Source organism: Strix aluco, chromosome 27 (genome assembly GCF_031877795.1).
Source record: "Strix aluco isolate bStrAlu1 chromosome 27, bStrAlu1.hap1, whole genome shotgun sequence".
In the NCBI taxonomy this organism is placed as follows: domain Eukaryota; kingdom Metazoa; phylum Chordata; class Aves; order Strigiformes; family Strigidae; genus Strix; species Strix aluco.
The window spans coordinates 4,069,829-4,184,782 of NC_133957.1; the positions used below are offsets into that span (position 1 = coordinate 4,069,829).

At 42.5% G+C, this 114,954-nt stretch overlaps 1 protein-coding gene and 1 pseudogene across 1 annotated transcript; one reads left to right on the top strand and one right to left on the bottom strand.

Moving 5' to 3' along the window:
• Nucleotides 1–38,544: 38,544 nt before the first annotated feature.
• On the top strand, nucleotides 38,545–67,071 carry LOC141915686 (kinesin-like protein KIF20B; annotated as a pseudogene).
• Nucleotides 67,072–67,187: 116 nt separating this feature from the next.
• On the bottom strand, nucleotides 67,188–104,297 carry LOC141915687 (pantothenate kinase 1-like). The gene is made up of 3 exons (XM_074807471.1): nucleotides 104,045–104,297; nucleotides 69,728–70,067; nucleotides 67,188–68,738 (listed from the first exon to the last, which is right to left on the bottom strand). Coding segments are annotated over exons 1-3 (594 nt in total). The 3' UTR covers nucleotides 67,188–68,737.
• Between the last annotated feature and the right edge of the window lie 10,657 nt (nucleotides 104,298–114,954).

A 114,954-nucleotide genomic window follows, 5' to 3' on the forward strand; every position in this document is an offset into this window, starting at 1 on the left:
AGACACACGCAGTCTGTCAAATCCTGATTTAAACTGAATTCTTCAAAGACAAAAGGGATCATTACTGCACTCCATATTTATACGTACTCTGGGATTTTGACTTTTCACAAGCATTGTCTTATACCAATAAAGTTAAACTGTATTCTGCCTTAAGCTTGTATATAATAATTAAAAATTGGTTTATAATTGCTTAAGTCACCCATCTCCAAACAGAACGGGACCTTGCACCAAGCTGAACGCAGCCTCAGGCCAAACGGGGGGAAAGCCAAGGGAAGAGGGGTGCCAGGCAGAAGCTGGCTGCTCAGCTGCTGTGAACCCACAGTCCCGTGAGCTTTTGCAAGCTGAATCACCTCCCTCGGGAGGAGATACAGGCTGCAGTTCTCCACTGCAGCACTGCCCTGCGTTACCAGCTCTGCTAGGCACTTGCTTACAGTCTGCGGGTACAGCTGGAACCAGTTTACAGCCTTGTTTTACTTTGCAACTGCAAACCCTTAGACGGTTTCAAACCAGGTTTCTAAATAAACATGCCTGGGTGAGAGAGGGGTTGCATCACTTCCATGCTTTAAAGATTCTTTTTAGACCCACCAGGTTCAGCCTACAGATTTTCACGAAAATACAACTTCATCCTTCCTACAACTCCTCTCCCAGTTTCAAGGAAACACCTCTCACTGTACAATGGTTCCTCTTCTCTTATTCACCTTCCAGAAGCAATAAGTTACAAGCTCTGGCCTGCAAAGTATCACCACTGGCATTTGAATTCACAACCAATGAAATTAAAGAACTGCTTGTGTCTCAGAGGTGTCATTTCAGGCTCTGCAAACTCAGGCTAACATTAATTACTGTCACAGTGACAGCAACCCTAACTGCCCAGTACACCAGCAAACGAGGTGTCGGTTTGCTGCGTAACCAATCCTAAGTACTTCACTGAACTCCTTGCAGCAGACAACTGCGAAGAAGAGATCCTTGTAGCATGAGGTAACGTAGCAAGTCAAGCAGGGAAAGCTCCCTGCTGGAACCAGGGTATCATAAAGGCTGGCAAATAAGGGCCATGAAAAGAGAGGAGAGACTGGAGGGTGAAGACAGCTTCCATGAGAAGGGGTGGCCCTTCTCCTGCCTTCCTCAGCCACCAACTCACAGGAGGCTTTGAAATCGGTCACTTTGCTCCAGGTTCATTTTGCACAGGGCCATCTGCCTTGATTTTCTGCCCCTTTCCTCCCCGCAAAAGTCATCTTAAAAGTGTACTTGGAATAGCTTCTGTGTGCTACCAAACATCTAACAGTGCCCGACTGAATTTTAATTTCAGTAATGCAATAGCTCACCGGCCTGTCATATTTCATGTTAATGAGCATTAATTCAGTCTCCACTGAGCATCAGTAATGGATTTGGCAAACATTACAGACTGAACTTGTATTGCTTGAATATATCGTATTGCTACAGCGAAAAGAGCGAGAGGACAAAACAGAATAAGCTGTGCTATGTATTTATATGCTCCTTGCTTCCTTCTTCCTTTAAGATAATCTATTAATAAGCCAAAGGACACACACAAAGGTATGTATTCCTGTCCATTGCCAGTCAGTTCCACAATGGTTTTCAATTAGGCAGAGACTGTCAGACCATAACGCAAGGACACCTGAACACAGGGTGGCACGAGAACACCCACACCGTGCAGCTGAAACCCTAACACAGAAATGTGTACATCAGAAGCAGCAAGAGCAACTAGTTGGAAACGTTGCCCAACAGAAAAATTGGCATTTCTTATTTCTAAGGCAAGTGCCAATAAACAGAGACACGTCAGCTATTTATTTACTTTCTGACAGTCCAATCCTGTGGCACATTCCCAAATGACTGCAAGACAATAGGAAACTGCTCATTTTTCAAGCAAGCGCTCCATGGCACATGGCATTTCAGCCGCTAACGACTCACACGGTCCTTTGATTTAGGGCTTAGCCGCAATGTTACTCCCTTGAATCAGGAGTGACTTCGCTGAAGTCAGACTGACCCCGGGCAAGAACAGATTCAAACCAACTCCACAGCAGGAGGACTGCCCAGCCCTGGCAGAGGGGCTTGTACCTGCGTCCCAGCTCACTGGGTGATCCACCATCCCTGCAGATGATGGAGCAGCAGAGGGGCAGAGGCTGTTCAAAGGCAGCACTCGTAAGCCTTCCACAACTAACACACAGGTACTCTGCATGCAGGGCACTGCAAGCCCAACGCAGGTGGCTCTACAGAACCGTTTCCCAAAGCCTCTTTGCTAAGGGGTTTTCAAGGTGCCGTGCACCTCCTGACTGCGCTATTGACACATTTCCAGCTGAGCTACAGCACTCTGGTGCTTCGCTGGCCCACACTCCATCAAGTACGAGACAAAATGTTTGATTTGTACAAAATTCTGACTCTGCTGTATAAATCCCCACGTGCTCCTCGCTGAGCAGCACGCATCCCTCTGCCCATGCCCTGCACAACCCCCAGTGCAGCAGAAACCACCGGAGTGTCACTGAAGCTGTGCAGAGGACCTCTCGCTGGCAGAGCTCCCTGCTCCATACACTCGCCAGTTCAAGGGCAAGACAAGGGACAAAGTATTGGACATCGTGTTCTTGAGGGTTCTCTCACCCTACCTGTATTTGTGGTGATGTTCACGTGTTGCTCTGCTGCCTCTCTAAACTTGAAGAGCATCACTTTGCCCTTCATGGGCACCAATTTACCTCTGCCACCCCCAAAAAGAACACTAATTAATAGGAATAAATCACATTTTGAAGGCACTGGTGTACTTTTCAAAACTTGCTTCAATGAGATTAAGCTCTTGGGTCACTTGGGTAGTTTGGAGAACTGCCCTAGGACAACATTATTTTAACCCTAAATATTAATGATGCTAAATAATTTCTCAGTCCCTCCAAAGGAACAGATTATTTCACAAGCATGGGGAGCTAGGGACCACAGGGCATTTCCTCTTTAGTTTTCTATATCCATGCTGTTTGAGGATAGGACAAAGTGTTAAACTATATCTAAGCAGCAAGTGAAAGATGAAAAAGCAGGTACGCCCAAAGAGATCTTGCACCTCCGGCCGGGTGCAGAAACATCTGCTGGCTCAAAGCTATCCCCTAGCCTCACCTCTCCAACAAAGTCATGCGAAGAACAGTGCTAAGAGGTAGCAGGATGCTGGTGGAAGGACTCAGCCTGCCTGTCCTTGTTTCCCTGCAATGCTCCCTCCCTTCCATGCCAGGTATTTCCAGAGGACTGTAAGAGAAGCTGGCAATGATTCCCTGATGCTCTGTTTTGGCTTACATGAACCATTTTCTCTTTATTTAAGGGAGGTAGAAATACTTGAGAGAAATAAAAACCTACAGACAAGCTCCTGTCCTGATAACCTCACTTTAAATTGCATGGGAAAAGCCAAATGGAAAGTGTAACTCATTAAGCTATGACTATTAATTTGGTGAGTAAATGGTCAAAACAACCCCTCCTTCTGAGAATATATGCAACCTCCCTATGAGGAAAGGAGGAAACATTTATTGTGCCGAGAAACGTAGGAGAGACATCGGCCTGTCAGCGCAGCCCCTGAGAAGCAGCAAGGCTTTGATGAGAAACAGGCCTTGGGAGAAAGGTGAGAAACTGCTGAGTTGTGCCAAGGTGGCAGGAAAAAACCACGGACAGCTGCAACACTGAGCTGTGAGAAGTTACCGCTGGGTGAACAGCGCGTGAACGAGAAGGTGATTGGTCTGCACAGCGCGTGTTAGAGCGGTCTGATGCTGATAGGAGAAAAGGTAGATAGCTGTCTAATTGCTGATTTGCTAATTATGAAGTAAGAGCTTTAAGGAGAGCATAAGTATGTACTATTGTAAGAATAAATGGCCCCTGCCCTGCAGAAAAAAAAAAAAAAGAGAACACTCTGACTCGTTATTTCGGCCGCTACAGAGAAACGTCTGAGCGTAACAGGCCAGGTGCAGTGATGGCACCACGGTGCCCACAGCTCCAACGCCCCCAAGAGAGGATGGCCCCAGCCGTGCCACAAGGAGGTAATATCAGACACCAGCTGAAATGACGTCGGCCTGACAGGATTCAGCACCAAGGGTTGTACGGAACTTCATCTGTAAACACAGCCCACAACTCACAATCAGAACTGCCCCAGGCAGGACAGGACACACAATAACAGAGTGCCCAACTCACCCCTTTACACAAGGGAGGCTGAGTTACACCCAGTTGTACCCTGCTTGCCCAGCTACCCATCATTTCAGGTTAATGTGTTATCACATCACCTGCACTTCACAACAGGGAGAAGCTTTGTTTCGTGCCCTTGCTTTACAAGTTCAGGCACACTGAACTCCATCTGAAACACAGATTAATTACCCAATAGTTTGGATTTTTCCGTTACACAGAAGACAATCAAATACATCAACATCTTTTGACCCCAAACCAGCACTTGCTAGTGTAACAGTGGCTGTGGCTGTGAAGTGCTAAGGCTTGGACAATAAGCCGAAGCCAGAGTTGACCTATAGATGAATCCTGTATGTTTTATAACTGACAAGCATTGTATCAATAGGTATTGTACTAAAATTATAACAAACCACCTGTGCGGATGTAAAAGGTGGGAATATTGAAACCTGAACAATAAGTCTTGAACCGAAATTGCTAACTCCGTATGTAGTCATTAGTGAAATATGTATAGAAAATGTAACTTAAAAATCATAAAACATGTATCCTTCTTTGTGTGTGTAAACAAGGTAACAAGGCCACAATAACAAGGCCACAAAGACAATTGTCTAGCCCTTTGACCTTGTGTGTGACCTTGCTCATAAATCACCTAGATAAGCTGGGAAAACTCCCTTAGTATTTTCCCTGAGCCCCGGCCAGGCTCTGGGAAAATCTAACGTGAGACTGATTCCAGATATTTCCGCTTAAAACAAAAGGTGCCAGCTATTCTGGCTTACTGATTTCAGGTATATAAGGCTGGGCCCGCTCACAGCGACTTTGGAAGCCTCACCTACGGGTGGACGCACCGCGTAGGATTTCCCACTTGCAGGGAAAGGTTCTCCAAATCCTCGCTGTAACCGGGGCTCCCCAGCGACTGCGGATCTGGATGATGGGAACGGGTGCAAGTGGTGATGGATCTTTCTTAATCACTATTCTCTCTGTCTTGTAGTAATGATTTGATGCACTACCCTGTATTTTCCTATTGTTTAAGTGCACTATTCTGTCTTTTCTTACTGTATGTTTTCTGTATTATTCTGTTATATTATTTAGCTATTTCTAGTAAAATACGCCTGCTCTTTTCACTCTGGTGTCTGAGTTTAATTGATATCCCTGATCAGCAAAACAGGCTGCCAGAATATTCAGGACTGAGTCAAAGACCTCAGGAATCAAAAGCATGGATTTCTTTAGAGCCAATCCTCTGGCTGCAGTTTGGTCTGGTGAGCCATGCAGAAATTCAGTTCTGCCACAGATGGAATCTAAAACACACCTCTGGCGAGTGCAGCCGTCAGCATATCTCCCTCACTCTGCCTCACAGAGATTCTAAAAATAAAAACACACTAGCCAAAAAGCTCTCCAATTGCTTGTACTAAATATTCTAAACATGACTCCAAGCAATATCAGTGTTTGGATATATAGGGAAGGAAATGTGAAAGAGACAGTAAATGAATCAACGGTTCCAAGGTTTTGTCTAGACTAGAGATGAGCATCACTTTCAGCACAGCGAGCCCTTGGGAAAGCTTGTACTGGTGCCAGAGCCAAAGAACAGACTCTACAGGCACAGTCTGCCTCATCAAAGAAATTCCACTGTCAGTCATCGAGTGCTGAAAATAAGACTCACCATCTCTTTAGAACCAGGATCTGAGCACAGCAAAGAGCAACAGGAAGAAAATGCAGACCAAAAAGATAAAAAACCCAGTTTCAAACTGGAAGCATGGAAAGCAGAAAAAAGTGAGGCTAAAGGTGGTGAGGGGTGTTGAGAAGAAGAAATAAGGGCAAGAACATATCCTTATCACCTGGACATTAATAATTTTTGCTATTTTTCTTCTAGTTTTATTTCAATCACCTTCTCCATCATAGATCAGCAAAATAAAATGAGCGACTCAGAACGCAAGGGAAAAATAATCTGGAATTTGAATCCATTAAGTTTGAAAAGTGAGATGTGACAGCCAAACTGGTTTCATAAATTAAGAATCTTCCCAGCCTCATGGATCATCACTGACAGCTCAAAATGAACATTTTAAAATAACTGAGATATTTTAGCTTGAAGTACTGAAAAAATTGACAGAGATCTATTCTTGCATTTTTCTTGCTGTGATGCAACATGAAAGGACAAGAAATTTTGTCCCACCACATTACGGCAATGGCTTGTCTGCTGATTAAGGGACAAGAGAAGTGGGATCCTGCGACACCTTGGGTTGGTTCTGGTTTATCATTCAGCTTTAAATAGCACACACCATACTACCACAGCCATCAGGACATGGCAAACAGAAACAGTAAGAAAACTGTACAGCAGCTGTAAGTGGCTGCAGGGCACAGCAGAGCTTTTCCCTTTGTGTCTCCCCCTGACCTGCAGTTTTGGTGGTACCAGTCCCAGAGCACTAGCAGTGACTGCCTGCTGCCCCCTGAGCTGTGCAGCACACACACTGCACAGCACTGAACCCCAGGGCTGGGATTTAGGTCAGCAGCAATGACCTGCACACAGCGCTCCCAGCCTGGGCTCCAGGGTAAGCACTGCTCTCCCACCGGCTTTTAGAACAGCCTAAAAACGGCTGCCAGCCCAAGGCAGCGCCTGGCCCTTCCGAGGCGGCTCTGCGGAGGGTTCTCAATGGCTGCAGCTGAAGCAGCAGCTGCCTGGGAGAGCCCCAGCCTATGGCTTCAGGCCTTCAAGCTTTATTCAGCATTTTCCAGTCGTTTTTCCCCCAAATGAATGTTAGCAGGAGAGGACATCCAGTAGCATCAAAACCAGATCCTGGCATTTGTCTTAATTTATAACATAAAAGAAAAGAGACTTTGCATTATTGGATATTACAGCCATGTTTATGAATCCACCTGCAAAAACAACTTGTTCCTTCCGTCTCTAAGAGCCAAAGAAATTTAACTATGTTTCAGTTAGTACTTAACTGCTTACTTTCAGGAAAACAATACAATTTTGCTAATTTTTTAGAAATGAAGTCATGCTAATTAAAACACTATAATCAATAAATATGAAATAAAACTGATTTTTTTGATATGGGTGAAGACTTCTTTAATTTTCCTGACATTACATCACTTGAAAAATAAAACTGCAGTTAATTTTATACATGACTACTTACCCAAAGTATTCTCATGCTGTCATGGATCAATGCTGGAAGCACAGTCTGTGTCTCAGCAGCACTCAGTGATCAATGTGATTGTCTGAGCAGCCATCAGAGAAGCCGTCATGTTAAAGATTAGCTCCTGAAGACACATCAACACTATCATCACCGTTATCTCAAATGCCCTGTTTACTACACAAAATTACTCTAAAAATGTACTTTTTCATCCCATATTGAAAGTATGTTTTAAAAATCAAGCACAGAAGATGTTTGTTTTTAGCAGCAACCCTTTCTATCTTTCTCCTACTCCAGAAGTCTCGCAGCACACCAGACTACCAGTTACAGCTCAATCAGGTCAACTCTTAGAAGGACCCTGGCTCAGATGTTTGGTTTGGCACTACCAGGTGTTGTGTTGGCAGTGTGTTCACAGCCCAGAAAAAAAGTCCAAGTATCAGCTGCTCCTAGAGACTGTGGTCTGCCTACAGCACCCAGCGTGACCCAGTGCTCACTTCTGGACGGCAGCTCACCTGGGACAGGATTTGTTCCGCAGGGGAACTTCCAGCACCGCACATGCAATGCCCCTTCAAGGCCGTTGCTCTCACCAAGTCCAACTTCAGTAACTAGTTTCTATAGTCTAAAGTAAGTAAGTTGGAAAAATCTTTAGCTTATGACACAGCAGAATGGAAAGTGGACAGACCTTGAAAAATTGGGTCACTGGTGTATCAGTTTCTCACCCTGTGTGGGCAAGTGTTGCTGTGGAGACTATTGCACTGTAACTGAAATACCGCTGCTTCAAAGTGAAGTCTGCCTTAAGGATCTTTTTAACGAAAAAGAAAAATTAACATTTTTAACACTGCTAATGCTTCCTCAATTGCCCAGAATAACACTGGTGTTTATCTAGTCTAAGAATGCACTGGGTTTCGTTTCAAAGGCACAGAGATAACCTCAGCTGTGTTCAGACACACCTCCAGCAGCAGGCCAGGCAGCCCTAACGGCAGGAAAACACCGTTTCATACATCAGCCGGCGTGCTCACCGAGAACAGCAGATGCAAACCAGCCCTGAATGGCATCACCCCACATTTCCACTCAGAAAGAGATTTCTGTGAGCTTGGGTTCGACAGCTGACACAGCAGCTCAGCAAACTTGGGTGCTACCTTATTATTACGGGTTCTATTAGAATCACTGTAATTAGGGAACTGTCAGCACTCCCAGTGTGAATTCTTTTCCAGGGGTTAATAACTGAGCTGTAAAATCTGCTTTGGGATGGGATTTTGCATCTGGGTGTGAAACCCTTTTTCGGTGCAAGAAAAAAAAGGGGTCTGCGTTTTTCCTCTTTTCTCTGAATATGGAGAATTATAATGCTTGAAAACACCTGAAAGCATTCTGAAATACAATGCCTGTAACAATAGAGCAGCACTTCCAGAGTTTTTAAGAAAATAATTCAATACGAATGTCTTCTTGTAGTTGTGTGGACATAAAATGGACAAGAGATTTATGAGATGCAGAGGCAGCTCCTGCCAGCGGACTCTCTGGTGACTTTAGGCAGGTACCAGTGTCCCGGTGATTCGCCTTCCCTGCCTCTGGGAGAAGGATCATTGGTGTAATGCTCTACCCATGAAATGCTCTCACCGAAACCCAGGGAACACACTGTGTGACTGACAGGTCCTTTTTCATACAACACACACCTGCTGACCCTTGCACACCTGCAGACTCCACCTGCTTCACATGCCCAGAGGTGCCGTGCGTGTGACAAGTCAGGCACCTGCAGACATTCAGTGTCACTCCATCAATATACCCGGCCCATATGATCAGTGAGAGGGCTAATACCAGGTTCAGGATCCTGATTACACCTGAACGTTGGAGAGAGCTTAACATACATATTACAATAGCCTGACCATTTGTTAGTGCCAAAATAACTGTACCAGGAAATCCTTCTAAGCTGTTTAATCAAATATAAAAAAATGTGAACAAGGCTTTTTACTCCAAGATTTTCAGAGTCACCACTGCTGGTATTACCTTTGGCCACCTCCCTATGTACACCTGATCAGAAATCGGTGTTATAAAAACTGATCTTTTTAAATCCTACAGAACTTTTTTGCCTCTCAAAAGCAGAACCTCCCATATATGAAAGGTAAACCAACAACAGAACAGCTCTTGGAAGTAGCACAATTAGAAAAATTGCCCTAATTTCAAAACTGAACAAGTTAACTCTTCCAGGCAGTATCACAGGTACACTTCTTCCCTGAGGGTTTTCAATCAGAAGGACTCACATCAAGAGACTTGAAGCCTGATGCTGCAGCCTGGCCATCAGCAGGATCTCAGGGCAGTTTGTGCAGGGAGATATCGCAGTGATCAGTCTCTTCCACGGCATCACACTGATCAGAACAAGGAACCACTGTATCTGCACAGGGAAAGTGAGCTCTGGGCTTTAATCCTCTGACACTACATTCACAATCACTTAATACTTGCCATGCTTTGTCTCAGAGTATAATAGTACCTTTTTTAGAAAATAAATAAATAAAAGGCTGCTCCCTAAGTACTTAAGGCACAAGCTAAATGCCAGCAGAAATCAGAACAAGTGAAATAGTTGAAATCAACACTTCATTGTACCAGGACCACTCACAATGTACACATGTTCTCACTTCAGATAAAACCAGTATTATTTGCCTATAACTATGGCTTCAGGAAATGGGTAAAAAAATTGCCTTTGATTCACTACTAGAATTACATTATTCCTTCAAATAAACCCAAACAAGCAAAAAAAAAAAAAAAAATTCTTGTTTTACTCCAGGTAAGTGGTAAAGATAAAACACACATTCAAGTACTCCTTCCTACCACGTCAGATGATCTGAACATCCAAATTCCTGGTACTGCTCAGAACCTGGAACCGCAGGAGGCAGACAAGGGAACCACCGGGTGGTGTGACAGTTAGGGATGCTTTAATACATAGAACACCCCTGGTTTCCTTTACATCTCTACTTTCTCATAATGGAGAACAACTACAAAAAAGAAAAGTCTCACCTAAGCCATTGTTTGCAGCAAAAATCTACCATAGGTTTAAGTATTTTACTGAGTAGAGATCAACTTAAAACTAAATCCACAACAGAGTCTGGTTTTAGAAGACAATGTTAAATTGATAATAAAATGACCACACATACTTTTCCTGAAAAAACTGAAGCTTGTCTTTCTGTTATCTTTGGATTCAAATGACAAGTACTTTAATAAAGCCTTGTTGATGTGAATATCCCACTGCATCACTGCACAATGGAGAACCCCGCGTGTAGCAGTTCGTGTGACCTGTGTGGCAGAACCTGGGAGGCCTTTGCCTTGTCTGAGCCTCTGCAGCACTTTAACCACCCCCTGAACTAAAGCAGAAGTGCAGCTTCCAAAGGGCTTGTCCACAAGGAGCCAGTGGCACCACACTGTCTCTAATTGTTCTAACGCAGAGTTATCTTACTGAGTTCACCAAATACTAGATTTCATAGTATAGTCAACCAAGATGACCCAGCAATTTACAGGAACAAACCAAGGCCTCGTGTTTTACAACTAAATTCAGATTCAACTGACATACAGAATGAACTTTGCAAGCAACAAAGAACCTCCAGTAAAGACCATTACCAAAAAAACCCCCCAAACCCCATACACTTAGAAAAACTGCACAAGGCCAGAGGAACACATTTTATCACCATTTTAAACAATGTTTCAAGAGCAGACAAAGAAAAAGCAAACAAACAAAAACACCCACACCACTCAAACCTCAAAGTGCTATTTTACAAACTACCTTGTAAAATCATCATCATCCAAAGACTTCTCAGAATTTTTTCATCCAAATGCCCTGGGTGGTTTGTAGGTGTTACCGGAGCCACACACCCACCCTACAGACAATGACATTACAGAAGGGTAACTTCAGACAAAGTTATACAAGGTTCTCGCTGATGGTCAAACACCAAAACAGCATCAGAGTTTAAAGCCGTTTCCAACTTTGGAATTTGGGATTTCCCACAAACTTGGGAATTTACACAATCAGATTCATTCATTGTTAAAAATAAGAGTAAAACTTCAACAACTGTGTGTACGTCTCTATGTGTGGATCTCCTAAGTTAAATTTACTTCTTGTACAACAAAGTACATGAAGAACTCAATTTTCAGTATTTTCTTTCTTCTAAAAACTAGGAAAAAGCTTGCTGAATCTTATTCAGGGAGTGCAAAGTTCCGACAGCTCATTTAGTCCATTACAAGCCTCACTACCCAATTCCAGCTGCAGTCTGAACGAGGGAATGGGCCAGTGTGTGCTGCTTGGCCTCTTCCACGAGCAAATAAAAGGTCTATCTTCTCAAAATCAGTATTGATACAGAAAATCCATACTGGCAAAGAAAGTTAATACACTGTGGATTTAACTGGGTGAAAAATTACTGTATCCTCATTTTTTACCTGAAAGAAAATAAACAAATTATTTGCAGAACGAGATGTCTGTAATCAGCATCAGTCAGCTGATAAATCTCCTATTGCTGCTTCACTCTCAGTAATATATAGATGTGCACACTGAATACTTCTGAAAGTACTCAACTGCTCTAAAGAAGCCAATTTCCTAAAGCAAAATCTTATTCTACTTCAAACAAGAGAAAGAGCAAACCACCTTAAAGTTTTACTGTACATACTGTCAGATGATACTCATTCAAGTTACAAATTCTTTTCAAACAAGTAACTACTTTTGAACTACACGGCCTTACCTGTACTGCTCTTAAGCTGTCTGTCATAGGTTTTACTACAGAATTAAGCAGAACAGGACAGCATATGAAGAAATAAATTAGTGTAGTTGGAATATAAAAATAAAAGGTCATGGAAAAAGTATTCCTAGAAAGCAGAGCTTTAAATTTAAATATAATTAAAAATGTATAAATAAATGAAGCAGCAGGGTATGGAAAATTATGGTGCTGCGTTTCTGGTCCACAGGAATTGGTGTGCACACTTAATTATTTAGGGTTATTACAATGAAAACCAGAGTTTCTTGACCAAGTTCCACCAACTACGGTCTCATGATGGCCACCTGAAGGCAAACAGGTTCAGTAAGAACTGTTCATCCAGGTTTCAGCTCCAGCCACTCAAAGGCACTTCTGGGGGGTGCCACACAGGTTTGTAGAAATTAAAGAGTAAGGTCAGAAGCACAGTCATCAATCATGAGACAGCAAGCCAAACCAGCAGAGGTAGCAGGAAAGGTTACAGCTAAGAATCCTACAAGAACCCTGAGGAAAAGAGGATTGAGGGGAAAAGAAACAAAAAAAGAGGAAAAAAGATGATGATAAGGCAAAGTAAGTTTTATAGACAAAAGTGATCTTACAGAGAGGAGAGTGAGGAATATTAGAAGAGACAAAGACTACAGCATTGGAGAGAGAAAAAGCCTTCCTGCTGGCAGAGCAGTGCAGAGGCAGAATTCTGTTTTCCTCACTCTATGTTTGAAGCTCAGCTATCTCCAATCCACCTCCTGTCAGCTGCCCATGGACAGATCCCAGCACCTACATGGAGCTGGCACAAATTTAACCAAGCACTGCACTTGTACAGCTGTATAGACTAGACCACAGAAACAAAGCCTGATTCACCTTCTAAAATCCACAGCAGTTTGATCAACTTTAAGGACACTGAAGGCATTATTAGAACAGCACAACCTCATCCACAGCTCCGTATCACCCACCGCCTCCTTGTTCACCTGCCACGTACGCCCATTCCTTCTCCTCCAGCCCAAGCCACATCCTCACAATCCATTCATTTTAATTAGTCTTTCATTCCTATGCCCTTAAATTCCATACTCCAAGTGGTCTTCTGAACACAATTTTTGGAAGAAGCACATTCTACAATAAAAAAGAGAGTAAGAACAGAGAAACATAGACAATGCAGAGGCATAAGGAAGGGACGTTGATGCACCAAATAGTAACAGAAACAATTCCCCCTCATTCTTAAAACCTAGCAATCCTCTATCCAATCTTTAAAACAGACAACGCTCATTATACAATACGTAAGCACTGTCAACATCCACAAAAACACACATATTACATTCTGAACACATACACTAAACACACTCCTATTAAACTCAAACCAACATCGCTATCTCACAGGCTGGGATAAAGCACCCTGCTTACTGCAAAATTCTTAAACAGAACTAAGTGGAAAGGGTTGTGTGACAATTTCACATGCAATTATACTTTCTGAAGTCAACAGGCTCCACTATGCAGAACTACAGGTGTTCATCTAAAAAAAAAATTAACCTTAAGATAGATCCATATGTACGTAGAATTAGACTAGCAAACCTGTGTGTGCTGTACACGTGTTAAACAGAAAACAACCCTTGCTCTTTGCCACTGCTCAGTACAAAGCATCACTTACTGTACACATATCCATGGAGTTGGTTCTAATGAATTATGGCATTAAGGTGAGTTAAATCAACTGAAGAGTCTGGTGCCAGGACAGTTTGAATATACATCAGTACAAATTCACTCTCCTACCCTTTCTAAACAAACCTGGTGTTGAAATACACCTTTATATGAATCCAGCAGATCTTGCACTGACAATGACTGAACTCATGAACTGGACTGACAGATCAGAGCTGCTGTAGCATTTTGTAAGTCTTCCAAGTGATCATGGTGCATTTGTACTCCCACCACAAGGTTCCTAATGCGGATAAACATGTGAAGACCTGACTGTGAGGCACTGTGGACCTCACATGCATCAGCTACATCATCCATGCAAAATGAAGCTGCACATATTAGCTAATAAATGAACACAAATAGAAATCTGCTCCAGAGAGCTCCCACTGCTGGCTGAAGTGTAATGATTTTGAGATCTGGTCACCAGCACTGGGCCCCAGACCTCTCCCAGTTCAGGAATTACTGTATTCCCACAGACGGAAACTGCTTTTAATCTTTACTTGGAGATTCTGAACTTGTGGCAGCTGCAGCTCTGAGTTGCAATAAAACTGCATGTAGCAGGAGCATCAATCACCTCCTTCCTAGATATACCCACAAAAGCTGGAAACAAAGATTTTTCACTCATCAATGAGCAGGAAATACACATTGTTAAGTGCATTGATTTAATCCATTGGCATGGGAGTCACTTTAGTGTTCGTTTTAATGATTAATGCAAGAATCAGTCCGTGCTAAAAACATGATGCCTGTCCAGTTGTGGGATCTTCTACATATTTTCCAAAACCTGTTCTTCCCCATACCTTGTACCATTCATGCATCCAGAAAAATGCTTTATGGGTTTTAATTTGGAATCTGTAATAAGGTTCAAACAAGAGACGCTGACTCTCATTTATCAATTAACATTTATCACAGCAAATCATAATGCAGCTGTGTTTCAGACAAAGCATTTCCATGGATGAGATGGGAGTAGCAATTTCAACGAAATAAAGTCATAAGCGTCACCATCAAGCTCTATGCATGCTCTGAGAATGCAATTAGAGTGATCTCAACATACAACAGGTCTGAACTACTGAACTGCAATTAGTAAAACCCTTCTCAAATGTGCTGTATGGACAAAAAAAGACACCGAATGCACCAGATTTAGAAACCAACAGTGTAGCTGCGCTTAGTAAAGTACTAAATTAACTGCAAAAACACATGAGCCAGCTCAAGGGCTTGTTTACTAAGTGTTAAATACATCTTACACAACTTCACTGGGTTGTTGAAACAGAGTCCTTCAGACTAAGAAATGGGAATGCTACGTGGCAGGAATGCCCCAGCCAGGCAGAAGAACACTCCTGTGCTTGGCAGTGCCCTAAAACACAACAGCACAGGTCAGACCAGCCCTGATGGCTCAGCAAAGGACATTCCCATGGAGCCCCCCACTCCTCTGCTGCAATCCTTCACATGAGGCCAGCTGAGGGAAGGGCTCTAAGACCAGCACGAAGAGTGCAGTGCAGTCTGGAACTGCAGAGGGCTCAGAACAACATCTGCAGGGGGGTGCAACCTGCATCCTAAGCCATTTACCTACTCAGCCGGGGCACCAGCTGGAAGTCCCTGCGGCTGTCACACTGCTGCCAGACATGCTGCTTTCCATTAAGAAAGCTCATCAGTCATAAACGTGTGTACCTCAATAATATTCAAAAAGTAAAGGAAGGGTGATTGCAGACCAAATCTGGCAGTATGAATCTGCTCCTTGTTTTCAGTACTGAAAGAAATACATTCATCGTTTTTCTTGATTTTTTTTCCTTTTAAAATATTTCCTTTCTTAAGGGTAGAAACAAAACACAATATTGATTTTGCTTTTTGTTTGCTGTCAGGCCTGCCAAATCCCCCAGCCAACAGTTGTGAGACACTTCAACCCCTCCTGCCTCCCCAGGTGGGCTCTGTGATAGACAGTAAACTGTTTGTTCATCAAATTCCATTGAAGATACTGGGAGCTCGTGACATGTTATTCCATAAACTATGTTGGCCTAAGCTTAATCTTAACTATTACACTGTGTAACGACTAACTGACTGTAAGTGCTTATCTAAGTTGAAATGCTGAAGCAAGGACTCCTACTAGGCAAAAGACTGAAAAGAGGGAGAAAGGGAAGAAGGACAAAGGGGAGAAAGACAAAGGGAAAAAAAAAAAAAAAAAAAAAAAAAAAAAGGGGGTAGTGTCTATATTCTGTAAAATATAAACAAAGACTTTGTGAGCCACTCTCAGGAAAGTAGGAAATACGAGAAGCTGGTGACGTGAGGAAGACCCGGATGGAGCGACCCCCTAGCTGCAAAGTGCGCAGACGCAGGATACACCTCTCAGAGAGACCCGATACCGGAAGGCGGAGGATATAAAAAAGACGGACCCTCGGGAAGTGGGTGCGCGCCGTTGGTGGAGCAGGGACTCCCCGGCCGCCCAGCGCTGTTTTGCTTATTGCCGCTTGCTAAAATAAATAATTGAAATTTAATTTGTCCTAACTTGCATCATTTTGGCAAGATAGTCTATAACAAAATTGGTGCCGTGACTCGGATAGAGGCAATCTGGTGGGAAGCCCCATACGGGGAGGCGCGCCCCGCTGAGTTCAGCGGCCCCGGCTGAGTGCTATCACATCACGCCCTCTACCGACGAACTCCAAAACTCGGCAACAAGCAAAAAAAATACCGGTAACCCCGTAATCTTTGTGCACGAAGCCCCGGACGAAGACGCAGGGTTGCGTGAGTATAGGCCGGTTACCGTTCGGTTGGGGTTGGGTTTCCCGGAGCGTGGTGTGTGAGACGCCCAGCAGGGCGAAGCGAGTGCGGACCCCTCGGTAGTGCAGTTCCCATATCCCGCGAGGGACTGGGTCACGAAAAGGGGGAAGCGAATTGTGTGAGTGTGTGAAGGCGCTCTGGAAGATGGGACAGAAGAAAAGCAAGCCTTCTGATCCCATGGGTGATTTGGGACCCGAGGTGAGGTACCCCCAAATACCACCAGATAGCCCTTTAGGCTTGATGTTAAACCATTGGGAAGATTACCCCTCTAGGCGGGGTAAGGACAAAGCAAAAATGATTTATTATTGTATGGAAGTTTGGGGAGGGAAACAAATCAGAGGCGATCATCTCTATTGGCCTGTTTTTGGGTCCTTTGAAGAATGGGTCTGCCAAGCCCTAAACATTTATGTCAACTCAAGGGAACCCTTTAATTTAGAGGAGAGTGAATATGCACAGGTATGGATAGCATCAGATACCCGAATAAAACTATATCCTCTAAAAGAAAAAGTTAAGAAAAAGAAGGTACGTGATGAGGACGAACCTCCCACCTCTCCTCCTCCTTACATACCTCCACCCCCACCTCCGGCGCCTTCACCTCCTCCGACTGTGCCGGAGGACCCAGAGAATTCAGACTCCCCACCTGAATCCCCGAAAGAACCGAGACGAATAACCCGTAGTCAAACTAGAATGGGGTGGGGTGATAGTGGCTTGTACCCCCTAAGGGAGGTTGCGATGGGGGGACCCCAGCCTGGCATGGGATATGTGACTGTCCCTCTTAATTCAGGGGACGTCAGAGAATTTAAAAAAGAGATGGGGAATCTATTGGAGGATCCCTTAGGTGTGGCGGAGCGGGTGGATCAGTTTTTAGGACCAAACATCTATACCTGGGATGAAATACAAGCCATAATGGCTATACTATTCACTGTTGAAGAAAGGGATATGATCAGGAGAGCAGGAATGAGAATTTGGGATCAACAGCATCAGCAAGGTCCGGCAGCAGATATAAAATGGCCTCTAAATCGACCTAATTGGAATAATCAAAATGAAATCGATAGAGGTCATATGCAAGACCTGAGGACGATTGTAATCCAGGGTATAAGGGAATCAGTCCCTAGAGGACAAAATATAAACAAAGCCTTTAGTGAACATCAGAAAAAGGATGAAACTCCTACTGAGTGGTTAGAGAGACTGAGGAAAAATCTTCAGCTTTACTCAGGACTAGACCCTAATACCCCAGTGGGACAGGCATTGTTAAAGACACAATTTGTGGCAAAAGCATGGATAGATATTAGAAAGAAGCTAGAAAAAATAGAAGATTGGCAGGATCGGGGGTTGGATGAATTACTGAGAGAAGCACAGAAAGTCTATGTCCGAAGGGAGGACGAGACTCAAAAGAAACATACCAGAATGATGGTAGCTGCGATAAGGGAAGGACAGAGAGTGAACAGTGCTGGGAGAAAACAAGAAGGTCAAAGAACAGGCTATAGATCAAAGGAACCGGAGAGAGAGAGAGAAAAAGGGAGTATTGTCTGCTTTTATTGCGGAAGAAAAGGTCACACAAAGAAGAGCTGCAGAAGGAGAATGATGGATGAGAGAATGTTTAAAGAAGATTAGGGGTGTCAGGGGCTCTATTTGCTGGGGACCCGAGAACGAACTGAGCCCTTGATAAAGTTAAAAGTAGGTCCTCAGCAACAGGAGGTAGAATTTTTAGTAGATTCAGGAGCGGAGAGATCTACTGTTCAATCATTGCCCCAAGGATGTAAGATTTCATCAGAAAAAGTACAAGTAGTTGGGGCGAAAGGAGAACCATTCGGAGTACCGGTAATTAAAGATGTACTCCTTGAAACAGATTCTAAAGTGGGGATGGGATCCTTATTGTTAGTACCTGAGGCAGATTATAACCTACTGGGGAGAGATCTAATGATTGAATTAGGAATTAGTTTGGAAGTAACAGAACACAAACTTGAAATCAAACTATGCCCCCTACGGGTTGAAGATGAGACTAAAATCAACCCTGAAGTGTGGTACACTCCGGATACGGTGGGAAAACTGAATGTTGAACCTTTTATGGTAACCATCCGGGATCCTGAAGTACCGGTGAGGATTAAGCAATATCCCATACCTCTGGAGGGAAGGCAAGGATTAAAACCAGAAATTCAGAGATTAATAAAGCAGGGATTATTGGAACCCTGCATGTCCCCTTTTAATACTCCCATTTTACCTGTCAAGAAGGCGGATGGGGGGTACAGATTAGTCCATGACCTAAGGGAAATTAACAAAAGGACTGTAACTAGATTCCCTGTAGTAGCTAACCCACACACTCTCTTAAGTCAATTAGGCCCGAACGACCGGTGGTACAGTGTAATAGACTTGAAGGACGCTTTCTGGGCATGTCCCTTAAAAGAGGAGTGTAGAAACTATTTTGCTTTTGAGTGGGAGGACCCAGACACCCACAGGAAAACTCAACTCCGGTGGACAGTCCTACCCCAAGGTTTCACTGAATCCCCAAACCTGTTTGGGCAAGCTTTAGAACAAATTTTGCAGGATTACCAGATAGGAGATACCCTTACCCTAGTCCAGTATGTAGATGATCTTTTAATAGCAGGGGAGGATGAGGAAAGGGTTCGGGAAGAAAGCATCAAGTTGTTAAATTTCCTGAGCTTAAAGGGACTGAAAGTGTCAAAATCCAAATTGCAATTTGTTGAAAAGGAAGTTAAATACCTAGAGCATCGATTAAGTCAAGGAACTAAGAAATTGGATCCAGAAAGGGTGAAAGGGATACTTTCCCTACCAAGTCCAAAAACTAAAAAACAAGTCCGGCAGCTATTAGGGCTATTTGGATATTGTAAGCAGTGGATCGAAGGGTATAGTGGAAAAGTAAAGTTTTTATACACCAAAATAACTAAAAATGGATTATTAAAATGGACTCAGGAAGATGATCAACGGTTAAAAGAACTAAAAACTGAATTAGTAAATGCTCCTGTTCTGAGCTTGCCCGACCTGAAAAGACCATTTTTCTTATTTGTCAACACAGAGGAAGGAACTGCATTTGGAGTATTAGCCCAGGAATGGGCAGGAAAAAAGAAACCAGTAGCATATATCTCAAAATTACTGGACCCCGTAAGTCGGGGATGGCCTACGTGCCTACAAGTTGTGGTGGCAGCTGCTTTGTTAGTTGAGGAAGCGCATAAAATAACTTTTGGTAGTGAATTAAGGGTACTATCACCCCATAATATTAGAGGTGTGTTACAGCAAAAAGCAGAAAAATGGATAACCGATGCTAGACTAGTAAAATATGAGGCAATCCTCATTACGTCCCCCCACCTGACCCTTGAAACAACATCGTTACAAAATCCAGCCCAATTTTTGTATGGAGAACCTAGTCAAGATCTTTTTCATGATTGCCTCCGTAACATCGAGGAGCAGACTAAGATAAGACCAGATTTGGAAGAGGAGGAATTAGGGAAAGGAGAAAAATTATTTGTAGATGGATCCTCTCGAGTGGTAGAAGGGAAAAGAAAATCAGGGTATGCCATAATTGATGGAAAAACTTTTAAGGTGATAGAATCAGGACCCTTGAGTCCCAGCTGGTCAGCACAGGCATGTGAATTATATGCAGTATTAAAGGCTTTACAATTACTAAATGGAAAAGTGGGAACTATATACACTGATTCTAGATATGCCTTCGGAATAGTACATACCTTTGGGAAAATATGGGAAGAAAGAGGTTTAATCAATTCTCGGGGGAAGAGCCTAGTACATCAGGAGTTAATATCACAAATTTTGCAAGCTATACGAGGGCCCAGCGAAATTGCGGTAGTACACGTAAAAGGACACCAGAGGGGGCTAAATCCTTTAGTACGGGGGAATAACCTTGCTGATCAAGAGGCAAAGAGAGCAGCGCTATCAGCACTGGACTTGGATGATCCGATAGAGGACAGAAAGCAGTGTGTTAATTGTGGAGATAATTACCTCCCCTGTTATGGTTGCTGGAAAGAATACGGAGTAGACGGTATAGAATGTGTATGTGAAAGACCAGGGTTTAAGTGGTGCTTTTTCCATGGAAAATCCTATGAACTTTTAAGTTTTACTGTTCAAGAACAAGCAAAATTAAATCAAATGGGGATTAAACAGAAAGCTAATGGAAAATGGGAACTCCCGGATGGCCGAGAAGTTCTCCCAAAACCCATAGCTACCAAGATAATGCAGCAATTCCATAAAAACACTCATTGGGGAACTCAGGCATTAGTGGATCAATTTGCAACTAAATACATGTGCATTGGGATATATGATATAGCCAAACGAGTGATAGGAGAATGTCTCGTTTGTCAAAAAGTAAATAAACATCAAATAAGAAAACGAGTATATGGGGGGCGAGAATTGGCTCATAGACCTTTTGCAAGAATACAAATAGACTTTACTGAATTACCAAAGGTGGGGAGGTATAAATACCTATTAGTAATTATAGATCATTTAACTCAATTCGTAGAAGCCTTTCCCACAGCCCGAGCCACAGCTCACACAGTAACAAGGATATTACTTGAAGAAATCATACCTCGGTATGGAGCAATAGAAGCAATAGACTCAGATAGAGGTCCACACTTTGTATCCAGAGTAGCCAAAGAGACTTTGGCTGCCCTGGGTACACAGTGGCAATACCATACTCCGTGGCACCCGCAGAGCTCAGGGAAAGTTGAACGTATGAACGGAGAAATAAAAAAACAACTTACCAAACTAATGTTAGAAACTAAAATGTCATGGGTAAAGTGTCTCCCTTTAGCCTTGTTAAATATCAGAACTCAGCCCCGAACTGATGTAGGCATTTCTCCCTTTGAAATGCTATATGGGATGCCCTATGATTTAGAAATGCCACCGGATCACCCCCAACTTGAAGAATTAAAGATAAAGTCCTACCTGATACAGCTAATGGCAAGGAGAAAACAACTACAGGCTCGGGGGATGGTAGTACAAAGGCCTCCATTGGATGTGGCCATGCATCAAATCCAACCAGGAGATAAAGTACTAATCAAATCATGGAAAGAATCTTCTTTGACCCCCCGTTGGGAAGGACCCTATGTTGCTCTTATCACTACAGAAACTGCTGTTCGGACTGCTGAGAAGGGGTGGACACACGCAAGCCGAGTAAAGGGACCTATACAGGATCCGGCCTGGAAAGTGACCAACCCTCCTGGGGATCTACGAGTCACCCTTCGGAAAACCTGAAAGAACTCTCTACACATTGTGAGATAAGAACCTACGAAGGACTTGATGAGTGAGACCCTGATATTTTTGTCCAATTGAAACTTATATTTGTTTTCCTTTTATATGCATAAAGTGTAAAGTGTAATGTATGTAAAGAAGGCTGGGGGATTCATAATGCACATGGAATAAATCTTCGGTCTAGTTGTAATCAGTGTTATTAACGAGAATAGCGATTAACTAATCAGGCCCTAAAACTGGAGATTCTAAAACTTGGTAGAAAATATTTACTAAAGAGAGTGCACTCACTCTAATTGGCCTACTCAATAACACTCTCAGATCCTAAGGGTGATCTGTAGAAAGCACATCCTCTGGGTCCCCTGTCGTGAACCCGAGGTCAAAGATAAAAACTGGGAGACCTATGTGTCCCGGAGTAGAGGCAAACGTACCCCTGAAGAATACGGCTGCTGCCGAGAAGATGGAACACTCTGCTGCTCTAAGCAACAGAGTAGGCAGAGGAGGCAGAGACGTATCAAAGTGGGGAAAACTTTACTGCCCTACTCTGAAGAAAAAAGGACCTCTGAGGGAGAAGGGCCAGACGAGAGTGTCAGACACCCCGATACAAAAGAGACTAAGAAAAAATATGCAAATCTATAGAATCCCGTCAGCCTTCTATTGGAGCTATTGGATAGTCTGGCTAGGTGTATTAGCTACAATGAATACACTACCAGGATGGGCTAGAACGACTAACCAATCCCACCAACCTTTTGAACATACCCTAACTAATCAAATTATATGGCCTTGGACAGATGCTTATTATGGACATACAGGAAGTATGGATGCAGATTTGTATGGGACAGAGTTAGCAACTGCCATACTAAGCAATAACCTAACACTCCAAACATATAAATGGGAGAATTCATCCCATACCTGGACAGCTAAAAAAGGAGATGAGATACAGATAGGCTGCAGAGTATTCAATGTAAATGTGATAATAAGTCGGCACCCTTTAATTCAAACCGTCCGTCAGCCCCCTTTTACTCAAATCGTTATCAGAGACAAAACGGAATCGAAAATAGCTCAAACCCGTTGTGAGTCGGAAACCTGTTGGTATGCATTTACTGCAACCCAACCGGTGTCCATAGTTTGTTTGGGAGGGACCAGGTCAGGAGATCAAGCTATATCTTTCCGATTTCCATTGAATATACAGGAGGAAACTACAACAATCACAACCCACGCTCCCAAAGAGACTACTCAGACTACTCATACTGTTCCAACACAACCAACAGTCGTGCTTAGCCCAAGAATTTTTAAAATTGGACCATATGCAATTAGAAATACAGGTAAACAACAAATGCTGTTTAACCCGGCGTGGTCTCTCAAGCAAGTTGAATTGTTAATGCAAAATAATGTTTCAAATATTCAGCCAGCATGTTCACCTTTCCTAAAGACTTCTTACGAGGGATGGACAACCTGGCTGCAAAAACAAACTCCTCACACAAAAAGAACGCAGAGAGACTTAACCGGTGCTTTGGGAACAGGATTGGGAGTTTTAAATAGTATTGATTCGGAGGTGATAATGAACAAATTGGCTACCTCAATTAGTGATTTAACTAATATACAAAGGCCTTTGCGATCTTCCTTATTGGCTTTGGGGGCTAACCAGTGGCTGTTGTCGAATATATTACCAAAAGGGGAAAAGGTAAATATAAAGGATCATGAATTGATTACAGACGCACTCAGTGTGCTCCAAAATAACCTCTCTTTAGCTCTCAGCTGCATCCAGGCTCAAATATGGATGCAGTCGATAGCTGCCTCAATTATAAGAGAAGGTGAAGAAGGTATTCTTCCTACTGAAATTCGAAGAATAATTTGGGACAGTGCTACTAATTTTGAAAAGAAACTCCAATCCTGGTGGAACCTGGTAAACTTTACCTATGACCCCATCACAAACACAGCTACTACCTTTATACTCACTATTTACAATGCCACCATATACCAAATTTATCCTATCATTGCATTAGGGCTGAATCACAACGGAACCATACTCTACCCTTCTGAGCATAGAGTATGGGCCCGAAAGGTAAACGAAAAATGGCAAACTGTCAATCTAGAGTCCTGCATTGTACGGGAACAACAAGGATTCATTTGTGAAGGCAATGCAATTGAGGCACAAGATATTTGTTTAGATACCGAACAAAATATTTGTCACTTTGAGGTCCATCCCAATGAAAATCCTAAAACAGTACTTATATATATTGGCGAAGGTTGTGTATGTTTGAGGACGGTTTGTGAATTCTTAACTGTAGACAAGATCATAATAGAGACAAAAAATTATTCAAATCTCTGTGTTTGCAACTTCACAAAGGTAATCGGATGTGACTTTTCCTATTTAGCCCCGGTCACGTCTTACCAACTCCTGCAATCCAATTATACATTAATACATAATCTACAACCTACACCCATTGGAATGAACCTCACTTTGGTTAAGCAGTTACTTCAACACAAAGACTTAGTTAGAATTTTAGAGAAAGTTAGAGAAAACGGACAGAAAACTCTAATAACTGTTCATCACAATGTGGAAGAAATACACCGAGTCTTGGAAAGAGCAAAAAAGAATGCAGAACATAACTGGTGGGACACCCTTTTTGGATGGTCACCTACTGCTACAGGCATCTTGAACAAGTTGTGTCACCCCATTGTGGTTCTCTTGATATTAATCTTAATCAGTTTGACTTTGTCAATAATATTATATGTCATAACTTGGAGAATGATGCAACGGGTAACATATCTGATGTCTGTCGCCCGTCCAATACTCATTAAAGCCAAAAACAATCAATTAGATGATGACTTTAAATTGAAAAAAACTCTCCTGTTAAGTCAACAAGAATTGCAACGATTTGATGAACAAAATGATAAAAAGAAAAAGGGGGGATTGTGATAGACAGTAAACTGTTTGTTCATCAAATTCCATTGAAGATACTGGGAGCTCGTGACATGTTATTCCATAAACTATGTTGGCCTAAGCTTAATCTTAACTATTACACTGTGTAACGACTAACTGACTGTAAGTGCTTATCTAAGTTGAAATGCTGAAGCAAGGACTCCTACTAGGCAAAAGACTGAAAAGAGGGAGAAAGGGAAGAAGGACAAAGGGGAGAAAGACAAAGGGAAAAAAAAAAAAAAAAAAAAAAAAAAAAAAGGGGGTAGTGTCTATATTCTGTAAAATATAAACAAAGACTTTGTGAGCCACTCTCAGGAAAGTAGGAAATACGAGAAGCTGGTGACGTGAGGAAGACCCGGATGGAGCGACCCCCTAGCTGCAAAGTGCGCAGACGCAGGATACACCTCTCAGAGAGACCCGATAACGGAAGGCGGAGGATATAAAAAAGACGGACCCTCGGGAAGTGGGTGCACGCCGTTGGTGGAGCAGGGACTCCCCGGCCGCCCAGCGCTGTTTTGCTTATTGCCGCTTGCTAAAATAAATAATTGAAATTTAATTTGTCCTAACTTGCATCATTTTGGCAAGATAGTCTATAACAGGCTCTGGCCTCCTCTCCCACCCAGGGGCCTCATCGCCCCCTCACCCTTTCCTGCTGGCATGGGTGCTACCTGGGCATAGAAGAAATCAAATCAGAGAACTTAATTAGTTATTAAAAAAAACCCCGAACACACCCACATCACCACAAACAAACAAAAACCCCACAAAAAACAAACTCTGTTTTTTTTCACCTGTTTTCTTCCCTCCTTCCCCACCTTTCACTGCACGTAGATAACATGCATTTGATGAACCATGTGCTGGCTCTGGGTCTAAAGCACAAGTGAAGGCTATTTTTCTTGAGGGCCATTTGACAGAGAAAGTTGCAGGGGGAAAAAAAAAAAACCAAACATGCTCTTGCCAAAGCTTCAGCTCCCCTTGGCCCATGCTGAGGATGGCAGGAAAATTACCCAAGACAGAGCTCTTCCAAACAGAGAGGTCTGGAAGCTTTTATCACATCACTGGTGGAAGTCTGGCAAAAACACTCCAAAATTGCAGGAAAATATCCTGAGGATACGTTTTCCTCTTCCTGTTCTATGAGCACAGCTGTAATAATATTTCCCTACACTTTTACAGAATCTTTAAGGATAATCAGTATATGCATGTTTCCACTTACTGTTTTGAATTCTTATTTTCAGAATAATTTTGGCAAGTCAGAACAACAGAACCAAACCAAGGCCAGTTCCGAGTCCTATGACCACTTCTTCAATGCTTTGCCTTCCATTTTTTGCTATGTTTTTCAAAATTATTTTTTTTTGTTCTAGATCTATGCTTTTAGGGCTTCTACTGCAATTGCTTGAAAAAAATTCTACCACATTCTTTTCTTTCTTAAAAATGCTCCAATATTCAAAGGGATTTTGTTGACAACTAGTCTGATATGAAGTAACAACACAGAACTCCCAGCAATCATCACCTAATATGCATTAGAAAAGAAGTCCCTGAGACAAGATGCTCTGTTAAACAGGTATTAAGAGCAGATGCCAACAGAGGTGATAAACACCACACACTGACCTCCACCCAAAGAAACAAACCAGGAGCATCAGGTCATTTTAAACTGGTCACTGAAAAGCTGACAGGTGGTGCCAACTACAAGCTGCTGTTCATGAGACTTTAAATAAACAAACACACCCCAATCCCACAGCAGTACACCAACAGCTGCCTTGGTTCTGGCAGCACTACAGCTTGTTATCAGCAGGCTGGATCCTACACCCCCCCAGCCTCTCCTCACACACACACAGAGGCACCCATGTGGGGCTGCAGTAAAAGGGAAGATTCTTATAAGCATTTCTTTTGGCATGTTCAATCCTGTTTACAAGCTACTTTTCACCCCTCTCATTAAGAAGACAGAAGTTTATCCCATCTGAAGCCATTTTCCTTTGAACACGATGCAGGAGGCACCAGCTGTCGGATACTGAAATAAGGCCCATGGACGCCTTTGAAAATATGCCTCAATGACAGGGAGTGTTTGAAATAGCAGAGGAACAATACTCCACCTCCCAGACTCCCTCTTCGTACAGAAAAGCGGTACCTACTGTGACAGGGCCTTTAATTTTAACACTCCCCTTCTTTCTGAAGGAGGGTTCTAGCCCATGACTGAAGTGCCTGTCGCCAAGACATTTCTTGTCCAGTTGAAAACAGAGTTGGTTTAACCCCACCAAAGCATTGCAGGGACTGGAGGATCTTGCTTTCAAACATCTGCCTTTCAACTGGATCAAGACAAATAAAAATATTGTAGTGGTGCTTGAGAAGCCTGGTGCTTCCCCCAGCGGGCTATCGAATTGGTGTCATTGGCCACCCTGACCCACCCACAGCTCGGGCTGTTGTACCAAGCAGAGCTGACATCGGCTGAGGGGGGAGAATCCTGCAGAGGAGTGGCTGTGGGGTTACAGGGCAACGAACTGAATCTTCAATACAAGCTGGGCTCTGCTGGGGGATGTTTTAACAGCGACCCCGCTAGTATCTCTCCTCTGGAAACTCGGACCCCAGCTCTCTCCTACCTCAGAGCTGCAGCACAGTGCAGCTCCACAGCCAGAGCTGTCGCTGGCTTTATCGATTCTGCACCATTTCACCATCGCATCCCTATGCTTAGACTGCATTTTAAATATCTATTTGATACAACAGACACATCTTTATGACTGATTTGGAGCACTACACACAAAGCTAGAAGGTCACGATGTGACATCTGGCTTTCACTCATTCTTATCTTAAGAAGCCAAGAAGCTGTGAAAATGCGTTTGAGGAAAAGGCAACACAGCTTTGCACTAAATGAATATGAGAAAAGTAACTCAGATCCCAGTAAGGACATTACAAACCACTCTCAATTGCATTTTGAGAGTTCTCTCAATCTCAACACCGGCTACGTGTGCTCACAGCTGTGATGTGATACTGCACTTCCAGGATGGGCAGATGCCCTCAGGGTACAAACATTCACACCCAGTATAATTCAGGCTTTATCAGAATCTAGTTACTGCTCTGTGCAGGCTGGTCCTGTGCTGCACAGAGAATGTGTTTGTGGAAAGTGGACTCATCTCCCTGCTTGTCTCTGCAGAGCAGTTCAGAGGCCTCACACACCATTCTCACACAGGCGTAAGAGAGATTGCAAAGCTTCCATCAGAGAGCAAACACTTGTGAAACAGCTCCTAACAGTGGGCTACACTGAAGACACACGACTAGGATATGATCACCCAATTAGATTTAATTAAATATGCTATTCATCAACTGTTTTTGTAAGCAATATCTGTACTAGTACATATTAATAGTAAACAGAGCATTCCAAATTCTTATTGACAGATAATCTACAATGAAATAAAAACACTACGCTGTCTTATAAATTGCAGGACTCATTAAAAAAAAAAGCCTCACTGAAAAAAAGATGCCAGCTTTTCAAAACTCTACTATTTCCAAACAAAAAGCAGGAAAAAAAAAGCTTGCACACTTTTCATCCTCCCTGCCAGCCCACGCTTTTTGCTTTTAGTGTTGCCAGGCAGAATCAGTGAGACCCAAGTAATTTGCAATGCGTTCTTTCGCCTGTTCTAAATTTCCCAAGTATCTCTAGCACGTTTTTAATATTTCTGAGCAAATATATCTATATATTGCTCTATATTTCTGAGCAAATATATCTATAACGAGCTGCACATACAACAGCTTGAATGTTACACTTCAAATGCAAGTGTCTGTGGATGAGTGAGCACAAGAGACTGTCATTAGCCCTGTCACCCCCTGGTCTGTCTTCACAGACCGGCATAAAATCAGGAGCAGTCTGTACAACTGAATCTGATTGGACTGACTGGTTTTGCGAATAATGAACAAAAAAGGATACTCCACAGATGTGGGATGAACATTTCCATTTAAACATACTCAAAGTAATGCATTTCAAAGTCAAAATGTGATTATTTGCAGAAAATACCTGTTCCCAAGAAAATACTAGTGGTTTAAATCTGAAGACAGAAAGGACTGCTAATCTGCCTTCACTTATAGTAAAAAAAAAAATATTTTTTATTTCATCCTAAAATAATTGGTTTCCAAATAACAGATGAAAATATCCTTAAAACTGTTTGTCAAAATAAATAAACAGATTCCATCAAAGTGTTCTGCAAAAACATCACTGCAACCCAACCCTACACCCTGTTCCATCACCCGATCCAGCAGATCATGGTCCCCAGTAATTTAACAGAACTGGGTAACATGCTATCCAAAACGAACCTGGGGTTAGCAGTATCAAAAATGGGTACTGACAGATCAAACAGCTTCCAACTTGTTTAACAGTCTCCTACTAATGGCTGGTTATTACTCTAAGAATATTTATGTTTGCCTCTACTGTAAACCCAAATATTCCCAGGAAAGAGTTACAGTTCATTAAAATATTTTTTACTTTCTGTCCTTTCTGACAAGCCACAGTTGTCAGCTGAATGTACCACTCTGATTCATATATTTGATTCTATTTTCATTATAGGATTATAAAGAGATATAAATCCAAACAGACTACACAGACATTTTCTCATTTAATCCTGTTGTCCAACGCCAGCCCAAGTGTCTCTGCCCATTCTGCTGCTCTCCATGGCACACTTCTTTGGCAGGAAAACACCCGCTGTTGGATCAAGATCACTAAGAATATGCTACTGCGAGGAACAAGAGCAGCAGATGGTATAAACACTGTCAACTTGGGACTGATTTTTAACATTTCTTATTTCATATGAAAATCACTGAAGCAAGAAGTTCCAATAATGTATTTTTACATTTCAGTACATTTTGTTGCAGCTTAATGAACAACTCTTTTGGTGATCCTACACAGCTCAACAGAACTATTAAAAAATCTGCTTAACTGTCAGCCAGGGAGAAAGCCTGGCGGCTTGCAATCATCCTTGACACTGTGTGCCAACTCTGCTGGTCAGGGATGGAGATCCAACAGCAGCACTTCTCCCATCCACTGCAAATGGGGCCATTTTAATGTATTAGTAAGTCAGACGGACCCAAACACTTGCACACACATCCTTAAAGCCCACACACTAGGAAAGTTTTACTGAAATCAGGCAACTAGTTATTTTATATAAAAACAAAAGCATGCATATCATCTTTTCAAAAAGTGTCTCTGACCACCACTCCCTCTCAACTGCAAAACATCCAAAACTGAAATACCTGCGTCAGGGACGACATTAAGACTATTTCTGCAGAGACAAAATCACACATTCGTTACAACTGACCAGGTTCCTTTTGCCTCCTTGTCATAATAAATATTTTCAAGCACGTACCACAATAGTGTATTTCATGATCCCATCTTGAATGAGATGTTCAAAGGCATCTGGAGCTTGTTACTGTCAATAACGTTACACTGAGAAATTCTGAAAGCACCATTACATGGTCATTGCAATACTTGCTGCTGATCACCAGTGTTTTATGGAAAAGTTTTTCTAAAATGAAAAGGAAAGACTTAGTGTCATAATACTGACTTTTGGGTGGTTTCCACCATATAATGCAAATATATATAATTAAGTTGGTTAGAGGAGTTCCACCATATCTGACTTAAGAGTACATTATGAATCCAGCTTCCCTAAGCTCCTTCCATGAAGAACAGTGGGCTCCATCAGGGAGCAAAGCAGGGAAGTAATCCAATTTAGATGTTCTTAATTGCTTTACAGAGAAGCCTCTCTGTCTGCACCGTCCATAGAGGAAAAACAGACTTCTAACACAAGAATCCAAGTTCTGTGACTGAAGCTAGATGATGTGGATGCTTCTTCCCCTCAAAAATGCACATCTTTAAAATCAAAACACATTCTGAAATACGACTACTTATCCCTTTACTCGTGAAACTGAAGACACACGTTGGAAAGCTGCGCCTCTACATCACACCTCACCTTCCCTGAAGCAGCAGCCAACCGGTGTCAGCATGTCCCATCCCCCACTGATAATCAGTACCAACGGGATCCGCCACAACTGCAGGTACACAGCTCTGCCTCTGACACTGAATAACTCACAGGACAGTTCACTCACTCACGTGTAAGCCAGGATGGCAGCTGTCACATAAAACCCCGCTCTCTCCTCCAAGCACGTAACCCAGAACGAGTTTTCTACTACACACACTCCCCTTTCACCAGTAACATCAGCAGAAATGCCATTCTCACCCACTGCTCACTCCACACCACCTCAAACGTGCAGCAGAGATGACAAGAAGCCCCCTCTTTCCCACTAGATTCCTGTCTTAAGTCACACTTCAGTTCAATAAAGCTGAAACACCTACAGCAAACTCACTGCCATTGCTCTCTGGGCTGAAAAGTATCAAAATTATTCCAACACTGCAGTCGTCATAAAGCATTATAGCCCCAGAGAGGTGGAACCCCATAGCTGGCATTTAACCACCCAGGAGATTAGGAAGGGTTATGGAGAAGACATCATTTCCAGGAGATTGTTCAACCATTCCCAAATTATTCTCCATCTGCAATGCCACACAGAGATTATTTTAGAAATCTGAGGAATGTGGCCCACCATATCTTGAGGGTAGCAGGAAATATTCTGGAAGTTTCCTGAAGCATGTCAGGGGATTAAACCCAGAAGATTCCTCCATTTGGCCACATTAAGCTTAGTTAGCATTAAGCTAACCACCTGACCTTCACCAGTAGGAAAAATTTTAAAAATACACTAAAATGTGAAAAAAATAAATCCATACTCACCATTTTGCCAAAATGTAACAAAATATAATATAGCCCATCGCATAAAATTTCTAATTGTTAAACACACACAGAGCAAAGTATTTTAGGTAAGGTTATTAAAATAAAACATTTCAATTAACAACATTACAATTACCAATACAAGGAAATACAAGGTAGAAAGCCACAAGGCTTCCTTTTGGAGCCTATTTCTGTGTAAATAACACACAAAGAACTTCACGCCAACTTTCAAGCAACAATTTCACTTGATTTTTTTTTTTTTTAGTATCTTTTAAAGAAAAGCACAATAGCAGATACTTTAGGAGGAAAAGAAAAGGGTTATCATCTGATTTTGATTTCACCTGAAGCACACGCTAAGCAAGATCTTTCAAACCCTTGTTCTTGCCTCCCTCACTGTAAATTGCAGTTTTACCGTAACAGATTCAGATCTGACCAATGCTAGGCAGAGTTTTTACTAGCTGTACCCATTTTCTGGAAGCCAGTTCATTTTCCCCAAGTGGCAATTCCTTCATGCTGAATTCAGGTGTCACAGGAGCCACTCCAAGGCAGGCAGGCTTTCTTCCTGCAGATGAACTCCTACAGCATTACAGTTGTTACTGTTCAAATGCTGGGTTGTGTCCCAGTGGGGCAACCACGCAGTAATTTTAACCTCTGACCCGGTTAGAAGAGAATCCTCTAGCCCCTGTGCCATCAACATCACTTCCAAGGGATGAGCACGTTTGCACAGAAAGCTTAGTAACCATCCTCACCACATTCCAAACAACCTGCTGACAGGAGTCTCCTGCACAACCTCAGCTAAGACACTGGACTTACTCTTCTTTACTGGAAAAGATCTGGCATAAACAAAGAGCACACCATCCCCTATTCCAACAATTCACAGAAGTTCTACTTGGTATTTTTCCAACATTAATACCAGAGCTGCAATAGTCAAAGATGTTTCTGATGTAGGAAATACACACTTAGAATTCTGTTACACCTAGCACTACACATAAACACACCTGGGTTTTGTTCTTTCCAAAGCTATGCAAGACTCTTGTTAAAGTAGCTTCACTATTCTTCCTGGATGAATTCAGACTTCCTGCTCTGATCACAGTATTTACCAAAACTGCCAAGAAAAAAAAAAAAAAAAAAAATCCATTTCCAAGCTAAGTTTCTCAGTCTGAGTAGATAGAAAACAAAGCAGAGTTGTTTCTCTGCATCAAGCAAAGACTAAAAGCATAGGCCTGTGTGTGATACTGGATTGCTGGTATTCGTACAAACAGTGCAGGAACTTGGCAATCTTGGGAACTTCACCACTGACCAGATCAGATCAAACGTCCAGCTGACATGTTAACCAGGTGTCACCAGACAGTGCAATGAGACAAGAACACGAGTGGAACTGCTGCCTACTGAGGTGATGAACTAGATGTTTAATTATACCTATTCAGATTGGTCTTCAAAAAAAAAAAAATTGTATTAGCTGCTTCAGCCCTATTTCCCCGAAAAATTCTTAAACATTAGTATAAACTATCATAGAGAAAGCTCCACACACAAAAATGGAGAAGACTTTAAAAGAAGTGGAGAGCATAATTAAGCAAAGGTGTGTACTAAAATTAAAAGACAAAGTGAGCTTTTACCTACAACTAACCTGTTCCTATACATTAGCTTTCCGGGTGGTTATGATTTTTACTACAACAAGGTGCCTCTAACAGACATTCATCTATTCTCAGCTGCCTCTTGAATAAAAGCACAAACAGACCAACACAGAAGATACTCTATGCTGATTATGCAGTCAGAGTTTGCTTGTCTTTTTTTAATAAAAAAAAAAAAAATCCCTCTGCCATTAAGGGTAGTCAATACGCTTCACACAATGAACAAAATCTGTAATTCCGTGGGATTTTAGGACATTCCTAGATGCTTTACAACACAGTGATTTCTGTTCCCAGCTCTCATGGTTGGATTGCAGATACCTGGCCCATTACCAACTGCAAAGGCTAGAATTTGGAATGAACCAAAAACTGTGTTCAGTTTTATGGATAAGACAGTGCTGATGACCACAATATTTAATGTCAACATCCTATTCCAACATTATGTTAAATCTCAACTTTCAGTGCTTTAGCAGATCTCAGAAGTGCACGGAATAAAAGCAACTTAGAACATCATCATTGGGGTCTTTTTTTCTCCTTTTTTTTTAGTTTTTCTGCAGAATTATAAAATGCATGCCACAGATTACAGTGCTCATTGTAAAAACTTCTTACTTTTTCCACATCCAGGACTTCTCTGCTTTTACTTACGGCTTGCCTGTGGTTTCTCTTCCCTTACACTATCACTGTATTTTATTATAAAACAGCTATCCTGTACAGGACAGATCATGTTTCAGGTAAAAGCAGTAGACTTTGTAGGAAACATTAACATTTCGTTGCCATACAATGAAAAACTGATACTATAGTCTTCAGTCAGAGGGTGCGTGGGTTTATATTATCCCAGCAGTACACTCTGCCATGCAGTGCAGGGAGAACAAGGCAAAAGCAGTAAGTACAAGTAACCACGTGTTTAACTAGTGACCAGCGACAGGGGTTTAATACAATTGCATGTAACATCTATGGCTGCACCTTCCACAACCTCAGCGTTAAAGGCCCTTGCTGAAACACAGGAGGACACATCAACTGTCACAAGCACAAATCACACTGCACATTCCGAGTGCTCACAAGTTCTGCCGTGGCACACAGCCAGCACGTCCCACAGCTGAAGTCTAATACAAAAGCATATTTACTTTATCAAGGCAACCCAAGTTTACTGTCACTGCATAAAACTGCCAAATCAATGCAATAACAAGAGAAACACTTGATGGAGCTGCACACCCAGCCCCTACTTGCCATTATTTATGTGCACATCTCCTTTTGTTTCCCCCCTGTGACGAGCCCCTCAAGTGCCACAAAACTGCTTCGTAAGGGAAAGACCTGGAGCACTGAACCTTGTAACAAGCAGCAACTTCTGCAAGACAGAGGATAGAGTTCAGTTCTTCCCCCTAGCAAGCTGGTAGTTACTCCAAAAACAAAGCATGCACTGCTCCTTGGTTTGACCTGAAGAGTCTATCAGGGTTTTTTCCATTAATACTTTCACTGACACACAAACGCTGTTTCATCTCATGCTTTACTTGTATTAATCAACCCCAGAAAAACAACTGTGCAGCTTTCACTTCTCCACCTCGCCTCAAAGCTCTGTGACACCTGGTGAACACACAGCTCCTTCTATCAGGACATCTCCAGAAGCTGACGCAGCATGACAGACCATGCTCACACACAAACACACACTGAGATCTGGAGACACAAGATGCTTTTCCAGCATCTTCTGTGACTAACAGACTGAAATCCCCAACACTCTCTCCTGTAACCCAGCCCTGGTACGTGCCCTGTCCTCTGTACCGGGTCCTCCTCCTGGTCCAGCTCCCCACGTCCATCCCCTCTCAGGCTGCCCCAAGCTCTCCCCACGTAGGCCTGGCTCAAGCCAACATGCCCCAGCTATTCCAACAGTCCTGCAGGGCCTCAGCCAGGGCACAGGACTTCACCCTGTGGGCTGACAGACACCTTTCCCACGGAACTCCATTCCCTCACCTCACTGCTGCAGAGAGCTGCTGCTGCCTTTAGCATCCTCCAGGCCAAACTCACGGAGTTCTTCAAACCCCAGGGATCGCTGCAGTCCGCACTCCAAGGGTGAAGGACCCCCAATGTGCAGAAAATATCCCTTGGGTGTACAAGATGCTCTCAGCAGACCTTGCACAGCCGTGTGTTACCCTCTCCCCAGACAGTGCTGCCTGTTTAGGGGATGTTGCTCTCCGGTTGGGATCCCCGAGATGAATACCAGCTTCGGGTGAGAAGAGCCATCATCACGTCTCTAAGGGGACTTTTCTAAGGCTCGTCATTCCTCTGGGCTATTCCAGGTCTGAGTCAGCCCTTCCCATTTCCATTGCTAAGAAAACATTCTTGAAATATTTGTTCCTGTTTCTGCAGTAGTTCTCTGTCCGACAGCAGCCTCAAAAATCATGGCTAAAGCAGCCACTGCAGAGATAATGAACAATGCAAAAATATTTTATGTGCCATTACTACTTCTAGCTAGATAAATACAAATATTGCTGTCCTTTATACCAACTGCATTTATACTCCAGACACACACACAGTGAGGAGCTGTAGGAACAAGAACCCTCCTGGATGATCAGGTGCAACATCTTTGCTCTCTGAGCTTTTCCAGTTCATTAATATTTCACTTTTATAAATTCCTCGGCTGCTTTTACAACAGGTTACTCTCTCTCCTTCTAAAGTATGAGCAAGATGAATTGTTTGAAGCACCCAGCAGACCTTGCCTCGCTCCCCACCCCCGTGCCCCTGAGAGTTTAACACCTCCAGTGCAATCTATCCCAGAGAGAAAACCCCCGCGGTCGGAGCAGAGGCTCAGAGGAGATTCTGAGTCTCCCTTCTAGTTCCAGCAGCTCTAAAGCTGTGCAGGAAGAAAATAAAGCGTACCGCAGCTTCTCTCCACGGCGAGAGACTCACTGCTGTTGGAAACCACGGGCCGTCCTGCAGCTCCTGCCCCAACCCCCCCGGGCAGAGGCCGCCCAGGACAGCCGGTGCCTCGGCCCCCCCCGCCCCATTCTGAGCCCCCCGCTCCCCGCCCGCCCGCAGGGTCGGTACCGATCGCTCCGTGACCACCGGAGAGGAAAAGCCCCGCACAGACAGAGCGGAGAAACGTCCCGAACAGCCCCTGCTCTCCCGCCCCTCCCACGGCAGCAGCGAGGCCGGAACTGACTCCCCGGGAGCGGGGCGGCCGCCGCGGGACCGGCTCCCCCGCTGTGCCCCGGCGTCCCCCCAGCGCCCCGCCCCCCCCCAGCGCCGCCTCTGTCCCGGGCCGGGGCGGCCCCCGGGGGACCCCTTCGGGCACCGAGCCCCTGCCCGCCCCGCCGCCAAGGCGCTACCGCCGGCGCCCCCCCCGCGCCCGCCGCCCTCGCTCGTCCCCGCCGCTCCCGGAGCGCGGCCCCCGGGGATCGGCGCGGAGCTGCGGCCCCGGGAGCGCCCCGGCGCGACCCCCGCCCGCCTCCCCTCAGCGCCCGGGAGCCGAGGCGGCCCCCCCGCCGCCCGCACCCCGCCCTCCCCCGCCAGCCGCCGCGGCCCGGCCCGGCTCCTCAGCGCGGCGGCACCGCCCGGGCCGGGGCCGCGTTACCTGCCCGGGCTCCTCCAGCGCCCGGCTCCGCTCGCTGTCCGCCGGCGGGGGCTGGGGACGCGCCTGGACGCTGTGACCCCGGAGTATCGCCCGGCCCGGACTGACAGCCCCCCTCTGCCGGAGCGGCGGGACCAGCGCCCGGGCACTGCCGGCGGCGAGGCGGGCAGGGGAGGGGAGGGCAGGCCGCGGGGCGGGCCCGGCGGGGCCAGGGCGCCTTCCCTTGGCACTCGAGGTGGTGCTGCCGCTGCGGGGGCGGGCCCTGGCGGCTCCGGGGGCTGCGGCACAGAAGCCTCAGAGACAGCCCCGCGCCGCCAGCGCTGCCCCGGGGCGAAGCGCAGCCGCCGCCTGACAGGAACCTACTCCCGGCCCGCCCCGGCCCCGCCCCCGCCCCGCCGCGTGTCCCCGCCCCGCCTCTCGCCGTGCTCCGCCGTTGCTCCGATGGGGAGAAACCGCGGCCGTGCCCGTTGGTTCCGTTGGGGAGCGGCGGCGGTTGCTGGGGCAACTCGGCGGCAGCTCGGCGGCAGCTCGGCCCTCGCCTGGCGGAGGTGGGTGCCGGGGCTGGCCCGGCCCGGCGGGGGCTCTCCGGGAAGGCGTTGCGGGGCTGCCGGCCCCTCGCTGGAGGAGGGAAGGAGGCGGCGGTTGCGGCCTGGGGGTGGCGGCGCTGGAAGCGGGGCTGGGGGCTCTGCGTGGCGGGCGGGGCTGAGGCCTCTTCCCCCGCCTCTCCCCGCTGCGGCCGCGGTTACTCCCGGCGTTACGGGGGGGAAAGACTGTGGAGGGGCAGGGGGGGACAACTTTTCGGTGCTGCTGTGGGGCTGCGAGTGGCGGGGAGCGGCCGGGGCCATGGCAAGGCCGTGCGGCGGTGTCCGTGAGAGCGGGAAACCTGCGGAGCCTTGCGCTGAGGGAAAATTTTTCGTTTAAATCTCTTTAAGTGTAAGCACTGATGCGTTATGGTTTTATAAGCTGCCGGCTGTGAGGTTTGGAGCCTTTCCAGCCCCTGTGCTGCCTGGCAGCGCTGCAGGCTGTGTGTGTGCGGTGACACGCTTGGCTTGGTGTGCCAGTCGGGATCCCCCTCGGAAGGTGTCTGCAGCTCCAAACTCTGCTGGCACCGTGAGCAGAATTACAGGGACATCTCCCCGCACACAAGTCCGTTGGAGTGGCCCCAGGCAGGCAGTGTGCCCGTTTCCCCCAGCACATCCCAGGGAATGACGGTGCTGTGTGACCGACACAGTGTGCAGACAGATGGACAGTCGCACCTTGTCTGGGACCTGTGTTAGTGGTGGGACCTGACTTCTCGGAGTGCGGGGCTCGCAGGAATGCTTTGGATTCCAGCTTGGCTCGCAGAGCTTCATGTTTGCCTTTGGCGCCTTGGGTAAAAAAGCACAGAGTGAGAGCATAATCTTGACAAATCACACTTTAAAATAAGCTTATATTTAAAACAACTAAACTGTCAGTTACCTAACAACTATGTTTCCTGTCAAGGTCTGGTAAGAGTTTTGCCCTGTGACTTGTGTAGCTGATGAATAAGACTTCTAGATCGGGACAGCACAGGTATGTTGCTTTCCAGTAGTAGCTTATTCCCAACTCAGTGTTTGTTCAAGCTTTGTCAGTATTTCAGGCCAAGTTTTTCCTGGTTTTCAGGAGCAGACTGTAAGGTGATAGAACTGCTCAAGAAACAGAATTTGTTGGATGGCATTCGTGTAACTAGAAACTCAAAGTATAGGAAATACAGAAATCTGTTGGTGCGTGAGGTGGCAACCCTCTTGTAGGTTGTCAAGCCAGTGAAACTTGGTGTTCCTGCAGTCCAGAGAAGGGTTAGACTCTAAAGTGCCTCCTCTGTGCTCTAGCTGGGAACTGGTCTGAGCAGTGACTCTGAGCAGAGGATAGACTGGGGGAGTGCTGTGCTCAGAGACCTCTAGGGAAGTGCAACAGGTCTGTCTTGGAAGTGCCAGTAGAGGATTAAAAAATACTGAAGACTTTATTCTTTGTTTTCTGGGTAGGTTTTAGCTATGGACACATCTGTTCTTGTCCAGGATCAGTCATTTGACCAGAAATCAGCAACAACATCATCACCACTTAGTCACGCTAAAATGCCCATCTCAAGGAAAAGAGTTACTGCCCCATGGGACAGGAGCTTAGAAGATGTGATCGAAGATGACAATGAGATGGAGGAACAGCATATGTCAGGAGAAGAAGTAGTGCAGAAATATGTAGAAAATACAGCTCTTATTGGAAAAAAAGAGTACATGGTATGTGCCAGGGCTATGTTAAGAATTAGTGTAGCACGGAGTCTTGAAGCAAGGTATTATTCTGGTTTTCCCCATCTCTCACCTGTTTTTTTTGTTTGGTTTTTTTTTTTTTTTTTTTTCTCTGATCACCCTTATTCTATCTAAATCCAGCATTAAGAACTGAAAGTGAGATTACTCCTAATGTGGTGCCTGTTGTGGGCAAACTCTATAATGTGTCTAAATATAGACTAAGCAGTAAGAATTGCAGATTTGGCTTTCTCTCCCTTTGGTAGCCTGTGGTCAATGCACAGCAAATATTACCTGCTTTTAGCAATACAGACTGTTCCTCTGTATTCTATGCACAAGAAAACGCTGAAAACTGTTCCTTAAGCAAATGTAGTCACTTCTAGGGAAGACGAGGGGGGAACAAGGACTAGAAACTGTTTTGTGGAGGTTTCATTAATATTGTCCCAAAAATGAGCACGTGGGAAACAAGAGCCAAATCCTGTGGCGCTTAAGCCTGTTTAAGACAACTTCAACAATTCTTGTAATAAAATGAATGTTCTTTACAAATGCCTGTTCTGTGCAAACTTATAAACTGCTGTGTGAGTACCAAAGAGATCTTCTGATCTACTCATAAATCTTCCTGTTTATGAATCAGCTAATAAAAGAACTAGAAGAGCTTTTGTCAGGTGGAAGGGTAAAGTGGTGTTGTAGAGTTTGAGGAATGAGGAAAATCTCACTCCTGGGAAGCCATTTCTTTATGAAAAACTTAATACTAATGGTAATTCTAGATGCTGCTGAGTCTCATAAAAGAGTTGAAGGACAAACTGGTTGCTGAAAAGAAGAAGTTGCTGCTGGAACTAAAAATTCGTGAAGAGGTGATGCAGGAATTTGCCCAAAATTTTGCTGAGCAGGAAATATCTTTCAAGTAAGTTAGCTTTAAGTGGTTTTTAAAGTTAATGATTAAAAAAAATGAAATTAAATTCACTTATTTCTTAAACCTGTCTCTTGGCTATAAGAGGCCACACTCTTCTGCTAGACTTACTGCCTCTGTTAATAGATCAGTTTCTGTTTGGACTATGAGTTCAGGAAAAATACTGTGTAGGAAAGGCTTTGATTTGGGGGGGGATGGAGGGGGGTGTGTGTAATCTGTCAGCAGAGTTCCTGCAGAGCTCTCCCTAACAGAAGAGCTTTGACAGGATGTCTGTAGAAAGAGTGACACTTGCAAATTCTTTGGTTACTGCAGTCTTAGTGCTACTTCAGATGGGTATTCTGGCTCAAGAGGCTTAGAAAAAATGCTTGTAGTTAAGTGTCAGCCATAATCTGTGTATATATGTCTCCCCCTCATTCTTCAGGGGCGTGCGTGCAGGAAATACACTTCTGCTTTGGTGTAGCAACACCATTTTATGTGTTGTTCTATTGTGCCAGAATAAAGAAAAACCCATCTTTGTTTATAGGCAGCTGTACTAATAACTTCTTAGCAGCTCCTGCTAGCTAGCTTTTATCTGACTTATTTTCCCTACTATAGTGAGTTCCTTTCTTATGAACGAGAACGGCTTGAAGAAGATGCTGACACACACCTGGAAATCTTCAAGGAACTTGTAAATGGTTGTCTTGAAGACATGGGTGAAGAAAATAAACTAAAGGATCAGCCTTGCAGTGAACAAGATGGACCTCTGGTATTTTTATCCCCCTGATAACATCCCTTTCACTAACTACCTGTTGTGGTGATGGGACGTCTCCAGAATGAGAAGAACGGTTCCAAGGAATGGCATGCTGTGTGACTGTATCCTCAGCAAGATACATTTATCATGTTCAATAGGAGTAGTTGCTGTGCCTCGGAGATGCATTTAGGAATCTTTGGGGTTTTCTGCGTTTCTGCAACACAAAATTACTGTGTACAAAGAAGCTGGGGGAAAAGCTGCAGTTATGCTATAAACTGTTGCATTAAGTGCCTATTTAAGGTATCTGAAGCTGAATTCTTAGGCCCCATATATGGACGGTACTGGAGTGGTCCCAGAGACTTTTTTCCTCTTAAGGCTGTTGTGGCTACAACTGAAGCAATGACAATTGTATATACACTTAAGCATAACTGAACTGTTAGGTTGAGGCTGGTTCTTTGAGTTTGGAACCCTTTGTTTCTAAAAAACAAGGAGGAAAGATAGAAAGTCAATGTTTTAAGTACAACTTAATTTGATAAGTTACCACAAACTTATTTGACCTCACAAACTTTTACTGATATTTGAAAATTTCAGATGTATTCCTTCTAAAACTGTTTGCTTGCTGTGTTCATCCAGTGTTCTCATCGGGTAAAAATGCTGGCATTTATATTAAATTTGGAGGGGATGCTTTTGTGGTGGTATAAAAGGGAATGTGATGGTGGGCCATTAAATGCTTTAAAAATAAAGTAGCTGTTACTTGATGCTGGAGACTTCTGTGTGAAGGTAGAGAGAAACTGGCAATCAAATTGCCTATGAACCCACAAGATGGCTTTGAGGTCAGAATTAACTGTACTTAGATGTTTGAGGAGATAATGGTCTTCCAAATTTTCAGTAGAAATAACGGGTATTGTGTAACTATTTGCTATTTCTAAATGGATATAAATTATCTTTCAGAATGAAGAACATGGCATAGGGCCAGGCACCTACATTGATCTTGAGGGCGTTACTGATTCTCTGCAGAATGATGTTGTTGATATCAAAAAGCAGGCAGAAGAAACACACAGACACGTGGTGTCTCTAGAGGACCCACAGGAAGCTACAGGTTGGCTTGAAAAACAGCTGGGCAGAACTACCACTGAACTAACTCAGACCAAAGAAAAGCTGACAGAGAAAACCAATGAACTAATCAAAATTGAAGAGCAGCTGACACAGAAAACCAAAGGTGAGCTGGGTGTGTGTGTGATGTGAAAGAAAAAAGAAATGACACTGTAAAATAGTAGTTGAGCATTGTAAAATCCAGTTGAGCAGGATTTTGGAACCAAATCATATGGATAGAGGTGATAATCAATTGTTTTGTGTATGTTCAATCCCACAGGCCTTGATTATTTCATTTTTAAGACAAAACTTAAAACTGTCAGTTGAAGATGTCTGAATTGTGGGGCAACATGTCAACATTATTTATTCTTGATTTCATGGTTATATTGTGATCCCAGCACTTCACATTTTGCTGATGCAGTGTTTTCAGGTATTCTGTGGAACATTCATAGACAAAAGTATCAATACCTCATAGCATGATTTCAGCAGAAGTCTCTTGATGTGATCTATATTTTATACGGGTTGCAGGCCCCAATTCTATTCAAAAAAACCTGAACTTTTGAAATGTGTCCTGTAAGTAGAAGCCAACACAAAAATAAATGAGTCTATTCAAAAGCTACTAAAGTACCAGAAGATCTGGAAAAATGGATTACTGAGTAAACTATGTAATGGCTGCTTATTTGATGCAGGCTTCTCTTCCTGTTACAGACTTTGAAACGCAGATGATTAAATCGGATGAGTCTGCTGAGCAGCTTAAAGAACCAACTGAGGTAACTGTCTCAAAAAATTACTTGCAAAATTACTTGCTTTAATACAAAATTTCAGTAGCTTAAAATGCTATTGTAGTACATTTCTAGCTTTTTTATATCAAGCTTAGCTTAACTGATCTTGCTTCTAAATGCATTGCATAGTTCAAGAATTTAGCATTGACTGAACTACTTTCTTTTCTAAGAAAATGAATACGCAGAATAAAAGGATTCAAGAACTAATGGACATCGTGGAGCAAAAAGATGATGTTATCATGAGACTGCAAGATTTGATATCCCGTTTAGAAGAAACCATAAAAGACTATGTAAGTCTTAAACATCTTAATTTTCTGTTTACAAAAAAATCTAAATCTGTGCTTATAATGGACTATTTTGGAAAATTGAAATTTTCTGTAAGTAATTGCTACTTTCTTGAAATGGCAGCAGGTGAAGTTGGCATTGAAACTGAAGTTACAGCAGAATGTGTGTGGAGGTGTGTGTGGAAAACAGGACTTCTGGAAGCAGTGATCTGGAGTTATTATTGGAGGACTGTCAATGAGACTATGAAGAGCCACTCTAAAGAAAAAAAAAAAAAAAAACACTCAAACTGGGAGGACTTTAGCAGTGGGAAGAGAGGGATTATGTCACTGTCTGTTTTATTTTTGCCTGAATGGAAGAGGAAGGAAAGGAGGTTTTGCTGCAGCAAAAGCTCAAATTTAATTGAAGTTAGAAGTTAGTGTGAGAAGGACAGTGGTTGTGTAAATTGGCAACAAAAATCAGTGTGTCCCACCTACTACCACCATGCACACAAACTTTCTAAGGCAGAGCAGTAATATGAATGTATTGAGCAGAGTTTGAACTAAGAGTGGATGGCCAGGGTGTCTCTGCTTTTGATGGGATCAATAGAACTTGCAGCTGGCTAGTCTGCTGCTGGCTGCTGAATGCCAAAAGGCTGGCTTGGCTACATGTACACAGGTTAAAAAAAAAGAAATCAAAACATGCAGTTAGGTGGTTTTTTGAGCCTGATGCCCTGTAACCTGAAATGTAGTTCTGAGAACATTTTAAATTAAACTTAGGCAGCACTCTGATCCCCTTTTCTCTTTCACTGTGAACTTAAGGCTTTGACCTTAATCTTCTGTTCCCTCTCTGCCTCCGAGCACCTGAGCTTTTCATTAGCAGGAGTGCTCAGGGTGATGGCAGTTGTGATGACTGCTTCCTGTCACTGCTCCTGCCAAGAGAAAGGCTCCAGCTCTGTCCAGTGTTTCTGGGAGACTCTGTGGCATGAAACTTAAAACGTGACCACAAACCTCAGGTCTGTTCTACAGATTAATTTTTTTTTAATGAATTACTTAGATGAGTGATTGGTCCTTGGCAACCAGCATGGCTTGCCACTTGTGTCATCTGGTGAGTAAAGAAACTTTATTCTTGGTCAAATACATAGTCTAAAGTACGTATGACAGAACTGACCAGGCTTCCAAATTGCATCAGATCTGTCATGATAAAAATGATCTGTGGCTTTGCTGAAGGTGGTTAAAACTCCCAGCTCTACCAACTATGACAAGAAAGTGATGAACTTGTAGAGCTGACCATTGGCCCTTTGAGCAAATCATGAATTTCCTCAACTCTTTTGACACTGGATACTTCAGGTGGTAAACTCCTTTTGCATTTCGTAGTTTCCTAGTCTCTTGCTCTACTTTCTGTACAGTGCAAAGCATTGTGCTTATTACTGTCTGAAGGTGTACCTGCTTTTTGTTTAAGCAACTGATCTGTAACTGACTTGTTCTTCTGACAACCCATATACAGGTTACCCAGATAGATTTGTAAAAATATTTGCATCTAAAAGATTACTAAGCCTTTTAAGTGCTCACTTTGTAAAACTTCAAAGTAATTGATGTTATTTTAACACAGGACAACACTGTAAGTACCATGAAAACAAAATTGGCAGAAAAGAACTCTAATGAATTGATTGAAAGCCGCCAGTTCAAGGATTGTGAGGAGACTGTATTGGAAGTGGGAAGAAAACGTTGCTCTGAAAGTAAGCCTATTGTGGAAAAAGAGCCACCTGCAAAGAAAGGTAAAATTTCTACCATCACTCAAGAGGGGGCCTTCCAAAAAAACTTGATTACTATTCCAGAACAGAAGTGAAAAGTTGTGAAGTGTAAACATTATGTTGTGAGGAGAAAATCTACTCTGTTAAACTGTAAATCAAAGTAACTGGTATGTAAATATCATCTTTTGCAGAAGGTCCTACACTGCTCACTCCTAAATGCTTAAAATAAAAGTTAGTTTTTAGACTCTCCTTTCTGCTGCTTTTTCTCATCTGTTAATGTACTTGCAGACTCGGCTGTAGTTCTTAATCAATTTCTTAACAGTTGTTTTTGGACTAAACTTGCTGTTGCTGGACTTCTGGGAAAGTAGCATCCCCTGCTCAAGCTTTTTAAAATTGCCTACGCAAGCGTCAAGGGTGTCAGTGAGTTACTGATTGTTCAGTCCTACAGCACAGACTGTGAAACTCGGTGTTTCATGCTGTATGCTGCTGTGAACTCACCAGCTTTGGGCAAGGTGACAGTGCTGGCAAAGGAGAAAAGCTTTTCACTTGAATGCAAGTAAAATTATTTTAAGTCCACAGATACATATTTTTGTGCAGCTCTCACGTTTGCACTTCCAATCTTTTTTGCTTTCTTGCTTTATCTGTGAGCTTACCAGTCTTTTTAGAATGAGGTGAATAAACCAGCTACAGTTGAAGACCTTCAAGCATGAGGGTGAAACTTAAAAGGACACCACTACTTATGTTATCCATTCCATTAAAGTCTGTTAATTGGTGAGATTGAGCTATATGGGAGTGACTTGTACAAAATGGTATTTGTAAGATCTGCCTGTCTCTTCCTTGACTTCAGGACAGAGCTGGGCTCCAGTTTCTCATAGGACTATGGAAAGCGTATGCCAAAGGAGAATGAAAGATCTTCCCTTCGTATCCCTTACTTTCTTGCCTTCTTCCTGCAGAATAGGTGCAAGTAAGAAGATCTTCCAGGCAATTGTTTGGGTGAGGATAGGATAGACAAAGAGAATAAGGTTAAAAATGGGGATCAGAAAATATCTATCTCCATAAAGAGGGATAAAACATGTTAAAAGGAGACTTGTCAAGTTCACATGATCACAGAAAACTTGAGGATACAGGTGGTGAATAAACTGAATGCTGGACTGTCATTCATCACTGCAGTGAAAGAACAAGGGAATGCTCAGTCTAGAAGATCAGTTTAAGTTTATGGAACACAGCACTTCACGCCATGGGCAGTGAACTTCTAGTATTTGTTGCCCTAGAAGGTGAGAGAGACAGATAATTCTCAGATTCCAGGAGTGGTTAGACAAGCTAACAGCCAACAGGGTCATACACAGATACTGGAAGGGTCAGGCAGGGATTTACTGTCTCATGATCCTCCAACATTCCCAGGTGTCCTTTGTCAGAAAAGGTGTTTGGGAAGTGGCTGGCCCTGCCAACAGCAGCAAAAGGAGGCAAAATATTAGGCTAGGTCAACTGATGGTCTGTCATCCAGTAGGGCACTGCTGATGTCTGTGCAGCTTGTTCAAATACGTGTCATTTGAAGTCTGTCTTAAGAAAAGCTTCTGTCTGTACCAGATGCATTTCTGATTTGTCTCTACCTTTTTTGGTTGGGGTGAACACTGGATCCTAGCATGACCATTTGGTAGTGCCACCTCTATAAATGTTACAGGAAGGGGGTGAGAACTGAAGCTGGTGTAGACTCTTTGATATACTGTATAGTAGTAGGTTTCTTATCTCATGACTGAAACTTGTTTAAACAAGCAAAAAATAGAGAAGTGATAGCTCTTCTCAAACAAGAAATTAGTTAACAGTGCCAATCAATGACAGCACTGAGATTGTCTTTTTATTGGGAAGAGCAGGCTCTTCAGTCATGTTAAATATGTTTGATTTGTGGCTGTTGAGAATATAAGACATCTAATTTAAAAACTTAGTTGTTAGATGCTCCGTAATGATGAAACATATATACTTACATTTAACCATTCTCGTTAAACATACTTGGTACAACAGAAAAATGAACACAGGTACATTGTGATGGCTTTGTTGTAGAATTCAGACATGCTGGTGGCCTATGACCAAAGCTTATTTCGGGAGAAGATAGGTTATCTTGTCTTGAGGTTCAGGTTTTTGTACTCTTCTCTAGGACTTGCCTCCCATGTTTTGGGATGGGATTTTTTCCTTTCTTAGTACTTCCTACATAAGAAGCTTCTGCACTGAATATCACGTATCTTCTTGCACTAGTATTTATCCTGCTTTGCTACATGACTGTGGTTGTCAGTACAAAGTATCTCGATCACCTCTAAATCCTCTTACGAATGATCATACCCTTCTCACTAGAGCTGTTGGGCAAAACTCTGCTACTTTTTGTATCTTGGCACCTTAGATCACAAAATATGTCTTAAGACTTCTCGGCACCTCTGCCTTTTAGTGAAGTATGTAAAATTCATGTCCAGTGTGAGGAGTTTGTAGTATTTTGTCTGATACGTTTTCTTGAGACTACACAACTAGGCTTTCAGAGCAAACCATCTCCCAGTCCTGAATTTTTAATCTTGTAGTATTTAGAAGCATGGCTTTACAAGCCAAAGTAAAGCTACTGTTTCCTCTGACCTAGCAGGAACACTTGATACCTCTAATTAGAACAGAAAAGAAAAGGTACAGAAAAGCAGGAGGAAAAAAGTGTCCTGTAGAATTTGATCCCTCTAAAAATAATCAAAAACCAAAACCTGAATTGAGATGGAAACCACCATTGCTAATGCTTCAGTATGACTTTTGTTAGTGACTCTATAAAACCTGTTGGATCTGTTCAGAGGATGTCTCCATGCAGTACACATGTACCCGTGTGCTTAATGCTCCCAACGCGAGATGACTGCCAAGCTCCACCTTACTGTAGCTGCAGCACTCACAGAAATCTGTAGTATCACTTTGGAGTACATAGCTGTGATGACCTAATCCTGTAGTGATAGTCAGGCTTGATTTTAATACTAAACATACCTGCATGTTACTAAATGGACCCAGCTGGATTCTAAAACACTTGTGTAAAATACAGCTGGAGTCAATTTTGAAGGTGGTAAAATGCATATGATTTTACTTCAGGGAAAAAACAGTCTTAAGCTAATAAAATGTTTATGGAAATTTGGGATCGTGATGGAATGTTGTAGATCTTTCTGGAGAACCTTACATGCAACACATTAGGTGTGGGCATAAGTAGTTCTCCTTGTATCTAGTTTAGAAACCAACTGAAAAAAGAGAAGAAAGCCCCAAACACTAAGCAAAAAACTTGTGTTGGATTTCTAGCTTAACTTTTAAAGTAAGGGCATATTGAGTATGAATGAAAATTCTCAGGAAAGTGTACAATGCCATTGCTTTTTTAAATGTAAAATGGGGGATTGGCTGTATTAAAAGGGTTGTTGAACCAGTGAAAGTGGAAACTAGACATAACTGTGACCGTTACCTAGCTCACAGGTATTGCTGCATATTCGTAAAACTAGCTAGATCTTTCCATAGTGGTGCAGAGCAGAAGGCTGGAATAGAGCCATGGCAAAATGTTCTTTAAGGCTCCTGAGCACCCCTTGCTGCAAACTATGTCTATAAGCCGAAGAGGCACCTACTGCATTTTAAACTGCTCAGAGGGGCTTTACTTCAAGACTTCAAAAAGCCATGTGATATAAGGGTGTGGCTTTCAGCTGGTGACCATTTTCCACATAGTAATTGCTGTTTGGCAGTGCTAGTGACTTGTACTATTGATTTAATCATCCTGAACTGTTGTTGTGGGGTTTGTTTTTTTTTTTCAGGACGTATGAAGGAGAGCTGGGAAGATGACTCTCTGGACCAAAAGACAACTGAATACGTGAAAGCAAATAAGACTGAGAACTATGCAGAAATACTAGCACTGAGGGAAAGAACTGAAACCTTGGAAGGTCAGCTGGCTGCACTTGAAGAACAGTGCAGAAGAGAAAAAAACAAAAAAGAAGAGTTCAGTGAGCAAATAAAAACCTTGAATCTCCAGCTCTCTGCTTCTGAAGAAAGGGCTTCTGGCTTAGGTGCAGAACTTCAGCAGTGTCGAGCTGACCATCAGGAGATTGTTTCTGAATTGGACAAACAGAAAACTATCAATAGGGAACAAGAAGAAAAGATCATTCAGCTAAATAATGAAGTAAAAGGTGCTAAACAAAATATAATTTATAAAGTGTCACTAATTAAAACAATGCAGTCCAAAGTAGGTGAGTTGTATAAATGTCACTTAGAGTCTTACACTACGGATATTGATTCAGTTGATCTAAAGGATTCCTTAGACTCTCAGAAAGATGAACTGGAGAGAGATCAACTGAGTCCTGTGTGCATGGAGTCCCAGACTGCTTCCACAGCAGCTCTGGGACAGGAGAGCTCCTTTCACTGCAGTGTTGGAAGCATTTGGGAAGGATGCCAAAACATTGTTAAGGCTTCTTCACAAAAAAGTCAGCAGATTCAAGAACTACTTCAGCAAGTTGAAGACGTAAAGAAGGGACTTGATGATGCTGAGAATTGCAATAAACAACTAAAAATAAAGTTAAATGAGACTGCAAATCAAGATCATCAGTCCACAAAGGAAGAAGATCTTATGAATTGGTTACAAGAGCACATCCAGAAGAAAACCCAGGATTTTGAAAAGCAGGCTGCAGAGGATCACAGAGTAACTGCACAGTTTGAAGAGGAAGTTACCGGCTACAAGGGAAAAATAAGGGAGCTTGAATGCCTCTTGGAGGCTTTTAGAGCTAAAGATGACAGCATAGCAAAGTTAGAAGAATTACTTAAAGAAAAAGAATCTATTATTTTAAATATGGAAAGGAATACAGTAGCTCTGCAAGAGGAATGTGCCAATTCAGACAAAAAACTGAAAGAATTAAACGATCAGGAAGCAAATCTAAAGGAGGAAGTTGTGCAGTTGATGAACAGCTTGGAGAACATGAAACACACTCTTCAAGAAAAAGAGAAAAACGAGGATGAGCAAATACAATCTATAGAATTGTAAGTAAATAATGAGAGAATTCCTAGCCTTTGAGAACAGACTCAAGTTAAAACTACCTTCTGTGAACATCCGTTTATTTTGACATAACACACTTGCATGTTTGTCAACTTTATTAACCAAACTGCTTAAGAACTTTTAATACACTACTGGGTTTCTGTATTTGCATATTTTGCTAGCTCTGTTTTCCTCACCTGTTTGTGTATTATTTCAGAAATATGGTTCTAAATCCTGCAGAACTATTGTAGGGGGAAACAGGAAATGATGAATTATTTGGGGATTTCTAATAGTATTATGTTACATACCCTTTTTGGAGGAAATGACACAGTTTAATGTTATATCCTGTAACTCGTATAAAAGCAGGCAATGTTTTCTTTAGAAAGGACAGAATGATAAAAAGGAAAAGAAGAAAGTGAAAAAAAAAAGCGCCTAGTAATTAAACAGTAAGCAGCTGGTTTTGGTAATAGCTATTCTAGGTGAACACAGTATACTGTAAGAACTTGAAGGAATAATGGGTGTAGGAGAGTAGAACTTCCCCAGCCCCCTCTACTTTTTAAGTCTTTAAGAAATAAGAGATTAAATGTATCTGAGAGATTATATTTGCTATGTGGCAAGGAAATTGCAATCATGTAAAAACAGCTTTAAGATGCTGTGTGGCCCTTCTGACTGGGGTTTCTTTAGTTCCAATATCTGTGGGCACGTGCACGTGCTCTAAAATACAATTTGGCATGAAGGTCTGGGGAACTTGGAAACGTTTTCCTTTTGTGAGACCTTATTTTGTACTGTTAATTATAGAATTTAAGAAATCTTCTATTAGTTAATTGTAAAGTAAAAATCCAAGATAACTTACTGTAAGCTTTTTAAAATAAATATGACCATTTAAAAATAAACCCATTAAACTTCTTAATTATTTTGTAGCACTTAATAACAACAGGACTTGTTACAATGTTGTTGTTTTTTCTACTTTCTTTTGATTTTTACTTATTTTGATCCTTACAAGGTCTGGGATGTAAATATCAAGTTTATACTTAATTGATATTAACCTTGTCCCTTTTGTTACTGTGTAAGGACACCTAATGATAGAAATGGTTACTCTACTGTGCTTTAAAAAAAGAATTTTAAAAAATTGCGCTGTCCAAGAGTGAATCTGAGTGGTTTGTTACTTCAGGATCATATAATAAGTAGCTGAAATCCAAAAGTAAAATTATAACGCTTGTCATTTAGCTGATAGATCTGGGATTCTATTCGTGAATAAAACCAGCCATCAAAGAGCCTGAGTTAATGTGTAAAAGCTGTTTCTTTGAGACGTGTAACACTAATGTTATTTATGTCTCTTAATTTCTAACAAAGGCTACGTAAAGATCTTTCTGCGAGTTCTGCCCTTGTACAGCGTTTGAAAAAAGGTTTGCAGAGGAAAGAGGGAGCATATGCAGATTTGAAAGAGAAACTTTCTGACGCCAAGAAACAAATTCAGCAAGTACAAAACCAGGTTTGTAACCCCAGGCCAAATGTTTCTTCTGCAAGTTTGTGTGGGGTTCTGTTGGTAAAACCTGTTTTCACAAGTCTCAAGCTACAGCTGTTAGAAGTGGTTCATAACAAGGCTGAGTTCAGTGACCCATTTAGAGTGAGAGTGAATCTAAAGTTCCATTGCCATTGAGCTGTGAGCTAAAGCCCGGATGTCAAAACACGGATTAGTGCTGACATTGAACGGGGGGAGTAAATTGTATTAATACACTTGAAAAGGGCTTGTCAGAAGTCGGCTAACCTGGTTATGGAGGAGGACTTTGTAATCTTCATAACAACAGTAGCCTAATGTTGTTATTTGTGCTGACTGCAAAGCCTCAGAATTCAGACTTTTGGAAAATGCTCATCTCTGGGAGGAAAAGATGGATTAATTGGAAGAGGAAAGCATAAACTTCTAGAGACTTTTTAAAATCTGAGATGTTTTCTATTAAGTTTGGGGAAAATAAATGAAAAAATGGAATAACTTGTAGTGATGTTTATTGTTAGTATTTAGTTATTAAGCAGTAGGATTTCTCAGAACCTCATGGGATATCGCAAGAACTTAAAATCCAGAAGACTATTGCAAGAGTTTGGGCTTGAAAGTTAAGCCTTGAAAAAGTATTAATGTCTTCCCCAGCAGCCTGACACTTCAGGACCTTTTCCCTACTCAACATGCAGTGTATAATCCTTTGGGAAGTAGCAAGGAGTGGATGGGATCACATGTCAGGAAACACTTTTTTTTTTTTTTAAAGGCCAACTGAATGTGTAGTTTGATCAGGCTGTTTCCTGGTGGTTTGGTTTTGGTGATGTGGTTTGTTGTTTTTTTCCTGCCAAATTTAATACTTGATTCTATGGTGAAAATCGTTCCCTAGGAAGGATGTACAGCATAGTGCACTTCTAGCCCCTGAAATTTAGCAAAGATGCTTGCAAAAATTTGATTCTTGATTAAAGTATTTTTTTACTTGGATAACTTGCAGAGATTGTAAAAGGCTGATAGCTAAATGTTAGCTTTGCTTGCTGTCTTTGTGCATTGTTACAGGTGTGTGCAATGCAAGCTGAGGAGAAATCCCTGAGGAACAAAGTTGATGAACTTCAGAAAATTAAAAACAAGTTGTGTAAAGCATTAAAGATCAAACATCACACAATCCTGCAATTTAAAAAGGTATTCTATTTTTTTAAATTTTACTTGCTTTTAATTTTTTTAACTAATCCAGTATGAGGCAAATTTTCCAACCAACAGGAGAAAGCTTACAGAAATTGGGGTAAAAACAAGAGTAGCCAGCTGAAATTAGTCTTAATGGATGAATGAAAGATGTTTAAAGAACTTCTCACTGCAGGACCTCGGCAAATTGTTTTAAATAGAGTAATCTGCCTAGTAAATACATACTTAATACCTGTAGGTACCCTGATTCTGATGAGTGACACTTAGATATGTTAGTAGTAATGTCTTCTAAACACTTTTTTAGTCAGCTTGAATGCTCCTTTCACTATATGAAAAACTTAGTTTCTACTGTTTGTCTTTAAATACTTTATTACTTATTAAAGCTCAGAATGACAAGCTACTAATATCTCGCATGTATATTTGTTTCTTTCAACATGTTTTTGACATGTTTTCTTTCACTCGCTTTCAATGTGATATTTAGGAGCAGTTGAATAAAGAGAAGCTGGAACAGTATCAGAAAGTGTTGAAAGGTCAGAAAAAGCCCTTATTGTGCCATTTTTTGGGTGTGCAATGGCAACATAATGAGTTGTGATGTTAACTAATTTGGAGAGTCTTGCATATTTATATTTTAAAATACTGAGAAACTCCAACCTGGGCATTAAAACGTTACAGTCAGGAACTAATTTTTATTGAATCATTATTATCAGGAATATTTGAAAGCAAAGAAACAGTCTCAGAATAAGAAACATAAGCCCCAAAGAAAGGCTGGATTTGCTCTATCAGTGTTAACTTCCTCCATATTGGTGTTTATTTGCCACTTTAGTTGGCCATGTTAACAAAGTCAAACCCTGAAACATGAACTAGCACAGTAACAGTTTCTGCAGGTTTGATAAACACTCAGCAGTTGAATAAGTTAGTTTTTCATATAATCAAGCCTTAGTCTGACGTTAACACTGACATGCTCACCTAAATCAAGTTGATGGGAATCACTTCAGAATTCTGGATTTGGAAAGTTCCATAGAGATACTCTATTTCTGTCTAACAGAGCTTTGGATCTCAGGCAATGCGGGAAATTACTTGTGATGAAGGCACTTTGGGAGAGAATGGTGGGAGCTAGGATGGGGGCTCATCTGTAAATTTATTTTCAGATCTGTGTGTGTTGAGGTTTGAGCTCAGCCGGCAGCCAGTCACCACGTGGCAGCCGTTCACCTCCCCCCTCCCCGGTGAAATAGGGGAGGGACTGAAAGAAGAGAATTCATAGGTTGAATAAAAAGAAAGGAATTTACTAAATATAACAAGAGAACAACAGTAACAATAGTGAGTCCAAAAAAAAGAGAGGGGTAAAATGCAGCAGTGTCTTACCGAGGGCGGCCACCGCCCCCCCCCCCCCAGCAGCACCCGACCGCACCCGAAACCAGCGGCGGCAGAGAGAGCCCGGCCCGGCTGTACCCCCTGGGCACGGCATCGCCGGTGGGAAATACTCCAGTGAGCATCGGGACCACCCGCCAGCTGTGCTCCCTCTCCGCCCAGGGAAAGCTGACTCTGTCCTGGCCCCAACCAGGACAGTGTGCAAAGGAAAAACTAATTGAAGATATGCAGATGGCATTAGAAGAGCAAGAACAGACTCAGATTAAACAAGATCAAGTGCTTGAAGCCAAATTAGAAGAGACCAACAGATTAGTTCAGGGTAATCTCTCAATGGAAAGGGAGCAAGGAGGCAAAGTTGTTTTGGATGTATTGTGATAGCTGCTTTAAATCTCTGGTTTGATTTGTTGAGTGTTATTTAGGCATTAATTTTATATAGGACATAACAAACTTCTAACAGTTAACGGCTTCTGTTGTCCCTTTGTGGTCATAGCTGATAAATCCAAGTAACTTCAGTAGAAGGATGTGAATGTGGTCAAATATGCATTTAAACTGTGTGTTATATAACCTCATTTTGTGTACTGACTAGAACAATGGAAGCAGAATAACCAGAGCAATACTGACTGGCAGCAAGAGATGAGCAACACCACGGAAAAAAACAGAGATGAAAATGAGAAATTAATAAAACTGCAAAAAGAACTGAAGGTAAAATATGGTGATGTAATTCATACTTAGGTTTAAAACCATAACTTTCATTTAGAAGTCTAAATTTTTTTGTGTCATTATCTTCAAGAGCTGGGGCATGATGTGGCAAGTTCTTACACTGGTGAAGGAAACCTCCTCTAAAAACTGCAGTGTGCCAGTGCAGCAAAGTCTGAATGCGGTGTCTGTGTAATACACAGCATCACTGATGCCCCACAGTGCAGTGCACCCTTCGCTGTGGTGTGCTGCCATGGACGGTGCTTCTCTAGCCGGGCTCCTCTTACAGCTGTCCTGAACAGATGTCAGGAGCTGGATTGTTTCAGACCTTTTTCCCATCAGTTGCTTGGGCAAATAAATCAGACTCTTTAAAGATCTTGTGCTTGCTGTGTGACCTGTAAGCCCTTCCTGTTAGGCTGAGGGTTTACCTCTTAATTCTCCTTGGATTAGAAAGTAGACTTTTTTCCCAGGCAGCTTTTCAGGTGCCTCCTGTCTTGTGTGGGAGAATGTCTGACAAAAGGTTTGATTGTGGTAGAGAAGGAGGCAAAGTTGCTGTGGATTGAAGTAACATTCCTGGTTACACACTATCTCTGTTTACCATTCAAATTGTGCTGCTTTTTTTGCCTTTCAGTCTTGAAGTAGGTTTCCTAACGTGTCCTGCAAGGCAATATAAAAGTTTGGGAATTTGTAAGTAAAAAGGGTCTTTTTGCCATTACCTTTGGTGTAACTTTAATAGTGTTTGTGACTTACCCACAGCATTTTTAGAGGAAGAAAAGTCTGTTCCCTGAAGACATGCCAGTCTGAATAATAAGTTCTGAAAACTGCTACACAATCTTTTTAAATGGAAAAGAACAAATGAGAATGTAATGCTTGCACTTGGGAATATGCTGGAGTAAAACTGTGCTAGTATTTCTGTTATCTTTTTGAAACTAATGTGTTTAATGGTAATCTGGATTTTAAGACTTCTTTTTGTGTTGCTTAATCTCTGCCTATGGCTTTATTTCTGGTTCCACTAAAATAGGAGAATGAGGCAAAGTATCAAACTGAAAGAAAGAATTGGCTGGAGGAAAAAATGAGACTCATAAGTGAAGTGAAAGAAGCTGAGAGCCATCGCAACAGAGAAATGAGAAGATTTGCGGAGGACAGAAAACGTTGTGTAGAGCAACAAGCAGAAATTGTAAGTGACTGGAGGTCTCGGCAGAGTCCTCTAGCGTAAGTCTTCAGTACAGAGCAGATCTCGTGTCAAGTGTTAACAGTGTGGGCGCTTGAGGGGAGCTGGCCTTTGTCAAAGTCCCCTCATTTATCACATGGCAAAGCCTACATGAGATCATCTCCATGTGAAAAGGGAAGAACAGGAGTGGCACAAAATGAAAAAGCATAACACCTAATGGAAGTGAAAGTGCCTGTTCCTTTCTATCCTGTCACCAGCACTGCCTTGCTATGAATTCTTCAAACTTCATCTTGTGTGTAAAACACCAATAAGTAACCTATGCTTAAATGAATTGCTACTTAATGAAGCTGAGAAAACATACCTTGAAAAACAATATTTGTTGCTTGGCTTTTCTGGGAAAAAAAAAAAGGGGGGGGGGAAGCCTATGAGGCTTTAGAAGGAAGAGAAGAAGCAAGCAGTAGTTGACAAAAAAAGCTTCTTTCCAGTAAAAATACTTGGTCAAAATGCTAGTGGTTTTGCTTCCATATCACTTTCAAAGTAGAGTGACTGATAGTTAATAACAAGGTGGATACCTTGCCTGGTCACTGGGCTGTATCAAGGTTGTAATTTCTTAAGCATATGAAATTATTGTATGAATCTGTGCAATCTAAAACTGTACTTGCATCTAGAAGTAGTTAGCAATGACCTTCTGGACCTGCAATCAGTACAGGGGGGTGTTAGGAGCTTGGGACTACTTTCACTTTGTCTGTGACTTTGCTTGCCTGAGACTTTCCAGTAATAAAATCAGAAAGTGGGCAAGCAGGAGTGGTGGTTCTTGACAAAAATTCTCTTCACAAAGAGTATCAATTTAGATACCGTTTTTTCTCATTTGAAGCATGGTTTGCTTTTGTATATTTGTAGTGAAACTAGTTCTGTGTGAGCTTTTTAAGATCTACATAGGCTCTCAAGTCTACTAAGGCCATAAGATAGTACTGACTATGCCAAACTAAGCTGTCAGAACAGTTCAGATGGTTTGTAGAAGTGGTGTTCAAATCTAACCTTTTTTTTCCCCCATTCAGGAAAGACTTGCTGCACAGCTGGTAGAAAAGGCCAGCAATCTTCAAAAGTGGCATGAAGAAAGAGATCAGTTAGTAGAAGCTTTGGAAGTACAGCTCGAGACTTTGGCTTCTATCGCCATACAAAAAGATAAAGAAATAGCGGAACTGAAACAAGCGGCGGTGAAGGATTCAGGAAAGGTCCTCTCTCATTCTCTCTCTCTCTTGTTTCTGAGGGATTTTTTTTGTAGTTGGTTTTTGTGGTTTTTCTTTTGTTATTCACTAATTCTGCAAAACACTACATTTTGGCTCTATTTCAAACATATTGAAATTGTTTGCAGCTAATATAAAGCTTTATGCTTTTCTGAAACTGAATTTGTAACAGTAACTGAAGTTTCAAAACACTCAGTAGTTCAAATAAACACTCAAGTCTGTTTGATCATTGCGATTTGATTGGACTGGAAATCTGAAACAACTATCACATCTGCTGCCTTTTGCACAGAACCAAGAAGTTCATGAACAAATGGCAGGTGAACTTTTATAAAGTTCAAATGGGAGGTGAACTACATCAGTAAAGTAAAATAAAAAATTTTGCATGACATCTTCCCAGGCTGTTGTATGACCTTTCTTGGCTTTAAGTAGAGGCCACTCATACATGAAGTTGTTGGCTTTTTGTTGGACAGCTGGCTGTTTGACCTGCAATTCTAAAACTGGTGCTACTGAGTAATGATTGTAATGATGCTCATGCACATGTTAATTTCTTTTGCCAATCCTGCAATTTGTGGCAATTTTTGCTATGTTTATTAGGATGAGGGAACTGATACAGAAGAACTAAGAAAACAGCTGGCTGAGAAAGATGACTTTATAAAGGAATTGAAACAAGGCGTTAACCATAAAAGTCTTCAGTCTTTGGCAGAAGTACCTTTACCTGAAGGACAAGATAAAATAGATCAGTCTGTAAACAAAGAGGTATGTTTGTTATATTTATAGAAAGTATGTACTAATGATATGTTGTTAGTAACATCTTTGTTTTGTTGTTTTCTCAGTATATATTTCATCAACATGGGGAATCTCCCAAAAGTTACTTTCTGTAGTTCTTCGTACTTTAACTATATCATTAGTTCTGAGTTCTTGTTCATTCTTCTCTCTCCCTCTTTCAAGTTCCCTCTCAGAAAAAGAAGTACTTTAGTTAAGAGAATACCACCTCTCTATACACTATAAAACTTCTGTACCTGAGGGAAAAACTAGTTAACTAATCCAGATTCTAGAGATTTGAAGACATAATATTTGTGATGTCACCTCTGTTTGGTTATGTCAGTGCTAAGGGGATTTCAGCTCAGACAACTTTCCTGATACCACCTATAGTGTGGTAGTAGAGATGGTTCTGTAATTAGAGCTGCCAGCCCGTATGGGGTTCACAAGAACAGAACGGTATCTTGCATCTTACTTAAAAACAAAACAATATTTGAAGTTTACACAAAGAAAAGATCGACTTTGCATATTTCCTGAACAAAAATTAAAAGGCTTGCACCTGTACTGAGCCTTCTGATTCTGACCAAATCCCTGTGTGCTACGTGAGCAGTATTCAGTGAGGTAGTTTTCCTGTTAAACTGAATTAATGCTCTGTGACTCCATTGCTAACTAGTAATGAAGAGAGCTGAACATGGATTTCTAGCAGACCCTCCCCTGGCTGCTAGAAGATGCGATTCTCCTCTTGTGGCAGAACTGGGCTGAATGATGAAATGCATCTCTTCATCTCTCTCCTGTCTACTGCCAAATAAGACTGGCCAGTTTCTTGCTCCTTCGTCAGTTCAGCTGGTGCCGTATAGATAAAGCTTGTGATGTATGAGGGAGTAGAGAGGAGCTCTCAGAATGGTTATTGCTTTATACAGCTTTGTAATGGCAGCTAAGAGAGCACCATAAAATTAGTTATTTTTGCTATAAAATTAGTTACAGAGAAGAATTGTTGTGAACAGTTGGTGCTGAAGTATTTACCTCAAGCCAGTAGCCACAGTACTTGATGTTATGAATAAGGAGAGGCTACTACCAGGATTTTCATGTGAGAAACTGTTATGGTGTGAAGTGAATGGGGTAGAGTTTTGGGGGGAAGTCAAATAATACTCAGGAAAGAGAGTGAAGAAGAAAATCTAAGGTGATCAAGACGATGTGTGTCTCCTGCCTTGTGAGGAGAGGCTAAGAAGCTGGCACTGTGATTAGGAGAGGTTAAGGCCACCAGAGGGTTGTGGGACTGAGGTTTACAAAATCATGGCTGCGATGGGTAGAACTGTCCTTGCTAAAATCCTGCAAGAACTGGGCAGCACTTCATGAAACCAATAGGAGGTAATTTTAAGACAGCTAAAATAACATATTCCTATATGAAGCAGTTAGTAATCTTCTGGAGGTGGTGGAAACAGTTACTGTCAGCAGGGATTAGAAAAATTTTGTAGTAAAAATCGATCAATATATTTTTAAATGGATACTCTGAGGGTTAGGCAGTGGTGTAGACTCTGACAATTGTAATGCACAGCTAAGAATGCTGGGAGAGTATGGAGAGGACAGATGACAAGGTGACCAGGATCACCATGTTATCCTTAAATAGCATCTCCCTTTGCCACTCTTGGGGCAGAATATTGAACTAGACGGACTGTTGGTGAGACCCAGCAGGGCACATCTCATGATGGCATCGTGAGTAGAGGTTACTGCCTTAAACTTGTGTTGTCTCTCAGCCCAGGTGTTCATTAGCTGTCTGCACTTGAGCTTTTACATTGTAGCTTTAGAAAAATCAAAATATTTTGAGGTTTACAGTTTAGCATAATCTTTTCTCATTCTAAATATTTACAGTTTATGGAAAAACAAAGCAGGACTAATCCTATACTTGGACAAAGTATTCCAGTTAGATATGATGCAGTTAAAGGGAATTATCCATTATCTCGATGTCCTAGCAGTGCCTCTTCATTAAGTGAGGTAGGTACAAAACTGAAATTTAAAAATTTTATGCAGTTGTATGGGTTTTGCTAAATGCAGAATAGGGAAGAAAATGTATCCTGTTGTCTGAATAATTCTAAAGTTTTATTCTGCAAATACCTTTCTTGGTGATCAGATCACCTGATTTTAGTGGCTTTTGGTAGAAATAAAAGATGTATAACATAATCATGTGAATAGCTATATCTGACTTCAGCTGCATGCTCTTGAAATCCTACCTCTCACCAATGCTTATGAAGTGGCTGATTATTATTGAAAAAATTTTAAATGGATGAGCAGTAGCAGGGCAGATTGGATTTGCTTTCTTCCACTACAGGATTCTTGTGTGTAGCTGTGTTAGCTAATGACACTAGCCATTGCTACGTAACTTTTTGATGGCTAACTCTCATGAAGTAGCAGTTATAAAGAAAAATGTTTTTGTTAGCCAACTCCATTCTTGGGAATGCAGTGGTGCTCGTATCCCCACTCAGAATCCCAGCAGAGCCTGTTGCAGAATGTGACTATCTCTGGGCTTTCCATGAGCTTTGATCACTTTCCTTTTTGAGAGGAGAGTGCCCTTAAAGAAGCCAGAGCAGCTGCTCTGTTTGGGACCCCACCAGCAGCAGTAGTAGCAGCCACCTGCAGTTTCTAACCACCAAGAACCCCAAAAGCCTATATTTCAGGTTTCATTCAAACAGCTGCTGAATCCATTCCTGTATGCTAGCCAGCAGCTGAACTGCTGCCACAGAGATGCAGGAGCTGGGAGGACCACAGCTCTAACTTGCTGGTTTTGCTAAGAAAAACAGGTTGGGTGGATGGTGGAAGGTAAGTGCTGCTGAGGAAGAAGAATTGTGCAAACTGACTTTTCCATCCCCCCCTCCCTGTGCAGTCCGTGCGGTTTGGCTGTGAGCAGGTACGAGACAAGGTTTTCAGCTTGTGGGCTGCGGGCTGCCTTAATGCCTGCTCTTCCTCCAGAGAACAGGTAGTGATGTAGAAGCCTCTCACAGGTTGAATTTGGCTTGTAGCTTGCTAGTTGGACCTTGTTACTTACACAGCTTCTCTGGTGTAGAAGGGGAAGGGAGAGTTCCTTAAAGATAGGCTAGAGAAAGGTTATACTTTTCTCTCAAAAGCTCCCACTACTGCCTAGCTCCTAAGGAGCAGCAGAGTTAAGGTGAAAGTCATGTCCATTCTACTACTGCTACTTGTGAAAACTGTGACTGTCTCTGCCCTTGAGCAAAATGACTTGGAAACAAAGTATCAGGCTGAGTTCAAGTTCTGTGATTGTGGATAGAAACGTTAACTTCGTTACATTTTAAAAAATGTAACAAAGATTTAGAAAGTAAGGGTTAAACTCTGCTATGGTTGAAGTAGATTCCTTCAATTAGAAGTGTTCTGAAAGTGAAAGCTGGGAAATGGAATGCTTACTTTGCAATCCATTGGGGGAAGATATGTATTATGGGTTTTTTAACTCAGTTATTTTAAAACTTGTGTTCTTAAAATTTCCATGTATTTGCAGGAGCATTCAGAAATTGCCCTTGACTCTTCAGAAGTGTCCACAGAAAGTGGAAATACTAGTCGGTTCCCAAAACCAGAGATGGAAATTCTGTTCACACCTCTGGAACCCGATAAGATGGAGGTGAAACACCAGGGCAGCACCTTACCAGTTACAGTTAAAGTGCTCAAGCCAAGAAAGAAAAGGACGAGTGAAGAGATGGATGAGGTATGACCTAGACCAACTGACAAAATGTGTTGTGCAGTTCTTCAATTTATTACTCTGATCATTTGTTAAAATCCTATCCTTTTGATTCTCACTGAGATCCTAAGGATATATACAGAGAATATTTAAACCTCTTCCCCCCCATGCCCTGCTCCCTGCCCAGTGGTGGATCTCTGGCCTATGTTGAATAAAGTCATAGATTTCAGTTTATCCAGACTCTGGACGCTTGTCCCTGATCGGTACTTCCTCTTTACCTTTTACATTTCTCTCTCCTTGCTCTTACTATTTGCTTCTGTCTCTGGCTGTGATCTGCAGGATTACAGACCAGTTCAATAGAACTGCTTCTTTTGGTTTAAGCAACCGTTGGTATCAATTATAATCTCTTCTAATAGTCAGTTACAAGTTAACCCCCTGGGCTTAATCAATGCATTTCAGAGTTTCAAGACCACTTCCTTTGACTTTTTCTGCAGTCTGTGTTTTCTTTGATCTTTTTGTACTTAGAGGGAATATACAGAACTAATTGCACGAGCACCTGAATCTCCCTGTTTTCTGTAGACCTTAATTCCTCTTTAATTCCTTCAGCTGTGCTAGGATATATGCACCAGCCTTCCTAGTGTGCTGGGGTGTTTACGTGCGAGACTAAGGCTTCACAGCAGTTCAGGGTGGTAAAAATCTTTTCTGCTCCTACTTGAACTGCACATTTCTTTCCTCTGCCTTTTATCAGCACTAGCACGAACACATCTCCAAGACACTTACAAAGGCTCTGAAACCCCGACACCTCATTGTGGTGGTACTTACATACTTGTAATCCTACTTGTGGGGCTTATGAATCTCTTTACTTCTAAGGACTTCTGCAGCTGACAGGTGAGTATAAGGGAGATGACCTGTGGATCATCTGCATAAGTGGTAAGTGATGCTTTGAGTCTCAGCTGGGGAGTGAAGTGTCTGATGCTTTTCTAGCATTCTCCTTCAAGTGTTCTCAAGTGATGTTTTTTTAATCTCTTAGTAAAATAGTTAAGGGAAATGGTCACTTCAGTGATTAGTGTTCAACAGTACTTCAATAAACTCATTTTGTTAAACTTGGATTGCAAAAGTAACTGTTAAAAGCTGTGTAAGTTAATTCATCTGGAATTGAACACTTCATTCTGGAATAATGTCCAGATTTGATTTAAACTTCCAATGTCTTGAACCAATTTTCTTTGAGAGGAGTATTCTCGTAGGCTGCTGGAAAAGTCAGTGTAAAAACAATCATCCTTCTGAAGGCACTGAAAAAGCACTGAACCTTCTCTACAGGTGGATATATTTCCTCTAACGCAGTCACCCATGTTTTGAGAAGACCGTTTTACCAATCCATTTGTAAATCCTCTCATAGTATAGATGTTCATACCCCGATGGGATGACAGTTAGCTAAGTAATTTTTCAATAACGTGGAACTAATTTTAAAAGTATTTTATTGCTGTTTTATTCACCTGAATGTTACCCTTAAATATTTATCTTCATGTTACATATGCCAAACAGAGATAGATTATAAAATGATTCAGTAACTTTAACTGTTAAAGTCTGCTGAAGACACAATTTGGTTTAAATTTCCTAAAACTGAAAAGCATTGTAAAAACTAAAACTAAGGACTGAGGGGAAATCTGTAGTGCTAAAATAACCACATACTGCTCATGTCAAATTTTTAAAAAAATAAAACAAAACCCTCTTGGTTTTTTAGAAACAAACAAACCCAAATCTTTTGCAGAGACTCCCTTCTAATTAGAGAACAAAATCCTCTTTCCATGTTCTGATGTTATCAGTTGGTATGGCTGTCGGTTATCTGAACGCTTGGCACCACTCCACAAGATAGAAGATGTCATTACAAGACAGCTTAACAACGGCACTGTGCTACCAACCTGTCACCATAAATCTGAATTTACACTTAGATTTATTAATTTCAATTTGTGTGTTGGCTTGTCAAATCTCTTCTCAAATCTCTGGACTTGTGAAAGGAGCAAACATTCTTATGCAGCAGTATCTTATCTATGTATTTTCATAGGATTCTTAAACACGTACGTTGTCTTCCTACTAAACTTTCTAAGCTAACCAAGGACAGTCAGTCTGTATTTGCCAGAACGTGTACTGGCTGCAGCCTACAGGGATTCACAGGGAAGGATGTTGCATGCTGAGTAGTTATGAAGACTAGTTTGAACATACTCTTAGCATATGTCATGTTATAGGCAATTCCTTTTGAAGTAAAACTAAGGTTTGTGTCATCTATATGCATGACAACTATAAAAATACGATTTTAGGCCTTAGTAGTAACCTGGGCAGGCTCAAAGGGTGGACAGTAGATTTATTTTCACCATCAGTTTTCTTCTGTTTTATAACTAGAGCAGCTGGTCTAATGAAACACTCTAAAACTTTGAATCTTTTTTTTTTTTTTTTAAAGAAACTATTTGTTTCCCATATTACTCATGCCCTTAAATGTATTCTGTGAAACTCTGACGATTTTTTTTCTTTTGGGTATAAAATAAGGTTGTCTACATTGCTTGCTGCGGCAGTATCATTAGTGTAATGAACAGAGGTATCAGTTGCAAAGCTCAAAATGTCAGCTTGAAAATAACATTGAAGTCAAACAAAATGGAATTAAACTTGAAGATAAGTCAACTTTTCGACTTAAACAATGATCTTGTATTTCTGTACAGATGTCTTCTACACAGAAGAAAAGAAAAGAATACCCCTTAAGAAAGCAAGAATCTACTTCAAGTAAAAAGTCAGCTAAAAAGAAAGATGGAACACTACAAAAAATTGGAGATTTTTTCCAAAGTTCTCCTATTACTATTCACTCTAAAGGTTTGTACAGAATAAATAAGGCTTATTCCATGTTATCTGGGTATTGTAGAAGAGCTTTTTTCTACTGTAATCTGTTAATGTATGTGCTGTTAAAGGCCACGTCTGCTGCATCCAGTTGTTCTTTCATTTATGAAACAATGGAGTCTGAGCTGGGGCCTGCTCTGCTGAATCTTGCAGAGTAGAAGAGGCCGACTGGATTACAAGGACCACATGGTTCTAAAGTTTAGGTTAAGTGTGAAAGGTAAGCCAGGTAGAGCAGAAGGATGCAGTGTGGAGTATGTGCGGATAAATCGATCCTAAAAGCAATGGTAAGCTCAAAATGTCTGAGTTACTTTGTTCTTGCTTACAGTAAAACAGTTAAAGGCAATTTCAGAAACCTGACCTGCTGATCTAAAAAAATCAAGAGTTGAATTCAAACCCAGATTTGACCTTGTTCCATAAGCAATCCCTCCCCCGCCTCCTGCTTTGTTTCTGTGGAAATTGTGTTAATGTTTTTTGAAGTATGTATGTGGGAGAGGAAGATTAGTTCTCCAGAGTCTGAAAGCTGGTATCTCCTGAAAATATGTGGAAGACTTCAATAAACTGGCTATGAAGCAATTAATGGATTTCATTAAGTTTAAGCATAGCCTTGGGAAAATTAACTGCTAGGACTTTCCATTGAAGAATATATTTTTATCCTTTCCTACAGTAAGACATGATTTCTGAGTTACTGGGTTTTTTTAAAAAAAAGATTAAAATTAGCAGAGGGCACAAAGAATCATCAGTGTTAAATTCTAAAAGACACTACTATTTGGCTGGTTAAAACAAGGTCAGTCACTATCCAACATGGACAGTTAAAATTAAGATAGTGGGATTTTTAAAATTTTCTGCATGTCAGAGTGGTTCCATGAGGACAACATGTCATTATCAGTGGAAGCCAGATTCAGACTAATCAAAATTTCACCCTGAAAATACTTAATTTGAGCAAGTGAGGTCTAATTTGTAACCTTTATTACCATGTCCTGTATTTTTTCCCTCTTTTGCATAACTTAGTATTGATTGGGATCTCTTCTTTCCTTCTAGCTCATAAGATGCACACACTCATCTCTTCATAGAGCGGGTGCTAGTTTGATAAAACTATACAAGTACATAGAGAAAATTGACTCAGCCTTGTGCTTCTGTCAGTACAAAGAAGTTAAGCCTGGTTTTCAATTCCTGTTGTATTTAACATCCAGTGAAATCTGAATCCCAATTGATTTTTTTGGTGCTATTTAAATGTGTCCTTTAAGCTTTTGCATTTGAAGCTATAGAAAACTGTTTCTGGATATAGAAGACTGTGGTAGTCAAATACATACCACTTCTGAATTTTTATGTTTAAATTTCAGACTACACCTGTTTCATTTTTTAAACTGGTTTTAATAAACCTTTATTCATTAAACCTTTATTCATTAATTTCGAGGCTCATAAACCAATAAGATTTACGATAAAATTTTTCTTGTAGCAAAGCAGCTGATGGCAACAATAAGCTCTCCCAAGTCTGCAGAACCAGAAAGTGTCGAAGGAAAGGAGCTCGAGCCAGAACGAGCTAAGAGAAAGCTGTATTCAATGGACAGTTTTTGCTCTCTAGATGTCCCTGATTCTTCGGTAAGTGATTACGGGTTAGTGTTCTGTCCGCTGTAATCTATTTCTGTAATCTGGGCTTAAAATAAGCTATTGGGGGGACAGAACAAACCTGATCGAGTCAAACTGCAGAAGAGGTTTGAAAGTACTGACTTATGTCTTGATTCTACCTGACCATTCCTTTTGGTCTTTTCTTCCCGATGCATTACTTTAATTGTCTCTGTTTTCTCACCTCTCTTCTCTGCGGGTGACTGCTGACTTGCTGTATCACCCCGACAGTAGTCACTTCACATTTGGAGTCTTAGATACCTTAGCTGTGGTATGTGGAGTGTTACTTTTTCCTCTAGTACAGCAGTTGAGTCTTAATCTGTTTTTCCAGTAGTTGGTGTTCATTTAAGAGTAGCATGAAGGGATAATAGAATTAGAGACCATGAAGGAATCCATAGATTTGGAATAGCCTGACTGAAACACTGAAGAGAAAGGTCTGTGTGTACAGTGAACTTTGCAGGGCAAGTGAGCACCTGAGGTAATTTCCGATTCCTTTTCTGCCCAGCTGCTATTATGGTTACTTTAGGATTTGGATACAGCCATGCTTTTCAAAGCACAGTTTCAGTAGCCTTCTGTGTGTGCTTAAATTGCGTTGCCCTGTCTAAGCCAGCCTATAGAGAGTCTTATAGGCCAGGGCTTGATGGACGGTTTCTGAAATCCAGCTTTATGGTTTTGTCAGTAACTAAAGTGCTGAGCGTGCTCTGGCTGTTAGAAGTACATCTCTTCATTCTGTTCAGTCCTTCTTCATTCGCTCTGGTGAGCATTTGCCCATACCGAGTTATTCTGTTGACTTTTCTGTAAATTGTATGAATAGATGCAGCAGTAACCAAAATGCTGTCCACAGGAGGCTGAAAGAAATGACAGGAAGGCAGGGCAAAAGAAGCTAAGGAGCTTGGAAGTGGAAGGAAAAGTTAAAGACTGAATCCCGGGAAAGTCAGAAAGCTAAAGAAATTTAAGCTAAAAATATGTTTTCTGAACACTTCCTGTTTCACAAAATGAGTATTAGAGATAAGAAGTGAGAGCTGCTTTCAGATCACTGTTCTCTTTGGACTTTGATATTTGTTTCAGCAAAAAATGGGATTTCATATGTTCCCAGTATTTTTTGCTTATTATGATGCACTAAAATGGTGTCTCTATTCTGGAGACCTCTGACTAAAAGATAATAGGCAAAATGAATTCTGAAAACAGCTTCTGGGAAAAACCATGTTATTGGTTACGTGGGTCTAGAAGTGCATGTCATTTGTCCCTGAAGAAATGCTGAGTAACTCTTGAAATATCATCTTTTTCAGGTCTTTATAGAACAAAAAGAGAAGGAAAGCGATCAGCTAATCATCAAGCGACAGCTACGCTCAAAAAGAGCTAAATAATCTTGCAAAAGCATGTTTGTATTTTCTAGTTAAGGCATATTTACAGTGTATTATTTCAGGTGATTGTATATAGGAAGTAATAGGTACTTAGTCATGCTCCAAAGTGTTTATAGAGATGTATAGAATTGTTCTGATGGGTTACTGTTCTGATTCCATTAAAGTTGAAATACTGTTCAAGAAGTTTGTTCTGAATCTTTTTTTTTTTAGGAATGGTGTCTTTGGAAGTGTTCATAATTTATCCATTGTGCAGTAAGAACTATGCCTGTGTGGAATGGTTTAAGTTGTTTTTTTCAGCCGGCCAATATACCTACCATAACTTTTAGTGAAAAAAAAAAATGAGTATGCAATAAATCCTGTGAAGTGACAAAAAAAGGAATTGGCACTATGTGGAGAAATACGATGTTTTTTATCACTTGTGTGGTTTAACTGTCTTTTATTTACTCTTCTAAAGGAATTTATAAGCACAATATTCTTTCTTTGGGGATTATAATATCCATAAATAATTATAATCTGCTATTAAAGTGACCCACTCTCAGACATTTGACGTTTTATTCCAACCATCCACTTCTGCTCAACTAGAACAGCTATATGTAGTAAGGTTTCAGCTTATAATCAGTGACTGAGTAAACATTTAAAACACTTTTGGTTTCACCAATGTAGCATTTACCTAAGTCACGGGCAGTGACTGTATTTCATAGGATTTTGCACTGTTTGAGGAACAGTCCTGATCACTTTTCAGAAAGAGCTGAAATTACATTGACAAGGACCTGCTGTTGGCATGGACGGAACAAGACAATCCCAGTAAGTGATCAGGTACTCTAACTTGTTGCTCATGCAGCTTTCTTATTCTTATTTTCTTGAATTAATGCCAACCATACAACACTGTTTTTACATGGACTATTGGATTATTTTGATTATTACTGCATTTTGGTCTGTCACCCATCATCTATATGATTCTGTGATGCCTTTGTTTAAAGAACTCCTTATCAGTCTGTTTTGCACATGTATAGTGTATAGCACCACAGGAAGAATATCTTCTCTACAGGATTGCATTTTGAGGTTTGGTATTGTCTTGACCACAGAAATTTTTCAGTTCTCTGTCAACATCGAGTCTGAGATTTTTTTATTTTTTTTTTGTTCCCTTCCTCCAAGCCATACTGGTTCATCAGCAACAACCAGTTGGTCTGTAGAGGCAGTGATAGTTTGCTCATACAGCCAGATAAGTGCTGCTTAGTTTTGATAGTACAGCTGCAACTTTACTGTCCTTTTGAAATGATTCCATGATTTAAGTTATAAGTGGGGTTTTCTGTCTGTTTGTTTTCTTGGACTGCTGCTCTCTGTTGTCTTTTGTTTGATTGAAGAAAAAAAAAATCGGATTGACTTGAACATGAGATTAAAGTTGTTTTTCTTGAGAGGAAAAAAAGGACTTCAGATACCTGTTGCAGTTTTGTTTTAACAAATGTGTTACCTTTAAAAATGCAAATCAACGTAAAAATGGTCATTAGTATGTCTTTAGTAGAAGTAGTTTTCCTTTGATCTTTATGTGACAGTAACTTAAATGTGACAACAGTGCTGTGAGTCAGTTCAGTGGCAACAAACTCTGACATGGTTTTCTCTGCTGTTATCCAGCAGATTGTCTGAGCATGAAATGTCTTTTCATAAGGATAATGCATAGTTCAGTTCTGTAGATCCTGACTTGTAAGATCAGATTCTCATACTGTCTTTTCTCTAGTTTCATGGCTGTAAAATGGAGTTGTACCCCTGTACTCGTCAACAAAGATTGATACTTTATTTTTTCTAACTTGAAAGTGGCAAAGTGAGCCTGATCCACCAATCATTCAGTTCTTCCATTGCTTCAACTTTTTGTCTTCATCTGTCTGTGTGAATGAGGACTTAGATTTCCTTGTCATCCTTGGTATTGACATCTTCTTTCTTCCCTCTTTTCGTTCTGTAAAAGAAAGATGTAAAATCCAGGTGATGATCAGATAATTCTAAATAAAAATAAATGCAGAAGTGTCAGACCTGCCTGCCTAGTAAATCATTCACATTAATCTTAGTGAGACTGCTCTGGTACAGGCAGACTAGTCATTCTTTTACAGAAAATAAATGAAGATATGTTCCAGTAGAGACATTCAGCTGCCTGTCACGCAACAGACAACTGCCTCCTGAATGACTATTTCTCTCTAATGCAGGTTGTACAACAGCTCTCTATGCCTCTGTCGCCACAATCAATTTTTGCAGTGCGCTCTAGTGCACTCATCTGGGAGCTAGGACTATTGCCAAAGTTAATACAAACAGCAGCATCCCAATTCTTCAGATTTACATCAGCTTCTGGAGCTCCCTGCAGAGGTTATTTTTAAGCTCTAGGGGATCTGGGACTTAGTCACCTTATGAACTGCCTTTCTTCACATGACGTACTCCCAGAATTGACAGCAAAAGCTAGCTTGCTACTGTCATGCTTCCATACACTATTCCTCCCCCTGCTCCACATTTGGTCTTCCAGACTCTTGACTTAAGTCTGCTTGAAGACTAACACAAGGGGAAAGGAACATGAATCTGATCTCCAGCCTGTATGGTTTAATTTCTGGTTTTCTAATAGATATCCAGTTTGCAAGATGAGTACCTAGTCTCAGACTTCTAGGTTGTCATAACACACCCTCAGCTGATCATTATGCATCTGATCATCACAGCTGCACTCTAAAAAAACCCATTCACTGAAGACATCCTGCACAATAATACTTCAGTAGAATATCCAGCAAGAAGAATGCCCTCCCCGTCCCTCCACGTTCTCAGCAATTCCACCAGTTAACAAATGTGAATTGATTCAGTTCGTCTTAACCAGTTAGGATAGACAAAAAAACGTTTTCTCTGCAAGTTTTAACAGAAGGACTCCCATAATGTCTTCCCATAGTACTTCCCACTGAACCATTCATGTACCATTCTAAAGTCCTCCTCAAACTTGTAAGCTCCACCTCCCGTGGCACAGAGCGTAGTGTGCAAACTGGAGAAGTTCTTTTCACTACCCATCTGTATGCACAGCTGGGAAAGCGGATGAAGTGCAGGTTTCCTTTGCGTCCACACATAGTCAAATTTTTCAGTTCAAGACGGACATCACGAATGCCAGTTTTGCCATAGGCTGTATTGGAGGTCAAGTATTTCCTAATGCTTTTCACGTTTTCTACCTCCTCCTGTTCCTCTTCTGCAGTAATGTCCTTAGGTTCAAAGTAGACCAGTTTAACCAACGTTCCACGGATATCCATTCCAAACCATGGAAATGCTAAGGACAAGGGGGTTGGGGAGGAAGAAAGAGAAAGTCACTATAAATATACAAGTTAGACATAGCCGTTAAAACATTTGCTGAATGACAATTCAGTGCAGTCACAGTAACCGCATCCGCTCCTGAAAACTGGTGGGCACTTATGTGTCCAATTCACATGTATTAAACACCTCTCTAAGTTAAGACTTCATAAAGCCTCTGTTAAGAAAAAGACTAAAGAAAATCTCGAAATACTCTTCTCTGGAGAAGCAGCTTTTAATAAAGTGAAAATATTTTTTACTGCATTTCACCCAGTTTGACTCCTGGCACCAATTCTTAAAATAGACTAAGGAGGGGAGGAGGAAGAAACAACCAAACAGGAGAACAAGATTTCTCAAGTCACATTCCCACTGCGTAACATCTACAATTGCCTTTCCAAGACCAGTCGGAATTTCCACAGTCACAAGGCTCTGTCTGAGGAGCAGCAATACATAACTCTCCCATTACGCTGGGAGTCTCCAGACTTCAACCCACCAGAACTAGCAGCTCTGCTGGAACTACATCACCTGCATATATTAGCAGAAAGAGGATGAGCTGTTTTAAGTTCAATATTTACTACTGACAGTCCTCTTTAAGCATAGACTCCCTTTGCTGGTATATGTGTTAGCCTATCACACAACTATACAAGAAATGCCACTATTTGCTTCTCAGCATATATATATATTTGAAACAGCCAGCCTAGGTTTACCAAAGCCTTTGTTCTGTTAATAGCAAGAGAAAATCACTATGGAGAACACGCAGACAGAAGATACTAACTGAACCAGGTTGGTCTGCCTGCTCTGCTTATATACATGCATACATTTCAAACCAGGTAACTTTATGAAGCAGTAAGAAGTGAGAATACAAAAATCTATACACAGGTACTGAAGAAGGAGGCCACTAGTAATTTTTCTTAGAGAAATTAAAAGTACTGAGTATGTGGCTAACATCTAAGATCCATATCTAACATTGCAGTCACATACTCACCTCTCTGCTTTTAGGGGGAATCAGGCAGACTTGCTAGAAACGTGATTCTACCAACTAGGGCATCCCAACTTAGCATTGATACAAACTCCAAACCGTGGACACCATATGTATTACTGGTATTTCTGCCAGTGAACCTAAATGTAAACAACTTGGGGCAAAGATTTTAATAAGCATAGGAGGTACTGTTCACACTGTTCTTCCTCAGGTAATCAAAGTTCAGTATTAAGTGATTCAACTTCAGGCTGAAAGGAGCTTCGTCATTTACCTCTAACCACAAGGGTCTCAGTGTCATTCTTGTCTGGCTGAATAATTCTAAAGCCTAAATTTCACACTTAATACACACACCACCCCCCACCCCAATCCTTAAATGACAGATGTTTAAAACAGTTATTTGGCTCCACTGATGTATGCCAAATAATTGCATTGTCAGTTTCTCCCCCCCTTTCCCTAAGGACAAGGAAGGCATAATGCATAAACTCCCACAAAGTACCTTGCCTACAGTTTAGTTTTTCTAAGAGCAGCTACTGTTACCTGTTGCAAAGCCTAATTTCTTTTTCCATGCCCTGCAAGACACAAAGACACTGAAATGAGTCTAATTTGAGGTTTGGGAAGATACATCTTATGCAGATGCATAAAAGCTCCCTGAAATGAGAAGAATTTGAAACAAAGTTTTTTAAAATAGGCTGTATTTTAGAGAGGAAAAATAAGTTACCATACACTAACCTGTATCTCAAACACTTTTAGAAGTACATGGAAAACATTTAAGCAAAAGTGGTCTGGTCCACACCGTACAACACTACAATGCAGTGGAACTCGTGACGCCAATCTCATTAGTGATTTACACAAATCTTTATTTAAGCTACTGAAAACTTTAATTACCTCTCTCACTGGAACAGTAAGTCTCCTCCTTGGATGTTTATTAACTGCACAAGCAGGAAGTTTAATTGTAAAAGCAGGATGGACTGTGCCATACAGAACCAGCCTTTACCTAAGCGTAAGCCAACTTCCAATATTCTACATTAAGGGCATAAAATCTGCTACATTCTACCTGCACTGACAGTTGCTTTAAAGCTATAGTGTAGATTTAATCTTTAAGAGAGGCAAGAAGCATTCTATCCTCCTATCAAACACAGGCCAGGCAATAGAAGTGTTAAGTACTAACAGTTGAAAGTTATTCATAAATGGCTGCCAAGACATTCACTTTTGTATCTTAACATTTTGAGGAGTCATAACTAAATGATTAACAAAGAATAGTAAGTACTGTAAAAAACAACCATGAAGTTATTTCTAGTCTGTGTAGCTCTTGGGGTAGGTACACATAATGCTCACATTTAAAAAGCAAGCAGAAATGCCAAGAGACCACTTTTTTTTTTTAGTTTATTCTCTCTGTGAATCTAAGTTCCTTTCATTTTGTTGTGAGCCAAATGGAGAGCTGCAGAAAGAAAAGAACTTTGCTCCTAGAACAGCAGCAGTTTTCTTCAGCACAAATAAAGAGCACAACATCAGTTCACAACCACTGGTATTTGTTACACAGAACAGCAGCTTAATTTTCTTCGCAGCTGCTAACACCAGCTATCTGTTGGAATCACTTGCAATAAAGATGACAACTATTCTGACTGGTTGACCAATTAGAACAAAAGCCAAGTCTCAAAGTTCCTTATAAGTCCCACTGAAATTCATATAACTTCCGTACAACTGCAGTGACAGTAGAAGCACTTTTGTATTCCAGTGATTATTTTTAAAATGTATTAATTCTATCTTTTGTTACTACTGATATGTTCCAAAACAAAACACTCCGCCGAAGCACCATCAAGCTCTTTTCAGTATCTTTACATAACGCACCTGTCGCGGATGAAAGTATTGACACGGTAATATTTAGTAAGAAGTCTAGGTTTATTAATAACTAACAGCAATTTGTTATTATAAAATAATTCAGAAATACTAAAAGAAAGAAAAGCGACTTATTCAGATTCTAAAATGACAAGATTCACACTAACTTACTTAACGGTACCTATATATATACACATATATACACATGCATGCACATAACAAAATGGACAAACATACAGAAACAAAGGTGTTTGGATTCAGTGGAATGAACACAGAACAGACATACACACACAGAAACAAGGGTACGTACCCACACACACACACACACACACAGAGTAAAGAGAAGCTAGCTCAAAGAAAATTTCCCTCTTGAGTTTAGAGCAAATACTCACAATGCCTTGGCATTCCTCAACGGGCGATAATTGAGACTCAAGCGGGGGACTTCGCCCTGGCCTTCCGTCTGGAGCAGACGACACCTTAAGGGTTTGGTACCTGAGAGGCGTCCCAGCTCAGGGGAGATGCTGGTCACAGGCCCACTGCGATCCAGGAGAGCTCAAAGGGTCTCCCTGGTGGTCGCCATTTATAGGGTCCAAGATAATTGACTTTTGTCAAATGCCTTCTGGTGCCTTCCAGCAGTTACAAAAGAATTTGATTAATGTGCGACTCTGTTATTGTTCCCATTTGACCACATCCCAGGCACAGGTGTGCCAGGCCCTGAGGAGTTGATGGGCCATTTTAACCATTTCCGAGCAATCGGGAGGGGCAGGAGCCAGGCTCGTTAACATTGTCAGTCCTTATCTCCACAGACTGGTGTATAGCTCGGGGGATGTGGGTGGAATCGCACCTAGCACCAAGCAGCCCAACAAAGAGGGGCGGGGGGGGGTAAGGATTGCACCACCACAATCCACCCCGTGACTAAAGTCAATTTATCTTGTCCATAGAGTGGCAGTGTGGTTGCCTCTTGCCTCTATGCCTATAAACAGAGGATGCCATAATCCAATCACAGTTGAAGGAAATTTTGTGTTTGATTAGCTTCAAAAAGTTATTTTGGGATGGTGTACACACGGGGATACTTCTGTAACTGAGTAATCTGTTTAACCATCCTCCAAACCTTAATATACAATACAATTATGAGCAGTAAACATATTAGAATTAGAATTAAGAAGATCATGACCGGGTGGAACATAGAATTAAACAGTCCAGTTGCGGTTGGTGACCATCCAAATAAGCTTTCCCACCACTGATGTTCTCCATCCCTTTTGACTCTTGTTAACACCTGATGTATTTCTTCTATATCATGTTGGACCGTGATAAGAGTCTTTTGTCCAGTTTTCTGTGCTTGTTGCAGGAGGTCGATTAAGTCAGGATGTTGGAGGAGTCGTATGGACAGTACCATCTATTAATAAGGAATCACATCGTGTTCACATGCAAACACATCCTTTTCCAACATATATGACTACGCTTTCAGGGGTTTCATTTGGGTGGATCTCAAAGTGACAAATGTTTTGTTCAGTATCAAGACAAATGTCTTGAGCCTCAAGAGTATTTCTTTCACAAATGAAGCCTCGTTTTTCTCACACAGTACATGCATTTACATCAATTGTTTGCCATTTCCCCTCCTTCTGGTGGGCCCATACTTTATGTTCTGAGGGACAGAGTATGTTTCCATTGTGATTTAGTCCTGATGCAAGGATTGGGTGTATGTAGTACACTGAGGCATTGCGTATAGTGAGGACAAATGCAATAATCCTGTCACCTTCTGTGCAGTGAGGAAAATTGACCAATTAGACCTGCCTTGTAGTGTTTTGATGCTTCCAGTGTATCTCAGTAATGCAAGATCCCAAGGATTTGATGTGTGAGCCATTGTAAGTGCCTTTACTCTCATGAGCAGAAAAAGGAAGAGAGAAGAAGAAGCCGTATAGACACCATTGTTGTAGCAATCGAGGTATGATGGTGAGGGAGAGAAAGGGTAGGTGCAATGCTGCGAAGAGTCTCATATTGAAGATGAGGGTTGTTCCCACAGTGCTACTGGTGGACTTGCTGGGTATGGTGTCTGCTTCCGCATTGTCGTTGGTGGAGTCGGTTATTTCTGAAAAGGAAAGAAAAGAGAACGGTCTCGGGGGGGGGGGGGGGGGGGGGGGGGAAGCTGAACAGGTTACCCCTTAGGATGCTGGATAAATCCATCTAGTACTGATTTTATGTTTTATTCCATCATTATCAATAGCATCCCATGCTAGAAATCCTCGTGGCTTGACCAGGGTTACTGGTATTGTTCCTACAGATGGTATTTTTGCCATCACAGGCTGTCCTGCTTTCATTGAGGACCAGGTGTGCTCATTATTTAGGTTTGTTTCTGAAGAAAGTGTTAAGAAGGCTCGAGTAATTGGACTTCCATAGGGACCATACCGATTATTTAACTGCTGTAAAATTTCAGAAAGACGTCTGTCCCATTGTCCTTCATGTGGTTTAAGATATTTTTTCAGCAGTCCATTGGCTCGTTCAACTATACCATTAGATTGTGGGTAATAAGGTGTGTGAAATACCCACTTTATTTCTTTTTGCTTTGCCCATTCCTGTACTTCTTTACTAGTAAAGTGTGAGCCATTGTCACTCTGGATAGAATCAGGGACAGGTAAAATTGAGAACCATGAGGAAAGGCCTCGGATAGTATTCTGTGCATTAGCCTTTTGGCACTTGGTAGCTGTAAGGAGTCCAGATATTATTTCTACACCTGTTAAAATATATTTGTACCCAGCAGAGGATTTTAAAGGACCAATGTAATCAATTTGCCAAGTAGACCACAAAGTTTTCCCCTCTTTAATGTGTAAAGGTGGTGCTTTGGCAGGATGGTCCATCTGCAATTTTAATTTACACTGGGGGCACTCAGTGAGGATGGTTTCACATGTTTTCCTACTGAGAGGCCATCCCCGGCTTTGGGCTGAAAAGTAAAGTGCTTCTCGACCTGTGTGGCCTAATTTTTGATGTAACCATTCTCCCAGTCAATACCATGTGGGGTCTGAGGAATCTTCAATATCTATTTTCCTAATTTTTGTCAATTCATCCACCCTTTGGTTCCAATTTGTAGCTGGTTTATTGTCATTAGCGTGAGCTTTTACCCATCCTATTTGGAATGGTGTTTTTCTGGCTATGGTCAATAGTAATTGCCAGTCTTCAGTTCTCCAGATTGGTGATTTATTTATCTCCCAGTTTAGGGCTTCCCATTGACAAAGCCACTGTGTGGCACCTGCCCAGACAGCATAAGAGTCTACATAAATGGCTTTTGCTTCATTTTGTGCTGCCAAAACAACTGCTCTTAACTCTCCTACTTGAGCACTGCCTTCACCCTCTTCAATAACTTGTTTGCCTGTTTTGATTTCTAATGCAACAGCTTTATATTGCCATTTACCATCCACTCTTTTTGCCGAGGCATCAGAAAACCAGACACCCTCGGTTGGTGAATCTTCAGTGAAGGGAGGTGCATCTAAAATTGGTGAAGGTTTGAATGGTTGTTGTAATGCTAGGGGGTCAGTATTAATAGGCATTTGTAATTTAGAAACTTTTGTGTGTCCTTCAGTTAATTGCATTTCATCTGCCACACCCACTAGATAGGCATACCATTTTCTAATTGTAGGTTTTTGTGCAATTCCCTCTGGGGGAGCAGTCCCTTTTAGGATTGTGTCTAATAAATTAAAGGGACCTCTGGTCTGAACAGCTTGTTCTTGACGTATTTTCTCAACTTGTTTAACTGCACGGACTAGAGACAAAAGACCCTTTTCCCACTCTGAGTATCTTTGTTCAGTCTCTTTAAATGCAGTTGAGCTAAACAGTAAAGGTCTCTTTGGCCCATCAGGGCCGATTTGAAATAAGTTACAATAAGTACCATGTTCTGCAAAACCCCATTCTGCTATAATAGGGTCACGAGGATGAACAGGTCCTAGGGATTGATATGTTTTTAATTCCAGTATTAGAGTTTTAATTGCTTCTTCATGTTCTGAATCCCATCTCCACGATTTTCCTTTTCGTAAAAGTGAATAAAGTGGGCGGGCAATGATGGAGAATCCAGGTACATGTTTTCTCCAATATCCTAAAGTGCCCATTAGCTGTTGTAATTCTTTTTTAGATTGGGGCATTTCTGATTGTTCTATTTTATTTAGAGTATCTGGTGGGATTGCTGCACTTCCAGCAATCCACCAAGTGCCCAGGAATTTTACTTCTTTACTTGGTCCCTGACATTTTTCAGGTGGAATTTCAATTTTTGCTTCATGCAATGTTTGCCAAACTGTTGCTGCCACTTCTCCCACCTTGTCAGGAGAGGGTCCTCCGATTAGAATATCATCTATATACTGATACAGTTTTACATCTGCAGGGAGTGAAACTGTCTGTAAAAGTTCAGCAAGTGCAGCATGGGCAATTGTGGGTGAGTGTTTATATCCCTGTGGGAGCCTGTTAAAGGTATATTGGATACCTTCCCATGTGAATGCGAATTTTTCTTTATCTTTTTCCCTTAAAGGGACCATGAAAAACATGTCTTTTACATCTAGCACTGCCATCCAAGGATGTGCAGCGGCTTGCAGTGTAGCAGTTAAAGCTGCAATGTTGGGAACTGCCGCTGTCAATGGGGCTGTACTGGCATTTAAACGCCGATAATTGACTGTTAAACGCCACCTCCCATCTGGTTTGCGGACTGGCCAGACAGGAGAATTGTATGGGGAGTGAGTTCGGGAAATAATCTGCCGTTTTTCTAAGTCTGCAATTACTTCAGAAATTCCAGTTCGTGCTGTAGCAGAAATTGGGTACTGTGGGACATTAGTAATTTTTGATTCGGGAAGTGCTGGAGCTGCACGGAGTACACGCACTGTGGCAGTTTGTTGATTTTTATTATGGCTGGGGTTGGCAATTGAGCCAAAAGACCACAGACTGCCGTCTGGTAAACGCCAGGTCCGGCCGTTCAGTGCATCAAAACCCAGGATATTTTCATAATGCTCCTTGATCGCAAAGCGAAGAGATGTTACACGTTTTTCGCCAGGGAGCAGTAAATTAACTTTTGCTGTCTGGCACACAGTGCTAATTCCTGTGACTCCGGTAATTTTAACCTTTCGCCGGCCAGGTCGTATGCCTAGCTTATTGGCATCTCGCTGTGTAATTATTGAAATTTGTGCACCCGTATCAATCAAAAATTTTATTAATTGATTTTGAGGACCAACTGGAATTAAAATGTAAGGGCCGTTCTCATTTATCCACTGATAAGCTTCTACTTGCCGGACTGGCAGGCCCAGTTGCCGTCCGGACCTTATCAGTTTTTTGATCCTGTGCTTTGCAACTGATCCTCTTGAGGGAGGAAAGGGTTATCTTTTTTTTTTCTCTGGGAGCTGGCGAAGGGGGGAGGGGGGGGGTTGGAGCATTTGGAGCGATACCTTTTTGAAATGCCTGAATCAGACTCAGAATGACGCCGCTAGGCTGTCTCTGAATCGCGGTTTGAAGTGCTAAGGCTTGGACAATAAGCCCAAGCCAGAGTTGACCTATAGATGAATCCTGTACATTTTATAACTGATAACCATTGTGCTATTAGGTATTATACTAAGTTACAGCAAACCAACTGTTCTGATGTAAAAGGTGGGAATACTGAAGCCTGAGCAACAGGCCCTGAACTGAAACTGCTAACTCTGTATGTAGTCATTAGTGAAATATGCATAGAAGATGTAGTTTAAACAGCATAAAACATGTCTATCCTGAATGTATCCTTATATTTCTTTATGTGTGAGCAAGATAACAAGACCACGGAAACAGTTGTCTGGCCTTGTGACCTTGCTCATAAATTAACTAGATAAGCAGGGAAACTCCCTTAGCTTCTCCCTTAAGCCCTGGCCAGGCTCTGGGGGGAACCTAACTGAGATGAAAACCAGATATTTCCGCTTAAAACAAAGGTGTCAGCTATTCTGGCTTACTGATTTTTAGGTATATAAGGCTGGGCCCGCTCACAGCGACTTTGGAAGCCTCACCTACGGGTGGACGCACCGCGTAGGATTTCCCACTTGCAGGGAAAGGTTCTCCAAATCCTCGCTGTAACCGGGGCTCCCCAGCGACTGCGGATCTGGATGATGGTAACGTATGCAAGTGGTGATGTATCTTTCTTAATCACTATTCTCTCTCTCTCTCAAGTAGTAATGATTTGATGCATTACCCTGTATTTTCCTATTTGTTTAAGTGCACTATTCTGTCTTTTCTTACTGTATGTTTTCTGTATTATTCTGTTACATTATTTAGTTATTTCTAGTAAAATATGCCTGCTCTTTTCACTCTGGTGTCTGAGTTTAATTGATATCCCTGATCAGCAAAACATAGATTGGTGTCAGAAGTGGGATACGACAAAAATGCCGTTATTTAAATTTAAAGGTAATTTGTCAAGTCCACCAGAAATCCCTGGCTGGGAAAATTCTCCCTATAGTTCGCTGGCTCAGGAGTGGGCTAGGGTCGGAGGACCGTGCGAACAATGGGAGAGCTGGCTGAAAGAAGCCGAGCCATTAGATGTTTTAAATTGTATGAAAAAGATACCTATTGAAAAAGGAAAAGAAATTACAAATTCAAATAAATGGGGATGGGTTTTGTTAACTGCATACAGAAAACAGCACCAGAGTAAAGAGAGGTTACTGTTAGAGCGCTCCCAGATGGAGCGGCAGATGTGTGATTTACAGAGTCAAATAGTGATGTTGCAGTGCCAGAATAAGTTGCTTGCTGATAAGCTGGATACTTATCAGACAGTGGCGGAGAAAGCTGCAGTGCGAGTAGCACAATATAAGTACAAGAAAAGGAGAGGGCGAGTGAATCATAAGAAAGTGCATGCAATAATTGCAGATGCAGGTGTGCAATGGGACCCAGAGAAATGGGATGGTGATATTTGGGATTCTACAGATTCTGATGAGGCTGGTTCCACAGATGAATTTATAGATGCAAAACCTGTGTGGAGGCGAAAGATAGAAGTGGATCCTAATACTATGCAATCTGTGAGGAAGGATACCATAGAGGATTATACACAGCATGAAGTAAACGATATAATTGAGAGATTTAAGCAGAAACCGGGGGAACCCCTACTCTCTTGGATGGTGCGTTTGCATGATCAGGGAGCTGCAGGGATAACCCTAGATGAAAGAGATTCTAAAAAGTTTTTGATTTTAAGTTCAGATTCATTTGTGCAAGATGCATTTCGAAACAACCATCAGGGTATCCATTTGTTAGCATTGGCTGCTCTGGGATGTAATACCAAATATCCTACAGAGAATGATTGGCTGGCATCTGACCGTCAGTGGTATACTTTGCGAGATTGTATACAGCGAATGAAAGAGGAAGGGATGAAAGCAGCTATTTTTGTAGGAGACGCTGACTTTATGATGTGGCATCCTTTGTCGGTCACTATGAGAAACAGAGTGATTCAAACCGTTCCACTGGCATATAAAAATGTAATTATGCCCCTTTGCATTAATGAAATGGGGGATCCCCTCGATGAAGTAATAGAAAAAGTGCAACAGTTACGTGACCTTGAAGAGTGGAGCCCCCGAGGGAGTGCAGGGAATCGAGATACTCGAGACAGCCCTAAAGGCAGTGAAAACAGGATTTCTCGTACGGAAATGTTTACGGCTTTGTTAAAAGACAGCATGTCTCATGAAAAAATTTATGGTATTCCAACTAACGAGCCGTGGCGAATATATACACAGAGAGGGCTGAATAAACCTAGCAAGAGAGTGCAGAGTGCTAAAACTAAGGATCCAGGGACAACTCAGCCTATGGCACCCCTTCTCGAACCTCAACGGGACCCTCCATCTGCCCACGGAGGGCCCCCCGTGAGTGGATCACTGGTTCCGGGGGTGAAAGAGGATGTGGCAGCATTTTCTGACTTGTACCCTTTGCAGGAGGCAAGGGAGGGGAATCAATGTTATAATCAGCACATATGAATTAATGGCCAAGCTCCAGGGCAGTGAGTGCAGAAGGACCGATGGCCCCATGTAGAACTTAAAGTTTTGGTTTTTTTATTTTTTTTCTTTTGTTGTTGTTTGTTTGTTTTTTATCTAGAACAACCAGTTCCCACAAACTGTAAATACCCTAATTGAGGATGGAGCAGAGGCCTCCTTAATATATGGGAATCCCAGGAAATCTAAAAGACAACCTGTAATTATTACAGGTTTGGGAGAAAAATAAATTCAAACTGTACAAACACAAATGGAAATGAAAACAGGAAACCTCCCAAAATTATTATATTCAGTCATGATTGTCCCCATTCCTGAATATAAAATCAATATAGACATTCTAAGAAGACTAACTTTAAATCTTTCTGATAGTCAGTATCAATTTGGAGTTAAACCCTGTATTAGTACCAGACCTGTTACGGTCAGCAAAGTAAAAAAAAAAAAAAAAAAATGCCTCCTGAGCAGATCCTGGCTGCAACTAAGTTAGTTACAATGAGGCAATATAGAATTCTGGGAGGACATGAAGAGATATCACAGACAATTAGAAATTTATTAGATGTAGAAGTTTTGAGGTGACAGTCCGGTGTGGCCTGTCAAGAAAAGTGATGGATCCTAGAGAATGACAGTGGATTTTAGAGAAGTAAACAAACATACTGCACTGCTTGCAGCAGCTGTGCCAGACACTGTCACTTTAATAGAAGAAGTTCAGAAACATCCAGGAACTTGGTACGCTGTAATAGATTTAACTAGTGCTTTTTTTACTATCCCAATTGCAGAAAAGCATTTGCTTTCCCAAGGATGGTTGCACAGCCCCACTATCTGTTACAGAATTGTAGCTGAACACTTAGATGAAATACAGCTGCCTCCTCACACACAATTAAGCCACTATATAGATGGTATTTTGATTTAAGGAAATGATGAGGAGGAAATACAACAAGTTCTTGAATTAGTGGTAGATCATATGAAACAGAAGGGTTGGGAAATTAACTCTGCAAAAATCCAAGGACCGTCTGAGACAGTGAAGTTTCTGGGAATTCAGTGGCATTGTGGGCATCAAGCCAGCCCCACATGGCCCTGACCACACCAGAAATCCATCCTATTTTACAGGACAACCTGTCTTAGTCAAACTCCCCATGGTGGGAGCAGTACTATTGGTATTGGATACCCAAATAAACAAGTATACCTGGAAAGCAAAGATGCTCATGGAAAGGAGCACGAAATTAATACAATGTGGATTATCCCATCTTTCTAATTATAACCCACTTCCGGTTCTCAAAATGAACCGAGAAGCTTTTCTTTCCTTTTTCTTGCAGGTAAACCCCCCGGAGAAAGATATCCTGAGTCACGACAGGGGATCCTTATGTGAATTTAAATTTTTGTATAGTATTGATGTTCATTGTCTTATTAATATTTCTAAGATGTATTGTCTATCATTGCAAAAATGGCTTTGGGTGACTGTTCCCCTCTCCGTTGGTTCTGGGGGAAGCACCGGCTTCCTAAGTGTTAACCAAGAATGGGAGGAAAACGAATTTGTGGATTTAAGTCAGTTACCAGTATTATGAGCAAACAACAGACACCAAATCAGGGGAAGGTCCCTTTGCTAATGGGGCCTGGGCTTTAAAAGGTCATTACTGGGCCCATGAAGGCAAGATGGAAATACCAAGACCTAAACCACACATGCACTCTGGGCTGGGGGCATGGAAATCCATTTTCCTGCTGCAAAGGCAGACCCCAGCTCCAGCGAGCCAGACCATCTTCAGCTCCACAATTGACAACAACAACCAGAATATTTTCCCTTGTGATATGTATGTGTTAGTCTTATAAGTGTCCATGTAAAACATCCTGTAATTGTACTTGTTCATGCAGACAACCACCTTCTTCCCCCAATCCCCAAGGACCGGGAGTACATCCATTAGGCCCAGCGTGGGACACATTTTAGTTAAATATGTTTGGTTAAAATATTGTTAATTGACATTGTTATTGTCACTGTTACCTTTATTATATGTTTGGTTAGGATGTTGTTAACCATTGTCAGTGTTAATATTGTTTTATTTGTTATTTGTAGTGTTATTGCTCATTTACCTTTGTTTAAATCTGGGATAGAAGTTTCTAGGCCCAGATGACACATACGCTTTAGGATAAAGGGGCGTGGAAAGAGATTTTCCTGCTGTGTATGCTGACCCCAACTTCGGCAGACCAGGGCAACAGACTGCGTGGACTACCACAGCCACAAACACTCAGTGATATATTACCAGAATCACGGAGAAATAATGGATAATATGTTAGTAATAATTTCAATTCACTTTATAGCCTGAGCCTTGATAATAATTTTCTTATTTGTTTTTATAATACATCTTTTTTGTCCCTGTGAATGTCAATCATGTAAACTGCCATTGTGTTCTTCTACTGATTCCTTGCAACCTTAAAATCGGTTTGTAAAATGTTTTGGTTTTGTAGAGTTAGTTAATTTTGAGCATGACATGTTTGTTAGAGATGTTGTTAGCTATATGCTTGTTAACTGAAGATATTTGTATTTGTTAAAGATATTGTTAGTTACATGTTTATTAATGGAAAATTTATATATCTGTTAAAGATGTTATTAGTTATATATTAGTCAGAAATATCGTTAGTTGTCATGTTGCACGCTATTTCTGTCCTTTCTTTCTCTTTCTCTTTATATCTCTATCCTTCGCACCACCACGAGGACAGCAATGTCAAGCCATGGGGCAGTGTGAGAGACTGTATTGCCTCGACATTGCTGCCACACCACTACCACTACCTGGCCTCAACATCCTGTCGCCATGAAGGAGTACGCTCTGAAGGAGATGAATTGTCCCCGAAGAAACCACCATATCTGCCTGAAGCCAGAACAACAACATCCTTGGCAGTGCCTGCCAAGCTGCGCTTGCGCACGAGCCAGGTGGAGAAGAAATCAGGGTGAGGAAGGCGTGCGGAAGCTGAAGACGCCACAGGCCGACACCCCTCCTCCAGCACGACCACTGTGAACACCTGGACATGCGCACCTGGAGGAACACGGGGCGGCACGTATGACAATGAGCTCCGTGGAAATGGGCGGACTCTTTGGAGAAACTGTGGGGACTTGGACAATAAAAAGACTGCGTACTCCTCTCTCAGGGCTCAGAGCTGAGATTTCAGGAGAGACTGAACCAACAGGACATCACTGGATTCGTGGTGGTAACTGATTTTGTTGCATCTCTTCTGTTTGCTTGCTTAGGTATTCTGACTTTTTCTTTCTTCTTCCCTCTGTCCTATCGCTATTATTGCTTGTTACAGGAAATAGAGTTTACAAGGTTGCATGGTATCTAACCTCGTTTGTGTCTTAAGATCACTACTAAGATCATTTAAGAACCCTCCCTGATATTGGATCGGGACACGCCTGACAAAACATCATCAACTGATGAACGAAAACTAATGTCACTAACCATAGAGATGGTTTGAGAGCCATGATTCACCTATAGGTCAAAGGACCGAATGAAGTGCTAAGGCTTGGACAATAAGCCCAAGCCAGAGTTGACCTATAGATGAATCCTGTACATTTTATAACTGATAACCATTGTGCTATTAGGTATTATACTAAGTTACAGCAAACCAACTGTTCTGATGTAAAAGGTGGGAATACTGAAGCCTGAGCAACAGGCCCTGAACTGAAACTGCTAACTCTGTATGTAGTCATTAGTGAAATATGCATAGAAGATGTAGTTTAAACAGCATAAAACATGTCTATCCTGAATGTATCCTTATATTTCTTTATGTGTGAGCAAGATAACAAGACCACGGAAACAGTTGTCTGGCCTTGTGACCTTGCTCATAAATTAACTAGATAAGCAGGGAAACTCCCTTAGCTTCTCCCTTAAGCCCTGGCCAGGCTCTGGGGGGAACCTAACTGAGATGAAAACCAGATATTTCCGCTTAAAACAAAGGTGTCAGCTATTCTGGCTTACTGATTTTTAGGTATATAAGGCTGGGCCCGCTCACAGCGACTTTGGAAGCCTCACCTACGGGTGGACGCACCGCGTAGGATTTCCCACTTGCAGGGAAAGGTTCTCCAAATCCTCGCTGTAACCGGGGCTCCCCAGCGACTGCGGATCTGGATGATGGTAACGTATGCAAGTGGTGATGTATCTTTCTTAATCACTATTCTCTCTCTCTCTCAAGTAGTAATGATTTGATGCATTACCCTGTATTTTCCTATTTGTTTAAGTGCACTATTCTGTCTTTTCTTACTGTATGTTTTCTGTATTATTCTGTTACATTATTTAGTTATTTCTAGTAAAATATGCCTGCTCTTTTCACTCTGGTGTCTGAGTTTAATTGATATCCCTGATCAGCAAAACACGGTTCTAGGAATTCCTAGTGACAATGCTTGCTTCCACAGTTCATTTCTCCACTCCTGACCCCTACGTTGTCGGTCAGAGGGTTTTTGTTCCTGAGAATTATTTTGATGCAATTGTTTAATTTGCCTAACAGTGCAACCTACATTTTTTGTTTCATTGGGAATTTCATCCCATCCCATTTCTCGGGCATGATTTACAGTTTCATGTACTAAAGTTGCCCAAGTGGGTAATACTCTTGGTTCTAATTCTTCTTCCCCACTATTTCCAATAGTTTGTGTTAGATTTACTAATTCATTATAATTTAAGTCTCTCTGGATCTCATCCCGTTTTGCAATGAGAAAAGGTTTGAGCATGGCAGGGGCTCCTTTTATCAGTACTTTAAGTATAGCAGGAGCTACAGTTGCCGAAAGAGGAACATCAGTAGGTTTACGCTGATGCATGGCTTGAATACAGGCAGCTTTTGTAAAAGCTGCAGAGAGGTCATTTAGAGATTTGATAGGTATTAACAGAGGTTCTCCTCTCTCTAAGGCATCAATGCCACCAGCCCAATATGCCACTCTGCTTGTTAGTGAGTGGGGATCATTCGGGGGGTTGGGACCAGCATCCAAAAAGACACCAGGACCCCAATATCCACTGGCTTCATTGCCATCTAGTAAAATTCTATCTCCCCCGTTTAGAGAAACTCTCCATAGGTATTCAGTTTCAGTTTCTCCAGGCTTACGGCCGTAACGATCTTGTAAATGAGCTATTTGAATTGGATCAAAAGGGGTTGTTTTGCTGATGCGACTTCTCACACCACCCCGAGGTCCTGTTGTTTCCTCTGTTTTAATAATTGGTCTGACTGCAAGAGGGGGAGACTCAGGCGGCTGCAAATAATTATTTTCGTCTGAGTCGTCATTATGTGTATCACTCCAAATGTTACCATCCCAGTCTTCAGGGGACACAATTAATTTTCTGATTTGAACAATATCAGGGGGGTTTGGAGACTGCATTAGCATCATTTCAACGCGTTCCCCCAGTTTTTGTTGTTTCAATTGGGATTCCTTAAGTTGCTGTTGCAGCTGCTCTATTTTAATCGATAACAGCAGATTGGTGGATTTGTGCCCTGTAATCTCATCTTGTAAATTTTGTATTTTACGATTAACTTTCTCTCGTTCATGACAGGCAGCTTCCAGGCACACTCCCAACATTTTACAAATCATACCTTTATTTTTTCCAAATTTAGTTGCACCTCGAGCAATAGTTAACTGTTTTTCTACCTCTTCCCAGTTGTGCCAATTATTATAAGCCCAATCCTCTGGGAAGGTGGGATTTGGTTGGATACCGTGTTTTTGTAAGTATTTGGTGATTTTGCTTGTTATCCTGCCGACTACGCCAATTTGTCGCGGATGAAAGTATTGACACGGTAATATTTAGTAAGAAGTCTAGGTTTATTAATAACTAACAGCAATTTGTTATTATAAAATAATTCAGAAATACTAAAAGAAAGAAAAGCGACTTATTCAGATTCTAAAATGACAAGATTCACACTAACTTACTTAACGGTACCTATATATATACACATATATACACATGCATGCACATAACAAAATGGACAAACATACAGAAACAAAGGTGTTTGGATTCAGTGGAATGAACACAGAACAGACATACACACACAGAAACAAGGGTACGTACCCACACACACACACACACACACAGAGTAAAGAGAAGCTAGCTCAAAGAAAATTTCCCTCTTGAGTTTAGAGCAAATACTCACAATGCCTTGGCATTCCTCAACGGGCGATAATTGAGACTCAAGCGGGGGACTTCGCCCTGGCCTTCCGTCTGGAGCAGACGACACCTTAAGGGTTTGGTACCTGAGAGGCGTCCCAGCTCAGGGGAGATGCTGGTCACAGGCCCACTGCGATCCAGGAGAGCTCAAAGGGTCTCCCTGGTGGTCGCCATTTATAGGGTCCAAGATAATTGACTTTTGTCAAATGCCTTCTGGTGCCTTCCAGCAGTTACAAAAGAATTTGATTAATGTGCGACTCTGTTATTGTTCCCATTTGACCACATCCCAGGCACAGGTGTGCCAGGCCCTGAGGAGTTGATGGGCCATTTTAACCATTTCCGAGCAATCGGGAGGGGCAGGAGCCAGGCTCGTTAACATTGTCAGTCCTTATCTCCACAGACTGGTGTATAGCTCGGGGGATGTGGGTGGAATCGCACCTAGCACCAAGCAGCCCAACAAAGAGGGGCGGGGGGGGTAAGGATTGCACCACCACAATACCTTACCTGGTACCTACACACTTCAACTTTCCTGACACCACTGAATGCGGTCCTAACGGGAGCATGCATGCAGACTGCAAGGTGCGCCCAGGTTTTGCTGTCTCCCCGAATACAGACAGTAAGATCATTCAGAGGCCACCAAAATTATTAGGGCCCTCACTGCTACAACCAGGGCAGGTATGAAGAAAGAAAGGTATTTGTGCAGATACAGGATCCACAGACGTGAGGGAAAATGGAGGGGGGGGGAATTGTGGTGGTGGTTTTTTTTTTTTTTTTTTGGTTTGGGTTGTTTAGTTTTTTGTTTGTTTGTTTTAAACTGGAAGTCCAGCATTTCATTGATAACCTGAATACACATCCAGTTTCTTGAGTTATTAAAAGCCAAGAAAGCAAGGAGAAGAAAGTGAAATCCATCACATCCACATCTTAGGCTGATAACAATTATTCAAAACTGTGTGATTTACTATGAAAAATGAAGACACTGGATATGTTGCAGAAAGGCTTTCACAGTGTAAAAAATGCACTTCTTAACTAAAATTGTCTCATAAGACTGTTATGAGCCAATTTCTCTGTTCTCAGCAAAGTCAGTATATCCATTGGATCAATGTAATCTATTATTGTGGAGAAAACTATTCTACTGTATTGCAACACTGCAGTAAGTCATAAAAAATAACAACAGTATAAAACCTAATTCTAGGTCCTATAGAACTGGCACAGAAAGCATCAAGATGAATCTCGCATTCTTAAAAGCCTAGCATAAACCAAAAGACTCTGCTTATCTTCTTAAGAATATTAATTATCTTTATGTTAAACTACACCAACTACTTACTTGTTTGTTTTCCTGAGATAAAAATCTTCATTACTCCAAAATTTATCTGCAGAAGCATGTGACAATGCAAACAGAAGGTATCTACAGCATTGCATAATGAGGTAATCTGATGCACACTGACAGCTGTGCTATCTGGGGGAAAGGTTCACTCATGAGAAATTCCATGATACACTTTACCTAGTTTCAGCACAGTCTTTGAAGAATATGAACCTATAAGGCTATTGCTACAAGGCATATTACATTCAGAATTGAACACATTTGATTTTTAAAAATCCCATGCTTAACATACAATATAAGAGGGGGGTGTGGAGGGTAAATATGAAATCACAACACGGACAAGATCAGGGGAAGCAAGAATGAATGGGAACTCCTAGGTCACTAAGTAATATTTCCCCCCACTAAAGAAGATAACCAAGGGCAATCCTTTTCATATGTTTAAACAACCACCACATAAGGTTAGCTGAATCCTTTTACTCCTCAACTCTTAGAAATAGATTGTGCCTGAATCCTGCTGGTTAGAACTTTCTTCTCTCTACCTGGACCCTACATTTATCCATGACCAATTTACAGCAGTTTCTTCTTTTGCCCAAACAGTTTCAGCTTATACATCTCTCTTACAGACCTGTATTTCCTTGAACACAGGTACAGTATCTCAGCTTTTTATCAATAATTTGAATGGTGGTATGTGGGGATTTGGAAGGAGTCCCTGCAAGAAAATGGACGTGTGAGCAATCCTGCATATGGGTAAGACTGGCAAAGCCTCAGCTTTGGCAAGGATGTGATGAGGGAATGACCCTGGAAGAATGAGGAAGAACCCAGGAAGTTAAACAACTTCAAGGTGTTGGCCTGGGCAGAGAAGAAGTTTGTACAATATCGATGTGGCAGTTCTCAGCCAATCAGAAGAGAGCTTAAGGGGCATGTGCAAAGCTAACTGTCGAATCAGAAAGAATTATACCATGTGATTGTACCTTGTGATTTTCACCTTCAGTATAAAAGACTTGTCCACCATATTAAAGTTGGCATTGCTTACTCACTGTGTGATCATACGCATGTCTTTATCTCCCATAGTGGTATCAGTACTCTGATATCTTAGTAATAAATGTTATAGACTATCTTGCCAAAATGATGCAAGTTAGGACTAATTAAATTTCAATTATTTATTTTAGCAAGCGGTAATAAGTAAAACAGCGCTGGGCGGCCGGGGAGTCCCTGTTCCACCAACGGCGCGCACTCACTTCCCGAGGGTCCGTCTTTTTTATATCCTCCGCCTTCCGTTATCGGGTCTCTCTGAGAGGTGTATCCTGCGTCTGCGCACTTTGCAGCTAGGGGGTCGCTCCATCCGGGTCTTCCTCACGTCACCAGCTTCTCGTATTTCCTACTTTCCTGAGAGTGGTTCACAAAGTCTTTGTTTATATCTTATAGAATATAGACACTATCCCCTTTTTTTTTCTTCTTCTTCTCCTCTTTGTTTTTCTCCCCTTTGTCCTTCTTCCCTTTCTCCCTCTTTTCAGTTTTTTGCCTAGTAGGAGTCCTTGCTTCAGCATTTCAACTTAGATAAGCACTTACAGTCAGTTAGTCGTTACACAGTGTAATAGTTAAGATTAAGCTTAGGCCAACATAGTTTATGGAATAACATGTCACGAGCTCCCAGTATCTTCAATGGAATTTGATGAACAAACAGTTTACTGTCTATCACAATCCCCCCTTTTTCTTTTTATCATTTTGTTCATCAAATCGTTGCAATTCTTGTTGACTTAACAGGAGAGTTTTTTTCAATTTAAAGTCATTATCTAATTGATTGTTTTTGGTTTTAATGAGTATTGGACGGGTGACAGATATCAGATATGTTACCCGCTGCATCATTCTCCAAGTTATGACATATAATATTATTGACAAAGTCAAACTGATTAAGATTAATATTAAGAGAACCACAATGGGGTGACACAACTTGTTCAAGATGCCTGTAGCAGTAGGTGACCATCCAAAAAGGGTGTCCCACCAGTTATGTTCTGCATTCTTTTTTGCTCTTTCCAAGATTCGGTGTATTTCTTCCACATTGTGATGAACAGTTATTAGAGTTTTCTGTCCGTTTTCTCTAACTTTCTCTAAAATTCTAACTAAGTCTTTGTGTTGAAGTAACTGTTTAACCAAAGTGAGATTCATTCCAATGGGTGTAGGTTGTAGATTATGTATTAATGTATAATTGGATTGCAGGAGTTGGTAAGACGTGACTGGGGCTAAATAGGAAAAGTCACATCCGATTACCTTTGTGAAATTGCAAACACAGAGATTTGAATAATTTTTTGTTTCTATTATGATTTTGTCTACGGTTAAGAATTCACAAACCGTCCTCAAACATACACAACCTTCGTCAATATATATAAGTACTGTTTTAGGATTTTCATTGGGATGGACCTCAAAGTGACAAATATTTTGTTCGGTATCTAAACAAATATTTTGTGCCTTAATTGCATTGTCTTCACAAATGAATTCTTGTTGTTCCCGTACAATGCAGGACTCTAGATTGACAGTTTGTCATTTTTCGTTTACCTTTCGGGCCCATACTCTATGTTCAGAAGGATAGAGTATGGTCCCGTTGTGATTTAGCCCTAATGCAATGATAGGATAAATTTGGTATATAGTGGTATTGTAAATAGTGAGTATAAAGGTAGTAGCTGTGTTTGTGATGGGGTCATAGGTAAAGTTTACCAGGTTCCACCAGGATTGGAGTTTCTTTTCAAAATTAGTAGCATTGTCCCAAATTATTCTCCGAATTTCAGTAGGAAGAATACCTTCTTCACCTTCTCTTATAATTGAGGTAGTTATCGACTGCATCCATATTTGAGCCTGGATGCAGCTGAGAGTTAAAGAGAGGTTATTTTGGAGTACATTGAGTGCATCTGTAATCAATTCATGATCCTTTATATTTACCTTTTCCCCTTTTGGTAATATATTCGACAACAGCCACTGGTTAGTTCCCAAAGCCAATAAGGAAGATCGCAAAGGTCTTTGTATATTAGTTAAATCACTAATTGAGGTAGCCAATTTGTTCATTATCACCTCCGAATCAATACTATTTAAAACTCCCAATCCTGTTCCCAAAGCACCGGTTAAGTCTCTCTGAGTTCTTTTTGTGTGAGGAGTTTGTTTTTGCAGCCAGGTTGTCCATCCCTCCTAAGAAGTCTTTAGGAAAGGTGAACATGCTGGTTGAATATTTGAAACATTATTTTGCATTAACAATTCAACTTGTTTGAGAGACCACGCCGGGTTAAATAGCATTTGTTGTTTACCTGTATTTCTAATTGTATATGGTCCAATTTTAAAAATTCTTGGGCTAAGCACGACTGTTGGTTGTGTTGGAACAGTATGAGTAGTCTGAGTAGTCTCTTTGGGAGCGTGGGTTGTGGTTGTTGTAGTTTCCTCCTGTATATTCAATGGAAATCGGAAAGATATAGCTTGATCTCCTGACCTGGTCCCTCCCAAACAAACTATGGACACCGGTTGGGTTGCAGTAAATGCATACCAACAGGCTTCCGACTCACAACGGGTTTGAGCTATTTTCGATTCCGTTTTGTCTCTGATAACGATTTGAGTAAAAGGGGGCTGACGGACGGTTTGAATTAAAGGGTGCCGACTTATTATCACATTTACATTGAATACTCTGCAGCCTATCTGTATCTCATCTCCTTTTTTAGCTGTCCAGGTATGGGATGAATTCTCTCATTTATATGTTTGGAGTGTTAGGTTATTGCTTAGTATGGCAGTTGCTAACTCTGTCCCATACAAATCTGCATCCATACTTCTTGTATGTCCATAATAAGCATCTGTCCAAGGCCATATAATTTGATTAGTTAGGGTATGTTCAAAAGGTTGGTGGGATTGGTTAGTCGTTTTAGCCCATCCTGGTAGTGTATTCATTGTAGCTAATACACCTAGCCAGACTATCCAATAGCTTCAATAGAAGGTTGACGGGATTCTATAGATTTGCATATTTTTTCTTAGTCTCTTTTGTATCGGGGTGTCTGACACTCTCGTCTGGTCCTTCTCCCTCAGAGGTCTTTTTTTCTTCAGAGTAGGGCAGTAAAGTTTTCCCCACTTTGATACGTCTCTGCCTCTTTTGCTTACTCTGTTGCTTAGAGTAGCAGGGTGTTCCATCTTCTCGTCAGCAGCCGTATTCTTCAGGGGTACGTTTGTCTCTACTCCGGGACACATAGGTCTCCCAGTTTTTATCTTTGACCTCGGGTTCACGACAGGGGACCCAGGGGATGTGCTTTCTACAGATCACCCTTAGGATCTGAGAGTGCTATTGAGTAGGTTAATTAGAGTGAGTGCACTCTCTTTCAGGATTTATCCCTTTAGTAAATATTTTCTACCAAGTTTTAGAATCTCCAGTTTTAGGGTCTGATTAGTTAATCTCCGTTCTCGTTAATAACACTGATTACAACTAGACCGAAGATTTATTCCATGTGTATTATGAATCCCCCAGCCTTCTTTACATACATTACACTTTACACTTTATGCATATAAAAGGAAAACAAATATAAGTTTCAATTGGACAAAAATATCAGGGTCTCACTCATCGAGTCCTTCGTAGGTTCTTATCTCACAATGTGTAGAGAGGTCTTTCAGGTTTTCCGAAGGGTGACTCGTAGATCCCCAGGAGGGTTGGTCACTTTCCAGGCCGGATCCTGTATAGGTCCCTTTACTCGGCTTGCGTGTGTCCACCCTTTTTCAGCAGTCCGAACAGCAGTTTCTGTAGTGACAAGAGCAACATAGGGTCCTTCCCAACGGGGGGTCAAAGAAGATTCTTTCCATGATTTGATTAGTACTTTATCTCCTGGTTGGATTTGATGCATGGCCACATCCAATGGAGGCCTTTGTACTACCATCCCCCGAGTCTGTAGTTGTTTTCTCCTTGCCATTAGTTGTATCAGGTAGGACTTTATCTTTAATTCTTTAAGTTGGGGGTGATCCGGTGGTATTTCTAAATCATAAGGCATCCCATATAGCATTTCAAAGGGAGAAATGCCTACATCAGTTCGGGGCTGAGTTCTGATATTTAACAAGGCTAAAGGGAGACACTTTACCCATGACATTTTAGTTTCTAACATTAGTTTGGTAAGTTGTTTTTTTATTTCTCCGTTCATACGTTCAACTTTCCCTGAGCTCTGCGGGTGTCACGGAGTATGGTATTGCCACTGTGTACCCAGGGCAGCCAAAGTCTCTCTGGCTACTCTGGATACAAAGTGTGGACCTCTATCTGAGTCTATTGCTTCTATTGCTCCATACCGAGGTATAATTTCTTCAAGTAATATCCTTGTTACTGTGTGAGCTGTGGCTCGGGCTGTGGGAAAGGCTTCTACGAATTGAGTTAAATGATCTATAATTACTAATAGGTATTTATACCTCCCCACCTTTGGTAATTCAGTAAAGTCTATTTGTATTCTTGCAAAAGGTCTATGAGCCAATTCTCGCCCCCCATATACTCGTTTTCTTATTTGATGTTTATTTACTTTTTGACAAACGAGACATTTTCCTATCACTCGTTTGGCTATATCATATATCCCAATGCACATGTATTTAGTTGCAAATTGATCCACTAATGCCTGAGTTCCCCAATGAGTGTTTTTATGGAATTGCTGCATTATTTTGGTAGCTATGGGTTTTGGGAGAACTTCTCGGCCGTCCGGGAGTTCCCATTTTCCATTAGCTTTCTGTTTAATCCCCATTTGATTTAATTTTGCTTGTTCTTGAACAGTAAAACTTAAAAGTTCATAGGATTTTCCATGGAAAAAGCACCACTTAAACCTTGGTCTTTCACATACACATTCTATACCGTTTACTCCGTATTCTTTCCAGCAACCATAACAGGGGAGGTAATTATCTCCACAATTAACACACCGCTGTCTGGCCTCTATCGGATCATCCAAGTGCAGTGCTGATAGCGCTGCTCTCTTTGCCTCTTGATCAGCAAGGTTATTCCCCCGTACTAAAGGATTTAGCCCCCTCTGGTGTCCTTTTACGTGTACTACCGCAATTTCGCTGGGCCCTCGTATAGCTTGCAAAATTTGTGATATTAACTCCTGATGTACTAGGCTCTTCCTCCGAGAATTGATTAAATCTCTTTCTTCCCATATTTTCCCAAAGGTATGTACTATTCTGAAGGTATATCTAGAATCGGTGTATATAGTTCCCACTTTTCTATTTAGTAATTGTAAAGCCTTTAATACTGCATATAATTCACATGCCTGTGCTGATCAGCTGGGACTCAAGGGTCCTGATTCTATCACCTTAAAAGTTTTTCCATCAATTATGGCATACCCTGATTTTCTTTTCCCTTTTACCACTCGAGAGGATCCATCTACAAATAATTTTTCTCCCTTCCCTAATTCCTCCTCTTCTAAATCTGGTCTTATCTTAGTCTGCTCCTCGATGTTACGGAGGCAATCATGAAAAAGATCTTGACTAGGTTCTCCATACAAAAATTGGGCTGGATTTTGTAACGATGTTGTTTCAAGGGTCAGGTGGGGGGACGTAATGAGGATTGCCTCATATTTTACTAGTCTAGCATCGGTTATCCATTTTTCTGCTTTTTGCTGTAACACACCTCTAATATTATGGGGTGATAGTACCTTTAATTCACTACCAAAAGTTATTTTATGCGCTTCCTCAACTAACAAAGCAGCTGCCACCACAACTTGTAGGCACGTAGGCCATCCCCGACTTACGGGGTCCAGTAATTTTGAGATATATGTTACTGGTTTCTTTTTTCCTGCCCATTCCTGGGCTAATACTCCAAATGCAGTTCCTTCCTCTGTGTTGACAAATAAGAAAAATGGTCTTTTTAGGTCGGGCAAGCTTAGAACAGGAGCATTTACTAATTCAGTTTTTAGTTCTTTTAACCGTTGATCATCTTCCTGAGTCCATTTTAATAATCCATTTTTAGTTATTTTGGTGTATAAAAACTTTACCTTTCCACTATACCCTTCGATCCACTGCTTATAATATCCAAATAGCCCTAATAGTTGCTGGACTTGTTTTTTAGTTTTTGGACTTGGTAGGGAAAGTATCCCTTTCACTCTTTCTGGATCCAATTTCTTAGTTCCTTGACTTAATCGATGCTCTAGGTATTTAACTTCCTTTTCAACAAATTGTAATTTGGATTTTGACACTTTCAGTCCCTTTAAGCTCAGGAAATTTAACAACTTGATGCTTTCTTCCCGAACCCTTTCCTCATCCTCCCCTGCTATTAAAAGATCATCTATATACTGGACTAGGGTAAGGGTATCTCCTATCTGGTAATCCTGCAAAATTTGTTCTAAAGCTTGCCCAAACAGGTTTGGGGATTCAGTGAAACCTTGGGGTAGGACTGTCCACCGGAGTTGAGTTTTCCTGTGGGTGTCTGGGTCCTCCCACTCAAAAGCAAAATAGTTTCTACACTCCTCTTTTAAGGGACATGCCCAGAAAGCGTCCTTCAAGTCTATTACACTGTACCACCGGTCGTTCGGGCCTAATTGACTTAAGAGAGTGTGTGGGTTAGCTACTACAGGGAATCTAGTTACAGTCCTTTTGTTAATTTCCCTTAGGTCATGGACTAATCTGTATCCCCCATCCGCCTTCTTGACAGGTAAAATGGGAGTATTAAAAGGGGACATGCAGGGTTCCAATAATCCCTGCTTTATTAATCTCTGAATTTCTGGTTTTAATCCTTGCCTTCCCTCCAGAGGTATGGGATATTGCTTAATCCTCACCGGTACTTCAGGATCCCGGATGGTTACCATAAAAGGTTCAACATTCAATTTTCCCACCGTATCCGGAGTGTACCACACTTCAGGGTTGATTTTAGTCTCATCTTCAACCCGTAGGGGGCATAGTTTGATTTCAAGTTTGTGTTCTGTTACTTCCAAACTAATTCCTAATTCAATCATTAGATCTCTCCCCAGTAGGTTATAATCTGCCTCAGGTACTAACAATAAGGATCCCACCCCCACTTTAGAATCTGTTTCAAGGAGTACATCTTTAATTACCGGTGCTCCGAATGGTTCTCCTTTCGCCCCAACTACTTGTACTTTTTCTGATGAAATCTTACATCCTTGGGGCAATGATTGAACAGTAGATCTCTCCGCTCCTGAATCTACTAAAAATTCTACCTCCTGTTGCCGAGGACCTACTTTTAACTTTATCAAGGGCTCAGTTCGTTCTCAGGTCCCCAGCAAATAGAGCCCCTGACACCCCTAATCTTCTTTAAACATTCTCTCATCCATCATTCTCCTTCTGCAGCTCTTCTTTGTGTGACCTTTTCTTCCGCAATAAAAGCAGACAATACTCCCTTTTTCTCTCTCTCTCTCCGGTTCCTTTGATCTATAGCCTGTTCTTTGACCTTCTTGTTTTCTCCCAGCACTGTTCACTCTCTGTCCTTCCCTTATCGCAGCTACCATCATTCTGGTATGTTTCTTTTGAGTCTCGTCCTCCCTTCGGACATAGACTTTCTGTGCTTCTCTCAGTAATTCATCCAACCCCCGATCCTGCCAATCTTCTATTTTTTCTAGCTTCTTTTTAATATCTATCCATGCTTTTGCCACAAATTGTGTCTTTAACAATGCCTGTCCCACTGGGGTATTAGGGTCTAGTCCTGAGTAAAGCTGAAGATTTTTCCTCAGTCTCTCTAACCACTCAGTAGGAGTTTCATCCTTTTTCTGATGTTCACTAAAGGCTTTGTTTATATTTTGTCCTCTAGGGACTGATTCTCTTATACCCTGGATTACAATCGTCCTCAGGTCTTGCATATGACCTCTATCGATTTCATTTTGATTATTCCAATTAGGTCGATTTAGAGGCCATTTTACATCTGCTGCCGGACTTTGCTGATGCTGTTGATCCCAAATTCTCATTCCTGCTCTCCTGATCATATCCTTTTCTTCAACAGTGAATAGTATAGCCATTATGGCTTGTATTTCATCCCAGGTATAGATGTTTGGTCCTAAAAACTGATCCACCCGCTCCGCCACACCTAAGGGATCCTCCAATAGATTCCCCATCTCTTTTTTAAATTCTCTGACGTCCCCTGAATTAAGAGGGACAGTCACATATCCCATGCCAGGCTGGGGTCCTCCCATCGCAACCTCCCTTAGGGTGTACAAGCCACTATCACCCCCCCCCATTCTAGTTTGACTACGGGTTATTCGTCTCGGTTCTTTCGGGGATTCAGGTGGGGAGTCTGAATTCTCTGGGTCCTCCGGCGCAGTCGGAGGAGGTGAAGGCGCCGGAGGTGGGGGTGGAGGTATGTAAGGAGGAGGAGAGGTGGGAGGTTCGTCCTCATCACGTACCTTCTTTTTCTTAACTTTTTCTTTTAGAGGATATAGATTTATTCGGGTATCTGATGCTATCCATATCTGTGCATATTCACTCTCCTCTAAATTAAAGGGTTCCCTTGAGTTGACATAAATGTTTAGGGCTTGGCAGACCCATTCTTCAAAGGACCCAAAAACAGGCCAATAGAGATGATCGCCTCTGATTTGTTTCCCTCCCCAAACTTCCATACAATAATAAATCATTTTTGCTTTGTTCTTACCCTGCCTAGAGGGGTAATCTTCCCAATGGTTTAACATCAAGCCTAAAGGGCTATCTGGTGGTATTTGGGGGTACCTCACCTCGGGTCCCAAATCACCCATGGGATCAGAAGGCTTGCTTTTCTTCTGTCCCATCTTCCGGAGCGCCTTCACACACTCACACAATTCGCTTCCCCCTTTTCGTGACCCAGTCCCTCGCGGGATATGGGAACTGCACTACCGAGGGGTCCGCACTCGCTTCGCCCTGCTGGGCGTCTCACACACCACGCTCCGGGAAACCCAACCCCAACCGAACGGTAACCGGCCTATACTCACGCAACCCTGCGTCTTCGTCCGGGGCTTCGTGCACAAAGATTACGGGGTTACCGGTATTTTTTTTGCTTGTTGCCGAGTTTTGGAGTTCGTCGGTAGAGGGCGTGATGTGATAGCACTCAGCCGGGGCCGCTGAACTCAGCGGGGCGCGCCTCCCCGTATGGGGCTTCCCACCAGATTGCCTCTATCCGAGTCACGGCACCAATTTTGTTATAGACTATCTTGCCAAAATGATGCAAGTTAGGACAAATTAAATTTCAATTATTTATTTTAGCAAGCGGCAATAAGCAAAACAGCGCTGGGCGGCCGGGGAGTCCCTGCTCCACCAACGGCGCGCGCTCACTTCCCGAGGGTCCGTCTTTTTTATATCCTCCGCCTTCCGTTATCGGGTCTCTCTGAGAGGTGTATCCTGCGTCTGCGCACTTTGCAGCTAGGGGGTCGCTCCATCCGGGTCTTCCTCACGTCACCAGCTTCTCGTATTTCCTACTTTCCTGAGAGTGGCTCACAAAGTCTTTGTTTATATCTTACAGAATATAGACACTACCCCCTTTTTTTTTCTTCTTCTTCTCCCCTTTGTCTTTCTCCCCTTTGTCCTTCTTCCCTTTCTCCCTCTTTTCAGTCTTTTGCCTAGTAGGAGTCCTTGCTTCAGCATTTCAACTTAGATAAGCACTTACAGTCAGTTAGTCGTTACACAGTGTAATAGTTAAGATTAAGCTTAGGCCAACATAGTTTATGGAATAACATGTCACGAGCTCCCAGTATCTTCAATGGAATTTGATGAACAAACAGTTTACTGTCTATCACAATAAATATCTCAAATGAAGTGCCTTGGGTCCAGCTGCTTTTCTTCCTGGACACACATAGGATGAAATCCCATTACTTCATTTACATTTTTTCATCTGCATTTAATTTGCACTGCTTGATGCTTTGATGATCTAAGAACTTTCTGTTTTAATTGGGACTGGAAGAGGGGAGAGAGCACCAAAGATAAGAACAGAAAAAAAATCAAAACAAAAGCCACACATAAGATGGGATAGTATTCTCTCAGCTTCTGAAAGCTGCTTTATATTACAAAAGAAGCTGATAATAGCTTACACGTATTTTTCAATTACTTCTTCCTATTTTAGTTATTGTGAGCAATCCAAACATGCTGTAAAATGGAAGCATTTGTTCTCCTTTGAACAAAAATAGAATACATATCTTAAAAAATTAATTATCCCTGCTTAGTAATGGAAGTTTCTTCAAACCTTACAAAGCTAGAGCTAAATCATGCATATGTATCAGGTAAAGCCTTCCAGTTCATTTTCAGCAGCAAGGGTTTATTGAACGTCTAACACCTCACCAGAAAATGAAAAAATCCCAACACCCTCCCCCCCAAACCAAAAAACTTCAAACCCAAAAGCACAGAATTGTTTGTTAAACAGTTGTGACTATTCACACATATGTAGTCATATTAACACAAACTGATTTCTGAAGATAGCGCTGAGAGACTTGGTCATTACCTATCCTGGAGAGATTCGCTAAGAAAACCCCTAACAAATAAAAGCCAAATTTACAAAGCTACAAAAATCAACAGTGAGCTACTGAGAATCTCATTCTTGGATCTGACAGCACCCAGCCTGATGGAAGTGATTTGCCTAAGTTTCCCACTCCTGTTGGCAATGTGTTATCTTGTTGGTACGGTTGACATGCAGTTTTAACTCACAGGATGCTGGACCACAACACACCAAATAGTTTGTTATGACCAGTCCTATTTCTTAGGCAACCCTTACACCCACCTAAGTTAAAATCAACCGAGACTAACTTTAAGCAGCATATCACCTGAAGCAGTTCTAAAGATTAAAAGACTGAAATATTCCAATGCCTTGGACAAAATTTCAGTAATGTACTTATTCGCTGTCAAACAATATCAAGATCAAAACCATTTTCACTCCCCTATTCTTCACCAAAATATACTATATAATCATGGCATTCCATATTTAACATCACAAGTGAAAAAGCCAGTTTCCACCTGACTTTACGTAGTACTACATAATCATGCTGCAGCCAAACATCACAGGTATAACAACCTAAATATTGGCCTAAAGGCTTCTTTACTGTGAAGTCACAACTCGAAGTGTTCAGAAATTACAACTAATATGCATTATAACTGCCATGGTTAAATGGTCACAATGTCTCAAAATACACATTCCCTGACCCCTAACAATTACGAGCTGACTTGGAGTGAGATGTAAGATGCTGATTTGAATAGAGAGCCCAAAGCTTTATCTTAAGAAAAGCAATAGAATTAAAATATCCAGCTGGCTTCTCCCCTACCTCTGATGTAGAATAATGCTGTGAAGCACCAGTCTAGTTAACTGACATGCTGAAATCTTTGTCCTTACTTGGTTACAATGCTGTTTCACAGGGATTGATGAGGGCACTTAACGGCTCTTTTTCTTTCTTCTGTTCAAAGATCACATTTAAACAGAACAACATGACACTTCAGCAAGCTTTTGAAATTTGCAGAATTCACACCCTTTAAGTATTTTATTCTCTTCTGGAGTGCTTCACAGCACAAGGCATCACAACAGATACTTACCTGTATTCATTACCCTGTACTGTGACACAGAAAGGTAACATAAACCCTAGTCTCACAAAGGGTCTGCACTAATGTTCTGAACCAGAAAACTGACATAAGCCTAACATCCCTGACAACTCATCTAGTTCAACTAAGAAAAACACAAAGCATAGACAACCTTCTAAGCAGAAGGCGAGTCAAAAGGAAGATAAGTTAGTCCCCAGATCCTCTCTCACCACAGGCTAATCAGCAAAGCACACTGGTTTCACAGGGAATCTTCCCTTCTCAGAGGGGAAAAAGACTTGGGAATATAGAACTCTATGTCACTTTGGCAGAAAGCAAAAGCAATCAAGAAAACATGCTTTATATGGATTTAAAAGAATAATCACTACAGAAAGATAACTTTCATTTCTTGAAATATTGGGAAACGCCAATTATCTCATTATCTTTTCTACTACGCAAAGCAAACCCCACAATCAATACTGAAGTCTTACATGCCACGTGGCAACGGCACTTCATTTTGCAATGTGTCCTTAAGCACAGAACAAACATCTGCAAAGGCCAGGATTAAATACAAAACCCAGTAAAACAGGACTGTATAGTATTCACTAGAGATGGATATAGTGGAGTAGCATAGAATTCAATTTATTGAATTTTTTAAGCTGGTGACAACATGCTATCATATTTTCCTGCAAGGCTAATATTAAATTGCAAATTATTCTTGTACAAAATTAACCATATAAATCAAGAAGTATAAGATCAGCAAGAATTCATGCCTTTCACTCAAAGACATTGCCCCCAAAATAGTTCTACAAAGTGCTTCCCTCACCTGCTGTTTTCCTTAAAGCCTCACGTTATTAAAACCCCACAACTGAAGACTCGGTTGTCATACGTCTTGGGCAATACAGCAGTCACCTATGCTCTTTACATTGATGGGCTCTTTTTTGCCCTCAAGATGTGAGTGTTACTGATTTGACATGTTATCGATTTAATATAGATTAGTATTAATTGGTTTAATTTTAATAGGAATATAGAATTATAGGAGATATTTAGTAAAAATCCTATGCTGCATTTGCACTCTATACAGGAACCGAGGCTACTTTGAACCCCCCTGTACAGCCCTGTACCAAGGCCGAAAGAATTGGTCAGAATCACCCAGTAGGAACATTTAGAAATATAGATAACAGGCTTAAGATTCAAGATAATTTTACTTATAAGGTATTTAATAACCTGAAAGAATGCAGAGAGATGTCAGAATCCAAATTAATGGGAAAATGGGGAAATCGGCTGAAGCAACATATAAGTTTAAGCCAAGAAACAGTGTCCTCAGGCAATAGGTAACTCCGACAGGGGGAGATCGCGACCACCGACTCATTACCCACCGACTCACATTACACCCCAGACCCATTTCCAGGTGTTTCTGGACTCTACGGCGCAGAATCGGAAATAGGAGGAGAGTATGATAATGATTTCCAGGAATTGTTATGTTTATGCATGAATACATAATGAATATGTATGAATGAGTTCTATATAAGGTGTATGATTTTGGTGCATGGTGTGCGTCGTTGGTGAAAGGATTCACCCGCGCACCCGGCCGTTAATAAAGAAGCGTCTGCTTATCTGCATCAAATTGGCATTGATAAGTTTTATTCCGAGTTTTTCAGTAACATGAGGGAAATACCAAATTCCCCATTCTTTCTTATTCAAGTGATTATATGAATACATAAAAGCCTTGTTCTTTGTTTCAAAATAGTCTTTAACATTATGAAGAGTTTGATATGCAAGTGCTGACCCTTCTTAGTTACACCAAATCAAAACATAAGTTAGTCCAAGTTCTGCAGTTTTTGTTCCTGAATGAAAGTGTGAAGCTAGACAAAGACTACAAAACCAGTTTGTGACAGAGAATGATTTTGTCACCAATACGCTAAATTTGGTAGAAGACTAAATTAAATATCTACAAATACTATGTATGATTAATCAATACTGAGAACATTCTAAGGTAAAATAGCATGTGTAGCTCAGCAAAAACATTTAAAAACGCCAGAGAAGGCACTGGCTAATAAGTAGCCCTGTGAAAGCTGCAGCTCTTCAAGGCTCCTTCTGACTATTCTTCTGACTTATACAGAAAAGTTTTTTAAGTATTCATTTCAAAAGAAAGAAAAAAGTAGTAATCCAGACTAGCTGAATGCACACTACTTCCTACTGAGTAAGAAACATCTTTAAGTTTTGGCAGCAGGTAGCTGCGATCCTGACTATCCTTGATTACCCTTTTGGAACATGCTGAACTTTTAACAAAGAAGAAAACATTCGTTTGCTTTATTTGAAGGGCTAGCAAAGTGAGACTGTAAAGAAACAGAGTACTCCAATTCCATGGGATTGCTTTACTTGTAGAGTTTCACCATGAAATTATTGAATAGCTCCATACCTAAATGTAAGAAGTTAGCTGTAATCAAGTAAGTAAAACATACCATTAATCAACAAACTTTATACAATTAAGTACATTACAAATATGGATGTCTGAGACTCACAGCCTTGCAACAAAACATGAGCAGCCAGTTCATGAACATCTCCCAAACCAACCAAAGCCACAAGCAATGACCGTAAGGAGTGTATTACAAATTTATCGTGCTTGCAATATACTCCCCCCCCCCCCCCCCCCCGCCTCAGTCCGAATGATTTGCACTCAGCTCCCAGGTCTACTTTTTTCTTAATTCTGCCAGCCTCTGGGGAAGGAGAAGGCGCATGTACCAAGACCGCTGCGCCCTCCCGCCGCACAGCGGCACCCAGGCCGACCCCCGCCCGCCCAGGCGCTACTCACAGCGCTGCTTGGGCTCTATGAGCTTCATGGGCGCGTCCAGGAGGCGGCGGAGGCCGGCAGGACCCTGGGCGCCGCCCGACGCGGGACACGGCACAGCACGGCACGAAGATGCCGCCCGCCGCCCGCCCGCGTTTGTGCCGGGCCGCCGCTCCCCGCCCGCCGCCGCCCCATTGGCGCAGGGCGGGCCCGGCCCACGCGGCAGCGGGGCTGTGCCCGGGCGCCGCCGCCGCATTGGCCGGCACCGGGGGCCCTCGCTCCGCCCGCCCGGGCCGCCACCGGCGGGGGGGAACGCCCGCGGCGCGGGAGCCGGGTGGCCGCCAGCCCCGGCCGGGCGGCGATCTGCAGGGCAGGACCCGCGGCCGCCTGACAGCGGGGCCGATGGCGACGCCGGCCCGGCCGGGCCGCGGCAGCGCCGCACGGAGGGGGCCGCCCCGCAGTGCTGCCGCGCTGAGCCCGCCGCGCTCGTCACTTACGTGGCCTGTGCCGCCGGCCCGAGTCCACCCTCCGGCGCAGCCGGCATTTCTTGGCCGCGGAGCCGTGGCTGAGCGGCGGCAGCTCCGGGCGGAGCAGCAGCGGGTGCGGCGCCTCCTCGCAGCCGCCGTGGCTCAGCGGCTGGCTCGGGGGGTGGAAGCCGTTCTGCAGCAGCCCGCCGAGCAGCGAGCAGGAGGCGGCGGGCGATGGCGGCCCCGCCGGGGCGGCGGGCTGGGCACGGAGCGGCTCCCCCATGGCGGCAGACCTCTCCCCTTTGTCTCCCGGCTCAGCTCCGGCTGGGCGCGGTGGAGCCTCCGCTCGTGCCGGCGCCCGTGCCCGCAGCTCCGAGCGCTGGGGATGCGGCGCCCGCCCTCCGCCGCCGGCAGCGCACGGCGCAGGCGTCCTGCCCGCAGCGCGCTGCAGAGGGGCGGCCGCCGTCCTCCGCCGGGGACACGGCGGCGACCCCCCCCCCCCCCAACGCCCGGCTAACGTGCGCGTTCCCGGCCGCCGCCGGCACCTGCGGGGCTCCGGGAGCGCGCTGGGGCGGGGGGCGCGGGGCGGCCCCCACTCGCACGGTCCCCCGGGCAGCCGGCACCCCTGGCCCTGCCGGCTGGAGCGCACCGGGCAGGCCCGCCCCGGTAACCGGCTGCGGGGTCATTTTCGCTTCAGGGCACCCACCCGCACGCTCCTGTGACTCGGGTGTCCGCGTCCCCGAGGCCTCTGTGACCCAGGTGTGCCTTGTACCCCGCACAAAAAGTTACTTGGGCATCAGCATCAACGTTCAAGTTTTTGTCTGTGTAGTCACGTTGTTTCCTCAACAGCTTAGTGGGGCTAGTGTGACCTTGAATGCGTCTGACCTCGTGCTTTTTTAGTATCTTGGCTTTCCCTGTGCAGCACTGGTAATCCTGTGACACTGATTTACTCTCTGACCCTTGAGACAGCCAAGTGTAAAAACACCATTTTCTGAATGAAATATATTAAATATCAAGTGGACATAAAACCGGGTGAGCTGTGCTGCGGTGCCATGCGTGTACTTGAAAAGAAGCGGTAATTGAATTCTGGCCCTGCACATGAAGGTCATTTCTTCACACAAACTGCCAGTCCCTACATGGATGATTGTTCTTAAACTAAAACCAGGTCACATCGTCTCTCCTCCTTACACCTAAAATTAGTACAGGACACAGGCCCTCCCCTGTAAAACACCTACAAAGAATGAAGAGCTATTCTAATTGCCTCCAGAAAGGGACATTGTATTAAGCAACTGCTTCCTAAGAGGTAATGTGACATTCTCTCCCCTTCTGGGCTAGGGACACAACATTATATTTAGGTAACTGGGAGCAAGCCACAGAAAAACAGGCGCATGAAGCTGGGGAAACGAAGAAAGCACGTTTGAGAACAAAGAACAAGTAGAATTTTCTCCCTAAAAACCAGTAACTAGTGTTCTGATGATTAAAACACTCCAAATTTTCCTTTTCCTCATATCCTAATGCATAAGCAACTGTTGTAATTGCTAGCCCAAACGCGATTGCCCTGAAGAGGGCAGGAAGGCAAGCATGCTATGTATGTTTACTGCTAGAAGGAGCTGTAGTGCTTCCAAACCTGTGAAATTCTTTGAGAACTCCCTAACTTACTGAATTATGTTTAAACTAAACACAAGGCGGCTGCTGCCTTGACTGGCAGAACTTGTTAGCAGTTCTAGGCAGCTGGCTGGTTACGCTTTGCGAACTTTCCTTGTTAATTCAGACCTCTCAGGGCATGAGGAATCCTTGCTGCTCTGTCCCCAGCTGGTAACGGTTGCCCCTTTCTCTATGCCTGACACAGAAACTGACTCCACAACCAACCCACCCGATGCAGAACAGGGGATCATTCCTGCAAATCTGTTTTTCTCTGCAACTGCAGAGCAGACAGATAGGCAGTTACTGTATCTCAGCTGAAGGGTGGCAACTTTTTACCTTAGTGCAACAAAAAGAAGTCACCTTTAACTGCACGCTTACATTCCCTCGTGGTAGGATAGCAGCCCACTGGCTCTGCAATGGAATACAGTACCTGTTTCAAGTGCTGTGCTCAATTTCAGGCAGTAAACTTCTGGAATAACTAACAAAGGATTAAATGAAAACATCAAGTTTTAGTCTAGGAAATGAAAGATTTGAAGAGATATTCAAATCTGGAACAGCTAACAGCAAAGGAGATATATCACAGTTGCTGAGAAACTAGAAGGAATTCCTAAGCAGTAACTGCAGTAAGGGAAATTCACTTTAGACTTCAGGCATTTCCTAGAATGAAGTTAGACAAGCATTAGACTGCACCGGAAGACTCAACTGTCCATTGCTGCAAATTTTTAGGAAAAATTAAACATCTGTGAGGAACAGTCTAGGTCGAGCTGATCCTGACTTAAAGCAAGGAAAAGGCATGGCCTAGACACCTTACTGAGGTTCTTTCCAATCTTTTATTTCTAATTAAATATTTCCCTAATATTTTGCTGTAAATATTGCACAATTATGCTCAGGTCACTGAAAAGTTCAGGGGCAGTGTAGACCAATGGCACATAACAACAACAAATGTCACATCAAATAATGCTGGAGAAAATAAGAAACAGAGCAACATTAAAGACGGTCCAAATCAGTTGACAGGTTTTATGTACAAGGACAGATTCACTTCTAAGTGAGCAAGTTTCCCTGATCTTGTAAGCTCTCCAGCACGAATGGAAGAAAACACTTTCCTAACATTTTGTATTGTTGTGGAAATATCAAGTTTCAGACCAAGGTGCTGCTTTATCAAAACAGTTTCAGACTCTTGTACTGGCGAATATCACATGAACTGATTTCTGCACTGCAAAGTATCACCTTTTACATATAATTTTTGTTTACACTTGTTGAATTTTGGAATGAAAGGTTTTACATACCCTCTTCAGTTCTGATTTCAGAATTCTTCAGCTCTTCTGCAATGTAAAATAAGACAACGGGAATAAAACTAGAGTGTTTGATGTATTACGGGATCATCTGTAAGGGTTTAAAATGAAGTAATCTCATGTTCTCAGGTGTATATAGCATTGCTTGTTCTGGGCACAAGCAAACTACAGTGCAATCCATTTGGCATTCAGGGCAAAAAGACCTGAGCCTTTTGCATTAATAAGGTTGAAACTGGGAGCAGATGAATTGTTCACCCTATTCTGCATCAGCTGTGAGCCACAGGTAGAACCACAGTACAGCTTTTCATGAACTCACTCCTGATGCAGGCAGCCTGTGCTCTTCTCATATTCTGCACTGGAGCTAAATTGGTGATGTGAAGGTCTCACATTATACTTAGTGTTTGAAAATCTGGAATGTCTTAGAAAACACAATCCAGAAGAAATATGATGGAAGTGATAATGTCACCTCTTCAAAACAGGACAAAAAGCAGAAATAAACTATCCTGCTACTCTCACAGTTGAGCCATTGGCTCCAGACCTGCTGTCTGCTGGTTTTTTATCCATACTATTTATGAGATGATGCATCACAGCACAACTGGCTGAAAGCAGGTATTGTTTTTAAGAGGTACTGCACTCTCTTGCCTTTATACCACAGATACACATTCAGTATATTACTGTCTACTCTACATCCCTTTATATTAATTTCTGTATATTTTATATATATATAAGTTGTTGCAAATCAAGAACTAGGTAGAACTACAATACCCGTCAATGAAGTCATGGCATGTATTACAGGTTGAATTTCTAACCCTTTGGTGCAACCAAAGTGAAGTTTTCCTCTTCTTTTTATCCTAACTTTATAAATAAACCATGTGAGCCACTTCAGTTTTCAGTCTAACCTGCAAGACAACAATCCAGGTAGAGATGCAATATTGGCAAACAAAATTGAGGATGCTTACAGTTCTTTCAATATTAACGTTTATTCAGGATTCCTGTTTTCTTTTCTGAACAGGAGTAGGTGGAAACTACTTGCATATTTTAAAATATTTTCCTATATATTTCACTGTAAACTAGCAATCTGGTGGGAAAAGGACTACAAAAACATAGTACGCTGAAGAAATCCAGGACACAAATGGACTCAGAACAGTGAACAAGTCTGCTACACTGACTCACTGCATATTACACATTTGCACAGCAAACACTTCCTGGATTATTCCATCCCCGCCTGCACTTCAGACTCCCAGCTTTTTGTCACCTCTATTTATTTGTTTATAAACACAGAGAGCCAGGCTGCAATTCTCTAACTCTACAAGTCAGCTTCAGCAAACTAATGACTACCCTGGGGTTAAGATACTCTGCCACAGGATCAAATATGCTGTGCTCCAGCCCTTACAGTTTCAAAACCAATGGAACTGAAAAAAAACCCCAAAACCCAAACCAAACCAAAACACCCTTTCAGGCATGTTATCACAGGCAACCTGGCCTGAAATTTTTAGGCTCGTCCTCCCTCATTCTGTGGACCTCCTATGTCCCTGGTCTGAGACTAAGCTAAAATAAGCACCAAACAGGTGCAGTCCACAGGTAAATTCATTACCCAAGAACCAAAAAAAAAAATCTTACAGAGCACCAGTGGTGTTATTCTAATTCAAAGCCATGCAGATACAAAGCTTTGGTTGTATTTTGGAGAGAAGTAGCAATGAGGAGCATGTACACATCTTCTCAATTTACACAAACTCTATTAACCAATGCCAAGAGTGTAATGAAACAGACTTCTGGCACAGCTGCTGGCAGATTTATGTTCAAGGGGTTGCTGGCACTCTGCCATTTCTGTTTACATTTCTATTCTATGTTTACCCTGTTTCTATATTACAGGAAAGTCATACTAGTTCTTATTCATTTTTTTCCCTTTGAAAATAAAGCAAATACAGTACAGCTTAATAAAGTAACATGAAAATATTAATAGCATTCCTTGCAAAAAATCAGATACTGTTGGCTTAGGTATATTCACATATCACACGTATCAAAAGGAAAGAACCACATCTAGGAGTTCAGTATTTCTTCCTAATTTCTTTTCAGAACTGGGAAAAAAACGTACTAAAAACAACTAGCCTTAGGTAGACACCTGTTTGAAATATGTTTTAATGCTCTTTCTCCCTTTAAATTGCAGGACTAGAAGACTAACAGTCAAACATAACTATATAATGACATATGATAAATGTGTAAATCAAACGGGACAGAACAGTTCTAAAACTGTGTAGAATTCTGTGCTGGTTTAGCCCCTGCCGGGGTCTGAGACCACGCGGCCGCTGCCCCTCCCCCACAAAGGGAGTGAAATACAAAGCCCCGAGACTGAAATAAGGAAAGGTTTAATACAACAGTGCAATAGCAACACAACAAACAACAACAATAACAGTAACAGTAATAGTGATAGCAATGAACAGAGCAAAATAGCTACCAAATACAGCAGTTTGAAGCACGATGTACAAAACCACGAGTGCACCGCGCTCCGCGCCAGGAAAAATGTGACCTGCCAGGATGTGACGTCCGCATGGTATCTGAATAACCCGGCTAGAGCTCCCCCCCACTGCTGGGGAAACTTAACCCTATCCTGGTTAAACCAGGACATAATCCACCCCTTTATTCTATACCATGTGCGTCACATCCAGCTGCCACTTAGCAATGAGCATTGACAAAGAAAAATTAACAAAAGCACAGTATAACTCACGGTGTGTTTTCACCCACAATCAAGTCCCCTTGTGGCACGCATCGGACCTCTCCGTCCTTCTGCATCACCCACCAGGTGCACCCAGGTCCTTGAGCAAAAACAATCCCGTGGAGGGGTTTGCCTTTTCCCGGTGCAGGACTAACCCAGACCATTTTTCCCAGCAGGTCCCTCATGCGCACCACAGGGACTCTATCCCCGTCCACAACACGTGGAAGTTTTGACTGAGCCGGGCCAGCTCGATTGGCAGATCCTCTTGTGTTCACTAACCAAGTGGCCTTTGTCAGATGTGTGTCCCAGTGTTTGAAGGTTCCACCCCCCATTGCTCTCAATGTAGTTTTTAACAGTCCATTGTAGCGCTCGATCTTCCCGGAGGCTGGTGCGTGGTAGGGGATGTGGTAGACCCACTCGATGCCGTGTTCTTCTGCCCAGGCATCTATGAGGTTATTTCGGAAGTGAGTCCCGTTGTCCGACTCAATCCTCTCTGGGGTGCCGTGTCGCCACAGGACTCGCTCTTCAAGGCCCAGGATGGTGTTTCGGGCGGTGGCGTGGGACACTGGATAAGTTTCGAGCCACCCAGTGGTTGCTTCCACCATTGTGAGCACGTGGCGCTTGCCTCGGCGGGTCTGTGGCAGTGTGATGTAGTCGATCTGCCAGGCCTCTCCATATTTATATTTAATCCATCGATCTTCATTCTGCTGGGGCTTCACCCGTTTGGCTTGTTTGATTGCAGCACATATCTCACATCCGTGGATGATCTCTGCGATGGTGTCAATGGTGAGGTCCACCCCTCGATCTCGAGCCCACCTATATGTTGCATCTCTGCCTTGGTGGCCCGAGGTCTCATGGGCCCACCGGGCTATGAACAGTTCACCTTTACGCTGCCAGTCCAAGTCCACCTGAGCCACCTCAATCTTAGCAGCTTGGTCTGCCTGCTGGTTATGCTGATGTTCATCAGTGGCTCGACTCTTGGGTATATGGGCGTCCACATGGCGCACCTTCACAACGAGGTTCTCCACCCGGGCTGCAATGTCCTGCCATACTTCAGCGGCCCAGATGGGTTTGCCCTTGCGTTGCCAGTTGCTCTGTTTCCATTGCTGCAACCACATCCACAGGGCACTTGTCATCACCCACGAGTCAGTGTAGATATAGAGCCTCGGCCACTTTTCTCGCTCAGCAATCTCCAAAGCCAATTGGATGGCTTTCACCTCTGCGAACTGGCTCGATTCCCCTTGTCCCTCAACAGCTTCAGTGGTTTCTTGTGTGGGATGCCACACTGCAGCCTTCCATCGTCGATGTTTTCCCACAATGCGACAAGACCCATCAGTGAACAGGGCATATTGTTTTTCTTCCTCTGGCAGCTCGTTATATGGTGGGGCCTCCTCAGCACGTTTCACCTCTTGTTCTGGTGACATCCCAGCATCCTTGCTCTCTGGCCAGTTCATGATCATTTCCACTAATCCTGGGGGGTCGCGGTTCCCTATTCGAGCCCGTTGTGTTATCAACGCAACCCATTTACTCCACGTGGCATCTGTTGCATGATGTGTGGAGGGAGCCTTTCCTTTGAACATCCATCCCAGCACCGGCAGTCGAGGTGCCAGGAGGAGCTGTGTCTCAGTGCCGACCACTTCTGAGGCAGCTCGAATTCCTTCATACGCTGCCAGTATCTCCTTCTCAGTCAGGGTATAGTTAGCTTCAGAGCCTTTGTATCCCCGGCTCCAAAAGCCTAGAGGTCGGCCTCGGGATTCCCCATCTGCTCTCTGCCAAAGGCTCCAGGAAGGGCCATTCTCCCCGGCTGCGGTGTAGAGCACGTTCTTAATCTCCTGCCCTGTCCGGACTGGCCCGAGAGCCACTGCCTGGGTAATCTCCTGCTTAATTTGTTCAAAGGCTTGTTGTTGCTCTGGGCCCCATTTAAAATCGTTCTTCTTGCGGGTTACGTGGTAGAGAGGGCTCACAATCAGGCTGTAGTTTGGGATGTGCATCCTCCAGAACCCCACAGCGCCCAGGAAAGATTGAGTCTCCTTTTTGGTGGTTGGTGGGGCCATGGCTGTTATCTTGTTTATCACCTCCATTGGGATGTGGCGACGCCCATCTTGCCATTTTATTCCTAGGAACTGAATCTCCCTTCCAGGCCCCTTAACTTTCTGTCGCTTGATGGCAAAACCGGCCTTCAGGAGGATTTCAATTACCTTCTTTCCTTTCTCAAAGACTTCCTCAGCTGTGTCCCCCCATACAATGATATCATCAATGAACTGCAGGTGTTCTGGAGCCCCACCTTTCTCCAGTGCAGTATGGACCAGTCTATGGCAAATGGTGGAGCTGTGTTTCCACCCCTGGGGCAATCGATTCCAGGTGTACTGGATACCCCTCCAAGTGAACGCAAACTGTGGCCTGCACTCTGGTGCTATTGGAATGGAGAAAAACGCGTTAGCGATGTCAATCGTGGCGTACCACTTGGCTGCCTTCGACTCCAGCTCATACTGGAGCTCTAGCATGTCTGGCACTGCAGCACTCATCGCTGGCGTAACTTCATTCAGGCCACGGTAGTCCACGGTCAGTCTCCATTCGCCATTAGGTTTCCTCACTGGCCATATAGGGCTGTTGAAAGGTGAGTGAGTCTTGCTGATCACCTCCTGGCTTTCTAGTCGACGGATCAGCTGATGGATGGGGACCAGGGAATCTCGGTTAGTACGGTACTGCCGCCGGTGCACCGTCTTGGTAGCAATTGGCACTCGCTGCTCTTTGACCTTAAGCGACCCCACCACCGAGGGGTCCTCTGAGAGGCCGGGTAAAGGGGACAATTGCTCAACCTCCTCCAGGGCAGCTATACCAAAGGCCCACCGGTACCCTTTTGGGTCTTTAAAGTACCCTCTCCTGAGATAGTCTATACCTAGGATGCACGGGGCATCTGGGCCAGTCACAATGGGGTGCTTATGCCAGTCCTTCCCAGTTAAGCTTACTTCAGCTTCTAATAGGGTCAGCTGTTGGGACCCCCCTGTCACTCCGGAGATGCAGATGGATTCAAGCCCACTGTGGCTTGATGGCATCAGAGTGCACTGTGCGCCAGTGTCTACCAAGGCCTTGTATTCTTGTGGTTCTGATGTGCCAGGCCATCGGATCCACACCTTCCAGTAAATCCGATTATCCCTTTCCTCCACCTGGCTGGAGGCAGGGCCCCTCTAATCCTGCTCACCATCACTCACTTGATCTAAGAGTGACTCCTGCAGGAATGACTTACTGGTCCCCTCAAGAGGGTCAAGCATACTGCTGGCCATTCTATTCTGTCTGGAGGATTTCTGACTAGACACTGGAGCTGCATCTCTCTTGGAAGACTCCCCTTTCATGGTGGTCTTCCCTTTCAGTTGCTGTACTCGTGCAGCTAGGGCGGAAGTGGGCTGCCCATGCCACCTTCTCATGTTCTCCCCATTGTCACGGAGGAAGAACCACAGGGTGCCCCGTGGTGTGTACCTTCTACTGCCCTTCTCTTGGGTGGGGAAACGCCTGCTTCTAATGGCTGAGACATCGGCCCGTGCAGGTGAAACATAGGACATGTCCTGTTCCATTTTTTGGAGCCTCTGAGACAGTTCCTCTACGGCTGAAACCAAAGCATGTTGGGAGGAAGGGAGACTTCCCTCATAGTGCCGGAGCTGCATAGTCACTTCATCCACTGTCTGATTGTCTCGCCACCAGGATGCTGCTGCTAATGCTTTGGAATGTCCCTCTGGTCCACTTTGCAGGAACTTCCGCCACATCAGCTGTGTGCAAGGGACCAGATCTGGATCCAATGGTGACTGCTCATCATTCAGATCACCATAGATCATATCAAACACAGCCATTTCCCTGAGGTTTTGGATGCCTTTCTCCATGTCGGTCCACTTGCCTAACCGACATAGAGAATCATCCTTGTAGGGGTACCTCTCCCTCACAGCGAGCAGGAGTCGCTTCCAAAGGCTGAGGGTTTGAGCCTGTTTCCCTATTGCCTTGTCAATACCAACCTGCTTGGCTAAATGTCCCACCTGCTTGGCCTCTCTCCCCTCCAATTCCAAACCAGCAGCTCCAGTATCCCAGCACCGGAGCAACCAGGTGCAAATTTGCTCGCCTGGACTGCGGCTGTAATCCTTCCGCATATCTCGCAACTCACTGAGGGATAGAGATCGGATGGTTACCTCCGGCTCTTCCTCCTGCTCTCGTGATGGGCCTGGTTCATTATCACCCTGTGCACTGCGAGGGGATTTTTTGGTATATTTGGTTTTTCGTATCGGGGCAACTGATACTGGCACTGCTTGTCCCTTCGGCTCAGCTGCTGTGCTGGTGGAGGCGACCGGTACTGGCGCTGCCTGTCCCCCTGGCCCAGCTGCTGTACCAGCAGGTTCACTTTCAGACCCTGCAGCTCTTTCGCCCCCTTGGGGGCAGTGAACAGTGTTAAAGATGACACGGTAAGCATGGGCAAGCCCCCAGCACATCGCAAGGATTTGTGTCTCCCGGGATTTGTCAGATCGGCAGCACACCTTTTCCAAATGCTCCACCAGTTTATCAGGACTCTGCACTTGTTCGACAGTGAGATCCCAAAGCATTGGGGGTGACCACTGACTCAGGCACTTGCCCATCTTTTCCCACACACCTTGCCATTTATAACTATCTGCCCCCGGGGCAGGTTTCCGGGTGGTGCTATTGTTGGAGAAGTACCGCATGGCCCAAAACAAGATCTGGCAGACATTTAGAAAGCATTGTGCCACGAACACAGTGGCCAGGAGGCTCCAGGGATAGCTGAAACTCTCAAAAACTGAGAGGATCTCCTCCCCTGGCTCACCCATAGAGGGGGTGAGACCCCAAACAAAAGACCAGGCAGCAAACAGGTAGCGGTGCACCCCCACAAGCAGCGAAACGAGCCCATTATAAGCAGACAGTAACCACTAGAGCAAAACAAGTCCCTTGATACATTTTCCACCAAGAACAAACACCAGCACTGGGAACACACAGGGGATATAAGGATTAATCCAGCCCCACCACGCAAGCAAATTGGCCAGCATTGTAAACGCTTATCAATCAATACAAGTAAAACCAGAAAAAAATTACACCTAACAGATTGCTCTAACACTTCTCCTTTTGTCCTTATTTCAGTCTTCTCCAGCCTCACGTTGGAGCGCCAAAGTTGTGCTGGTTTAGCCCCTGCCGGGGTCTGAGACCACGCGGCCGCTGCCCCTCCCCCACAAAGGGAGTGAAATACAAAGCCCCAAGACTGAAATAAGGAAAGGTTTAATACAACAGTGCAATAGCAACAC

Excerpts from the sequence above, each read along its gene's own strand:
- LOC141915687 (XM_074807471.1), bottom strand. The coding sequence starts at position 104,297 with ATGGGGGAGCCGCTCCGTGCCCAGCCCGCCGCCCCGGCGGGGCCGCCA. Across the intron at positions 70,068-104,044 it reads GGGCCGGCGGCACAGGCCAC|CATTTCCATGGTTTGGAATG; the intron begins GTAAGTGACGAG and ends CCTTGTCCTTAG.